The 102,475-nt window shown below is 38.1% G+C and overlaps 6 protein-coding genes, 2 long non-coding RNA genes and 2 pseudogenes across 11 annotated transcripts; 6 read left to right on the top strand and 4 right to left on the bottom strand.

Annotated features, from left to right (window-relative positions):
* Positions 1-6,701: 6,701 nt before the first annotated feature.
* Positions 6,702-10,065, bottom strand: LOC136245595 (uncharacterized; annotated as a pseudogene).
* An 8,788-nt stretch (positions 10,066-18,853) lies between these two features.
* LOC136245962 (uncharacterized) lies at positions 18,854-20,627 on the top strand (annotated as a pseudogene).
* Positions 20,628-30,088: 9,461 nt separating this feature from the next.
* Positions 30,089-32,392, top strand: LOC136245961 (uncharacterized). Its single transcript, XM_066037413.1, has one exon. It carries the CDS (start codon positions 30,089-30,091, stop codon positions 32,390-32,392), a length of 2,304 nt encoding a protein of 767 aa, XP_065893485.1.
* A 12,425-nt stretch (positions 32,393-44,817) lies between these two features.
* Positions 44,818-45,510, bottom strand: LOC136245960 (E3 SUMO-protein ligase ZBED1-like). The gene has a single exon (XM_066037412.1). It carries the CDS (start codon positions 45,508-45,510, stop codon positions 44,818-44,820), a length of 693 nt encoding a protein of 230 aa, XP_065893484.1.
* A 10,010-nt stretch (positions 45,511-55,520) lies between these two features.
* Positions 55,521-57,800, top strand: LOC136245957 (zinc finger protein 862-like). Its single transcript, XM_066037410.1, has one exon. The coding sequence runs from the start codon at positions 55,521-55,523 to the stop codon at positions 57,798-57,800; it is 2,280 nt and encodes a 759-aa protein (XP_065893482.1).
* A 3,835-nt stretch (positions 57,801-61,635) lies between these two features.
* Positions 61,636-62,485, top strand: LOC136245812 (uncharacterized). 2 transcript variants are annotated; one of them, XR_010696139.1, is made up of 5 exons: positions 61,636-61,857; positions 61,907-61,963; positions 62,019-62,203; positions 62,254-62,395; positions 62,446-62,485. It is a non-coding gene; the product is annotated as an uncharacterized lncRNA (long non-coding RNA). The 2 variants fall into 2 exon arrangements; XR_010696140.1 differs by having other exon boundaries at positions 61,907-61,967.
* LOC136245811 (uncharacterized) lies at positions 62,131-64,263 on the bottom strand. The gene is made up of 9 exons (XM_066037283.1): positions 64,168-64,263; positions 63,943-64,118; positions 63,859-63,897; positions 63,772-63,810; positions 63,686-63,724; positions 63,183-63,199; positions 63,088-63,135; positions 62,990-63,035; positions 62,131-62,939 (listed from the first exon to the last, which is right to left on the bottom strand). Exons 2-9 carry the CDS (start codon positions 63,959-63,961, stop codon positions 62,863-62,865), a joined length of 324 nt encoding a protein of 107 aa, XP_065893355.1. The 5' UTR covers positions 63,962-64,118; positions 64,168-64,263; the 3' UTR covers positions 62,131-62,862.
* Positions 64,264-64,318: 55 nt separating this feature from the next.
* LOC136245808 (uncharacterized) lies at positions 64,319-91,480 on the bottom strand. Of its 2 annotated transcripts, XM_066037282.1 has the most exons (7): positions 90,586-91,480; positions 89,907-90,496; positions 89,295-89,412; positions 89,128-89,212; positions 64,593-64,729; positions 64,413-64,527; positions 64,319-64,356 (listed from the first exon to the last, which is right to left on the bottom strand). In XM_066037282.1, exons 1-3 carry the CDS (start codon positions 90,731-90,733, stop codon positions 89,377-89,379), a joined length of 774 nt encoding a protein of 257 aa, XP_065893354.1. In that variant the 5' UTR covers positions 90,734-91,480; the 3' UTR covers positions 64,319-64,356; positions 64,413-64,527; positions 64,593-64,729; positions 89,128-89,212; positions 89,295-89,376. The 2 variants fall into 2 exon arrangements, with proteins under 2 accessions (XP_065893354.1, XP_065893353.1); XM_066037281.1 differs by having other exon boundaries at positions 89,128-89,412.
* Positions 89,033-92,432, top strand: LOC136245810 (uncharacterized). 2 transcript variants are annotated; one of them, XR_010696138.1, is made up of 5 exons: positions 89,033-89,071; positions 89,137-89,254; positions 90,610-90,912; positions 91,647-92,175; positions 92,239-92,432. It is a non-coding gene; the product is annotated as an uncharacterized lncRNA (long non-coding RNA). The 2 variants fall into 2 exon arrangements; XR_010696137.1 differs by having other exon boundaries at positions 89,041-89,254.
* Positions 92,433-100,431: 7,999 nt separating this feature from the next.
* Positions 100,432-102,116, top strand: LOC136245956 (uncharacterized). The gene is made up of 2 exons (XM_066037409.1): positions 100,432-100,756; positions 100,962-102,116. The coding sequence occupies exons 1-2, from the start codon at positions 100,577-100,579 to the stop codon at positions 102,114-102,116; spliced, it is 1,335 nt and encodes a 444-aa protein (XP_065893481.1). The 5' UTR covers positions 100,432-100,576.
* The last annotated feature ends 359 nt before the right edge of the window (positions 102,117-102,475 follow it).

Raw genomic sequence — 102,475 nt, 5'->3', positions numbered from 1 at the left:
TGCCAAATTGATACATGACAATATCAAATATGTATGTTGTATAAGTGATATTAAAAATGTAACCATCTGGGAAAAGGTTCAAATTGCACAATGTAAGTTTAAATGTGAGGAATTATATATTACCAATAGTATAAGGAGATATGTGTGGATATAGATTTTGTAAAGTCTGGTCACAAATATAATTGAAGGGGTCAGTGGAAAAAGGGGACATGTGCCATTTTTACTCAAAACCAGTAATGCTTTTTCTTCTTCCAAATGCATACTTATCTCATCACATGACATTTGTAGAGGCCACTCATTTGTAAAGAATGTAAAGATTTGGGGAAATAATGACTCATAAAAGTATAAGATTTTACAGTGAGTGAATCATCAAAATCTCCTTGTCAACCGTTCAAAATGTTTGTTGAATGTGGTGATCTGCTCCAGACACAATGGTTTAAACACAATAATCTTCTGCTTAATATCACTAAGGCATACACCAAGCTTAGTGGACTCCGTTTTGTAAACTACAACAAAGTGTTGAGACCACACTATTTATTATAAGAGTATCAAGTGCACGATAAAAGGAGGTGATAGGAGGCTCGATGGGAGGAAATATCAAGCACAATAAATGTATGTGCATTAAATGTTGTGTATTCTAACTAATTCACACTGTTGCTAGGTTGTCCACAAATGCACATTACAGACATGTTGAGACCTAGCTATATCAGAGTACAACAGGAGGTAAATGGAGGCGGTCGTATCAAGCACAAAATAATGTAAATTTAAAACACCCAAAACAAGCAAGTCCCTCTAGATGTAAGTGTTACATTGCCATTAATATGTTATTACTCCTAATAGGCAGCAGTCAGGGAAGGATACCATAAAATATGTGAAGATGACAGTCATTGGGATTTTTCTGTCTGATTTGTGATAAATCCATTTTACTTAGTGATATGTTGTGATTGTGATAAATCCATTTTACTGATTTGTGATAAATCCATTTTACTTAGTGATATGTTGTGATTGTCTATAGTTTTAACCATCCAAACAACAAGGAAGTAAACAGGACATTAATTAGAAATGATGAGGAGGATATATCAGATGCTGCTTTAGTCAAGAGTATGTTAGGATGCAGTCTTATGCAATTTTTTTTTTGATTTATATGCAGCTAGGACATATTTTAAAACCGGAAAGAATTGCCACCATAAAGTTTCCTCAGGAATTCAGACAGTTACTGCTGCAGAGTGCAGACAGAGACAGAGAGGTCATAATGTAAGTGTTCATTTACATACATATCTATCAGTTATGCTTACTCACAAGAAGGCTCTACATAATTCGACCACACTGGACAAAGCAACCAAGAAGAGGTTGGAACCTTTGCGTACCGCAGAATACATATCTTCAGATGTAACGCTATCCTGGAGAAGTAGGAAGAAATGGTTTATGAAAAGTGAGCACACGGTGTACACCTAGATGCAGAACAATGTGTTTAGAAGTGGAAGTAGTATTCAGCAGAGTTATTTGACAATGACAATTACTAACTTTTAATTTGGTCTGGCAGATGTATACAATATTATTGTTGATGTTGCTGTTTTGGTTGTTTATACACTTCATTGAATTCTTCCATGTAAATCTGAAAGAGATATCCATTTATTGCACATCCAAGCATCATACGCGCTACATATGTACTTCATCTATATTTAGGGCAAATATGACTATTATACCCTAATTGGTATGCTCAAATCTGACATAACTAAATTTATTCTATTTCCAAATGTGTACTATATATGTTATGCATAGTAATGTAAATATGAAACAAAGTAGTTTGCACGTGATGTGTGCTACACATTAATCAATATTTGCTGTAAGTGTCAATACACAATGTGATAAGGTGACCGCTGGCCCAGTTTTGAATACTTCAAGCCTGTACATAATTAGCGTCCCTTGAATTTCATCTGTTCAACCTATCAATACAATTACAACAATAAATCAAAACATTTTAATGTTAAACACAACATCTTCCATACCTGACAGTATACCTCTCTGTTTCCCATACCTGACGGTATACCTCTCTGTTTCCCATACCTGATGGTATACCTCTCTGTTTCTTAGCCTTCCATGTAAATTATTGAGTGTTGTTAATGGTGAATCCATATAGGCCGAAATCAGTACAAATATCTTGAAATTCTGGACATGGTAATGACAGTGTCAATAGGGATGTGGCAATTATGCGGGCATCATTTCGGGCATGATAGGTATGTGTGGGAATCAGAATTATGTTAGCATTTTGAGGTGATTATAAAGCTTTAACAGTAGATTGCACAATTCAGCTAAAAAGATCGAGATACTCTAATAGAGCAGTCAGAAATTCTAATAGAACATCATTGAATATTATTTACTCTAATAAAGCAGTCACATTGAAATGAAATACTCTAATACAGCCACCAGCGAAAGAATTCAAAACTATTTAAAGCTTAATAGGTGATGTTTTGAGCACTGCTCAAAAGCATAATGCTCAAGTTTTACAACATAATAGCCTCATGCCTAAGTATCATTGAGTAAAATGAAAACAACACAATTTCTTTCTGCACCACCATCAGTTTTAGGAAGCTTCACAAGCTCCTTGGTCAGTTTGAAATCGCTATCAAACTCATGGTTTCAGCATAATTTTTGTTATAGTGTGCCTCCATCAAGGCCTCCATGAAGAAAAGAGCTCACGTGCTGCATGTCACAGGAAAGCGCAGGCGAATGATGAGCAGGTGCTGTGTGAAAATCATGGAAGAAACCCAGAAGCCCTGTCACTGCCAGTATGCCTTCAGAGGAACTCCGCTGAGAAAAAGTGTCACCGGTTGGATCCCTTCGTCAGGGCGGCCGTAATGTTCTATAAGTCACAGACGCCCAGCGGATAGAGCAACACTGGCGCTGGGGCAAGCCATTACCTGATAGGTTCAGCCATACAGGGGAGTCGTAAGTTAACGATGTAACCAATTCAGTTACTGGGATATGTGGTAACATTTCAGTACTCATATTTTATATCAAGAAGGCCAACTTGTGTTGAATCTAGTCTTGTTCTAACTCTGGTAAAGATGTGACAAGAACTGCTCACATACCAAGATACTTTAAAGTGTAAGTTGCATTTTCTGCTTAAAAGTGATCATTCAGTGATCATAGGAAGTTGTCCGTGACATATCGTATTGGATGTTGATGATGATGATAAGATTGTAGAAGAACTACACAAGCATTTCAGTCTCAAGTATGACACGTTACTTGAGAAACTTAATTTACCCCCTTAACAGATTTGGTGAAAGGACTTCATTGGATGGTAATCAAGAAAACATACAAGCAGTTATTGATAAAATGACAAATTAAACTATAACTATTAAACATATGTTCCAAAATTGTGTGTTCTGTGTGTAGTTATCCATTTTCTAGTAGGAGCAGTGACTTCAGAAAGGCCATCCGTGCCAGGAGAGAAACATGACAACAGTCAGCTTGCGCTGCCATTCTAGGAGAAGACAGAGAAGGCACACTGTAAGAAATACAGTGGCTTGTATTACAATATGTTACAGATATTCTTTTTGTAGAAAGAAAGTGCGTAAAGCACTGCACTATTCTTCAGCTATTGGCACAGAATCAAAATGAAAGTATGAAGGAGGACCAAGAGCAACCGATGAATTAATCGGCCAAGATTCTGGTGGCAGATAGTGCACCGACAGATAAGACATCTAATCGTTCACCTGAAAATAGAAACTGATTAAATACACACCGCACTGTAGTGGCGTTGTAGAAAATTACAGGATGTGAAAAGTCTCTTGACAACATATAGATGTCGTAGCACAAGAAGCAAAGCTATGTTGGAGAATCAGAAGACCAAAGCCAACTTTTCAGTCAGTGTCAAACTCATTTGAATTTGAACTAAAAGTAAATAAACTGTTGATGGAGTTGTATAATTATTTTCATGTTTTATTTTCAAATCAAATTAATTATTGAATCAAACTACATAGCTTATAAGTTAAATTTGTCATGTGTATGCAACATGTGTCTTATACATGCACTTCAGATTCATGGCATCTATCCTACATCTGTCCATGCATGTGAAATTGCACAAATACAGTCCACATGTGTTTTTATGCATACTCCCATGGAGCCTTAAACGGATATTTCTGCATTACTCCGCATTTTATTGGCTTGTGTGAAGGCTGGTACAGTAAGTTTTCTTGTGACTGTTATGTATATTTACAATTCTACCAAACAGTGAAGATATGTACAAGAATTTTTAATGTGTCTATAGGTGGAATTTTATAATTTGATTTGGTGGAGTGTATTTTATCACCCAACAGGAATGTAAAGACTTCCTATAGTGAAGCAACCTCCAGTTTGGTGATATGGTACACACCCCTTAACCATTACAGAATTCCATTGGTCAGGGTGCTAATAAGCATGCGAAGAGATAGGGCTGGGTATGTGCATATACTTCAGTGGGTATGTATATATATACAGGAGTGGCATATTGCATAATGCAGGACAAAGATTGAGTCTATAAACTTTTACATTGAGCAGCTTTACTGCGATTGCAAGAGATCACATCTGCCACCAGGTAAAACATTCAGTACAGTTTTGTGTTATTATTCTGTCATGTGTATGAGAATAATGACCAAAAATCTGTGGGTTGTCTATGAATAATATATTTCCTTACTTAAATACCACAGGGAATTTTTTGTGCTATATATAAAATATTTGTGTTTACAAGGTTCATTTGGAAGAATTTTTTGAGCTATACAGTGCACTCATGAAAATACTTTTAACCTAAAATTGTTTGTTCTCATATATGTTGGGCAGAACCACAATTCTACATTGCATAGCAGTTACTTCAATAGGAATAAAAATTCCACCATACATGATATTTGCCTAATAAATGGCCTATGTCAGGCAGTAATAATTGACTCTGATGATAATTGAATTAATACACAAAACACCAAGGCATTGTTTTGCGTGCCAAATTTTCACACACTGGCAAAAGGCCCTCTAAACGATCTCTCCTTGAGCATATATTGAAATAATGATCTGATCGTATGGCTACACTTCCTCTGGTTCATGCTACTGTTAGCTGATCACCCCCAAACAATATCTGATGGAACATTTCCTCATCTATCTCAATAGCATGGCCATCCTCAAACAAATCGTACCACTGTTTCACATCTCTAGCTGGAACATAATCATGCAGTTTTCCCATGATGTCGCACATTTCATCGAGCTTATTCTCATTCCGTTGCAGTACTCCAAGGGGCACCTATTACGGAAATAAAAATCTGTGCTAGCTACAAAATTGCATACCACTTCTGACTCTTGAGACATTTCCCTTGAGTATTTGCTGTGTATGTGCCATTCCAGATCTTTAGCTTGACTTGAGTAAATCTTGAAATGTTTGACTAAGATTCTACACACAGGGGATGTATAAATATTAAATTTTCTATCCAGTGGAGCCTGTCTAAGCAGCCAACAGTATAGAAAGGCCACCTCTCTACCAAATTGAATTTATAATGTGGTGAGTACTGTATTTACTTGGTTAAACACCGCAGCATTTATTACCTTAGTTCCAAAAATTGATGCAGTGAGTATTAAATTTTGAATTTGACCACTGCTTGATGCTAAAAAAATTATGTTACTTTCAAAATCAATCTGTGCACTACTCAAGTGCGGCTACAGTACTATTAAAGGTGCTGTGTTTAACCAAGCAAATACGGTAATCGATCTGCCTAAGGCAACCATTTACTTATTATGGAATAAAATTAGCTCTAGTGACTAGTTTCCTTGTGTTCACGTAACCGACCTTGACAAAAGCACGATGACTTCTTTATTCAATTGATTTACATCAGCTTTATTGATCAACAGTTTGGATACATCAACAGTAGCAGGAGTAGGTTTAAAGTCTGATAATGATGACAGATCTACACGATCCTTTACCGCATAGAAATGAAATGCATGCATGGAAATGGTCATCTTATCATGGCGATGGAAAGATCTACGGAAATTCTTATCAATATTGTCTCCAACTAGTTTAAAACCACACCAATTAGTGGTTTCTGATGAAGATGTGGACTGAGCAAATTCAGGTTGAGCATCAACCATGGAAGATTGAATGGCTTGTGTTACAGGAACATCAGAAGTAGATAAGTTGCTAGTTGACATTTGTAGGACTGTAGAGGATAACTCTTGTATTGCAGTGGACAACTCACTCATAGTTGGCAATTCATTAGCACTTGGTTGCATAGGGGCATTAGCAGAAATGTTAACTAGTGTGTCAGATAATTCCTTGATTGTAGCAGAGAGTTCTTCCACAGTAGGTAGTTGAGACGGATCAGTATGTACAGTGTCAGATAGAGTAAGCTATCTATTCTCGGACAACCTCTATTCTCGGACGCTCGTTCTCTTAAACTACCCACCCAATTTCGATCCCTTTTGTGTTACACACTTATTGGGCCAAGTCCCTACAGACCTTGAAAATTTATCCTTATTTGTTTCATTATCACGGAATGAGAGCCATCCAAAGTGACCATCCGAAATTATCTATCATCGGACGATTTGACCTATTCTCGGACAATCATCCACAATCCTGCTAATGGAATAGCAGACTTCTGCTGTTAGTGCCATGTTATAGTCTTGCCCTCCAGCTAAACTTATATTAAAACCAAAATAATTTTGTAGTAATGTAACGGAAATGACAACGAAGTACACGGAGGGTATATTATCGGACACTTGAAAAGCAACTGCATAAAGCTTGAAAATAGGTTTGATAGGTAGTTATAAGTAATAAAGTGATAGTAAAAAGTGTTTTAAAGTAAAAAGTGTCTATAAAACCAAGATAGATAGTTACTGATATACATAAAGCTCAGTAGCTACACAGATAACTAGTTACAACCAGTACAGATGTATGAAAACTTGAGCTTTTTAGCTAGAGTATGCTTTACTCCAGCACAGATGCAGTGTTTCCACTCTTTGCACCTCTCACATTGTACCCAAGTGGTTGATCGTGGATGATCACACTTTGATAGCTTACAAGATTTTTCAACCTTCTTACTTCCACCTACATGATGTAAAATGTCACAACATTATTAAAATCATACCGGTGCACTAACCTGCTACAACTCCAACTGTGCTTGAACTAAGGAAATGCTTCAACCAAAGGTTGTAGCGTTCATCATGTTGTAGGTCAAAACCATTTTCGTATCTTCTTTTAAACTTCTTAAGTTCTTCACTGGAAAAGGATGGTGATTGACCAGCTTCTGAGAATTAATTAAAGTGCAAAATAACCATCATGTAGCTATGCAAGCAACAACATTGTACAGTATACAGAAAATATGCACAGTACAGTATATATAGCAACTATGTAACTACAGTGAAACCTCAGTTATCTGGACCCCACTTATCCAGATTCTCGGTTAACCGAAGTGTGGAAATGACTGCTCTATTAGAGTAGTGACTGTTCTATTAGGGTAGTTGATAATACTGACATTTTAAAAATGTCCTTTAAGGTTATTTATATAGTTTCAAAGATATGGACTTTTCAGACTTATGGACCACCCCTGGTCCCAAGGGGTTCGGATATCTGAGGTTCACTGTATGTATATATAATTATAAACTTATATCATTAATTGGGCCGCAAGCACATGCATCACAGCATAATTACACAGGCAAGCTAAATAGTCGTCATGTATGAACTACTGTATAATAACATTAATTATGCATATTTCATACCTAGCAAATTTGGTGTCTTGCTGCTAGCTGTACATGTGTCCATTGCGATGTCTTCATTAGGTGATTTCTTTCCTTTCTGCTTTTGATTCTTTTTCAACTCTTTCTCCTTTTGCTGTTCTTCAATAATCTTTAGATTTTGAGCACTGGTCAGGACTTGGCCATATGCAGCAGCTTTAATTTTAGGCCTTGTTTTTGGTAAAGATGTAGAAGCTGCTTCTGATAACTGCTTTTGTAAAACACTGGCTGAAGCTGGAATGGAGAATGAAACAAGTGAGGGTGCAGTATTGGACTCTATAGGTGGCTTTCTGCTGGTTTGTGGGTGATATAAATCCATCCATCGCTTGTACTCCTCATCTGGCTCACTCTCAGCTTCAAATCTCTTCTCGAATCTTTGCAATTGTTCTTGAGTGAATGCGGGTAGCTTAGTGGAAACCTCTAAACCCTTTGCCTGAGGTAATGGGCTACACAAAGGAATGAAGGGCAAACCAGTTTTTGAAATATCAGTAGCTGCAATAGGCTTTCTAACTTTAACAGCAACAGCATTTCTGTCAAGGGGATATATCCCTGTGGTTCTAAAGCCAGCCTTAATATTCAAGGATGTCATAGCACCTGTCCAGGCTTCATGAAGTAATTGACAAAAGACAAATTGATTTACAACTTTTCCTGGGTTTTTGGCCATATAACCATGACACACTTCTGACCATTTTGCTTTCAATGGTCCAAAACATCCTTTGTCTAGAGGTTGTGTGAGGTGAGTTGTGTTAGGAGGCAATACAAAAAGAACAACTTTGTTTTCAGCTGCTTTACGTATTGTTCCAGGGTGGTAATGGGAAGAATGGCCATCCATGAGTAAGAGAATAGGTCTTGCAGCGGGTGCATAATGCAAAAAATGGTTGTCAAACCATTTGTCAAATAAATCTTGGTCAATCCATCCACTCTGAGAAAATCCATAGATTGTACCAGGAATTTCTCCAGTGGCTAGCTCAATAGGAAATGTTTGTCGATCAAATATTACCATTGGTGGTAGGCTATTCCCTATAGCATTCACACAAGCTAATACAGTGATCTGTGCTTTGTCTCCAGTGCAATATGCAGTCGGATTTTTATCCCCTTATCAAACACACCCTTTGGTGGTTTTGGATTCAAAGGAAACCCACTTTCATCTAAATTAAAAATTTGTCCTGGTTTTCCCAGCAAATTGTACTGTTGGAATGTGGTTTCCAGTAGATCAAAGTAATGATCCATTACTTCTTCATCAGTAGCCCTTGCTCTTGCTTGGGACAAAGGCACTGGAGCTCTGAGTGTAATATCAGGATGCCTCTTAATAAAGGAATTCCACCATCCTTCAGTTACCAAGTGCTGAGTTCCTTTGTGTTCTGCAATTGCTTGAACAAGTGCCAAAAGCTCTTTCCGAGATTTGGAGAAACCAACAGAGGCACAGCGACGTAGAAAAATGACTAACTCCTCTTCTTCATCATTGAGTATACGACTTGGTCCACTAGTGGAACCTGGCAGCACTCTTCCACTAATCCTGTCTCCCAAAGTTGACTTTGGAACTCCATAATGCTCAGCTGCACGTCTTATGCTCATACCTTCATTGAGTACAGCATTGATGGCTTTGTCCATAGACTCAGTACACCACTGTTTAAATTTTAAAGGTCTTTGTAATGTTCCTTGGTGTAGCAACTTGTTTGAACTGTGACCAGAACGAAACACCCGTTGATTAAGAGGAGGGATTGTGCACTGCGACATTATAAATCAATTGGCAACCACCCTAAGTAAGAGACGCATGTTTAAAATATCCATATGATATTATAGATCACATTCAGGCCACCAAAACAGTCTGGTAAGTGTACACACTTGCACGTAACGTATACAAATATCTCGCATAAGGCTCACCTTACGCCTCCTAGTCTGTCAGTAATCACAAAAATAGATAACAAAGAAGATAAATTGTATCTATTGTAACAAATAACTTCCCGCGCTAAAGAATTTAAAAATAACGCATGCGCATCAAGGTGAACTCATGTCCGAGAATACACGGTCACGTATTACGTTGATAACTTTCCGTGCATTGAGCGAAAATAAATCGATTGTGGTATAGTAGTAACCCAAGGATAGATGAACCAAGTGGAAGTAGTAGTAAGTTTATAATGTTAATTGTAAAGGGGTAGTACTCCCCATCCGAGAATATATCGAATTTTCCGAGTATAGATATTTTCGGACAGCCAATCAGTTTTGTTGTAGTTCAGTGATGCTTATATCCAGTATCCTTATATTACAGTAACAGGCTGGGCATAGCCTAAAGTTTCCACAGTACGAAACATAAAAGCTTGTGTACAAGAATCGTTGAGTTATTGCGTCCGACTATAGAGGTTGTCCGAGAAAAGGTAGCTTACTCTACCATGATATCATTTTGCTCATCTGAACTCTCTTCTTCATTAAAACTTTCTTCATTCCTGTCTTCATCAAACAATAGACTAATTTGACTTGTACTTGGTGTGGATATACCAGTAGTACTGAATGGACTAAAAGAAGGTGAATCAGTACTGTCACTTTCTGAAGAATAACCAACTAAATGATTATACTGATTCGGATCCTACATGAGATAATATTTACAGTACTACAAATTTGATGGGTATTTGTGTTATACAGACCTGTGATTCTTCTATCTGTATACAATCTATTAAATTGTTCCACCACAACTTTGGTAGACTATCAAAATCCTTCACAAGACTATCAATCATATAAAGAGTACCTCTGTGTGACTGACACAGCATCAAAGGATGTAAGCAGTTATATATCTAGGCAGGAATTGAAGTGTATGATACTGTAACAATATTATTAAAACACACCAAGTTTTTAATTTTCACCGCTTCAGCCAGTTTTCATTATTATTCACTACAGAGAAACCAGGGCGGTGTCTATTCACTAGACTGACTAAATTTTACTTTTTCTAAGACTAATTTAGCATGTAAAATGTGTAGGAGTTTCTTTAATCAAGCATTTTCAAATTCCATTAAAATATATATAGCTAATAGTGATTAGGACTGAACCCACGAAAACTGGACATGTGAACACAAACTATACATAACAGGTTATACTTTATTACTTGAATACATTATCTGCATTATGTAACTTGCATTAAAATTCCACTTAGCTAGCCATTTAATAAGAACGGAAACTTGTATGATCATAACATAAGTTATGAATCATGTAGGTTTGTAAAGTAGGCAAAGTTGAGTGCCCACATGCATGCCCTGTTTTCACAGCCCCAATCACACCCCCCTATACTAGCATAACAAATGTGTGTCTCACAAGCATATTAAATACATGTATATACTTGCATTGAAAATCAGTTGATTAAAGCACTTAGCTATACTGTGGTGTGCTAAGAAATGCACGTACCAAATAGTAAACTCAGTTCATGTGATTCTATATTATTTTAAGTATGTCTAGTCTGACACTGATTGGTCAATAAAATGCATCAAGCAACCAGAAACTATGCCATTATAAGATACATTTATTACATACTGAAACGGCTGATGGTGAATGAAGTACTCTTTTTGGTTGAGGTTTACGTCTTTTAGCCAGCTGAGGAGTGTGTGGCTCTGATGGTTGTGGACGTTTACGAGAGATGTTGTCATTAGTAAATCTTTGTAAGTATCTCGACACTATCTGTTTAAAATGCATGACTTCTTTATCAGCCTGAACTAGTTTATTCAATGTCTGTATGCACTCATAACAAAGAATTGAATCATCATTAAACTCATTGAAACTCTGAATGTCACGGTTGCAGAATTGTAGAAGGCATTCCTGGAGCTTCTTTACTAGCTCATTTTCACAAGACCCCAGTCGTTTACGATGATTCTTCCCTTTGCACGTAGCTAGGTCACAGCAACAAAGACAACAGTGTCTTCCAGACGACGATGACGGGCCCTGGAAAACAATGAAATGAAATAAATACACATTTTACTTGTATCCAAACCTCTAGCGAACTCATCCTCCTGTATCCTCAGCGCAACCATAGCGTTCAGCCAACTCGCATTCAGCAAAAGAAGCTGCTGGAGAGAAACTAGGCGCGCGCAAATAGCTATTGCAACGTCACCATTGGAAATAGGCTACACGTCATTCGCACCTCTTTGCGCCAAAGTTATCCAATTAGCGTCCCCAGCGCCTGGGGATGGCTCAGAAGTAGGAAAAAAGTGGTCTGGCCACGTGAGACTAACTTATTGATTGGTGCATTGTTCTGCTAATTGCAATGGCATATTCATTGTTTAGGGTACCTGCCTTATGCCAGCAGTTTTGGCTGTGAGCTCAAAAACTAGATTACTTGGTATCTTTATATACATGTATAGTTTCAGGATTTCTCATTCCAGATCAGGATCTAAACCATCATAAGCTAATACAGGCTATAGGACCAGGTGTCCTACAGACTTTGAACACATGCAACTTTTTTTAAAAAGAGTGTACTTTATTACCAGAGCCCATCTATCATTTGAGTTTGTTGTACAATTTACAGTACACATACATGATATCCTGACGACGTTTTGTGACAGGGTGTATGTAGTTATTTTACCCATGGTATAGTATAATTATACCTACATGTTTCATATTATGCCAATGGATGCAACATAAAAGGGTATTTATAAAGGCTTAGTGCATGTAGTCAAAGTTCTATAGGGTCATATACACTGTACATGAGGGTGTATCATCAGGGCATTTAAGACATGTACAAAACCAGATTCACGCCTTATGCTACATGTAACTTCTAGAAGCATATCATCATGCATAGCTAAAACTATATATTGATTCAGTAACATCTCATGCTATATGTATACAGTTGGTATCAATTGTCAGTATAAATTACACACACTGGAAAGTCTATACTTGATTTTAATTCCTATACAAAGGTAAATTCAAAGGAAAATCTTCTTAAAGTACAATAGCCAAAGAAAGTAGAGACACTACTTCCAAAATAGTCAATGGCACTCCAATAAGTTAACCACTGGCAGTTGGCATCAAGTGGTACAATAATTAAAGGTAAGCACCTGAATGATGAATGTGCCATTGTTAGTGGTAGACAATGACACCCACCTATAATAATTGTGTTAGTTAATTGGCACCAGGTAGTAAAATTTAAGGTGTACACTGAAATGATGAAAGTACTATTTGGTGTCATAAATAAGTTATAGACAATGGCATGGCACCATTTGGCATCAGATAAGCACCTAAATGATAATTGTAGACAACAGCAATTATTATTGTGTTAGCCATTTGGCGCCAGGTAGTAATATTGAAGCACCTAAAGGAGAATTATTCTCACCTAAAGGAGAATTATTCTCATTAGTGGTAGACAACAAAAGCTGTGTTAGCCATTTGGCGCCAGGTAGTAAAATTGAAGGTAAGTACCTAAATGATGAATATTGTCATTAGTGGTACACAAAGACAATTGTGTTAGGCATTTAGCTCCAGGTAGGTAAATTTATTAATATATGCAGTGATGAATGTGCTATATATTGCTATATCATTAGCTTTTAGACACCCAAAATAATTGTTCTAGCCAGTTGATGCTTACATATTTGAAGTTTTGTAGTACTGACATGCAACTACAAAGCTGAATATAAAGGCTCCAGTAATAGATAGAGGTGTAGGCTAGCACATATAATTACATAAAGCATTAAAGTAGATACATGCAGTGGAATCCTTCTTATTCTAAATACCTTGGGGAAATGCTGTAGTTTCAACACTGATATCAGATGAGGTGAAATGCATGTATATATATATATATATATATATATAGTAAATTATAATGGAAGTGTATCAGTCCTAGGTGTCCTAGCTTATTAGCTAGTAAATGTGTGGTAATAATACAAGTGTAACCATGGATAAGTGTCCTGTTTATGAAGATAACAACATTCCTGACTGAGGAGTTTCAATACATTAATAGGGTACTTCTGTAGGTACAATTGTTAGTATTTGTGTTTGTAAGAAAATCTTGATTGTGACAATTATTTAGTGGTTGACCTGTACCAACATTAGTTGGCAGGTCTTTTGTTCCTCCAGATCCATACTTTCAATACCAGCATACTTTCTTTATTCATTATCTGCAATATTGCATGACTGCCAACATAATTATATTGTGTCATATTGCAGGACCAGGGGCATAGGGAGGGGGGGTTCAGGAACCCTCCCTGTAAAATTTAGACTTCTGCAAGCAGGATCCTAACACACCATTTAGTGTGGCAGGACAAAATGAGTGAGCAATATAGTGTAATCGCACAGCACAACAATTGATAAAACTTACATTCATCTCTCAGGGAAGGATTTACAGAGGTAACATGAGCCCTCTTCAAAACTTGTTAAAAAGATCGATATACTCTAATAGAGCAGTCAGGTATATACTCTAATAGAGCAGTCAGGTATACTCTAATAGAACATGATGTAAATATCCATGTCCATATGAAGGTTTTCAGACATTCCAACATTAAATGCAAAACTTAGCATGACCTTATACTGCTATAGCTTTGGTATGCAGTGTTTAAAGATATAGAGCTCCAGTAATTTATCACTTGTGTTATGCAAAATGAATTCATGCTATGCATATTTGTATAGTTATATTCTTTGATCGTCATTTGTATCAGTGGATTCATGGCTCCTATACCACAGTGAGATATAACCATCACTTACAGATTACTAGCTATATGTGTCTCTATGTGTTATGCTGTCTGCTTCCACTAGGTGACTTTATCTAGTACTACAGTACCTTCATCCCAGGGCCACTTAATGCATCATAATTAATGTACTTTTTGCATAAAATATAGTGATTTGCTGAGTTTTGATTTATTAAAATATTGAAAGTCTCTCAGCGGCTGGGGGCTGTGCCCCCAGACCCCTGCTTCTAGTAACTTAATGCTGGTGCTGGATCCCCCCTTCAAAAAATCCTGGCTACACCCCTGAGGACTATACATTTAATTTGTATTTACCACAAACTATACTCCCTAACCTTTTTACATGCTGAACATTATTATTATTATTCTAGCAAATTAACAAGTCTGTACAATTATCACAGTATTTCATTGCTAATCTATTTCCATAAAATTTGGGAACTGGCTTACAAAAATCAATCCTACTTGTGCTTCAAGATTCATAAATATGCATTTATTAACAATGTTTTTGGTTAGAATAATCTTCTGATATGATGACCTAAGGAATAGAAATGTACATCAGCTAACTGCAAATTAATCTGTGCAATTTTACTAACATTAATGGTTGACATACAACCAGATGCCTTTGAAGTTGAGCATTTGTGATGTTATCATGACAGATCTGCTCATGAACTGGAAATTGAACTAGTTCTGTGACTATAGCATAACTGCAACCGTCCGAATCCTCGGTGAAGCTAATAAGTTTCTCAACTATGCCATAACAAACTGAGTTGCTACTATCCAAATACAGCACACAAGAGCTATTTCACTTGGTTGATTTTGACTTAGATTTAGCTGAAACCACACAATGTGATAAGTTTAAAAATGGCCAAAAGAATGCTTCATCTGAGATATCGATGTCAATATTATGAGACAAGGACACATCAAATGTAGTTAGGTTTGCATGTTGTGGTTTACCATAAACAGTAGTAGCGTTTGCTCTGTTGGTAGCTATTTTCTGTCCCCTGTAAAGTTTAAAATAATTCAGTATTTGCAACCATGTATACTGACTTACCTAGTTAAATGGCTCATCTTCTTAAACAGACCTTCTTGTAGGCTACCTGGTGTTAGTGATGATTTAGCGAATGATGGCAATCTGTGTATTTCACTAATAGATGGCAATCTGTATTTCACTAATATGGCGTATCACCTGCAAACATACATAGCTATACATATTTCAAGGACACAGTGTACTCTATAAGAGTATATACTTACTTACAACTTAACTAAATCCATACCTGCTTTTCGACAGCTTGTGATCCATGAAATAGTTTAAGCATATGTCCATTGGCTGACTCAAATGGGAAACAAGAGTGAGACCACAACGGTCCTAAGTTTCTGACCACTTGTGGGAGATGTAACAAATTGTGAACATTCATGGTCATGTGCTGTTCACCTGCAGACCAGATCATATTCATAGAAAATTACCATAAGTTGGCCTTACATATCATAAAATGTGCCAAATAAGAAACAGTAGTGTTTAAGCAGTTCTAAACTATGATGAATTTCTCTGCTAGATATTCATTCTTGCAACAGCAGAAAAATAGCTTCCACTAACAACAGATGATGCTGGTAGTATGTGTCAGGAAGAATGCCATAAAGTACAGCAACAGAATAATGTAAAATCCAAGCTCTGAGTTCATGGGCTAAATTTAAGATACACAATACATATAACAGTACGCAGTTGTATAATCCAACACATACATTATATTAGCAACATGTCTATTGATAAAGGTTTACGGAAAATGTATTTTGACAAAGCAAATTAACTGTTGCACAGATATTACACGGTCTGTATGCATGCAGATACCTTTCCAAAATTTTACTATTAACCCAATGCTTCGACGTGTACGTTGTATTTCATCAGGTGGAGTAATGCTGCAGAGTCGTTCATCAATAGATTTTACTTGATTGCCTATATACCATAATTCAAGATGGTAAGATGACTGCATCCATAGCTTTAATAACAGTCTTCCAATCCCCAGCAGTACACAGTGCATGTAGTCAATTGACATTCCATCAATGAGATCATATTGAGGGATGATGCAGAGCCATGATGGCCCTTTGATACCAAATACCTTAATACACGGAACATCAATACATATTGCTGTAGCCTGTATATTATATAGTTAACTTACAGTGGAGCTAGTAGAAACAGCGTCTTTCATGTGCTGATAAGCAGCTTTGTGGTCTCGTTTTGGATCTGTTGGATTACCCTGGTCATAACTATATATGTGAGTATGACGACGTTCTCCTAATGAATAACTTGCACCTGGATATTATAGTCCAGGTACTGCTATAAATTATCATTAGTATTATACCTTTTTGCAAACAGTGGCAACAGCCAAAAAAACCATTAAATTGAGTCATATTCATTACCAATGCTCTTGCTGGAAGATCACAAGTTGAACAAAGCAACATAGCATGGCAGTAGATGGTAGAACTGTTTGGAAGTGCTATAGGAACCCCTACAAGAATTGAAATAATATTATATACAATGTATGTGCATGCATGTTGTATGTGTGCCTTGAAAATGTTTGTAATGCACTATAGCTTTATACCTTTCTCATAAATCTCTTTTATTGCTTTAGCCATAGGTTTCAGAAAAATGTTCATATTAGGCTAAATAGATCCATACCAAAGACCAGCAAGAATCCTGTTTTCCTTTGTAATTCTTCAAAAAAAATTTTTTTTATATAAATATCATGCAACAACATACATACTGCTATTTCAGCGAACAGAAACTGAAATAGCACGGAAGTGACCCATGTAAAGGATATTGTACTTATGACCTCTTTTGTAAAGGATACTTTTTGAAGTCCCTTTAGACCATTAATCAAAAAGGACAGCCTCCCTTATTACAACAGTAATACTTCAGCAAAATCAACATGTCCATTACACAGAGGTTCAAATCTTTTACATTGAATATCATTACAATATAGTAAGACCTTATTTTATATGGCAGCTCATTTATGAGCAAGTATAATGGCCAAAATGAAAATTTTGAGGACTTAAACACAGGCAAGCCATCAGTATTGAAAATAAAAGATTTGGGTTAGCAAGAAATCCAGACGTAACATGTCGCTGGTACAAAATGCCGCTGTACACATCAGTCAAAAGTTGCCCATCTGTGTGCACTCTGCTACACTGTTGAATGGTGCTGAATATTCCTTCTCCTAAGTGTAGACAGCATATAGTGTTATACAACAGCTCATCAATAGCTGCATGCATGACGCAACCTATAAGCATAGATACTTACGTTCTAAAATATTCTTTACTTGTAAATCAATTGGTAACTCAATGAAGGAAGAAATTGCTTCTGTTTCTGATAGTGTTTCATGGCAGAGATGGTTTTCACAGACTTTAGCTTCATCTGTTTCATGAAAACAGTTACTACAATAATAGTGGGTTATAGCTTTGTAATATAAATTTTTGAAGTTTGTTGAGCAAATACAAGGAAGATGGACAAGTATTTGGTAAGGGACAATGTAGTTTCGTTATTTCAAGCAAGTCAGCAAGTGCTTCTCTGGTAAGATTGTGCTTCATAGCATACTTCATGAGCAGCACACTGCTTGAAGCAGATGTGAGTGATGATCCTTCATATAAAGGCTCTGATGGTAAGGTGAAATGAGATATGTCATGGTGTTCTACACTATGAAAGGAATGGATCATATCTGCAGCTATATCAATGCCTTCAGTGTGTCGGTAAGCTCGTCATGATCATCACTAATCATTAATCTGTCACTGAACTCGAGGTCATTAACTGACAACACTAAGCTTTCTACACAGTTAGGGATATCATCATAGTTTATGTCAACAGTCTCTTCTTGTATGATGCCGTTTTGTTGTTGCGTGCTATCAAGAATGTTTTCTAGATCTTCGGCTGACCATTCATCATGATCAGGCGTTGAAACCAAATTGCTACTTGAGTGTGCATGCTGTGGATCTAAAATTTCTGTTTGTTCAAGATCGATGCTGGCAGTAATGTCATCCGTGCTAACCGTTCTAATGGAACTAATAGCGGACTCTTGCGTCCGTTTTCTCTTAACATCTCTATGGATAGACTCGGGTCACTGAAAGAAAATCGCTCATTATAAGTAGATTTCATCTTTGCTCATAGAATCTGAGCTTGCATCTTGATAGGATAACCATTCGTAAAACCACCTAATTAGGGCCTGCGCTAACACTTGTAATGTAGCGCGGGCCCTGCTCTCCCAGAGCAGGCTGAGGCGCCATCATAGCTGGATGCAAACACGCATGCATGATCAGTATGCGCATTATTCAATAGCTATATAGGTATCTACTACCTACGTATGTGTGGTGTACATGTGGCTTTGTCTGTTAGGGTATAAATAGCGCTAACTGCCTTGTTGCAGTCACTGTGCAAGCTCAAAGCAACCTGCTACTAGATGGCTCAAGCTACAGCTACCACTAAAAAGCGAAATTCTCAAGCTCTAGCAGGTGAAACACCTGCAGGAGCGCTGAAATTTGTGCTGGTGCAGTGGGAAGACGATTCAGTTGGTGTCATGCCCATGACAGTAGTGAAAGGCAAACCATTTGTAGGAGCAATGGTGGACATTCGTTGGAAAGGAAAAGACATACGAAGCAGAAATTTTAAAAATCTCTAGTAAGTGTCTATATAACTATGTAGCATGTGTGCATTTTACTACCTTTCAGGTAACAGACGACAGCTGAACAAACTATGTGATAAGTTAGTAAATTTTCAAATAACCCCAGAAGATATTGTTTGTGGAGAGGAGTCAGAGGACAACTCTGAACCGGAGGAGTCTGGTGATCCTATGAAAACTCCAGCAAAAAAGACTAAACAGGTGATTCGTGTAGCTATTATAATAACTGACTGAATAATATTGTTTCAAACTCCTTTATGCATACAGGCTGGAAAGGAAAATAAATCTGCTAGAGCTGGCTTCAGTACACAAAAAGAAAAGACAAAGTTACAGAAAGCAGCTAAAAATTCAGCTGCACTAGAGCAAGCAAAAGAAATGTTTTCTTTTAATATCAGCGGTGATAGTGAAGACGATCAGCCAGATGTTACCTCCACTGAGCTACAAGCAAAATTAGAAAAACAAAAAAAGCAAATTGAGCAACTACAGAAACAGCTTAACAAAACAAAAGGTTAAATAGTTGAAATAATTTCACGTTACTACTGTTGAAACATTTAGATTGCCAGGGTCAGATTTCTACCACTTCACATGATGTTCAGCCTAAGGTATCACAAATATTAGCTGCAGCTGCTTCAAAGGAGATGTATGCATGTATTCTCTATTATCATGTAGATCAATTCAGCAATAATAAAGAAAGAATGTTCTCCACCATGCCGGCCAGTTACAATTATGAAACAGCCATCTCTGCAAGTTGCAATGAAGCATCTATCTCCATCAGTTTCAGCTAGGGAAAGTTTGGTACAAATAGTTGCATGCATGTAGCAATCACTTTAATCAGATTTTATAGAACAACTCTTTGTCAGATGACTTCTTAACTAGCTATGATCGCAAGGAAACAGTTAAAGTTAGTCATGTATACATTGTTAATAATAACATTGAATTGTTATCTTTATCAGGTGCAGCCACTAATGGTTGAGTTAGTTCCGGGATATGGTGTCAGGTGTACAAAACGACAGCGAGACGAAGCAGTTGCTGCTAGTAACTCTCCTACTAGGTTAATAAGAAACCTAATGCCAATATTCTTCAGCCAGAGTACTTTAGCTACTCACAGTTGTGGTGGCCGAGGAGCCAACCCAGCTTTGGACCAAGACATAGTAGCTGCATGCATTGGTAAGCTACTAGTGCCAGTTATAGTACGTTCGTGTTGAGCTGAACCCTCAAAAACGATTAATAACTTACGATTGCTACATCGCACGGGCCTCCTGTATTGCTCGATACGTAGCACTTCTCAATCCGCTAAAAATATATTAAAAGCGCTTCATTTGAATGTAGTAGTAATGATTGTAATGATTATAGTAATGATTGTAATTATAGTAATGAATGTAATGATTATAGTAATGATATAGTAATGATTGTAATACCATTTATGATTTATAATATTATAGCATTTGTCCAGAGTATATACAAAGGCACAGCAAGGACAGTATTGGTGGATCATATTAATGATAAATGTTCGAGCAGCAGGAGGCAATTAAAAGACAAAGAGGGACAAGTTTAGTACAGAGACAATGTCATCAGTAGATTATTTCTAGTTTTTTCCCCTAACATTTTTTGCTATTTCAACTTCTACATGCAGTTTATATACATGTATGTACAGTATCAAAAGGTTGTAATACTTTATATTTTCTTGACTTGTACACTATATATATTAAAAGTTTATCAAAAGTTCATAAACAATATATATGGAAAGCTATATAAGGGTTAACTAAGGTGGAGAGTTAGCTTGCAAGTCACATGATCTTTGATAACTGTAAGTACATTGCATTTATTGCTCACAAAGGTTCAAGAAATACTTGAGTTTCTTTTACACATATATTTAAAGCAGGGGTCTATAGCAAGGACTGTCTGATAGTACAAAGAATGTTTCTTAAGTATCCATTTAATGCATGAACAGGCCAATTGGCTGATGCTGTCATCCCTGTACAAAGAAAGACCATACAAGCAGAAACTCAGAGTCTATTTGCTCTGCAAATTTGCAATTGAAGGTAAGCCTGAAAGCAACAAGTGCTACATGAAAAGTGACTTGATCTTTGCAAAAATGAGGATATTTCTTTGGCAACATGTGGTGATGCATAAAAAACAAGTGTCATCTGTGTCAAATAAATCATGTTATACATTTACTGAATAAAACTTGTTCTGTGAAAACTTATATTAACATTCAATATGTCGTGGCTTTTGTGATACAAGTCCCATAATATCATGATTATCGTGATACAAAATTTATATATATACAGTATATATATATGGTGGCATCACTAGTACACAGTTTGAACACCAAGATCCTCATGGCCATCCCAAGTATGATAGGATCCTCATGAGTAGAGAGCACCGATATAATATAGCACACACACAATAGTGCTAATCCCTTGTAAACATCCACCAGCTACGAGAGCGTATATATGTGCAGTGGAGTGAACTACTGATTCAGAAATTGTTAAATACTGGAGTGGTAGAATGGAATTATTAGAACTTCGATAATCCAAAAAACTATTCCCCTTAAGTAACCAAAATAATATGTATGATTCCAAGTCAGCTCTTTTAGGATACTTCACCTCACCTTTAGACAAACTTGATATTTTTACCATTGTGTTTAATTAACATGCACAATATTGGGTATACCAAGATTAACTTGTTCCCAGGTGTACCTCTGTACACCAATGACCATATACAATAAGACATCAAGATTGGGAGAATGGGTTGGAGGGCTGTAGCCTTAAGACCTGGCCCTTAATTTGTTATGTGAGATCACGCGACCCTCCAAGATTGGGTCATGGTAAATGTGTACCCCAACATCTATGATAAGGCTCTTGCTGGTATATTTGATGGTATTCCAACCTACCCACACCAGATGCCTTATATGGTCCCTCCTAGCTGATATATGCTAGAGTGCAACCCATGTCATACTAGCCAGCCACAGTTTGGTACTATATATGACTTAGTGGAAAGAGAGAAATGGGGAGGGACCTTTGGGTGGGATAAAACGTTTCCAGCACTGAAAGCAATTCGATCGTGATACTACTGCTCCTTAGCTACCACTGCATGCTACCCTACTATAGCATAGAATGATCTAGAACAGGCAGCCGGGATGCTACATATGCTACCACTTCAACTTAAACCTGTTGTTGATACCTTGTAATGCATACCACAATGCATACTTATTAGTGATCAAGCTAACCCTATTGTTATAGTCCCATGGACTAATGTTGCTATGGTCATCTTCAAGTTAATACTGTTTAACCTTCGATTAAACTTGTAAGAATTCTGACTTAATCATGGTCTAATCTATTCTACGGATTGTACTCACGGACTTGCAGGTTGCAAGAAAGAAACAGCCAGTTCAATCCAATTGTGTATTGCAGGTATTGGCATTTGAACCCTTCAACAACATTTACAACTGTAGCTTGCTATTTGCAATGGGGATGAGTCACTCATATACAAGTTATATTACTTTACAGAGAGCTATCCACTTTCCTATAGTTTTAGTTACCTTCTGGTGACTCAAGCGTAACTCTCTATGGTGAAAACAATTCATCTCGTGATGGGCATTAGTTTATTGCAGACAAGTTAAGGTTTCTATGATGAATTCTTGTACTTCATGACAAATTCATTTGTCAAAGTGACGGATTCAATTGCTAAAATGACGAGTTCAATTGCCAAAAATTGTATGCAACTACAATACACAAATGGTTCTTTTCCCCCTTCAGTCCACATGTCCGTCAGTCTGCAAAACCAGTGGGGAGAATAATCCCAAATGGGAAATCAGCGGTAAAAAGTTATCTACATACGTAGCTAATTACATGTACGATGTGTAAAAGTAACATGCACTAGCTGTATAATGAATTATCTTGTAAGAATTTACAATACAATAATTGAAATATAAACCAAAATTTTTTGCGGTTGTGCCACATTGCACAGAGTTTGTTATGACATGCATGTACAACTGTTAAACTATATCACTATAACATTATCTACGTCAGAGTGGCCATGCAGAGTGCTAGCTCTGTTTCAGTAATTGCTAATATGTTTACTTCAGTGTACATGTACTGAGGGGTCAGGGAATTATGCATACATAATTTTTGAGCATAATGATGAACTAAAAGAATTGGGAATATTTCTGGCATTCTGAACTGATTTAAGTGTATAATTGGTATAATAGCACAATTTCACATAAGTTGAGATCGAGATAGTTGCTCTAATAGAACGGTCAGTGGAATAAACTTTACCTTATTGTGACAGTAACTAAATGTTTTGCCAGCTAAAAGATAGCTTTCCTGTTTAATAGAGCGGGATGATTACTACTTTAAAATCTTTCTAACATCATAAATTGCAAAAGTCAAATATTTTTTATAAATATTCGGAACAGTGTTGAGAATAATGGGTTCATCTTGGGAATAACGATAACTTTTTTGGAGAAATTCAGAATAGAATAATGATGAAAATTTGGAGCATAATTCCCTGAGGCCTACTTCTCCTTGAAGCCTTGTGCTGGCACTGCTTTAAATATACATATACAAGTGCACAGTGCTAGGCACTGCTTTAAATATACATATACAAGTGCACAGAAAAATATACATTTTCAAAAAAATATACATTTTCAAAAAATATACATTTTCAACTAGAGTAGGGACCATAGCACATCGATAAAAAGTACTGAAACAAGCTGGGGTAGAGCATGATATTAAATCACAGTAAAACAATAAGAAGTGTTATATCCCTACTGTGCATTTTTATTATGGTATCTTGAGCACAGTAGGTACACTTCTTATTGTTTTACTGTGATTTAATATCGTGCACTACTCCAGCTTGTTTCAGTACTTTTATCGATGTGCTATGGTCCCTACTCTAATTGAAAATTCCTAATTTTTCTGTGTACTTGTTTGTAAGCTTTTTTTTGTAAATACTATTATTGTGACTGGTAAAACCACGCATACCACATCTGAAATGGCACCATGTACGTACTGCGCGTGGTATGTTAAAAGGCACCTCTCAGACTGAAGTGATGTCGAACAGTGAAAATTCAAGCCGTAGCCTTAGCGAGTTATGCTTGTTTGGAAGCATCAGTCAGTCAGTCAATCAGTCAGTCAGTAGAAAATTGCATTAAATGAATTAATTCCATGGCAACTTGATGAAAGCATTTCGGGTCAATCTGAAAGCTTGTTTGGGCTTAGTTTTACCTAACCAATACTGCCTCATAATCGTCAAGGAAAATTGAGGCTGATTTTTGGGTGGTGTTATTTTGTGGACCACGCCTACTCCTTTGTGGTCCCTACTGTACAGTAACTCTCATACTGTATGATATATATTTAACTGCAACAAGTACATATATTTGTATACCTGCTGTATGGTACATGCATGAAGTGCCAAATAGTGCTTTATTTGTCATAATTAGCCAAAAGGTACTTCGATCATGACTAATAAAGAACAGTTATGTGCAGCTACCTATGAAAAGTATGTGTAAGGAACAAATTTATGAAAAATATTTTGAATAAATACCTAACTAAAATCATGTGTATAACCAAAAATAGGCTTTATTTTTCTGCTCACTTGTGTTACTAGTTTCAAAATATTGTGTTGTGAAGTTTTACAAGTTGTGCTGTCATCTACAATTCCTTACCCAAAATGACAGCATTTACATGCCATTCAAAGAAATACCAATGGTTTTAATTCTCATATTCTGCCATATGGTATCACTCATATGCAACATCACCACACAAGAGTGCGAATGATATAAACTTATATTATTAAGGGCCGGGGGTGTGACAGCCATTTCCCTTGCAAGTCTTTGTGAGATAACTTGCAAGCATAATGGCTACACATCCCTTCAGTAATTTTATTCTTATACTGCAACTAGCGATGTTGCATTTGAGCAGTATGTACGTACCGTAGTTTGTTAGTGGTGGAGTAATGCAGTCATACAGTATGGACTGTATGTATGAGAAAAAAATCATGAGTTGCCGAAAAAATAGATCTCTTTAAATTAGAAAACTTAACATCCTTGCTGAATTTGAGAGCACACAGGTGTATTACATTAAGCACATCAGTGGGGGCTGAATAATTAGAGGTCCTGAAATTTTAATGAATCTAAATACAGGATATGCAAGAAGGTTATTCATGCATATCTAAATATTATGTTGCAACTCTTGTTTTGCTTAAAGGGAACAGGAATGAAAACAACATGAACAAGTGATTGTGATGGTGCATATTAGCTACACGGTATCAGTTTACTGAAATGAAATTTCTTTGTCTGTCAACACTAGGGATGAAAGACTCATGAGCAAAATGGATGCCACACCCCTTTATTAGCAGTTTTCTTTTTCTTGCAAGTTTTTTCTTGCACTTGTATCAGTTGTATGTAGGGATGCTACGATTAAGCAGTACATGTATGTACTGTAAGTCAATCATACATACGTTAAATCAGGCAGTTACAGTACTTAAGTATAGCTTCAAAGTCCACTTCTTACCTATATACCTAACAAAGAGAAAATAATTATAACCTGTCTGGCAGACTCGAGGTCCTGTAAGTTTTCAAGCGTAATTTGACACTGCCCAGGTCCAGTCCACAAAATTTTTTTCCTATTCTCCAAACATACTTTTCTCACTGAGCAAATGGACAAGATGTTTATAAGTGATGGTATCTGCCTTTTCCATACCTACAGATGTGGAAAATACAAGTGGACTATAGTATGTACAAGTTGAGCTGGATGCTGAAAAGCAGCTAAAAATAAAAAGGGGATTTTTTCTCAAGAAAAGTAACATTTCAGCCAACCAGATAAATAATGGTGACATTAAAGGTGTCAACAACAGATGCATCTGGTTTGGCTCCAATACAAGTTAGGGAAGGGTTGTATTGGATACCGTATTTTTATGGCTTTTCCATAGGAAGTGTATGGTGAAATTTTGATTGGCCGTAAATACTGTGTAGGGCATTTGAACTAAATGATTTTGAAATATTTTTAGTGGGTCAAGCAGTTCTACAAATGAGCCAAATTTCAAGATCGTGTGTAATTCCATCCATGATGAGTTATTAAGTGTTTTTGAGGATCCAGCTAAACGTGCATGTACATTACTATAATACAAGTTACATTATAACTATAGTATGTTCACGTTGAGCTGAACCCTCAAAAACATTTAATAACTCATGGATGCAATTACACACGATCTTGAAATTTGGCTCATTTATAGTACTGCTTGACCTGCTAAAAATATTTCAAAATCTAGTTCAAATGTTAGACATAATGTTTATGGTCAATCAAAATTTTCACAATACATTTCCTATGGGAAGCCATATAAGTACAGTGTCCAATACAGCCCTTTCCCGAACTTGTAATGGAGCCAAACCGTACATGTCTGTTGTTGATACCTTTGCTGTTACCAATAATCATCTGGTTGGCTGAAATGTTAACTCTGTTGAGAAAAAATCCACTTTTAATTTTTAGCTATATTTCAGGATTCAGCTCAACGTGAACATACTATAGCTGTGCCACAACATAAAACTAAATAACTATAATAGTATTTTTTTTTAATTATTAATAAAAAAAAAAGTAGGCATGTATGCAATAAAAAGTGAAGAGAAACGTATGTAGATTTTTATTGTTCAAAACAGGTCCAGAAATATGGTCTAGTACGAAATGTGAATGGCAAAATTACCTACCACAATACAAGATGACATAATTTTATATAATGACATAGCATTGATTCTAGTATATTATAGCAGTAATGTCCAAGCTGTACAAGAAGTGTGACAAGGAGAGTTTATATGTGATAATAAATGAACTGGTTAACTTCACAACCTGTTATAACAGTTGCTTCACGTCTTCTTACATCAGATGCAACTAAATGGCACGTACGTTCTGTAAGGGGTACCTAGCCTGCTGCAAGCATTTAAAATGCCTTGATTACAGCAGAGTACTACACCCTACAGCTCGTGTTTAAACCATGATCTGTACAACATAAGAAAGCATAGATTATGACATGCACTTGATGAATGCACACAATTAGACTACTATATTTCTACAATACAGTATAGTTCATATGAGAGTCACATGCTCTACTATGCACACACATGTCTGCATGAACATACACACATGCACGCATGCAGACACAGACACAGACACTCCCAAAACTCTCACAACTATGTGAAACACAACTATTGCCGCTCAGTGAACCAACTCTTGCAACTATGTGAAACACAACTATTGCGCTCAGTGAACCAGCACTGCATGGAACCACTCAAGTACTCAGGAAAATCATCCTAGAACAGGACTAGTAATCCACACTGTCCAAGTCTCACTGAGAGAGGACACAGAACCTGAAGTTCTGTAACAATCCATTATGCCACACTAAGTGAGACAAGGGACACACACACACACGCACACACACTCACAAAAGCAAAACACACACATACAGTACAATAGCACACATATTCATAAATACTCCATGCACACACCAAGAGTGAATAAAATGTGGCCTTTAACATAATAGTACATATGTGACTGGATCTGCGAAAACCCGACATAATGGCGCAAGCCTAAATTTTCAGTATAAGCCATTGATTTTCAATGGGTAAAATATTTGTGTAATCGAAAAAAATTCGTAATTTTTTAAACGCTTTGTTCTTTGTGAAGGAAGGGTCCTATGGTAAAAACTGGATATCATCGTATTCGCCTACTCAAGAGGAGTTCAAAAATCTTTATTTCGTTGCAGTAGACTAAAGGATACGTAAGTTATGGGCGTTTGTTTACGTCACGTCGAAACGATCGTATGCGATCGATTTTTCTTCACTGATTTCGTCTCTGTATGCTGTGAAGTATGGTAATAGAAGACAAATCCTACCCAGTAATGGACTCCCCTATTCATGGCGAACACAATGGTGAAAGTTGCAACTCTGTACTACATTGTATTTGTAAGTTACAGCCATTTTTGTAAGCGCATGTAGTTTATTTTCCCAATACTTGCTGTACAAATCGATCTTTCTGTTGTTGCTACTTTGTAGGGTTGTCAAAAGTTGTTGCCATATGAGGCTGAAACTTGGCCAGAGCATACACTTGGCTAAGTAGATTGTAAATATTCAATAATAAAGATTTGAAAAATGCGCCATTATGTCGGGTTTTCGCAGATCCGGTCACATATATGCACAATTGTACACATGTGCGTACATGCACAATCTAAACAAACCACTGTCAAGAAATTTTCACTGAGTTGAAATAATGATACCATATGACACAATTTAATAGTTGAATGTAGTGGTGTTATAAACTGTGATTGCAGAGCATGCATTCAGTGTTCTTCACTTGTTCTTCATTGAAGCCTACTGGATTGAAGAAATAAAATTTCTAGGAAACTAAGTTATATCATCTTCACGATGGTACAGTGGAATGCTTCTTATCTGGTCCTCTACTGCTGGAGGACTGCTGTTGTATGGTCTATTGACAATAACAAATTTAAAGGTACATACCTAGGTGGCTTGTTCATTCTAATAGTAACTATGTATAAACTACTGAAACAAGTGATTTGAATGATGGAAACTATTACAACATAGCTTTGTGGGGAAATCCTTACATTGGCATCTCACCACGTCACCATATATGTTCAATGCCAAAGTAGGATTTCCCCACAAAGCTATGTTGTAATAGTTGCCATCATTCAAATCACTTGTTTCAGTAGTTTTTATCGCTTGATCCCTACTTCCATTTCTAAATTAACAATTTTTAAATTCACTAGTTCGTTAACTTTTTTTGGTATAGGTATATAGCTATTATTGATCTTTGGCACTGACTGCTCTATTAGAGTATCTCGATCTTGCTGCTTGCTTTATGCAAGCTGCTCAATTACTAAATTGAAAGGCATGTAGGGTTTCTATCTCCTGTTTTCTACAATTAGTTACAGCTGGACCATTAATAATGGGCGTGGTCCACTGATTGTTAAGTACGAGCGCGCGCTCTGATTGATAAGGGCGTGGCCGTGTGTTCTTACTTCACTAGGCTGTTTGATCGCTTTGCAAGTGTTGCTATACAGGCATCTACTTGCCCTTACAGTACGGAATCCGTTATTAGTTTTGTGGCGTCCGAATACAGCTGCTCTAAGGAAAGTGTCAATACGAATTATTAACGCCTCCGTGACTGGAAAAGAAAAAGACGATCCCTAATTAAAGATAAAAGGAAAGGCAAAGCGCAGAAGGCAGACACTCGTCGGAACCCGAAAAGGCACATCCCAGCAGCGAGTTAAATATTGTGGCAAAGAATGGAGATCCTTCGCTGCTTCGTTTGGCCTGTAGCCTTGCGAATGTGGTCAGGCAGGCAGGCAGGCTGGCAGGCAGACGAAAATTTCTGTTTTAGCGATTTTTTAGAAATAAAATTCCAGCACTTTTCTAGTCGTTTCCTGATATATAACGCTAGAAATAAAGTTAGAAACTTGAAGACTCTTTAGTAAAAGGTTTATTTGCTGTGTGAGATATTTCTAGGATGATTTTTGAGGGATCGAAATTTGAGGCACGCGCCGGATCCCTACTTAAACAGTACTATCGTACTGTTTGATATATCAGATATCCATTCTATAACTGTGTATATAGCTATGTATTGTACTTTTCTACAGCGAGGTTTACAAAACATTAAAAAAAATTTAAAAGGCTACTTTGCTTAGTGAGAACGGTGGAACAAGGCTCTTACCTGCATTAAATGCCATATATTGTGACTTGTAAATTGCTTTCACTTATTGATACGTACAATTATCCTCATAATAATATGCTTTAATCGTGTGAAGTATTGGAGCTAAAACTGGAGGTTATCGAGAGATAATGTGTCTTCTGTGGTTCACTAAGTACCGCCAATTTCTTGCTTTGAGAGCAGCTCTATGCTCTTTCCTGTATACAAATGATACATATTCCTATATGTGTAGTTTACTTGCATGCAAAACTAATTACTAGTTTTCACTATGTCTTAAAATTGAAGCACAGTAGAATTGATGTCAGGAATGAGCGTTTTGCAAGGAAACCTAGAAACAAGGCTTAAGCGTGTTCACAAGAATGAAGATAATGTTTCTCGTAGGTTTTCTAATTTTATGATGAATGGAAGAGTTAAGGATGCTCTACGCTTACTATCTGAGGACAATTGTGGTGGAGCACTGTCACTATCTTCTACTGTTTTAAAGGCACTGTCTGATAAACATCCTAAGGGGTGCCCTCCATTACCCACCACTCTGATTAGTAACTCCTCCAACAGTGTTCCACCGCCTCATCCAATTGTTTTTGAGGGACTTGATGGCATTTGTATTCGTCGTGCTGCTCTTCGAACTGGAGGTACAGCCGGACCTTCTGGGCTTGATGCTGCCGCATGGCGCCGAATGTGTACGTCATTCCAGCGTGTTTCTGATGATCTCTGTGAAGCTCTAGCTGGAGTGGCTAGAAGATTATGTACTGTATTTGTTGATCCTTCTGGTTTGACTGCCTTTGTTGCTTGCCGTTTGATTGCATTGGACAAGTGCCCTGGAGTCAGACCGATTGGGATTGGGGAGACCGTGCGTCGTGTGATTGCAAAGGCTATTCTGTGTGTAATTCGAAGTGATATTCAAAGGGCAGCTGGTTCATTACAATTATGTGCTGGTCAATTGTCAGGTTGTGAAGCTGCTGTCCATTCTACACGAGAGATCTTTTCGTCTGCTGATGTTGATGCAGTATTACTTGTGGATGCCACCAATGCATTCAACTCACTGAACCGTCAGGCGGCTCTCCGTAACATTCAACACTTATGTCCACCTTTTTCAACCATTTTAATAAACACATATCGTGAAGATGTTAATCTGTACATTGGTGGGTCCGTTCTACACTCTGAAGAAGGAACTACTCAAGGGGACCCTCTGGCCATGCCAATGTATGCACTGGGTGTGATCCCACTCATTGAGAGTTTGTCTGGAAGTTGTGTGCAACAGATATGGTATGCTGATGATGCCACTGCTTGTGGTGGCTTGAAGGAACTTAGGTCTTGGTGGAATAAACTGACATCTGATGGTCCTGGTTTTGGCTATTTTCCCAATCCTTCTAAAACCTGCATTATTGAGAAGAGTGGAATGTATGATGCTGCAGTTTCTGCTTTTCAGGGGACTGGAATCTCTATAACTTCTGACGGGAAGCGTCACCTTGGTGCTGCTATTGGTTCCCCCTCTTTCATCACCTCTTTTGTTGAAACAAAAGTAACATCCTGGGTAAGGGAGTTGCAGCAATTGTCTGATATCTCAGTCACTCATCCCCAAGCTGCTTATGCTGCACTTATACATGGGTTTATTGGCAAATGGAACTATCTGATGAGGTGCATCCCCAATATTCAACCACTCTTGTCACCTTTGGAACATACTATTAGACTCAAGTTTCTACCTAGTTTAACTGGTCAGCCTTCTTTTAGTGACACTGACCGGAATTTGTTTGCTCTTCCTGCCCGTTGGGGAGGTCTTGGAGTTATTGACCCAGTTCGCTATTCATTGTCCCAATTTGCAGCTTCTGTCGAGGTCACTGCTCCCTTAGTTCACTTAATTTTACAGCAATCTCACACCTACCCTGTTGAAGTGTTGTCTGCTAAGATTGATGCAAGACGTGCAGTATTGAGTGCCCATCGTCAGTCTGTTATTGACTATCGTGATGCTTTGATGCCTACATTATCACCATCATTGTATAGATCGGTTGTGTTGTCTTCTGAAAAGGGTTCCTCAGGTTGGTTGACTGCTCTACCTATTTTAGACCATGGCTTTTGCTTGCACAAGGGTGCTTTTCGTGACTCCTTATGTTTAAGATATGGATGGCGACCACTGCTGCTGCCTTCCAGTTGTGTGTGCGGAAAACAGTTTTCGGTTGAACATGCTTTCAGCTGTCCGTGTGGCGGCCTCCCAACTATCCGTCATAATGAGCTTCGGGATATTACTGCTGGATTGCTAACCGAACTGTGTCATGGTGTTGAAGTTGAACCATCCCTGCAACCACTTTCGGGGGAATCATTTCGGTTGCGATCGGCCAATACTGAAAATGGGGCACGTCTTGATGTTGTTGCTAATGGCTTCTGGGAACGCGGGCAGAATGCTTATTTTGATGTTAAAGTCTTCAATCCTTTTGCTCCTACGCACTGTTCAATTTCTTTATCACAGTGCTACAGGCGTGCGGAGCTAGAGAAGAAGAGAAAATATGAGGAGAGAATCCGGGAAGTTGAGCATGGGTCATTTTTGCCATTGATTTTTTCATGTACTGGAGGTATGGGACCTTTGGCCACCGTTGTTTACAAATGAATTGCCATACTACTCGCTGAGAAGCATGGACAATCATATAGCAAAACATTGTACTGGTTACGATGTAGGCTGGGATTTTCATTGCTCCGTTCAGCTGTTCAATGTTTAAGAGGTTCAAGGTCCTCTTACCACTGCTGTGGATCGGGCGAGACAGCTGTCATTGACCTTGCTTATGCAGAAGGCAGGCTGGACTCAGCTTCACCTGACTAACTTTATATTTGTTTCATGTACTTGTAAATATGCGTCCTTTATTTTATGCACAAAATATATATATAAAAAATAAAAAAAGGAATGAGCGTTTTTGCTTTATTGCCACCTTAATCTACCGAGTACACTAGTCTACACAAATTCAAGAAATAGCTCATTGCATTTGAGCAAGGAGTATAACCTCAGTTGTTCAACTTCTGCGGGCCACCTCTAGTGTTTAGATCAATTGCATTAAGTGTAAAATTGTCTTCTATACCATGAAGTCCACATTGCAGTAGATAGACTAAAATATGCCTGTGAACAATTTTGCCCATGAATTGTGAGCCAAGTACATACAGATGTTTAAAATAATTGAGTAATGTTCATATATCAACTAAGCCCTATTACATGTGACTGGATCTGCAAGAACCCCACATGTTAGCGCATTTAAGGTAAACTACCACTTATATCTTTAGACTCCTTGGGAGAGTACTGACATGAAAGAAAGATTTAAAACCTGACTTGTTTGCATTTTCCTAGATTTTTATTACTGGTAAGCATAGGCGTAGGAAGCATCTTCAAGTTGGGGGGGGCTATGAGCTATATAAAGTACTGGGGGTCACAGTAATTGTATATTGTTATACTTATTGAGATGGACTGCATGCTGTTGATTGAGGATCAGTCAGCTGCAGTCTAGGGGGGTCTGGGGGCATGCCCCCCCAGGAAACTTTTGAAATTTATATGCACATGGATAGGATCTGGAGCAATTTTCTGTCAAACAAATTAGACTTATTTGTATATGTATTCAACTCAGTTATAGGGGGTCTAAGGCCATGTGCCCCCGGGATGTACATGTCTTTTGGAAATTTACTTGCATTTGACTGAATTTTTCATAGTCTTTGTAGTAACATGGTTAATCGTTTTACTGTACCTCATGCAGACAGTTAAAAATTAATTTTTTTCAGTGATAGTTTCATTTACTATTGTTAAACATTTCCAAAATATTTTCTTCTTTTATCATTAGCTGATATAAATGTCTTAGCAATGTCTTTCTCATCAACACTATCTGTACGCTCTTTATGTATAAATGTAATGAATGTGTGGTTTAATCTAGATTGAGACATCGTGCTACGCAAGAAGGTCTTCAATCGTCTCAGTGCAGAAAAACTTCTCTCTGCAGTTGAAGTTGTCACAGGTAGAGTGTAGAAGATTTTTAAAAGCTTTATTACTTCTGAGAACATTACTTTCCCAGGTTCATTGATGATATCACAGATAGTTCTTACATTGGTCACTTTTTTTATTGGCACCTTACTGTTAGTATTATGTGTTGTAATCAAATCAGGCAACATTGTCAGTTGAATTTTCAATCGAGATAAATCAAGGTCACTGTTGTATATATCAAATTCTTCTGGTAATTCTAAAGCACAAAATTTGCCATTTGCAGAGTCTAGTAAGGTTTTCTCTAAGACTGACATTACAGGTAATCCTCGTTTTTGTTGAAATCTTCGCTTAAGTTCATTAACAAGCAGATCTAATATTTCAAAATACTGTTGCTTGAAATAGCTTTTAGGGTCAGAAAACAGTACAGGAGCTTCTCCATCATCAATCCGATGAGGGGGTCTTCTATATCTGGGTAAAACAGGGTCAGAAGTTAATTCTTTAGCCTCTTCTACTGTTTTAGAGTAAAAGTCAACAAAAGTACTATCAGACCTTAGCCTTGTCAAATATTTTACAGCTAACTCAGTAGCATTGACAGCTTCTTGGATAGTGGTGTCCTTACCTTGTAATGTTAAAGAGAGCTGTTCTGTTCCTGAAAAAATTAAATGAGCTAGTTTCAGTCCAAAAAAGGTACTAAATTTATCCATCTGAGCAAGGTAACCTCCAGCTTTTCGACCATAGTCATCATGAGTTTCAGCATTGATCTGTTCTAAAGCAGCTAATAAGTTGGAATAATTACTTAAAACAGCAGATATAGCTGCAGTACGAACAGTCCATCGTGTAGGACATAATGGTTTCAATGAAACAGAACAAGCTCCAAGCTCTTTTTGTACATCCGAAAAAAGTGTTGATCTTTTTGGAGAGAATCTGATTAGCTGGGATATCTCCATAACTAAATCTAGAGCATCCCTAACTACAACACATTTCCTACCTACTGTTTGCAAACACAAATTTGTGCAGTGTGCAAAGCAATGTAGGTATAAAGCTGCTGGAACATCCTTTTCAATTCTAGCAGCAACACCATTTAAGTGACCACTCATGTTGCTGGCACCATCATATGCTTGGCCACGACACTGAGCAATTGGTAAAACATGCTTACCCAAACAACTTTTCAGCTCCCTAGTGATTGTTTCAGCATCAGTTTTTGGGAGTTGAATCAATTCGATTGGGTCTTCATATATACAAAAATCATCATCTACCCATCTGATGCATACAGTTAACTGCTCTTTGTTACTGACATCCGTAGCTTCATCGGCAATGATTGAAAACCAGTGCACTTTTCTAATGTCTGCTATAATGTTTGTTAGCACACTATCAGCTATCAATTTGATTTGATCATTCACTATATCAGCTGACATATACTTGCGTTCTCTGATCCAATTGTTTAATTCACTGCAATCATTGCTTCTGAGGTTCAATAATTGAACAAGATTGCTCTGAATTTCATCATGCCCCCTAATTGCAAGGCCTTGCCTCAATAAGAACTTCAGTGATGATAGCTGCTTAATTAGCATTTGTCGATGGTTCCTCTGTGAAACCATAATTTGCTCATTATTGAGGGTGTCAACACCCTTTTGGTTTATCAGCTGAATTTTTAAAATAGATTCTTTGTGCAAATCAGACTGAGAATGTTGTGAAAATCTTTCAAGAGCCTTCTTCCAGTTATTAAAACCGTTACTAACAAAAGCATCATCTCCTTTTTTAGCAAAGCACAATAGATTGCTTTCTGCACAGTATCGACACAAAACACAAAATGCTTTGCATTTGGTGGTGCATAATGTCAACCATGAGTAGGTAGAATACCAGTTGGGTGAAAAGTTACGACAGCGCTTCCCTTGTTGCTGCTGAAACTTGTTAAGCACAGATGGATTAGTGGGTTGAAATGGAGTTAATGACAGCTCACAACATTTAGCTGAGCATTTTTCCACAGAAGTAGGCATGCTGTTCATTTGAACATCTCTGCTGGTGGTGGTGCAGCTGCTGGTGGTAGTGGTGATGGTGCTGCTGCTGGTGGTAGTGGTGGTGGTGCTGCTGGTGGTGGTGGTGCTGCTGCTGGTGGTAGTGGTGGTGCTGCTGGTGGTGGTAGTAGTGGTGGTGCTGCTACTTTGCTGAGCAGTAAATTGATCAGCAATGTTTCTATCACTAGGAATGGAACTCTTCCCCCTGACACTTGATGAAGGCTCATTATTTGTGCTGCCACTGGAACGTTTGCTAGCAAAACAAAGTGTTCCCTGCTTAAATTTTTTGGCAGCTGGTGGCTTGATAGAGCACACCTGTTTATATAATTTAATAATAATAAGCCATCAGATATACACCAAACAGTTACCTCTTGCTCTTCTAGGTGCTCTTCTGTTGATTCCATCACAAATTCCATAAATTTACTCACTATTTATAGCAATTCCAAATAATGCATAAAATAATTTTAGGGGTGCTTGTTGCCACGTAACGAAAATGAGACGAGGCCATTGCAGAATAAGGCAACCAAGGAAACTCGTGAGTGCTAGTTATGTACGCATATTTCGATTATATTGTATTGCTAACCAGCTAGTCCCTTCATATTGATAGTGAAAATTTGTTTCTTTTTCAACCATGGTCTTGTATTTCAACTTCCCAATTGTTGGGGGGGCCATGGCCCCCCTGGCCCCCCGCTTCCTATGCCTATGGTAAGTGGGTGATAGACAACAAGAAGAGCAAAACAATTGATTTTTACAGTGATTTTACAAAAAAAATTTACAGGCACTTGTTTAATCGATCATATTATCTCTCCAGTGCAATGGGCTACAGAGTTAGGACTTGTGTCATTCTATTCACCATGAACTGGAGCATACATCAAGGTACAGGTTTTGACCTAAATACACCAATGCTATCAAGCCATAAGGCTGTTCAAGCTTAAAACAGTGACAATGAAATTACGCTTTGCCACAACATAAACAAACACACGTAACTCATGTTTGCTCCATGGCACAGAAGCGAAACAAAGATATTCCCTACTCTCCACGAAGAGGTGAATCCACTGCTATATTAGATTATTTGATTCAAGTCTTCCTTCAGTGTTTACTGAAGTGATTAAAACATGTAAAATTTATGTAGCACACATTTTTACCAATGGCATTTATATCTAATTATACAAACAAGTCAGGCTTTTGCTCAGCGGGTCACATATGGTAAAAATTTGATCTAGATCAGATCTTCTGTGCTGGTCACTAACATCACCTGTAGGTCTCCAATGTTTATAGAAACTATTGGTATAGGTAAATTGTGGTTTCACTTAAGGTTGCGAGGTATTTAGGTATTAGTAGTTAAAAAGGTATTTTATAGATACCGTTGTGGCTTTCTAAACATACTGAATACCGAATTTAATGTATTAATTAAATTTTTGGTGGTTTAGTGGTGGCTACACATGAAGTCAAGCCCCATACAACCGTGTGTTTATGCTGTGGACACGACAAACACAATAATTTACCTTTTGAGATATTCAAACCTTACTTTGTGGTACAATTGTCATTTCATTTGTTCCTTTAATAGATAATTTTCACTACTAGCACAAGTGTAAATCATAGCTTACCCAGGTTTTTAAAAGTGTACAATATACAAGGTATTTAGTGATACCGAGGTATTTTTCCTAATACCGTACCGTTCTTCACAGTACAGTAGGACCTCAATCGATTATCCGAAGCCACAAACAGTTGAATTGACTGCTCTATTAGAGGATTTCTTATATGTTCTATCAGAGTAGTGCATGTTCTATTAGAGTAGTTGATCATAACGTTGTATATAGATGAATGGGCTTCATTTATCAGAACAAATTCACATATCTGAACAATTTATGATTGAACTGGCACACAGGTGTTCGGATATTGGACGTTTTCTACTGTACTGTGTCTTGCATTATGCTATGAGTATTGAGTGCATGCAGCGTTAATTTACTTTAAACCTAATTATTGATTGTTTAGTACGTTCACACTGGCTCGCTGTTGCTTTTGTACAGGTTATTGCTTTTGTGGCTAAAATGTAAATGTATTGTGATACCACAAGTTCCGTCACCATGCTTATGGTTGCATTGAATATGCATGCGTTTTGTGTGTTATCCAAAAATACGTAAACATGTATGTAATAAAGCCTCACTCATTTGCTTGTACCTTATATCAGTAATTGGAATGTACTGGTGTATGTTCTATTAGAGTATATCTCTGCATGAGCTATTTAAGCAATTCACTTAACAGAATTTTTTTTATTATTGCATATAGCTAGCTGCGAGGTTAGAGAATCTACTAGTAGCACATAGGCATTTTTGTTTATTGCATTTTTCCAGAACACTGGCCGGGTCCACCTGGGTTAATTCTACCTTATTGGTAATAAAATAACCGTATTGAAACTTCAGACTCGTCAAAAGGATGTCAGCTAGGTAGCTGCTAGAAGGGAAAATCATTTTTTTCTGTTGGCTCATGTGTGTGTTTGAATGAATTATAGTTGGTGTCTGCATGTATATGTGTACATGTGTGTATCTTTACATACAGGCTTATACCCCCATTAAGCTTGGAATGTTAATTGCTACTTGATTTTAGTATAAAATTAGTTACGTAACTTTGCCACGCTTAATGCCCAGCTGCATATGTGATTTTTTTTGTATATTTGTAGGATTGTGCAGTCGCCAGGACACATATAGTTGACTATCTGCATGCATGTATACATGCACACTAAAGCTATATATCTTGGAGATGAAACTTGAATTATTGTGACAAAGAACATGTAATAATATACATGTACAAACATGTGTGCATGCATGATCAATAACGTGTGTGACCATACTAAATTATGCATGCTTTTAGTACATGCATAATAATGTATGTATAAATTAGATTTCAATTTATTATTTTTGAATTCGTACATACACATCCAGTACATGTGTGGAAATTCGTACTTTATTGCAATTGCCTATTGGGAAACAAAAGTAAATTTAATAAAGTTATATATCAACAACATGCATGCATGATGTTTCATATGGACCTAGGATTTTTCAAGATTCCTAGAATTAAAATAAATATCCTTTGGTACTGAATACAGCTAGGACATGCACTTCATCTTTCCTATTGTTGAGACAAACTCAGGATTCATCATAATTCCTGTTTTTAAAGCGTGTCATGGAATATCATGTTTCATCTGTTTTGTCACTACCACAGGAAATTTCATTCCAGGAGTCTATGCATGGGAGCCATGAAATGGGGTCTGTATGCATGGTCCAGCATGAAACACCATGTGGTGGTATATGCATATATGCATGCACATGATATACCCATTGCAAATCCTTTACCTTTCCTGGATTAGGAAATACATGCAGCTATAGTGCAGTGAAACATACCATCGGAAATACTATAAAGGTATGAAATTCATGCATACTTTTGCTCATGCATATATATGTTATATACTGCTTCAGTTTTTGCAGTGTAAGGTTGTATCACACATCTCAAACTGAGAAAATACAACCCAGTATAGCAATTTCAAATAAGTAACATACATGGTTATGATATTTGCATGGTTAAAACTACAATGGTGGCCGGTTGATTTTACTACAGCACACAGTTACATGTGCAAAAATGGTAATTTCAAACCAAGCAAGTTATTTTACCTCATGAAGCAGGTTAAAACAATCCAAAATGGTAATTTTAACACATAACATTTACAGGATGTTTTATTATGTTAAAACTACCAAAGTAATAGTGAGTTGATCTTACAGCATACAGTTAAAATAAACCAAATAAGTAATTTCTAGCTAAAGCTGTTGTTATACCTCTGCAATGTTATTTTAAACTGGTTCAAATGGCGTAAAAATAACCTAGCATGGTTGTTTTAACAATTTTTTTTACAGTGTAACTGCAATAGATTCAGGAGTTGGATGAAGCAAATTGAAATAACATACTAAATATATGGTTTATAGCTATAGTAAGCTCGCACACACTAGTACATAATAGCTAGCAAAGTATATACATGCATAACACACCTACTTACTGGCGAGCTCGCAATACCACATCACAAGAAAGAATAGCTCCATAAAATCACAGATTATTGTAAGGGGTGTATTTATAATCTTTGATAAATAATTTTCACCTGAATGCATGCGCGCCTCAACTATCATTTATTGAAAACATGGTGGCTATTATGCCTCATTTTCACCTATGTTCCATGTATTACATAGAATTACAAACAAGGAACAGTACAAGAATTGCTTTTAACATCAATCCACTCAGTACAAAAAGTATCACTTTTAGATATGTGGTACCATAAGGAAGCCGTTATACACTACTACAAATCAATGCCTTACACTGTACGTATAGAAATGGGACACAAAGAAGGACAAAGGTAAGCATGTATATTGATTGTACTGTGGTATGCCAAAAGGGACCTGTCAGGCTGAAGCAACATTTATAGCAGTGAAAAGTAATTACACCTGTAGCCTTAGCCATTGTTGAGTTGCAGTTGTCTGAAGGCATCAGGCAGATCCACAATTTCAGACACATTACAACAATTGAAATGTAATGAAGACATTCATGAGAATGCGTGGTTTCTATGACAACAATGACACTAGCGCTGCAGATTTCAACAGATTCAGCTACTAATGCATTACTGCAAAAGAAAGAGGTAAGTAGTGTAAATAGCTTCTACAATATGGAGTCAGTGGAATTTATAAACCCTGATGCTCTCTTGCTAATGTAAAACTTCGTAATAAATACCTGCTGAACGATCATGAAGCTTGATCTTGTCCTTTTCTGTGTTGCAGTGTAAATTGTCTGCATCTTCTGGATGAGCTGAAAATGAGCTATGTAAAATATGATACCATTATACAATGCTCCAGATAAATAATTAGTTACCCATCATCCTTGTCAACTATAACTCTATCAGTTTTTGACTTCTTAGCCTGTGGTTCGGTAGCAGAATTGGCAACATTTAGAATTGTGGCTGTTTGGCCCACATTCCTTAAGGATACCTCCTCCACTTCTATAGTTGCAGATTCTTCATATTCTTTGATGATATGTAGTGGTATATCTTTTTCCAGTTCCCAGGTAGCATAGCAATCATCTAATCCAAGCCATAAAACCTATTAAATAATCATTTAATTCTGAAAAGTACATACGCATTGCATATGTATTTACTTTATAGTGAGTAAGAGAACATGTACTTGTTTTCTCCAGTACTGACTCAATCACAGCATTGCGGCTGTTAACAGTTGAACTGAGTGCCCGTGGCTTATGGAGGAAACAAAAACGACTCTTCTGTTCAGGTGTGTTTATGCATCCGGTTTTTACTCGACCAGGCAGTCCATCATATTGAATATACCCTGCATCACTTGCTGCACAAACTGCTCGATGGTTCTTCATGTTACCATCTATTACAAGAACTGTGCCACAACCAGGAACTAAACACCGATGACCTATTAATGAATATGTATTACATATTTGCAAGGATATATACCAAAAAAGAAAGGATAGCCAAAATGTAAACTACAACAAAGAAAGCCAAGAAGATGTACTTTGATATGCACATTATACAACAACTATTATATCTATTGTTTATGTCTAAAACCAGTCTCAATTTTCCCTGCTAACGATGAAGCAGTATTGTTTAGGTAAAACTAAGCTTTCATACTGACCCAAAACACTATCATCAAGTTGCTATGGAATTTTTTTAATTGTTAAACAGAATTTTCTAGTGACTGACTGACTGACTAATGCACAGCCCCACTGTCAATTATTATGAAATGAAGTGGCCACTCCGCTTTGTTTCCAGCTATGATGTTCCACCCCATTACAGAAGCAAAGAACAGTACAATAAATACTTGCGCAATTAATCCAACTGCTATGGACACTATAATGCTTGTGGTATACAGCACTGAAAATGACATGTTATAGCCAATCAACACCTACGTATGCAGTAGATGAGATAAAAATGGGGACATGACAGAAGACAAAGTAATGTGCATGATGCATGCATTGTGGTTGCTGCAGTTGGCAAGAAAAGCATGGAACAGCAAACAACAAAGCCCGTAGTGTTAAGTGAATTTTGGCTGGCTGAAAGCATCAGTCAGTTAGTTAGAAAGTTCAGTTAAACAGAAATTCTGTAGAAGAAACTGTGTTGTTCTAGAGGATGATTCTGCAACCTAACCAATACTGTTAAGCTATAGTAATCTACACAATGTTTTGGACAAAAGACCAGACCTCATTACCCTACAATATAATAGCTAAGTTTATAATTATTAGCTACACATGTCTGCCATATTTTATATCCTGTGTCTAAGAAAAAAAAACAGCAACGGTATGAAGTCATAAGGGTATGACAAGCCATACACTCCTGTATTATAATACGATTTAAGCAAAGAAATTGTTTCCTTTGGCTTTAGACTTATGTTCTAGTTGACAGCCCTATGCACAAAGAAAAATGTGTGAAGTTATAGCTTATATGTAACAAACAATCTCATTGTACCAACTATTGATGTGATGGTACAATGCATGTTTTGATAAGTGACACTCTAATACAAAGCCATAAAGCCATTATTCTATTGCATTTCAGAGAAAAAATGGAACCAAAGGAGGAATAAGTCCATATTATATGTGCTGCACAAGTGCACATACCATGCGTCAAAGACAATTGTCAAACTTCTTACAGTAATAAAAATCAATACTGTACCTTTAGCCATTATTTTGATTTACACTTATTTGATAGCTGGTATGGAATATTCTTGTTGTGGAGATTTAAATTTGTGATTTGTAAAGTCTGTTGAGTGTTGACTAAACATTTTGACAAGATGAAATGCTTGAATATTGCATTGGGGAACACACTATAAGTAAAAATTTCAGTGAATTGTAACGCAAATTGTCAATTTGTCAAAAATTATTGTTATTTACCTACCTGAGTATGTTCCATGAAATAGTTTTTGGAATATAGGTGTAAACTCAAGCAAAGTTAAGGAAGGATTGCTGTGAAACACTAATTGTGCTACACTAAGATCATCAGGGTACCACTGAGTTACTCTAAGCATGGCATAGCGAATATGTGCAGATTCAAGTCTTCTTCTGTCCATTTTGAGCCTCTTTCCAACTCCATTCAAAGCAAACGTAATCCTATGGTGACAAAGTAGAGCAGCATATTAAGACTGTGATTGGGAGTTATATATTAAACTTTTAGTTAAACCTTTTACTAAGACTCATGAATAGTTGTTGCTGTAAGCCAGCTGAGATCAAAAGTGTGTTGTTTTATTCAATAATCACATACAGTACCATATGATCCAGGTTGTTTATTTAGTAAGTTTAAGTATGAGCTTTATCTGAAATTAGACATAAAAATGGTTGCTGTAGTGTGGGGACATTCGTAAAATTTGTATGGACGACTATTGTAAGAAAATGTTTGAACAGCAATATCTCAGCCAAGAAGGAAGATATCGAACTCTAACTAGCAGGTATAGCTATAAGACAATATGTGCATAAATGTGACCAGATTTGCAAAAAGGGGTCTTCCACACACATCCAATTCTGTGAACCTGGGAGACCATAACTATGTGTTCAAGTAACACATTAACCTGAATTTTTCACTATTCAGCTATGTTGGTTCTCACTTCTGACAAAATTGCAAGTCAATGACTCTTTCCAATCTAAAGTTATGAATTGTCAAAGTTAGGGGTGGGCGGTATTGATCAATATCATACCACGGTATTTTGATTATAAATATTGCGGTATTACTAAATACCTACTAAATATGTACAAGCAAGATACTGACTATTATCCACAATTAATGCTTATCTGTGTTTCTTTTTCTTTTTAGGATTTGGAATGCAGTTGAACAAGTTTTACAATTATAATGTCATACTGTAAACTGTATACAATCACAATTAACAATATTATTTGTCTTGATGAGTTCTATAAGGTTGATAAGCTAGTCTTTCATCATCAAAAAGTTGTACAATAAAAAGCTAATACTTTTATAGATGCCGAAAAACTTACAAGTTTTTTGATAAAAAGACTAGCATATCAACCTTGTCAGGTTTCATAGTAGCTCTGAACGGTGAGACAACATTTCCTGCTGTGCTAAACAGCCTCTCTGATGCCGAACTGGTGGCACAAACACACAAATACTTTTGTGCAAGCTTTGCAAGTACTGGAAAGTTAAACTGCTGCCTTTTCCACCACATCAGTGGATCCTCTTCAAAATCTAGCCTGTGTCCTGACAGATATCCATCTATTTCCTTCATCACAATCTGTCTATGCTGCTCCTCTTGATTGACAGGGGAAGCGTGCTCTTGTTCTTGTTCTCTAATCCTAAACTCAAAGTCCTTGAACAAAGTTCCAAGGTTACGTTTCTTCTTTGGGGCTGATGGCTGGAGAGAAGAGTGTGCAACTTCTTGTGTTCTAGATGATTCTGCTCTAGAACTATTCTGCTGTACTTCTTGTAGTTCGTGGCAAACTTCTAAAGCATCATCAGTCACTTTCTGCTTAATGGACATCAACTCAACTTCTTGCACATGTTCAAAGTATTTTACCTTGAAGCGAGGATCTAAGAATGTAGCTACTTGAAGAATTTCATTCACGGTGTCATTTAATCTGCTATAGCGGCCTTTGATGTTATCAACAATACGATGCTTGATATCCCCCTAGTTAATGCTGTATCTTCAGCACCTTCCTTCAGCAAGTCACTTTCCAACAAATACAGCATTGGGATGACAGCTGACACTGTAGCATACTGCTCCCCTGATAAGATGTCTGTCAAGCCAGACAGTGGTGAGACTGCACTATCAATTGATTCCAGAACATCAAGGTCCTGCCAAGTAGGTACCAGATGGCTAGTAGTGCGGTCACTGCTCAGCACTAATCTGATAGGCTCCTTCTGTTCCAAAATTCTTGATACCATTTTTGACATTGAACCCCACCTGGTAGGGCAGTCCTACAGGTAAGAGAAATATTTCATTTTTTAATTTGTACAAACATGTTTGTACAAACATTGAAACATACTTCACATGTTTGCCTTACTTACTGCAACTAAGGAATGCTGCTTGAGTTAATCTGAGCTTTTGTCAGTTCCCTTTTCCTCTTCCAGCTCATTGAAAAAGAACTGACAATTTTCCTACACACACCAAGTGCCCGACTGCATCGACTGTCATCTTGCACAGATTTAGTGACAGCAAGGTGTAAGTTGTGGCCAAAACAGGGAAGCCTTAGCCAGTCTAAGATCCTCGCAGCAGAAATGATGTTGCTACCATTGTCTGTTGTAATGCAAATTTGGTTAACAACATCCAAGCTCCAAGTCTCCAATGCTGCTTTCATTGCTTCTGCCAAATTAGCTCCTGTGTGATCCTCAGGTAAGTATTGGGTCTGTAAGCACTTATTACACAGCTGCCATTCATCATTGATGTAGTGTATGGTGTAACTGATATAAGGTACCATCCCCACACTTGACCACATATCTGTTGTTGATGAAAAATGGCTTATTGAGCTAATTTCTTGCTTAACTTGCTGCTTCACGGTGGCATGGAGGCTTGGTAAAGCTATTCTTGAAATATTATTGCGACTTGGAATGTCGTAGTGTGAATCAAAAGTTTTAACCATTTTTCTAAAGCCAGCACCTTCGACGGTATTAATAGGTAAGCAGTCTTTGGCTATGAAATAAGTAATAGAATCGCTTAGTTCCTTCCATTTCTTTCCCTTCCGATTGTATGGCTGTGAGCGGACCATCGCTTCTTGATAAGTAGGTTGATTAACCGGTGGAACTCATCTTGCTCGTTGTTCAGTGGAGTCCTCCTTAGCTTTCACTGCGTCCATAGCCTCTTTGTATACTGTTGAGTGATTATTCTTTAAATGTGAAAATAAATTCGAGGTGTTTCCATGTTTAGCCAACACGTGTTTACGACAAAGACGACAAACGGCACTTCCATCGTCAACCACTCTCCCATCAGCACCTTTCTCTAAACCGAAACAATCCCATGCTACACTCTTCGTTCTGGTTTTATTAACAAGTTCTGCCATACCGTACAAGCAACTAGCACCAGTTGGAATAATACGTATACCATTCGAGAACCGGTTATTTCCGGTATTTTAGGTATATCGGTATGCGGTATTTTTAAATGTTAAATATTTAGTTAATCGGTTTTAAAAATATATTGCACAACAACTAAATACCGGTATACCGCCCACCCCTAGTCAAAGTTGGTAAATTGGATGTGTGTGGAAGACCCCTTTTCGCAATCCAGTCACAAATACAATTTTCAGTTGATTTTGAAAACAACTCTAGATTCCTATTCTTTCAGCTAATTTATAACCATACCTGCCAGTTAGAGCTCAATATCTTCTGTCTTAGCTGAGATATCGTCATTCAAAAATTTCTTCCTATAGTCGCCCATACAGATTTTACGAACATCCCAACACTACAGTGGCCATTTTATGTCTGCAACGTAATTTCGGATAAGGTTCATTAAACTGAATTGTTCTTGGTCATGTTAGTGCCTCAGCACCTAATGTAGTAACAAGTCAGCCTTTTCCACCCTTGCACAATGCATGAGTCCATTACATAATGTACAAGTATTAGTTTCTCAGAGGTTACAAGCGATCAGCAAACTATTTAAATATGCATGTTATCCTCGAATGTTATCCATACTTAAAACTGAATACCATATACATACAGATTTTCAAGGTACATAATTTTCGCAGATCAACAAATTTCAGGATTTTCACAAATTTATTTTCAAAGATTATTTGTTTTCACTTATAGATTACTAGGGCTTTATGACAAATTCAGCACTTTTCTGTCTCAAATTAATGTGTACCGTGGCAAGGCAGAGTACAATATAACGGTCGGCCCTCGGTCATTTTCCGACCAAGTGATGCTGTTGACCGATCAATGTAGCCGTTGGTCGGTCATTTGTTCCGATCAAATTTTTTGCAACTGTAATTCTTTATTATTAGTCTTTATAACCTTTACTTTTGTGTTTTTTAGTTCAGAAACTAATGGATATAAAGAAAGTTGATTCTGGTCATTCATTTACACTCCCAGAAAAGTGTGAAAAGTTTGCTGCAATTTATGATGACCTGCAGGATAAAATTGCACAAGTGTCAATTACAGATGAACTTTTGGCAGGTATGCTAATGATGTATGATTTTACAATGGCTACAAGTCTTTTGCATATGTAAATGTCTTAAGTGGCTGGTCTTTTCCTACTAGTGCTTGTTGATAAAGAGTTTACATATATGTTTCAATAGGATACCCAGTGTTTGTGATCAAATGCTGATTAGATTTCAAGTTTCTGAGTTATGATGTTAATAGCAAAATAATTAGAATGAGACACTTGATGTGAATCCTACTAGATTAGTTCTAACGTTTGTGTTACATCATTGCTATAGGTCTTGGTAAACTGGTCAAGAAAGAGATACAGCGTGGAGCATCAGCTGAAAGTTGCAGTGTCATGCACATAATACAAATTATTTTTTAATGTGCTTTAAATCGCTCCTCATACACCATGCAACTTTGGATACTGAATGTACGTATGCAACAATAAAAAATTGAGCAAGTAAGGACAACACCAATCACTTAATGATTGCCTATACTTTACTCAATAAATTGAAATTAAAATTCAATTTGATCACAATCTTACATTTTAAAAAATACTGCACTTGTAAATATCCATAACTAGCATTGGTACCTGCCCTACGTGCAGGACCATCTTCACATTAAATATTTCAATGCTGGGAACCTTATGCCATCCTGCTAAAATTAATGATGCAAAGCATCAGAGTTGTTTGTTTGTGGTGTTGACAGTAGGGCTGAGCGATACTGCCATTTTAGTATCAAGCCACTGTTCCCGATACTGAATAGTTTACGGTACTTACAAATAAGTCAATTATAACTGGTGATACATAGTTTATTGCTCAGTATTCCTGCAGGATGTCTTTAAAGGTAGCATCAAACTAGGGGTAGTGTAAACAGTGGACCCGAACTCACGGGGACCCAACTTTTTGTGGCATCAAGACACACGGTAGTGTGTCGTGCGGCCCAAGAAGCCGGTGCGTAATACCCGTGAGTATATTGACAGGAAGAAAGAAAACGTAATTTTCGCACCTCCGTAGCTCTGTGCTTCCTTGATGAAACAAGACGATTTTTGCTGTGGACACTCCCTCCACCTTCAGCACACCACATCCCAAATTTGAGCGAAATCGCTTCAAACGTTCCCGAGATATGCGACTTCAAAAATTGGCTTAGTTTCTTCGTTTTTTTTTCTTCTTATTTTTCTTCCTTTTCGCACACTTACAAAAACTGCTATAAAACGCGAACGCCATATCCGATCGCCTTGAAATTTGGTACACAGAAGGGGGGTATAAAGGCGCATCTCTGTACCAACTTTGGCTGGAATACGATAAACAGGCAGAGTTATGAGCGATTATTCACTAAAAATAACACCAATATGTTGTCACGCCTACAGGGTAAACCGCGTATGGGAAGAAGCTGAAAATCGGTGGGTGAATAGGTTAACTATTGAACCTCAAACCTTTTGTGGTTTGAAAGAAATCGAGCTAAAAACCAGGAAGATACAACGAAAAAACCAACAGTGTGTAACAATTACGCAATCGAGATTAGCTAATAAAAAACGACTGCTTGCCATGCCTACCAGGTAAACCGCTTGGGGTAATGCTTTGAAAATCGCTGTACAGATGGAGTTATCATCTTAGAAAGGCTCTTCAATGGTGTAGAAGAATCAGACTTAAAGCCACGGAGTTATAACACGAAATCTAACTTGGTATAGCAAGTGCGAGATCGAGATACTCTAATAGAGCAGTCATCCTAATAGAGCAGTCACCCTGAAGAGAATTCAAGAAATCAGCTAGAAACAAGTAACCTGTATAGAGATCAGCTACAAACAAGTCACCCTGTAGAGAGATCAGCCACAAACAATTCACCCAGTAGAGAGATCAGCTAGAAGAAGTTACCTTGTAGGGAATTCATGCAACAATAGAAAGAGATAATTCAGCTGGAAGAAATCACCTTGTAGAGTTCAGCTACAAAGAAACCACAATGTAGAGAGTTCAGCTACAAACAAATCACCCTGTAGAGAGATCAGATAGAAGAAGTTAACTTGTAGAGAGTTCAGCTACAAAGAAACCATCATGTAGAGAGTTCAGCTGCAAACGAATCACCTGTAGAGAGTTCAGCAACAAAGAAATCTCCCTGTAGAGAGATCAGCTAGGAGAAGTTTCCTTGTAGAGAGTTCAGTTACAAAGAAACCACCATGTAGAGAATTCGTTTACAAACTAGTGACCCTGTAGAGACATCAGCTAGAAGAAATTACCTTGTAAAGAGTTCAGCTACATAGAAACCATTCTGTAAAGAGCTCAGCTGCAAACAAATCACCTGTACAGAATTCAGCTACAAACAAATCACCCTGTAGAGAGATCAGCTAGAAGAAGTTACCTTGTAGAGAGTTCAGCTACAAAGAAACCATCATGTGGAGAGTTCAGCTGCAAACAAATCACCTGTAGAGAGTTCAGCTACAAACCAATCTCCCTGTAGAGAGATCAGCTAGAAGAAGTTTCCTTGTAGAGAGTTCAGCCACAAACAAATCACCCTGTAGAAAGATCAGCTAGAAGAAGTTACCTTGTAGAGAGTTCAGTTACAAAGACACCACCATGTAGAAAGTTCAGCTACAAACTAGTGACCTTGTGGAGACATCAGCTAGAAGAAACTACCTTGTAGAGAGCTCAGCTACAAAGAAACCATTCTGTAAAGAGCTCAGCTGCAAACAAATTACCTGTACAGAATTCAGCTACAAACAAATCACCCTGTAGAAAGATCAGCTAGAAGAAGTCACCTTGTAGAGAGTTCAGCTACAAAGAAACCACCATGTAGGGAGTTCAGCTAGAAGAAGTTACCTTGTAGAGAGTTCAGCTACAAAGAAACCATCATGAAGAGAGTTCAGCTGTAAACAAATCTCCCTGTAGAGAGTTTAGTTAGAAGAAGTTACCTTGTAGAGAGTTCAGCTACAAAGAAAACATTCTGTAAAGAGCTCAGCTGCCAACAAATCACCTGTACAGAATTCAGCTACAAACAAATCACCCTGTAGAGAGATCAGCTAGAAGAAATTATCTTGTAGATAGTTCAGCTACAAACAAATCACCCTGTAGAGAGATCAGCTAGAAGAAGTTACCTTGTAGAGAGTTCAGCCACAGATTTAAAGAAACCATCATGTGGAGAGTTTAGCTGCAAACAAATCACCTGTAGAGAGTTCAGCTACAAAGAAACCACCATGTAGGGAGTTCAGCTAGAAGAAGTTACCTTGTAGAGAGTTCAGCTACAAAGAAATCTCCCTGTAGAGAAATCAGCTAGAAGAAGTTACCTTGTAGATAGTTCAGCTACAAACAAATCTCCCTGTAGAGAGATCAGCTAGAAGAAATTACCTTGTAGAGAGTTTAGCTACAAAGAAACCATCATGTAGAGAGTTCAGCTGCAAAGAAATCACCACTTCCCAAATTTCAAGGCAATAGCTCTTTCCAATCTGAAGTTATCAATTGTCAAAGTTGGCAAATTGGATGTGTGGAAGGCCATTTTTCGCAAATCCGGTCACATATGTATTATATGTGACCGGATTTACGAAAAAGGGTCTTCCACACACATTCAATTCTATGAACTTGAATGACCATACCTTTGTGCTCAAAGAAGATACTAACCTGAAATTTTGTTCATGTATTAACCTATGTTGTTACTCATCACTGTCCAAATTTCAAGGCAATACTATTTTCCTATCTGACATTATGAACTGCCAAAGGTCGTAAATTGGATGTATGTGGAAGACCCCTTTTCGTAAATCCGGTCACATATATATAATTTGTACATTTACTGATAAAATATTTAAAGTACATGTACTTCATCTTTTCTTCTTCCTGTAGTAAAGAAAAAAAACATAGGTTAAAGAAGTCCCAAAGCTGGCCATAGGCCGGCTTTGGGGTATACAAATACAAAAAGAAATGAAATCTAATCCAAAACAGCCAAGCTGTAAAAAAAGTGTGCGGCCCCAGAAAGGCTATGGTGAAAAAAGATGTGAAATCCAAGGTGGCGGCCAAGAAATGGCTGTGATGGTAGGTTAATGGTAAAAATTCTAGTAACGACAATTCAGGTGATTTTTGTGCCAATTGACCAAGCGGCAGAATAATTCACCAGAATTGTTGTTATTAAAATTTTTACCATTAACCTATCATCACAGCCATTTCTTGGCCGCCACCTTGGATTTCATATCTTTTTTCACCATAGCCTTTCTGGGGCCGCACACTTTTTTTACAGCTTGGCTGTTTTGGATTAGATTTTATATACTTCACAGTTTTATACATTCCATACCTGTGCTAGATAGTCAAAGTGTGTCATGTTTCATGGCCAATCCACCCTTTCTCCATCACTGTGTCTCACACGATGTTTATATTAATTAGAAATTATAAGCTCCTCTGAAAACGTATCTGCAGCTAGCTGCACAATGAGCATACTGGTCTATTATAATGCCTAGCTACTACAGTTTAGAAACATTGTGCAAACAAGTATTCCAGGTAGAATGAAGCAATCACTGCAAGTTACACCATCAGCTTAATAACGAATACCTCGACCAAGACTTTACACTTAGTACATCATGTAGTACACCATGGGTGCATGAAGATGAAGGCTTGCTAAATGCCAGCTGCTTGAGCTGAGGGCCAATGCTAAGCAGTCCAGACCCTTCAGCTAGCCCCTCAGGGTAGTAGGCACTTATAATTTCTAGGCATTGTACAAGGCACCACGATCACTGTGACAGAGAAAGAGTGGTCTGGCCATGCAAGACTAGCCACTGTGACTCACAAAGGTATCTAGTACAAGTATAGACTGTATAAAACTGTGAAGTATATAAAATTCCACGAAATTTGGATCCCAGGGTCCCTGGTTCCACTGTTTATACCTACCCTCAAACTAGCCACTATCATCCTTGTTTATAGTAACAGTTATTGTAACACATGCTTTGAGGTTATGTTATGGTGTTCACACCTTTCTGCAGGGGTAACCAGGTTGTGACTTACAAGAATTCTTAGCCAAGTACTGCATAACAAATGGTTTTAAGTGACAGTAATGTACAGGCATGGTATCACAATTATTAATAACAAAATGTTATACTTTCAAAATATCTTGATATATTGCTAAAACGAAAATATCGCTCAGCCCTATAGTTGACAGGAATGTAGTCTCTACCAGTGACTTCAACAACAACAAAATAAACAAACGAGTGTAAGGAAAATTTTAAAATTTCATATTTGAGTAGAGATCTGTCATCATAGAAACAAAAAGCAATGAAATCAATGGAGGTCATCAGCACTCACAGCTATACTAGTGATAGTGGACATTTAATTTCTATAATGATGTAAATAATGACTGAAGTAGGAATTAAATGTGCACTAGACAGCTGCAGGTGTTGATAACTTCCCTTGTTTCTTTGCTTTTTTGTGTGATCTCTACTTAAATGTAAAATTCCTTACAGTTGTATGATGGACGGATGTCACAACTGACAAAATGGCGGTGTTAGTGTGGGGACTGTGACACATATTCATCCATAGCTTCACCAGACAAAACCACACCAATGTTGTGATGTGGATGCAAAACTGCATTCATTTGTCTTGTAAGTAGCTCACCTTGCCCCTTACTGCAGTACAGGTACATAAACATTATCATAGCGAAACACCATATCTCCCAATACCCCTGTGTAAAATGTCCCCACACTATCACCACCATTTTTATGTTGCAATGTCAGTGCAAATAAGGTTAACGTATACTGAGGGGAGTGTCCTAGTCTTCTGTTAATAAAAAATTAAGCAACAACATTATAGCGCACAAAACAAAATTAATATTAAACACTGTCTATATTGTGATATGATAGTGCATAATCAGTTTTAATTGTTTACTGCTTTAGATTGTATACAACTAAATTATGTGTGTACACACAACTTGTAAGCAGAATAGAAATTGATGTTGAATATTACTTTACTATTAAAGGTTTACCAGTTTGAAAAGTGTGCAGTACCAAATAATCACTCCAAAAGGGAAGAATTTGCTGAAAAGTTGGCAATATATGGAGTCTCACTAAGTGAATACATGTTTTCACTTGAAGAAGGAGTCTCCACTACAAAGTATGTATTTATTGGACATTGTACATACTGTGTGTAAGTATATTCAATCTCTTTGTAGACGACGCTTGGAGTCAGATTTCAGTGTTACCACTCCAAGAAAGTCACCAAGACTACACGTAGATTAACCTGATTGTTGTAGGCTTAGCTAAGAAACAATAATATAGTCCACTGCTGCTTGCTAAACTTGCACAAAGGTGCAGCCATGTCAGTATAATTATGCACACAAGTGAATAACACAAATACTTGTTCTTTAATTCTGTTTACTGTACTCATTATAATCTGTACTCCCAATACATCTCAACTGGTATGATTACTAAAGTGATCTGTTTACCTTTACATGTTACATATATCAGTATCACAGGTACTACATGTATCTTAAGTTGTTCAGTTAGACAGTTACTATAGAACTTTTCTTTTAATCCAGGTACTATGGTTAACTCAAGTTGTCCATAGTAACTTAAGATTGGTTGTAGTCCGGGTACTATGGATAACTCAAGTTGTCTATAGTAACTTAAGATTGGTGCATGGTAGTCCAGGTACTATGGATAACTCAAGTTGTCCATAGTAACTTTAGTTACTAACTAACTTAAGATTGGTGGTAGTCCAGGTACTATGGATAACTCAAGTTGTCCATAGTAACTTTAGTTACTAAGTAACTTAAGATTGGTGGTAGTCCAGGTACTATGGATAACTCAAGTTGTCCATAGTAACTTTAGTTACTAAGTAACTTAAGATTGGTGGTAGTCCAGGTACTATGGATAACTCAAGTTGTCCATAGTAACTTTAGTTACTAAGTAACTTAAGATTGGTGGTAATCCAGGTACTATGGATAACTCTATGGATAACTCAAGTTATCCATAGTAACTTTAGTTACTAAGTAACTTAAGATTGGTGGTAGTCCAGGTACTGTGGATAACTCAAGTTGTCCATAGTAATTTTAGTTACTAAGTAACTTAAGATTGGTGGTATAGGCCTGAACCTATTATGCTCAAAATTTTACCTATTATTCTTTCCAGAATTTCCCAAAAAATTCTCCTATTCTTTTTGTTATTCTTGTATCCAGCCTATTAATTATTCTCATTCAGTATATATCTATGGCTAGTCACTTAGTTTTCAAGATGCTGCTATAAGTAGTTTTGTCCGAATTATTAATAGCCATATATAATAGTTACAGCAGGGTTAGAATAGCTATTTACAGTAATAATTCAAGTGTATTTAATTATTAGTGTATTATAATAATATTCTGTAACTACTCTATAGCTACTAAGTTAGGTAGATAATAATGCTCAAAGACTTGAAGAAGATACACTGGTATAAGATGTACAATTTCAGAATTGCAGATAATCATGCAGTTAAATCCCTGATGCTGGCTGTAGATTGTTAACATGAAACTATCTGACTGCTCTATTAGAGTATTTGAGTGTTCTATTAGAGTATATCGATGTGGTAGCCCAGGTACTGTGGATAACACAAGTTGTCCATAGTAACTTTAGTTACTAAGTAACTCAAGATTGGTGGTAGCCCAGGTACTATGGATAACTAAAGTTGTCCATAGTAACTTTAGTTACTAAGTAACTCAAGATTGGTGGTAGCCCAGGTACTATGGATAACTAAAGTTGTCCATAGTAACTTTAGTTACTAAGTAACATAAGATTGGTGGAATCTCCTGGTACTATGGATAACTTAAGTTGTCTGTAGTAACTTTAGTTACTAAGTAAGTTAATATTGGCGATACCCAGAGTAGCCCAGGTACTATGGACAACTCAAATTGTCTGTAGTAACTTTAGTTACTAAGTAACATACTTAAGATCGGTGGTACCAATCTGTTATACGTTGAAGCTGAGACTAGACTATAGTAACTTAAGATGCCAATAGTATCTTAAGTTACATCTGATTTCTGGATGAATAATCAGAACCTTTGAACTTGAGATATACAAAAGTATAAAAGAAAACCTTGTGGCAGTATTGGACTAGTATGTGATCTGTCATCAAATTCTGTAGTATAAGTTTAAAACTATTGACAAAATGTTTATAATTCTGTTTGGCTGAAGTTGCACATATGTATATCTATGCTCTATTAGGAAATTTCATCTTAGAACTCCAACATTCAAGTTGGCCTGCTAAATATTTCAGAGCAGGAAACATGAAGCATAAGAAGTATGTAGTATTATACTTTCTATAATTTACTTGACAACTTAATATAGTATATAAATAATAGTTGATAACATAACTGAAAATATTAGTGCATTTACCAATGGTAGATTTAGGGAGGGTGCTGAAGCATCCCCTCCAAAATTTTACTATATAGGGGATTTCCCTCTCCGGTAGATTGTTTGTTGGAAAGGGGATGTTGTAAAAAATCTATCCTCATCCGTGGTATTCACAGAAGCGGCGTAGCAACGTATGGAGCTAATTTATACATTTTCTTAGAGATATTGAATTATTGTGACTTTTTTTGGTCTTCACTAAGGTTATAAAGCAGTGCTCGAAATAACGTTCGACAATCAGACATTATCCGGACAAATTACGTAATGTCTGAACAAGTTTCTATTTATTCGACAGAAATGTCCGGACAAAAGAGAACACGCGGTGAAGACGATGATGGTGGTGCAAAGAAGCGAAAGGTTACGAAACGAACAGTGGACAAGTGGATATCCGAAAATGATAAGGCTCTGCAGACGATGAGATGGCTGCATTACGAAACGGCGAGCGGCGACCGAGAGCACGTGACCATGCTGAAATGTAAAGTTTGCGGCAAGTACAAGGAGAAGCTCATTTCGATGCGAAACTATAGGTCAGCCTTCGTTGAAGGGACGCCCAACGTTCGTGCTTCGACATTCAAAGATCACGCGGCGACGGATATGCATCGACGAGCGATGGGGTTACAGGCCAAGGAGAGTGCCAGTAGCATTATGGAATACGCACCGATCGCCAGGACGATGGCTCAAGCCAGCCTGAGCGAAACAGCCAAGGTAAGCATTAAGAAAAAGTTTGACATTGCATATGTGATGGCAAAAGAAAACTTTGCTTTCACTAAGATGACAAGTCTGTGCGAGCTAGAAGAAAGGAATGGCACAAATTTGGGATCAGGCTACAAAAATGACCATTCCTGTGCTACCTTTATTGAATTTATCGCCCGTGAACTAGCAGAAAGTCTTATTTCTTCTATTGGGAAGTGCCACTTTTTTAGTTTACAAGCAGATGGTACCACAGACTCCGGGAACATTGAAAACAAACTTTTCATGATTCTTTATCTCGACCCATATCGTACGGATGGTCAAGTCCATATCCAGAATAGGTTTTTTACCACCAGGTATCTTAAATGTGGCACAGCTGAAGGCTTGTACAATGCTTTCGGGAATGCTTTAGAGTACATGGGCCTAGAGGAATCTAAGTCTAAATTAATAGGGTTTGGCTGTGATGGCACCAATGTTAACATAGCAGACGGGGGGTTAAAGGGGCTTCTAACTAAGGAATTCCCATGGTTGGTTGTTAATTGGTGCCTATCTCATCGACTCGAATTAGCCATAAAGGATGCCCTGAAGTCTACTTTCTTTGAAAGCGTGGACGAATTGCTTTTAAGGCTGTATTACCTTTATGAAAAATCACCTAAGAAGCTTCGTCAGTTGGAAGAGGTGGTACTAAGTCTTAAAGAATGCTTAGATCCTTCAGAGCTCCCCCATAAAGGAGGGAAGCGGCCTTTAAGAGCCTGTGGTACTCGGTTTGTTGCACATAAAGTGAGTGCTTTAGAAAGAGTAGTAGACCGATATGGAGCATATATCAGTCATCTAATAGCTCTAACTGAGGACTCGAGTGTGCGGGCAGTGGAAAAGCAGAAGCTAAAGGGCTATATTAAGCAGTGGACCGATGCTAAAGCTTTGTTTGGGTGTGCATTTTTTATTGATTTGCTTAGACCGGTGGCTATTCTTTGTAAAGTATTGCAGAATGCTGACGTTTGTGTTTACCAAGCCATTGATAGTTTAATGAAAACTAAGAAAGCATTGGATAAGCTTAAAACCACCCCATTGAAGGAATTACCTTCAGTGAAAAAGGTATTATCTCGAGGTACAGAAGGTCCTGATGGGTCATTCACCTACCAGGGAGTCGTAGTCAAGAGATACGAATTAGGGTTCACTTACCTTGACAATAACTACCCCTCACTGGTCGAAGCTGTGGAAGCCTGTTTAAGAAAACGCCTCAAAGCGCAAAACACAGATTTGCTCTCTGATGCATTAACCATTTTGGCAACTCACGGCTGGGAGAGATGCGAATCAGCCTCATTTGCCAATTCCGCAATTGAAACCGTTTCAAAAAGGTTTGAAGTCCCTTTAGAGAAGGCTTCTGTAGACATCTCCCTTTTGACAGATGAGTGGGAAGACATGGTAGGCTATGCAAAGCAGTATGTGAATTTGATGTCAAACTACAAAGAGGTGTGGTGGAAACTTTTTAATTCACCAGTGGCAAAGCAGTGGAGCAACATTCTAGCTCTAGTCGAGCTTTTGTTTTGTCTTCCTGTGGGTAATGGTGCACTCGAACGCATCTTCTCTCAGCTGAAGTTGATAAAAACTAGTCACCGCACTAGCCTGAAAGAAGACACGCTTGATCAGTTGCTAAGAATTCATGTCGAAGGCCCTCCATTAGCACAATGGCAGGCTGATGGTGCATTAGAATTATGGCTGAGGGAAAAGGCAAGAAGGATTACCCACAAGGAAACACACAAGAAACGCACAAAAGCCGTTGTCAATATTGATACCTCTGAGGATGAAGAGGAACTGTTTTGCTTAGATGACTGGGACAAGTGGATGTGTAGCAGTGATGATGATGACCTTGAAATTGTTGAATAGATAATTCATTTTTATTAATAAAATAACATTTACATTATTGTAAATTTAATTATCACTCATGTAATAACTATATACCATGTAACAGTTAATCATTGTAAATAATTTAATAATCACTCATGTAATGGTTGATCATTGTAAATTAATACTCATGTAACCACAACAATGTAACAGTAATATTGATTCAGATTATTATAAAAAAATAATGGTAACTTAACATTATTAATACAAAGCTGAAATAGCGGTCAGAGAGATGTTCTTGCGCCCATCATTTCCAGTATAAAGCAATATTATTTGGTAAGGTGAACAATGTCATAGCAAATCATCAAACTCACTTGTTACATAACCTAAAATGCTCCAGATGTGATCTCAGAAGAACCTTTTTTCAAAATTTTCCTGGGGGGGGGGGGGATGCCCCCAGACCCCCTAGCTTGCAGCATGCTTCGCATGCTGGTGAGTGTGGCAGAACACCTTCGCATGCTGGTGAGTGTGGCAGAACACATAACAGTATTGACAGGTCAATATTGATTTTGTTCAGACATTTGCGCAGGACAAAAATTTGATACTATTTCAAGCACTGTAAAGGAAACGAGTGGTCTACTTCTTGTGAGCATCAGTGGTAAGCTTGGTGGTAAGCTCGGTGATAAGTTGACGCTGCGTTACAACCTCACACGAAGGATTTTGTTAGCACCTCCCTACTGAAATCCTACATCCACTCCTGATTTACAGAATTAGCGCTGTATACTAAATTTGATTGCGGTCCAAGTGATCACCATCAGGGTCATTCAAACACAGAATGAGTTTTGAGGGTGACAACTAGCCCGCCACAGTCAATAGACTATAACAGAACACTGTCACCAGCATAGTTCTAGACGTCAACTCTTTTAAGAGTCACTGAATGATGTGACTTTGAGAATTGATGTCTAGTTAGCTATGCTATGTTAGCTATTTATGCAGTTGCAACATTTATCATCAGTTTTTATTACTGCTTAACAATTAATATTTCAAATATAAGGTAGCACAGCCAAGTGGCTAAACCAAATAATTTAAAGCTACAAATATCCTAACATATGTATGGCTGAAACATGACATGGAAGTGGCTGGGTTTCATCAACCATCACACCCTACCTACACACCAATCATACTGCTGCCTGGCCTTATCTGAACTAGTAAATGTGACAGTATAGCATAGAAGGTGGATCTGAAGAAATGATTTACATTTGATAAATCCTCAAAACAGTCCTGCCATGCTAACATTGACACCAGGCCACCATTTAACAACTGGGTAGACTGGTACATAAAGTTATTTTGCTAAAGGAAGCAACAACATCTAAATGGCCTAACGGGGAATAGAACTCAGGATCTCTCGATTACTACATTAGAATTTAGACCATTAATTTTGTTTAAATAACTCACAAGAGGACTGTGAGTTACTTGCCCCGCCCCAGCTCAAATTCCTGAGTGGTGCAGGGTGTATGTAAAAGTGTAACAGGTTGTCTGATATGTCATAAAGCGTCACCATTGATCTGCCATCCATTGAATATACCAGAGGAGTAAAACCAGTTCAATGGTATGGATTTGGTACCTCATTGCTATTTTCCTACCCTCCTTCATTCCATTCTATAAGCACTCATACCTGAAATGTAGAACTGTCTGATGTCATGGTTTGGATTAGGCACCCATAGCTGATATTGGCAATTCTTTACAGTCTTTACTGTTACGTGACATATGTAAAGGTTTTCCTTGATCAAGAAACTAGTATGTAGTAGAAAACCTCATCAACTGGAACCATCATTGAGATGTATCCTTGATTTGTAAACCCAAATGTTTGTTGTTCAGAAAATAATTGCACTGAAAAAGCAGAGAGAATTTTTATTGCTTCTGTAAGAGCTTGTAATTGCTCCAACTTGTCTGATACAAGTCGAAATTTTCAGGATTAAAAGTCCATTAGCTACAGTTTACTAGATACCACTAATAATAATAATATAATAATGTCTAATAAGAAGCTAAATTAACTGCTCCGAGTAACTCATTCAGTGACTGTATTAAATGCAATGTAAGATCGAGATACTCTAATAGAGCAGTCAACCACTCTAATAGAACAATCACTTTAATAGAACAGTCACAATTACATTCTTTTTTAAAAGCTACTTAATTTACATGTAGATTGTCTATAAGATTTTGGTGGACAAGCCCCTCCATGCAGAGCTTTTCAAACACACTTTATATAACAACTTGACATTCCAATATATTACATTCAGACACATGTGTAGATGGTATAATTACAGTAGCAGTATAGAGATATTTTCCAGATATCATCCATGGACTGGTCTTCAACTTATCTAAAAATTGTTATTTTTATTGACTGGAATGCCACTAAATTTAACCTTTTAGTATCTACTTTCAAAAAAAATTTCCTGGGGGGAAATGCCCCCAAATCCCTCTAGTTCACACGCTGGGTGCGCATACCATTATAATCTGAAACATGTCATATAAAAAGGTCCACTTTTCTTCTAAAAGAACCTACCCAGATAAAAGTCTGGCTATGGCCCTGACTGACACCAAACTACCCTAATTCTTCTCCTCTTTGTACTTCCACCTTGCTTAATTATCTCAGATTTGACTAATTGACTGATAGCGTCATGCAGTTTGCTTAATCAGGATAGTCTTACATCAAATTCTATCTTATTGCTACTCATTTTTATCTAGAGGTGTCCTGTGTTGGATTAACCTTCTACAGGCATAAAGTCGGACATAGAAGGTGTGATCTACGCAGTTATTGACTTGTATATGGCTCATTGTAACTTACGTAGTGGTTGGGGAATTCTCTTAGTTGATGCTACCAATGCATTTACTAGTTTGAATTGCACTGTGAAAAAAGAGGAATATAAGATGGTATATCTAATGGCTTAAACTGTACAAATAATCTCAGTATAGTCTTGCATTATACTAACTATCTTATACTTTAGTAAAAACCCCATCTTATATATTATGGGAAACAGATTATACTTTAGTTTAATACACATTCTATGGCTTTGTTTACTTAACTAAATGTGATAACTTTTTAGCTTCACCATCAGATCAGCCATTATTGTCTCATTTTTAGCTTCACCATCTCATGTGACTTAAGTTTTTTTTTGTACCAAACAAAGTCATGATGATTTTACAATAAGTAGCTACACTTCTGTTAATCACTATAGCTAGCTAACTAGCTTCAGTTTGTTGTGATAATTTCATACACACACATTTTCGTACAGTCAGTAAAGCATACAATACCAGAAAAAATATTTATTCAATCTAAGAGTCATACAAATCTAGATTTTCTTGCTCAGTTAGCACACCTGCAAAAGTTCGTAGTAATGCTTGTTTAAAATTGAGGGGTCAGTGGTGTGCGCATGCGTATTAGATGCAATTAAGTCGCCATCTTTGTCGCTATTGTTGTATCAGAGATTGTAAATGTGAGTGATATGACGGTGTATCTCGCGGAAAGAGTGTGCGCGATCGGCGCCATTGTCCAATGAGCCACGATGATAGTTATGGACCACAACTGTACATCCCCTCGTACATCCCAGGCCTGTTGGCTGTAGTGGTGAAGTGGCGCGGCCAAGTGGACAATTCCTTCGATGGCAACAATCAAAAACAGCTCTAGATGAGTAAGTATTAGACTAAAATGATAGCTTGTACGATAGGTTTAGCCGTATTAAATTGTTTATTGTGTATTGTATGACAATGACCTGCAAATGATTTAACTTTGGTGTTCAGTGCTGTGTACATATTACATGTTTTATATGTTATCTCAGCTTATGGCAGATGACGAGTGGACACAGCAACAGTAAGAGTATGCATGATCTGCTGTTATGATTTTGTATATTATCTCTTCAGAGGTACAATTTCTTGTCGAACCTCTTAGTTCTACAGGCTGTCAGTGTACAACATCTGCAGTGTTAGTTTCCTTCAATGGCAGCTGCTTCCTTTAAAGAATCTGGTAGCGACCATATGTGGACACTTTTGTTCTTTTTTCATGGAGTTGTCCAACGTCATCTTCTAATTACTTACAGCTGTAAGTGCATTAAGCCTGATTGGGTTTTTATTCATTTTCTTTTCAATAGGGTAGGAATTACAGACTTGGTCTCAGTCCTAGGAGATTCTTCTTATTGCTAACATCTGTAAGTAAGTACACTGAGAGTGTCCAGTATACAATTTATATTTGCCTTTGTTTAGGTTTGTGGAAACTGGTCTCATTTCTTCTGGGAACCGGTCTCATTTCTTCATGTTTTTCACTACTTTTTATCAACAGCTGATGGCTGCTACCTTGTCTGGCACTATAAATGAGTTCAGTGCTTTCAAGAACCTGTTCCGTCTTGTTTGTCCTTATTTCACTGACCATGCTCGTATTGCTAACAAAAGTAAGTTCACTGAGAGTATGCAAATTATATTATATTTAGTCTTGTTTCAGTTGTACTTTAGTGATTACAAGATTCTTGGACTTGGTTATCAATGTATCAGATGCTTCTTGTGAGCTTATGTAACACGTTAGCCCAACAAAGTCACATACTAAGTGGCTGTTTTATGTCTGGTTAGACTCACTGATAACACCTGTAAGTACACCAAATAATCCAGAATATGAATTATGTTTGCCTCCACTTAGGGTTGTGAGACCTGGTCTTATCAGACTTGTCTTAGTTGTAGAAGAAGTCACCTTGTATAGAGTTCCACATAAAATCTAGAGCGAAGCTACGCTATCAGTTTCAGTCCATTCATAACACTTACTCGTAGCAAGACGCCTAGACGTTCCAACACTTCCCCTTTGTCCGTTCCTTCGACAAAAATGGGACACTTTGAAGAACGGAAAACCGCTCCAGCGGCAGCATAAGTAAGTGTCAATTGTAGAGCAATTCCGTGACAATTGTAGAGAAACTGCAGCAGCATTCCAGTACATCTCCGTTCTGATGATCAACGTTCCCATGCGTATCCGAGGATTACTTTTCCATTTAACGTAATTATTCAGGATTAATGTAATTCAGTAATTAACAATTTCAAATGAAATACTTAAATAAAAAATGAGTCAGTAATCATTCCACGGGGTTTCATTGTCAGAATATTGACCATCCTCCAAAAGATCAGTGACAACTTGCATTAAACCTACAGTAAAGATACTGAGATAAGTTGCAGAGTTACAAGTACATAAATACCTGTTTGATGGTAAAACACTGGCACTACTTGAATGGTAGCCATGCTCTGTTAACAAAATGAACCATACGACATGTTCAATCTGACTGGTTTATAATACCTTAAATGCTGCCCAAAACTTTGCTGTTGAGATGAAAACAGCAATGCCCTACAAGATGAGCGTATTGAACTAATCTGTGACAATATATGACTTACGGAGACATTGAATGATGCTGCCCAGAATGTTTGGATTAATATAGAATAGAATAACACAAACTCAGTAAACGTATGTTAAGTAGATTGTACATATTTAGTGGAACCTCTCTTATGGACAGTTTGGTTCACTGATAATTGGCTGAGTGATACCAATCTGCATGGGGAGTTCAAAGGCACTGCAAGTGTTATAGCACTGTTGAACGACTGCAGAGACTACATTATAACTATTGGTAAACATAAAACGGTGGGACCAAGAATATTCAGCCATTCTGTTTGCCCTGAGTTTTTACTTTGACTGGGTCTAACTTTTTTTGTCATTATTATTGAGAGGTTCCACTGCACTATAGTATGCCATAATGCACTGGTTGGGTCAAAGGAAATTCTAACAATACAAATGCATTCAAAAGAATATCCCACCGACTATTTCCCCACTCAGCTCGACAAAATAGAAGCATTGTGAAGTACACAGTATATAAATAAAAAAAAGATTGCTACCTGCTTACCGGATGGGTACTCCTGTATTACTCCGAATAACGGCACTCCTATATATGGAAAAAATATCACGAAATACTTTAGTCGTCTTGCTTACTGGATGGGTGCTCCTGTATTACTCCGACTAACGGCACTCCTATATTTGGAAAAAAATATTATGAAATACTTTAGTCATCTTGCTTACCGGATGGGTGCTCCTGTATTACTCCGAGTAATGGCACTCCTATTTGTGAGAAATAATGAAATATTATATAGTAATCTTGCTTACCGGGTGGGTGTTTCCACATTACTCCAACTAACGGTACTCCTATATTTGTGGGAAATAGTACTCACCTAGTTCTAGAATCCCTTGTGCATTGTTGGCTTAATAAAAGTAAATGTAATTATATAAAACAACATGTTTTACTGATACACCTAAGCTGCTCTCCTACAGTATCCTGGCTCCTAATATCAATATATCACTGTCAGTTACTTAATATGCATGGTTACGAACCGTTGTACGGTCCTTTGTTCATTCCTGGGTAATTACAATTATACGTAATTTGTTACAATTAATACTTTTACTTCAATTCTGTACTATCACTAAGTGGTGTTCTGCAAAAAAATTTGATGCCTACTGTTAGTAAAACACAAGAAATTATCTTGCCTGTTAGTAAAATTATTGTGAACCATTATCGGATGTCTGTACAAAAAGATCAATCTATACTATTACAGGCATACAATTTTATTTTATCTTACCCGTTAGATGGTACCACACCAGATGGACTCCTAGAGGTTTATTCAACATATCAAGATATCAGCACATCAAATATACCCAAAGGATCTGGCACTGGTACTTCTGCTCAGGCATGTCCTTAAGAATAATAAGAATAAAACAAAACAAAGCTATTGGCAGTATATTTTAGGTACTGCACGTACTCATGACTGCCCACTCCACTGGATTGCGTGGTACTGGTGAAGATGAAGGAGTACCAGGAGCCCTCTCTTTACTAGAAAACTGGCCAGGTCTGCTATCATGACTTCTGTACCGCTGGTCTAGTATCTCCTTTGCTTCCCTTAAAGTTTAAAGTAGAACATAGAAATGAATTTTTAAACACATGCACATGTCCATAGAGTTACACAGTAACTTTCTATAGTCATGCAATTCTTTTATGCGTGCATGATAAATTTATGTGGTGTCAGTAACATTGAATTTTACTGTTGCCAACGCACAATCCGTTTATGTGCAAACTATTGCTACTGTATAAATATCGGTAGCGATATCGGTCCTCCTGCTGTTCTATACCGATACCGATATTGGTAAAAATTGCCATATTGGTGGCCGATATTATAGCCGATCCGATTATCGGTACACCTCTAGGTGCTATGAAATTTCTTATTTAACAAATGTTCTACTGACTAGCTATTGCCTCCATACAAGCATAAGTCTATAATTGCTAAGGTTATAGGCTTGAATTCTTCACTGTTCAGCATTGCTTCATCCCAAGACATGCCTTTTCATCAACTGCAGCAACTACAATGCTCGCATACCTCTGTATCCTTAGTGGGTATAAGCCAGAATGGAACAGAACCTATTAGGGTACACACCTAAAAAAATCAATTAAGATTGCACCCAACCATTGTATGCATTAAAAGCTACTTTCCTTGGATTTGCCTACAACTTTATTTGTAATCATTGTCACCAAAAACTTAAATCACTCTATTTAATGCAACACCAGGTTTCAAGTGTGCTCTGTTGAACCCTTTCATCTAAGACTAATCACACTGTGTAATACCTTTGTTAAAAACAGGTTAAATACTGTAGTATTTTGTAGCAGTACTGTATTCTCTAAGGACTTTATAACTCCCGAGATGGTTTTGCACTGGCAGTCACTTTAGTAACAGCTGTGGTTTGCGTAAATGGGCATTTTACATTAGCTAAAACATTGGCCCTCAATAAAAGATTTCAACAAAGCACATGCACAGCTTTGGTGTGTATTAAATAGAACTTTGAATGATAAAGAGGAATTTTTTTGACTGTGATTACCAATGTGTTATATATAATCTAATCAAAAACAGCTATTACATGCCAATTATTCCCCACTGGATATTTTTTGCAGCTGATCTCTCTACTGGGTGACTTGAAATATAGCTGAACTATCTACAGGATGGTTTCTTTGTAACTGAACTCTCTACAAGGTGACCCCTTCTAGCTGATCTCTCTACAGGGTGATTTGTTTCTATGTAAAGGGTGGCGGTGTGTCTTCGCCGCGACACCTCTATATGAACCCACTGTAAACTAGACTCAATAGACTCTTAATATGATGACACACATCAAAACAACAATTCTGGGCCTAATATTACAATAAAAACCGAGTCGTGAATAATGTCCTGCCTAGTACAATCATAACACTACTAACACCTGGGACAGCATGGTCAGTCACGTGCCCCCATCTCTGGATCGCGTGACTTCCCTACAACTTCCCCCCTTTTGAGAAGCTGACCCTCAGGGAAGCTATTCAATGTTCGACAGTATCTTGCAGGCTTCTTCACCTGACGACCACTCCTCGTAGTAGTCCCTGAAGGTAGATTAAGAATTACACTACTAAACTCAGAGTCCTGTGGTCCATCCTGAGATCTCTTGTTCCTTCTAAGTTGTCTTCGCTTGTGCGTTCTGCCATGTCCCATCCATGGGCTAACTGTACCCAAATGTTCTCCCTTACATCTTGATAACCTCTGTAACGACACATTGATCACTTCACCATCCAAAGTGTTGATAGGAACAATAGTTGCACAAGTCGATGTCACTCCTGTTACACGGTATGACCCTCTGAATGTGCGATCAAGCTTAAATCTAGGTTCTACCTTTAACATTGCTAGATCTCCCTCAGTGATCTTAATCTCACTAGCACTCTTATCTTACTGGACCTTCTGCCCAAACTGAGCTCTACCAATGTTCTGTTTAGCCATTTCACGCACTTGCTTCAATTCCTTACATAACTCCTTACCATACTCTGATTCTAAAGTTGGGTGTTCATCACTGGAGCATAGAAATCCATTCCTGTCAGAATGCGACAGTCACGACCATGCATTAGAAAAAACGGTGTTTCTCCTGTCGATGAGTGTGGGCTTGTCCTGTATGCCAACAACACAGCACCTAGCAGGTTGTCCCAGTTCTTAACCAACTTTTCCACTAACTTCACCAGCATCATCTTCAACATACGATTAAAACGTTCAACCAATCCATCTGTTTGTGGGTGGTTTCCTGATGTGGGTAACTGCTTCAATCCTAGTATAGCTGCTGTATCTTGAAGTACATCCGAAAGAAACTCAGCTGCCCTATCATGTATGATTTTGGCAGGAACTCCATGCCTCCACACTAACTCTGCAAGACACTTAGACAGTGTAGTGGCAGTCCTGTCCTTAACAGCAAATACTTCTGGCCACTTAGTGAGGTAGTCCTGAAAGACTAACTCGTACTTATTACCATCCTCACTCACATCCATCTCCTTGAAATCCTTCCCCAAGCACTCAAACGGTTCGCCAACTGGAATACACTTCAAGGGAGGCTTCTTCCGCCGTTCCTGACCCTGAGTGGAAGCACACACTACACATGATTCACACACCTTATACACAGCAGATCTCATGCCTGGCCAATAGTAGTACTGACTGAGCCGGCGATACATCTTGGGAGCAAAATGACCAGCGAACATGGCTTCATGATGCTCTGACAACATTTTCTTGTGTAGGCTTGCTGGGACTACCAGACGCCTCCTTCCAGCAGCATCACCATTCTCAAAATACAGAACTCCCGTCTACAAGAAAATAACTTTTGAACCTGTGTCACTAGCTTCCTTGCTCGTGTAGGGTCCTCTGGGAGACTCTTCTCCTCTACTGAATCAACTGATTCAACTCACTGTACTCCTCTGTGCCTTCCTCATCTTATCCATGATTGGTTCCTCCTCAACAACTTCCATCTGTAACACTTCAGGAACCGGTGCTCGAGAGAGAGCTTCAGCTGCCCTGTTCACACTTCCAGGTTTGTGCTCTAATGTCACCTAGGGCAAGTACTGCGACAGTCGCAAATACCATCTTGCTAGGATATCCTTTGTCTGGCTCTTCAGATAAGATATAAAAGATGATACCAGTGCCTGATGGTCTGTATAAACAGTGACTTTACTGCCTAACAAGTACACTTGAAAATGCTCTAGGGCATATACTAAAGCAGCTACTTCCAACTCACTGACACCATACTTTTGTTCAGCTTGATTAGTACATCGGCTTGCATATGCCACTGGGTGGCGTTCACCATCATCGGCCACTTGCTCAAGTACTGCCCCAAATCCCAGCTCACTAGCATCAGTCCACAAGGTAAAAGGCTTATCCAAATCCAGGGGACGCAATACTGGTGCAGAAACTAATCTGTCCTTAATCTGGTTGAATGCTAGCTCGCACTCTTGGGACCAATCAAACTTCACAAACCTTCCAGTTGACTTATCCTTTCTGGTGAGGGCTGTAAGTGGTCTTGATAGCGTTGCCATCTCCAGGATAAATCGGCGATAAAAATTAGCCAAACCCAAGAAGCTCTTCACTTCCTTAAAGGTCTTCAGAACAGGAAAATTGGTAACAGCAGTTACTTTCTTGTTGTTGGGTCGTACTCCCTCAGGGGTCAACGTGTGCCCCAAATACTCTATCTCTGCAATGGCAAACATACACTTAGATGGCTTTAAGCGAAGCACAGCTTCCTTAAGTCTAACACTTCACGAACATGACTCACGTGTTCCTCCATTGTCTTAGACATAATCAGTAAATCATCTAAGTAGACTGACACAAATGACCACTTCTCACCAGAGAACAAATGACTCATCAGCCGCTGAAACGTAGCAGGCGTGTTTGTCAATCTAAACGGCATCTGTCTATACTGAAATAAGCCCATATGGCATGTAAAAGCTGTCTTTGGCTTAGAGTCCTCAGCCATCCTTACTTGATGGTATCCTTTCATTAGGTCCAATGAGGTAAAAATCCTCGGCTTGTTCTTACCAATCATATCGATCAACTCGTCGATCCTGGGTAGGAGGTACTGATCAGGAACATTGTTCTTATTCACCCCTCTATAATCTACACATACATGAAGAGCACCATTCTTCTTCCTAACAAGTACTAGTGCTGACGTGTAAGGGCTACTACTGGGTTCTATACAACCAGTATGGAGTAAATTTCTCAACTCCTGCTCCAACTCATGTCTGAGCATATACGGAAGCCGTCTTGGGGACGTCTGTACAGGCTTAGCACTTCCTGTGTCAATGGTGTGGGTCACCATATCCGTCTCTCCAAGCTCACCATCTTGCAGAGCGAACACATCACTCATGCCTAACAACAGTTCCTCTAGTTGCTTCCTCTCACCATCCGTATTCTGACTTGCCAATCTGCAGTTGCTCCTGTAACTGTAACCTCCTCACACTCTCATCACTATTACTCTCCTGGATGTGCCGTACACATAGGGCTTCATCAACACTTGTGTCATTCCAGACAGGATTGTCCTCATCAACCACAGTTCCTGGTTGTACTTCGCCAACAATTTGACCTTCTTCAATGGTCTGTGACTCTAGACGCCAATTACTAATAACCACCTGTGTACTGGACTCACCTGTCCACACTGTCTCCTCAATGTCACATTGTTGCTTGGCCAGTACGTCCTCACTAGGAGTCACTACTCCAATCACTGTTGACTGTGAATCACTATATGACTGTTGTTGAACAGTTGCTTTGACCACCTTGGTCTGTTGAGGTGCTAGATGTACTACTTGTGAGAGAGTAACACACAGTACTTTCTTACTACAAACGGTAACTCTGTCAACAGGCTCCACTACAGTACCATTAGCGTGTACCACTTGTACACCATAATCCACTGTACAATTTGTCCCAAGTATAACTCCACAGTTTTTCATGCTCCCTTGCCAAATTGGCTTCGACGACTCAAGAACAAAACATGGTACAGTGAGAGTCTTGCCTGTCTCCTCCAACAGGATACCTAGTACAACAATACTGGTAGCACCCAACTCCTCACCTCCAGCTCCTTTGGGCTGGGATTGCACTGAGCACTTACGGGACTTCGACTACTCTGAACCCCAATTATTCCTCTCTTCAATCTTAGGTAGCATTTTGTTGAATCTTTACTAATCAGCTACAAGGCGTAGCAGTTAGCTATTTTGTTTGTGAGTATTCATACTTCGAGTTTAAAGATAAATACTTGTAAGGGAAAAGGCTGGTGTGCCTCTTAATTTTGCACAGTATGACACACTCTGAATCAGCAGTAGGCACTTATAGAGGCTTTAATTATACGTGGACCAAAAATAGGGTGTGCCACATGCATGCTAAAGTTAATATCTTTCAAAGTCGTAAAACTGGATGTGTGAGGAAACCCCTTTTCACAAATCCGGTTAGCATTTGCATTGGTTTGAGCACACCTTCAATAGTACGTAAATGTAGCCACAAATGGTTACAAAATTATGCTGCTTGTAGTGGCCAGCAGATCACACTCAAACCACCAATAGGCATAATTGCATGGACGCCAAATGCGACAAAAATCAGGTAAAATTTTTATTTAACATCGATATTTTGAATTCGATAAAAACCGTCACATCGATGTTTTTTAATCGATGTTTTGTAATCGAAGTTACAGCATCGATGTTTTTTACTCAATGTGATCGATGTTTTGTAATCGAAGTTACAGCATCGATGTTTTTTACTCAATGTGATCGATGTTTTGTAATCGAAGTAACAGCATCGATGTTTTTAAATCAATCTGATCAATGTTTTGTAGTCGATGTTACAACATTGATCTAAAAACATCAATGATTTTGCATCGATCTCTGAACATTGATGCAGAATTGAGGTGTCAAATTCTTGCAGATATTTAAATCACGAATTTTAAAGTATCACTTTAAGCGCCCGTAAAAATAATCCAGGAGTACAAACATGTGTGAGGTGTAGGCAACCATAACCTCAACCAAAGTGTACGAATATTGCACAAACAGGTACGAGAACATATAACGTAGTTTAATGTCGTTATCAGGGTTGTTATGTATTGGTTGGTGGAATATTTCTAAATAAAGAGCACCAAGTCCTCACCATGCTAGTTAGTCTCATGTGGCCAGACCGCTACTCTTCTTTTTGTGTGGGCATTTGGACCTCTACTTTTCCAAATGCCCACACAAAAAGAAAAGCAGTCTGGCTACGCGAGACTACATGCTAGTTGGTCCAGGTTGCTTGATATCTTTTGGGTAGTCCTGATATAATTACCGCTCATGAAGTGAGGTGAAGAAGCTGAAAGCTATGGTGTACACATGGTAGTGAGTCTCGTGTGACCAGACATTGTTGGGCAAGGGGAGAAAAAGGATGATCATATTAATTTTAGTGGTTACGTTACAAGTATGCAGTAATACAAGACTCCTGTTTAATAAAACTAATGACCAAATACTCCACTTACCTGTGAATCACAACTGATTTAATCATTGGTAGACTTCAAAGCAGCTCAGATTAGTTTGTTTGTGATTCATAAAATACAAATGACAACTGTAAATGTATCATGTTTCTTTGGTTAATGCATCTATCAGTCTCAAGGGTCTCCCATACACCAATTGAGACATCCATGCTTTACCCTATTTGTATGGCCGTAGTTCGTAAATCAATTGTTTCTGTGTTATGGTTGTTGGTTTTTATATTGTATATAAATTAATATTTTGTTTATTAACTTTTGTTAGAGGATAGTTATGAATTGCACATGTGGCTGTGACTACTTTTATTAGATAGAGTACCTCAATCTTCCCACTCGGCTATACAGAAGATCAATCTAGTGGGTATGGCACAACACTTTGTTTTTCTACAGATAAGTTTTACACATTTTTAAGGGTTGGGTTACTATGCATTTGAGTGACTTATCACAACATTTCATCCTTGAGTGGTGAATATGATACTAAAAAGTACAGTGCAGCTGTGATAAGTCAAATGGGTTTAGTTAAATCTATTCTAATCACTGCTTGTCCAACACTGCTTGACAGTATTTAGCTGCTAATAGGAGTAGAAAATTGCATGGTCATAGCACAATGGCATACAGTATGGCACACAGTTACATATTATGGACTCCAGTGACTAATCACCAATTCACAATATACATAGGTTATAGGAAGTAGTATCACAATAATCACGTGTGCCTGTAAGAGTGAGAGAAACATATTTGGGTATACCACTATACTTACATGTCAGTATCTGCTATACAGTAGAGTAGATACCGTCAAGCAGTGAATAGAGTACATTTAATTGAACCCATTTGACTTATCACAGACTTTTTAGTATCATATTCACAGACTTTTTAGTATCATATTCACCACTCAGTGCTGAAATGTGTAAAACTAAAAAAAATGTCAGTCCATTCCAGAATTCCAGTCCAGTGATTAGACACTACCATTCAATATCCAGGTGCCTGTAAATATTTTTTTTTTAAATGATGTAATTACAGAGTAAGACTGTTCTGTAAAGGTGATTTTGCCATGTATGATATTTCCATAATGGTTTTTAGGTGCAGCTTTTTTATCGGTGCACATCACTTTAGGGGGGACCCTACTAAACAGTACACTTGTAAGAGCCTAAACCCCACCTCAGCCTACAGCCCCTCAGCATGCAGGCAATATACCAGCCTCCCCAGAGTGACTTTGCGATGAGTCAGTCATCACCAGTGTTGGGTTACATGAATTAGACTTTACTTTTCATGGGCTACTAATGTGTAACAGGTTGTTACTTCAAAATCGTTACATTTGTGCTTACTAAATACTGACTGCAAAGGACAAAAATGCCTTACAACTTAACCCTTTGTTACCTAAAAGCCATTAAAGTGGCACGCATACCCCGTTACCTGAATTATTTTTACCAAAATTACACAGGCGTGAACTCACCACTGTAACTCTTTAACTAAGGATCCTCCGTGACTGAAAAGCAGCCTGAATACTGTCCATTAGCTGCTCTACAAGGTGAGGTGTTGTTTAAATAATTGTAACATCATCGCTATTTTTTTTTAGAATACACGTGCATCTTTTGTTCGCAATGGCCACAACTTCGTCATGGAAACAGTCAGCACTGCCAAATTTGGAAGAAATACTCTGGAATGATACATTGACGTACAATGACGTTTACAGACACATAAAAAATCATTTGATCAAGATAACTTTCGTAATGCAACTCTTCCGTGGCTGAAAATCAGCATGAACAGTCTCCGATAGCTGCTCCAGAATATGAAATGATAGTGCAAGGGGTATTGTAACACTATCGCTGTCTTTGTTAGAAGATGCGTGCCTTGTTCAGTCGTGGCGGCCATAAATCCACCTTCAATGAAGCCACCAGTGCCATATTCAGAAGTAACACTTCAAATTACTAGACTGACGCATCGTGACGTTTACAGACTCAGCAAAATTCATTTGATCAAGTAATAATTAAAAAAAAATGCAGTTGAATTTCAATATGCATGCATAATAATAATAATACTAAAACCAGACCTGGGGCAGACAGAGAGAAAATGTTTAGCCTAGGTTTAGGAGATGGTGCCCCTCCATCTCCAGAGGAAAACCTCTGTACAAAGAGGAAAAAACCCTTTGCTCTTGGAGCTCTGTTTCTGTTATCCACACACACACACACACACACACTCATGCTATAACTTGCCAAAATCAGCAACATGCGGGAGATTTCTGGTGGGATCATGACACTTGCCCACAAAGAGCAAATTATGATTAAATCCACGCCCCTTTAACAATTACTGCCGCAGTGTATAGTTGTAGAGTAGACTTCTAGTTAAATGTTCTGCCAACTCTACAAATGAAGCATAACTGCCATACAAAGGTTTATTTCAAATTCACAACGGTTGCTGGAGTGCATTAATTAGATTTTTAGTGATTTAAAATACATTAACTACTGCTTCCTACGTATACCATTTAAGAATGGTTTAAAACCAACTTTGTAAGAAATTTAGTTTCACCTATTGTGTGTATACATTAGTGTCAATAAAATTTTAATTTTTATTTCAATTGTCTAAGGGAGGAGTTCCTCTTATACAGTAACAAAATTACCTAAAATAGACATTTTCCATAAATACTAAATTATAGACTAATTCCACAAATTGCTCTGATGTAGATGTTTAGTTATCGACAAGTTACCCATGGATACCAAGATTTTTAAAACTTTGAATTGACAAAAAATGCTAGATATAAAAAGCCAAAGTGCAATACACCTGCGTTTCCTTTGCAACCAACCCTTCAGAGGCTATAGTGACTTGAAGTACATTGTGGTAATATTTAATAGATGACATGCTTAATTTATATTAGGAAGTTACAATATGAAACGTTCAAAATAACTTTAAAATGTTGCTCAAGTACATGCCTTGGAGCGCTATAGCACTTTCACTTTGATGTGGTGCAAATATTATGGGTGATTCCATTATTGTATATGATTGACCACTGACGTGATGCATGAATGCTGCTATAGTTAAAGAATTTAATGTTATATTTTATGTACATTATTTTTATGACATTTGTAGCTCAGCTTTCAGCGGAGGAAAGCATTGTTCAAAAGCAGGCCCTGCAGAGTGCAGAGGTATCTTTAACTTTGCCAGGCAAGATCTTAAATATGAGTGTGCTGATCAGCCAAAAAAAATTTTGCAATACTGGAAATAAAAAAGGGGGACTTGATGGCTGGAGGCTATTAGATGGTGATGGCTTAGGAGTGCTAAGCGAGCAGAAAGCCGGCCGAGGAACTGACAAGGTATTTCATTAGTGCAACAAATTTTACTGCATCATGCAATGGTCAAAACATGCTGCATGAAGTGAAACGATATATACATATAATTGCAAACCTTAGCCATGTAGGCAGTAACATCTATTGTAAAAAAGATTCTATTAGTAACCACAGATTTATTTTATTATGAAACTTTCAGCTCACATTTAAAGTTTAACATAATAATTATGCTGTATATGTATACATTTTTCTGCTGGCTTGATTCAAACACAGACTTTTATTCACACCTATTACACTTGTATTATAATAGTTTGGGCTGCCTGATACAGCATTAATTAATTGACCATACCATTGTGTAATCTGTTGAGTATACTATGAATAATGTTTACTACACAACTGTACAAGGATTACTATAGTTATAAACACTTGTAATTTTTACAGCTTTATGAATTTCTTAAAAAAGAAGTCTGTGAAGATGATAGGGAAGACATGGCACTGAAGCTGCTGAAGTATTCAGTGACCTTGGAGCAGTATGAGGCTGCATATGAGTTGCCTGATGTCACAATGTACGTATGTTCAAAGTCTATGCAAGCTTGCATATGTTAGCTTTAATTTTTATAGGGAATCATACAAAGAATCTGTGGCTACGAAAAGGAAAACAAGTGCTAGTTGTAGCACCCCTGCTTCAAAGAAGGCACTGTGTGATGACTAAACATTGCACTTGCAGGATTACACAATTTGCACAGCACTTTAAGCACAGCACTACACCCAGGGCCGCCCACAGGGGGGGGCAACTGGGGCATTTTGCCCCGGGCCCCAGCCTGAAAGGGGCCCCAGGAGGCCTCATGAAGGGCCCCCTGAATACCTGTTTAAAAGATCGATATACTCTAATAGAGCAGTCAGATCTAAATACTCTAATAGAGCAATCACAGTATTCTTCAGAGGAGCAGTGTACCAAGTTTATAGATAAGGAGATATGGTTGGTGATGGGTAGTTATTGTCATTGCCAGCAGGTTGTGACCTTTTTTTTTTTTTTTTGGTCTTCACCTTACAACTTGGGTCAAGGGCCCCACTTTAACTCTTTGCCCTGGGCCCCTTAATTTCTCTGGGCGGCCCTGACTACACCTACACAACTTGGTATACAACATAAGCAAATTCAGCAGTTGTGATATAGTGAGATTGTAGATAAAAGGTTCATAACCAACAAGCCACATGTTACATTTAGTAATGCATTGCTACAATGCACTCTGACACCTTCAAAAACATCCAGTATGCTGAATTTTGTTGTTGCACCGCTCTGGTAATTGAAATGTTTGTAACACTCAAACATTAACTGATGTTGAAATCTTAGAAAATTATTAACACGAGTAGTTTGATTTTCTGAAGTATAACCATGAATGACGTGCGCATTTCAAATACTCCACTAAGAGGGTCCCCCGTCAGAGTATCCCAGGATTCCGTGGATACTTTTCCAAGGGGGTCCCCTGTCACTGAGCATCCTGGGATAATCCTGTCTATGTCAGAGTATCCCAGGATTCCGCGGATACTTTTCCAAGGGGGTCCCCTGTCCCAGAGTATCCTGGGATAATCCTGTCTATGTCAGAGTATCCCAGGATTCCTCGGATACTTTTCCAAGGGGGTACCATGTCACTGAGTATCCTGGGATAATCCTGTCTATGTCAGAGTATCCCAGGATTCCTCGGATACTTTTCCAAGGGGGTACCCTAATCATAGTCAGCCATAGATGATGAAGGCGGACTTGAAGTAGATTCATTAGAAATCTTCTTTTGCCGGCGGGACACTAAGACTGACCTTACATTTTTCAACTTCATAACTCATTTACTTCCATGAATCCTTGTGCATGTGCAAATATATTATTACCAAATGCATAAACCTTAATTTTAACTTACATAGCTGCCACGACCATGATCTGTAATAACTGGATGTTTATTCATTAACTTTTGGTAAACTGCATTTAAATCTTTGCTTGTAGGATTCTTCTGACCACCATGATGAGTGTTGATAAGGAATTTACATGTGCTTTCTTTATTGGAACGCTGAAACGCAGTGTTTCCAGTGAAAATCGTGTTGGAATTTGAATTCTATCAATGCACACCTATTACGTATATACTCATCACAATGTGTAATACATGCTACAAGGTGTAAAGTGGGAATTTTGAAGTGCGAGCACATGGCAATGATGGCTGAAGGAGAAGCTCAAGCAGAATTGCTGGCTGTGGCTCAGTGTGATTACCAGCAGCTTGTAGACTATATACGTAGCAAAGGAACGTGGACAGAGATGCTAAATTGTTTGAAGAGAAGAATGTATACATCAGGAGAGTTAGCTTTCTTGTTGTGCAAGCAACTGTTGCCTTAGTTCAGTGACTTCTAAAAAAGGTTCCTTACTTCTGATCTTCTTCGTTTCCGAAAAATTGCTTGGCATTGTCTGTATCCAACTTCTCTTACCTTGTCTAGAACTGTACTTAGATGATCAAATGTGACTAAATTTGACAAAACCCAGGTTCGACGCACAAAGCTTCATTAGGAGTTTTAAGTAATCATCGTGTAGTAACTTCCCAGTGCCCACAGCTGTGCAAACAAACTTTGTACCAATTATTCATCTATTTATTAGCTATCACTGGAATATGACAGTGTATTATACCAGTAATCCATATCTGGTAAAAACGTAAGTTTGATTTTGTGTGTGTGGAAACCAGGTTATATGAATATAGGAGTAAAAATATAGGGGAATCCAGAGGCCAAGTTTGGGCCCTCCATGGCCCTCAAATCACTCCAAATTGATCGAGAACACTATTGGCAAGTTCTCTGTGAAGTCCCAGCTCACTACACACCATTACAACAAAGCCATGGCCATTTAATGGCACCAATCTTCCACTCGCGGCTTTGACAGGGTCGGAAGAAAGCTGCTGCAGAAACTAGACTTGCCAGTCCTGAAGTGGAATATGATAGTGTATCTGGTTAAAACATAAGTTTAATTTTGTGTCTGTTTAATTTTGTGTCTGTGGAAGCCGGGTTATATGAAATGGCCATTTAAAGCTGCCAATCTTCCACTTGTGGCTTTGACAGGGTCGGGAGAAAGTTGCTGCAATATCAAATCCAAATACACGTTACTGGTGTGATTTTGTTATATGGTGCCCAAAGCAAAGTTTTGTCCAGCGAATTTGGTATGATTCTGCTTTTGTATAGAGTGCCTTACAAACAGGTAGGAACTTTTATTTCAAGAAGTTTCTGTCATCGGTTGTACCTTGTGTGATCATCAAGTCAGAAATTACAAAATATGTGCAATCTACCTACCCATTCAGTCGAAGCATCAATAATAAAACAAGTGGTGCATCATCAAATCGATCCTTGATACTGCATTGTTTACTTGTTGATAGTGATAGTAAGCCATCACAGACTGTAGTTACACCTATAAGAACTTTGACTGTATTGTCATTTTTGTAAGTTGAAAATGTACAGGCCTGTGACACCAATGAAGATGGTCGTTCAATGTAAAACTCGGTAGCATCTATAATCACTAACGCATTTGGATATCCCTCTGGCATATACTTTTTACAATGTGCCAAGAAGGATGCGTGGGTGCTGTTACTTGCTGGTTTTGAAGTAAAATAACTCGTGCCATCATTGCTATCAATGAAAATCATCATTATGCAGTGGTTTCCAATGTTATCACAAACTATTTCACCTCGAGAACAGCCGATTTCTATATAGCACGCACGCACGCATGTGCTATAGCAGTACACCTTTCGTACAAAAATTGCAGAAAACCCTGTAGCTATTATTGTTTAAATGGGGAAGACAGGAAGGTAAGGTTTTGGCCCAGTTTGTGTAGTGCACTAGCTAGCTTGCTTATAAGTGACTCACCTCTGACTTTCCACATCTCTTCGTGCGTGCGCAAAAATCCAGCTCTTATAGCTTTGGAAACTTTGAAAGGGTCATCACTTTCAAATCCATCACGGCTCTTAATTGATGACCATAAATTCTCTTCGGCGAATTCGCCACATCCTTTCCTCCGTGGCCATCATACACTGCTAAAAAACCTAGGCCTTCCAACTTAGTTACTTCTGTGAAATCTTCCATATGCTTCCTTCTCTCGGGGTTACTTGATATCCCCAAAAACATAGTCAGTGACACGCTAGTCGGGTTAAGCAATTAATATATGGCACACATGTTGAAACAGTATGTGCATTTCCTGGATATCACAGAGTCAAGCCACAGAATTAGCTACAGCCAGTTCAATTTACAAAATTATAAAGACTTGACCATGACCTTATCAACGCTAATAAGTACCAATCAACAGTCTTTCACCAGAAATATATATTAATTTGGTCAAAGCTAAGCTTGCCTAAGGTTGGCTCAGTGACTTTAGGGTATATTGGAAGCTGGATACTCTCTCCCTTACATGCATTCCAAAGTAATAAAGATAATTTACAAGAAGTGCAGTCTATAGTCTGAGAAGATAGTCAATTATTGGAAGAGTCCACGTCATGGAATGCACGAAGCCTAAACAAACAGTTAAATACTTTCCAATCATACATATACTCTGAAAATTATGATGTAATAGCAATCACTGAGACTTGGCTACATAATCACACTTATTCAAAGGAAATAACATACTGCTATAGCTGATATTAACTGCTAACTCCTGCTGATGTTAATATGTAGTTTTAAGCTTTAGCCTTCTGCTGCTTCAGCTATGCAACAGCCAACATATTACAGCAATAGTCCAGTGTAGCTGCAGCAAAAAGCTAAAGAGTTTTAGTTACAGTATAACCAAAACGTAGCAGCAGAAAACAAAGACCTAAAATTATTGCTGCCAATTTTACACCTGCTGCTATTCTCATTTAACTGTGCTAATACTTTGCTGTTGCAACTACACAACAGCAGTAGCGGCGATAGCTACAGAAACAGATGTTGCAGCAAAATGTTAAAACTATAAATACATGCAGCAGAAGCTACTAGATAAGTTTTTGGTAACAAATTATAACATGATATTAGACATAAGAATGGTCCAAAGGGAAAATTGAGAAATTTTGGCCTAACAGCCAAACTTCCTCTAACAGGCACAGTGGCACAATGAGGTACAAAGGCACTTGGTTGCTCTCTCCTAGGAACTATCAACTTCTCATCATGAATAAACAATGGTCCAGCAAAATCCAAGCCAGTATGGGTGAATGGAGGATCTTCTGATACTCTAAACTTGGGTAAATCAGGAGAAGAAGTTACTGAGTAGGGAACCCCTTCCACTTTCTTACAAATCACACAGGAATGTACTACACGGCGCACTTCTTGCCTGCCTTTCAGTATCTAGTACAAAGTGGTCAAAGTGCCTCTAACTCCACTATGAAGGATTTTCTTGTGTGCATGTTCTATCAATAGTCTGATGAAATGATCTTTGTTAGAGGATTCTTGTTAATTGTTAATCAAAGAAGAGTTGTTAATTTGTCCTTTGCATCAAATATGGTGTTTTCATCTAAAACTAACCCAAATTGGTTAATCGAGACTGGCTGTGGATACGTCCTGTGTTTCAGGAATCTTATTTCATTGTAAAATGTCTGATTTTGAATAGATTGAATCGGTACTTGTTCAGCTTGAGTTAATTCTTCAGCTTGCAAGTTGATTGAGGTTGTAAGAACAGGATTGCCAGCAACTAGCACCTTGAGATGGTGGATGAATCTCAAAACATAAGTAGACACTCTCAGTAAACGGGCTGTAGTTGTTCGCTTGCATCACTTTGGCAATGCCAGTGTACATGTGTTCGTTGATTGAGTCCACATTACTTACCACAGAATGTATAACAACAGGTAGATTGCGTACCATCTCAGCCTTCACTGATTCAGTTACCTCACCCAATCAGTTTACAGGCCATTTACTGTCAGGTTCTTGAAGAAAGGACAGTCCGCTCCACCACAGATGTGAATTAATAATTTATATACCCTTTGGCCCCTATGTTAATAAAAAAGTGTTCCGTTAAACACAAAAGCCAATATATTGGCATTTGTTACACGCATGCGTCAAACACACATATCTCGTAAACGAAATATCCTATGAATATACGGTTTGGACCACGCTAACACAGTAACATCGAAGTACGCATGGGAAGCCTGCGTACTTCGATGTTACTGTGCGTTGTCCATTACAAGAATCTCTGTTGGGTCGGTCTGCAGTTTCAGCAGGTGTGGCTGCTGCTAAGGGAGAAGAAGATAAGGATGATCACCATGATGAGCTTGTACAGGCTGCTGGAGGTGTTTTTGTCCCCCTGGTGGTTGAGTCCTTGGGTTTGTGGTCTGCTGCTAGTCGTCCTGTCTTGCAGGACATTGCTTTGAGGACAACCACCAGGAGTGGCATTTCTCGTGGCCTAGCATACCGCCATCTGCTAGAGCAACTCTCTGTTTGTCTGTGGCGCCACAATGCCCGGACATTTTTACATCTGTTTAGCCTGTTGCCTGGCAGTCCTTTGTGGGAGTTGAACTCTGTTTCATGCTCCCACTCCCTGCAGTAGTCTGCAAGGCTTTCTTGTTAAGGCCCCTGTCCGGGGGTTTTGCTGTGTGTATGCTGGCGGTCCATGCGGTGTTTTTGTAGGCCTGTGTAGGCTCTGTAGGTTTAGCTGCTTTTTCTTTCTTCTGCTTTTTGCCATTTATAAATTAAATTAAGTTTAACTTCTAGCTAGAGATCGGGGAGGTTTGGACCACACTACTCTGTGGTTAATGGGTAATACCCTAAGCTTTATCCGAACATTATTGTACTTTGGTGAAAATATCCAAGTGAAAAGTGTACTTTTATTTCCATATTGTACACCTGGCTGTACATTTCAAAGCTGGCAGGGTGTTCAACTGTGCTGTATTTGTCCAAGTGTGCTGTATTTTCCTTTTGATCCCAATACAGCACTGTTGAAACAGTAAACAAGTTGACCAAAGCATGACCATTGCTAGACACATTGTCACATTCCTTTCACCAAACCACTGCAATGTTATGAGGCCATTCAACAATTATGATCATAAACACATAGAACAATGCCATGACTTAAACACAAGTGGGCAAATTACCCTGAAAGCCATTCTTAGCGAAAGCGAAGGAACAGAGCACATGGCATTATCAACACTACAAAATGACTTCTGTCCACGTTGTAAAGCCAGGTGGAACACGATAAGTTAATTTGCTTCCAGTTGTCTTCGTGGTATCGTTCCCAGGGCCACACCATGGCTTTTATAAATGCACTCTCACCCGCTAAACACGATAGCATATGAGGCCATTCAACAATTATGATGTATCATAAACACATAGAACAATGCCATGACCTAAACGCAAGTGGGCAAATTACCCTGAAAGCCATTCTTAGCAAAAGCGAACGAACAGAGCACATGGCATTATCAACACTACAAAATCACTCATGCACGTTGTAAAGCCAGGTGGAACACGACAACGTAATTCGCTTCCAGTTGCCTTTGTGGTATCGTTCCCAGAGCCACACCATGGCTTCTATAAATGCACTCTCACCCACTAAACACAATAGCAAGCCTCTCTATAACAAAGTCACTGACTTACTCATGGGCATTAAGCCAGGCCTCAACCGAGAATGAAGCAGTTGCCCACTTACTGTCACTCTCGGCAGCTCAAATCAATTAAAGCTACGTAGCTACTTCATCACGCAGATGCAGTATGAACAATGCCTCGAGTAGTTAATCACTGCAATACACACGGTCTCAAGCTTACACAGATAGGCAAATATCAGTTGTTTTTTATCCAGTGCAGTACAGTCATGGAGTCTGTCCAACAGTAAATGTTCTTGATCTGAGGAATCAAGGGTGACACAGTGTTAACTAAGCGTGAAAGAATTAGAGCTCCCAGCAACTCCAATCTTGGTATGGTTTGTTTCTTAGTGGGTGCAACTCGTGCCTTGAAACTATCAAACGAGTACTTACATGACCGGGAAGGTATAAAAGCCGGAACGGAATGGAACCGGAACGGAACGCACCCCCTCCTTTAATTATTTTTTATTGTCATAATTACATTTTGTGTTCATTTTCTACATATAGCTACATGATTTCACCTCAGCTGAATCCTATCGTTGACTTCTACACCAACTGCTTCAGCGATAATTTATCATCTCCAAAATTAATAGTGATGACAGCTACCTTATCGACGAGTATGATGATTCATCGTATCCTCCTTTTCCCGATTGTGGCCATAGACAACATAATTATACCATACGTACCTTTAATATGGCTAGTCTATGGCGGCAGCAATACGATATCATTTCATAGCTATAATGTACGAGACTCGAGATCGATATCATTGTACTTAGCTATTGCACTGTTCAAGCTAGATTAAATTAGATAAACTGAACAGCACTGTATACAAGTGTGTGATACATACAATTAAGAGGTACAGTACTGAACTCGGGTTCGCTAGCACGAGGCTGGCAGCTACTTCTACAATCTCCACTTAAGTTGTAGCTATTCAGTAGATTTTGTTGCTTTAAGTTTGTATCTTCACTTAAGTACGTCAAAGTCTATCACCGCTGTTCTCTATCCGTCGTCACCAAAATGCAACTGAGCAGGGCAGAACATAGTCTCGTTCCCAGCCGGGCTCGCGCTAATGCGCATTAGCGCGAGCCCGGCTGGGCACGAGACTAAGCAGAACGTGCTACGGTCACGTGCTATTAGCAGTGCACTATTTGGAGATGATAAATTATCGCTGATGCAGTTGGTGTAGAAGTTTGTGTAGAAGTCGACGATAGGGCTATAGGATTCAGCTGAGGTGAAATCATGTAGCTATATGTAGAAAATGAACACAAAATGTAATTATGACAATAAAAACTAATTAAAGGAGGGGGTGCGTTCCGGTTCCATTCCGTTCCGGTTCCGGCTTTTATACCTTCCCCTTACATGACCATCAGAGTAGACTGACTGCAGGTACAAAACAGCTGCATAGGCTTGTTCAGAGGTATCACAGAAACCATGAAGTTCCACCTCATTCACTTCTGAACCGTTATTGTAGTAGCACCGTTTTACTAACTACAATTGCTGAAACTCTACCATCATAGAAGCCCAAGAGACTAAATCATCTCCGGTTAATGGTTCATCCCAGTCAATCTTGTTGGTACAGAGTACTTGAAATAATATCTTGAGTCTCATGATAAAAGGGCTCAAGAAACCCAAAGGATCAAAAACACTTGCAGTGATTCTTAAAAGTGACCATTTACTGACATCTGATTCATCAATACCCAACTTCAAACTGTTTAGCTTGAACATAAACTCATCAGTTTGACTGTTCCATGTGATGCCCAGCAGTTTGGATAGAGTAGCTTGATCATCTGACTCTGATGGTATGTTGTCATTTGGAATGTCTTGTCTTGTCAACCTCACTTGCTTTAATTATCATCATCAGTTGTGTTGAATTGGTGTTCCATGTTCTTAACCCTTAAACGCTCATTAAACTTTTAAGGAATTAAGCCGTGAATGCGCACGTAACTTTTAAGGAATACGTGTTTAGACAAAACAAACTTACATGGTGAGGCAAGATAGCCTTTCTAAACTCTGTTAGCCTAAAACGAGATATCAATAGAAAGCTTATTCGTTGGCCTACTTGGGGAAGGCTAAATAACCACTGTAACAACAAAGGGTTACTTGTTATAAAGCGAAGAAGAATGTGAGTCTTGTGGTGTAAAAAAATGGCAAAAGGCTTAAAAAGTGGTCACCAAAACCTATGTAAAGAAAAAAACAAAGAATAGTGAAAAGGTGATGATAAAAAGGTGTGCAAAAAAGGAAAAAAAAGTAACCACTTCAGGATTTGAACCCTGTCCATTATGAAATTCTATACAACTCCATCTCACACTTTGACCATTGTGCCACCAAGTCAACTATAGCATACATTGGACAATTATAGTACTTATGTGTAATATCTGCTCATATCTGCTAAAAAGTCAACTTTTCACCGATATATACCAATATTGATATCGGTGCACCTCTAACTCTAGTTAAAATATTATCACAGGATTGAACTTATGGCTGGTAACTGAAAAGTTTGAGGAGAGTGATTCTCACCTACCAAACGTCCTTAATTTGCTAAACAAGAACCTCTCATAAGTTTACACTGTCCAAGGTATTTTTAAAAGCAGAAAATGGACATTTCCAACAGCAGTTTATTATTATTATCCACCAGATCTACCTATTTATTGACACCCCTCAATTGTAAAGAAGGGAAAATTAAACTTCTTTTCATTTAACACTTTAATATATTGGGCTAGTAAGCACATTCAGTCCCATACTCTATAATCTTGACATGTCAGCTACTTATTAGTGTTACTACATCACACCTGAACGTGTCTTATGTCCAGGCACTACAGGTGACTATGTACTTGTCAGTGTGTATGTCATTAGTATAATGAAATTATCATGGTGCTAGTGGTCACATGTGTCTGAGGACTTGTGCCGCACATTACGATTTGTTGCACCTTTGATTTGCTCGGTGATTGTTTAACTATTGTGCAAGCAGTCTCATCAATCCCTTCTGTGTATGTATTATACAATCACATTATAGCTAGATGACAACTAACAAGCTATTGTGTACCATAGCCAGGCTTCCTGGAATAACTTGAATAAAGATACTGGTCAGTAGCTAACAATAATTTACATCAAAACAGTAATCACACAATAGTGTAGAACATTGTAGCCAATCAGAACTATACAGCTGCTCAGCCCAGATTTGAATTATGCCAGGTGCTAATTCAAATTGCACTGTTTGTTGCCTTGGCACAAATGGCTGAGTTTATTGTAAGAAGAACGCGAGGTGTATCTATTGATTTCAAGACATTATCAGATGTACGGATTCCCCAGTAAGAATCAACACATGTTGACATGTTGCCAATCAGCTACTGAATTGTTTATATTGTACTGTATACACATTGTTCTGTTCATACTACACCTGGTTTCCCATCTATACAGAAGCCATACTTATACTACTTAACTGTGGGTATAAATTAATATTAAATTGGCTATTACATCACTACTGCATGGAGCTGGAGTATGTGCTATGGGGTATAGCGGACACGCCCATTTGCAATTGCTCGATCGCGTCATTCAAAACTGCTGCTATGCATTATCCAAATGCTTACAAACTTACAAAATAGGATTAGAAAGATAAAACTTAAACAAATACAAGAAAACCTACCAACACCGAAGCTTCGAATATTTGAATATTTTATTAGTGAATGTTCGAATATAAATTTCAAGCTTCGTCCCAGCCCTACCCTCAACTAATAGTTGACTCTCAAGCTATTTATAGTCAACCGTAAGAGATGATTATTACCTTAGTCATTACAGTATACGACCTGAAATTTAATTTTAAAGTAGACGGCGATGCTTTCATCCGTGCTAAAATATAGAATATCTTGAGCAAGGCATCGATCGTGTTATCATGAATGTGGGTACGGTGTGACTCAGAGTACTGATGCCAGTCCTTCATAAAAATGTACTTTTCAATGGCATTGTTATTGACGGGTCTGATTTGTCAGCGTTGACTCTGCGAGTGATTGAGTGCAAGAAAAATATGTCCTAATATCGATGACACAAGAAAAAAAACGGGATCCTTCAGGTATGGCGTTACCGTTTATTAGGGACCTGCCGATTATGCTGGCATAATTTTGAGCATAACAGGTACCTAAAAGCATTGAGCATAATGTCAGCATAATATAGGTTAAATATCTGTACGATAGTGTAAATTCTTGCTGGATAAATGACAATTGCAAAATAAGATCGATATACTCTAATAGAGCAGTCAGTAACTCTAATAGAACAATCATAAAACTGACTGTTCTATTAGAGTATATCGATCTTGTGTTCCAGCCACTCATTTTTTTCCTTCTATACGGTGTTAAACTAGTAGCAAAGCATATGAACTAAGGCATGAACATTGAGAATAATCGAGCATAATAGGTAAATATTGAGCATTAATTTAAGCATAATAGGTGAATTTTTGAGCAGTGCAGCATAGCATAATAGGTAAAATTATGAGCATAATCGGCGGGTCCCTACCATTTATACGTACGCATGGGCCCAGGGGATTATTGGGGATTGTATGTAGTAGTCTGATCTATCGCTGCAGCACTTTTCTTCACAATGCTGAGTAAGAGTTAGCTAACTTTCAGTGAAATTCCCAGTGAATCGTTGCATTTTCAGGCCTGCTTCTCATCCCTAGTAATTGATTCAAACGTGACTGTTTGAATCAATCATGTTGAACGTGACTGTTCAACACCATTGTCTGCTTATGTTATATCGCCATTATCATGGTAACATGGAAAATACTATACTATTGAACCCACCAATTCAATTAGGCAGACAATCGCACTGTGACACCAGAACTGCCTCTCATATAGCTGTCACATGTTGATTTAGACCCTTACACAGAATTTTTTGTTCAAAAGGGACCAACTGGTTACCGTCTTTTATATTTATACGTAACTCTTACACGGTTTTTTCTGTTACTAAAATCTAGTGATCCAGCTATTCTAGGTACAAAATCTAGTGATCCAGCTATTCTAGGTACACTGAATTATAGATTTATTGCTCTGAAATCATGCACAATAATAAATTATTTGAATTCTCATACAGCATTTTTTCAAGTTGCATACCCCTTGGGCAACAGTACGGTTTGGTTGAACATATTGTGTACTTTAACACATTTCCTTCTTGACTGTAATTTTATTCTGTTTCTGTCAGGTGGTGAAACAAGTTCCTAGCTACCAGTTGGTGAAACAAGGAACCCACAGGAGTTGAATGTCTTACTCCATGCACCAAACTATGGTGTTGACTCCAAGAATTAAATTTACTGAGTCATTCAAGTTTCAATGGAATAGATTTGTCAACTCCTCTATAATGCTTGTTCGTAAGTGTATGCTTGTGATTGATAGACACAAAGAAATACCCAATTAGATGTGTAGTATGAAGACAAATGGACTTTTCCCTACTTAATCACATAGGATACTGGCCATGCGACCAGGTGTGGGAGTTTACAATACTTGGATAACGAATTCCTCTGCAATTAATTGATATCTCCCTAGGGCAACTGTGAATACAGGGATCCATGAGTTCACATTAAACTCGACTGAATGACAAATATAATCGTTGTGGCTGGAAAGCCTACTAAAGCCTACTTGTCACAGGTTGCAATATTTGCACAGCTGATTGTATGAGGACTAGTTTTTATCCCTCATTACTATATGATCATTGTGTTTGTGTTGATTTTGTCTTTGAATCGTAATACACCTGCAACATAACCAAAATGAGAGCACTATGTCCAACTGGACAAAAGCAAACTTAATAATTGTCTTGATGTGGTTTTCAGGGAAATGTTAGTAAATGTGTTAGTCATAATTTATAATGTTACTTTTTTGTAGAGGTACGAGAGTTGTGTTCTGGCTGCTTACATTCACTGCAGTAATAGAGTCATCTTCAAGATACTCTAAGCGGTTAAGCTTCTTCATTATTTGTGTAAGAGAACCTATGCTGTGATGATTAGTGCTTTTAAAATAGTACTGGGTTATGTGGTCATTCAGTTTTTCAAGCCCTTGCTGAGAGAATGGGGCTAAACTTCCATATAGCATGAGAAATTCGACAAAATGAAATGAATGTACGGAGTAACTCGTTTTGTTTGATAATCTGATAAAAATAAATTTAGCCAATCCTTCACATCTTTGCTAAAGTTGGCTATCTTTACCTCATCAGTCATTTATCTTCATGAAGTTAGTCCAGAGTTGTTGAATTTTGTCACTATTTGGCAAAGATGTAAACAGTTCCATGATGTTGATTTTGTTAAAATGGCGATACTTCTCAGGACCAGTAAGACCTCTCCATTTCAATTTTTTTGATTCGCGATCTGTGTATAGATGAAAGCTGATGTTGCACTTTTCTAGAGGTGTACTGATAATCGGATTGGCTATAATATCGGCCACCAATATGGCAATTTTTACCAATATCGGTATCGGTATAGAACAGCAGGAGGACCGATATCGCTACCGATATTTATACAGTAGCAATAGTTTGTACATAAACGGATTGTGCGTTGGTTTTCTACATTATTCATGTGGCTCTTTAGTGCCAGTGGCTTATTGTTCACTCTGAAACAAGCGCTACGCTTCGAGAAGCCATATAAATACACGCGATTCTACTGTCTGTTGCTGGAAAGCTTATCACAGACACAGTCTTTATAAATGAAGCAGTTATAGAGTAGCTACCTTGTAATATAAAGAAGGGTCACAGGATAACCAAGGAAACTTGCTGTTACAGTACCAGCCTTCTCACAAACCATTAGAATGCAGAAATATCCGTATAAGGCTTCATAGGAGTATACATAAAAATGTTTGTGGCTGCCTAATTGTCTGGATTGCACAATAGAAACCCAAGCTGTGTACCACCACAGGCAAAGTATAGCAATGAATACATGCACATGTTGTTGTAGGGTAGGTAAATGTACACTTTTAAGGTGGCGGGATACCGGATATAATGGTTAGACCATGGAATGGCTTCGTCAACCATGAAATGTATTCATACCGTTTAATTGAATCAGACATGATGTAATATGTGTAATGGATTAGCCAACTCTTGCGCGTGAACTTCAATGTATGCTATGGATAAAAGAATAGTAGATTTTGTTGTATAATGCCATTGTTGCTTACTTGTTAAAGTATCCTAGGATTGATTGCAAAGCAGTGGCCAGGTAGCTACAACATTTCTAGTTGATATTTGATCTTCTGATGTGCACTAATAAGAATGAATTGCTTACAATGATAAAATACAACTGAGGTTTGTTAGTAGTTAACTGATAATACGTTACTGTACTTACAAATAAAATCATTGTACACCATTGACTAAAGTCACGTATATTTTCCTCCATTCATCTGTTACCCATTGAGTCGGTTCTCTTATCACAGCTTGTGGACATGCCAGTTCAGGAAGAATAGCTGTAAAATAGAAGTCTCTTATTTTAGGCAGTATTGTTGCTTTGAAGTTAGGGTCTGCCTTTATTCTTTCAATATGTAATGATTTCGTTAAAACTACTAGATCACACCGTTGTCGATCAGTGCAATACAATGCACACTGAATTTGGTAATAGTAATCGTGGCCCCTTTTTAGTTGGAGATTACCATCAGAGTTCTTTCCTAAACAGAATGTTTTACAGTTGGTGGCAGCTTCGTCAAGTGTCATATCTCTTATTGTATATGGATTTTTAAGCTCCGCTAATCCTTGTGGTGAGTCTTCAAGTGGGTCAAATACTAACCCATCAGGGCTAGCTGCCAACCATGACACTTACCACCAGTCCACCGGTTTCAAAAGCAAAACCAGGAGAACTGATCTGTTTAACCTTTAAGTATTCCACCCGGCTAACGTCTTCTTGGAGCAAACCCCAATCTGTTGCCCTGTTACCGTGAAAATTTGTATAAAGTAGTTGTTTTACCTTTGCAGTTACTTTTGTAGTCGATCTTCGCTTGGCGATTTGTCCCACATTTGATGAAGTAATCCTTTTCCTTCGTTCCTCTAGCCACTCATGTTCACATTCACCATTACTTTGTCCCATTGTTTTGGTATAAATTTGTTTTGCTGCTGTCTCGGTAACTTTCACATGTGCTTCATAGTATTCGACCATTAAATCATGTAATTTATCAGTAAACAAATCCATTGGCACTTCAACAGCATTAGGACCTTTATTGTCGTAACCAGAATAGTCTAGTCTCCCCTGTTGAGAGTCAGGAGTTGATCTCCTCCGTTTACGCTGTAGCTTTACTTCCTCAGTAGCTTTGCGTTTGTTGTCTTGAGCAAGGATTTTGTTTTTGCTAGCTGAGACTGTTCTGAAAGTGTCATTGCTTGTACATTTTGTTATTTTCTCCCAGATTGTTGGCCCCCATTCAGGTCCTTCGTTAACTCTTAAAGCAGCTCCAGCACAACGGCTTTCCCATGAACCACTTTGTGATCTATTAATTTGTTTAGCTCCATCAAATTTGGACCTGATGTGCATATATCCCTCAGCTAGGTTTGTTGTGAAGTTTCCTGTAGTAAGAAGTAATATGTATAACTAATATAGTTCAAATAATTGATGATTGTATGAAATTATATATAAATGCATTTGATTTATTTACCGATCAATTGGTTGGCCTTTGCAGCTAATCTTCCAGCAATCTTCTGTATGTCGCATATCATCTGCTGATCAAGTGGAACAGTTGGCTCTAGACTGTAATCAAGTTGAACCTCCTCTGGTGCATCAGACGTTACCTCTTCCCATGCCATTTGCTGCTCTAACAATAGAGTGTCGAGGGGGTCATCATTTGAGACTTTATCACAACAGTCAACAAGACTTTAGGATGCCTGTGACGTGCTATTTGAGGGGCCTGCAGAACAGATGGATGAGTTAAAGGATGTATCAGTGCTACTATCAGTGCCCGAAGAAAATAGGATGTCACTCTGCTGTGAGTCATTTGTGTTTGTGGGTGATTGCAGTGCTCTCACAGTTTTGCAGTACTCTGGCTTGCATTTACTGTGACTGCCAAAACAATGCAATGTGGCATTTAAAATATCTTCCTGCAGTGCTTTAGCTGCTGCAACTTTGTTTACCTTCTTGTCCTTCACTTCATTACTTCTCATAATGATTGCACACCTAACAGTGGAAGCTAACCATTTTCGTTGTGCTTCAATTAGTTTGTTCCTTCCTTTATACTGGGGCTTATCCTTGACCAAATTCTCTAAATGGGACCTAAAACATTTAACTGCGTCATTGGCGCATTCTAGCTTTGTTATTGCATGTCCCCATACTTTAACATTTTCTCTGAGTGTACTATGCACTGAACTGTCACCATCACAAATAAAGCTGGTGTATCGCAAGCCATGTTGCTCCTCAGCTTTTGAAAATCCTTCCAATATTATATCAGATTCCATCGATGATGATGACCCTGTCCAATTTTTAAAACATTCATGCTCTTTGGTAGTATCCTTTGCACATACAGCACAATATTTGTTTCGTACTCCTATAAATAGAAGTTTTTAGTTTCTTTGCCAAAAATGACACCCACACATGATAAGGCATTGTAACTGTGCTTATGTGTGCATTTGCTCCACCCAGCATCTACGATGACAGTTATAGCTGGCACTGAATGGTGGTGTTGTTGTTTATTGATTGCTATTTGTCTTTCTTGTCTCCCTGCAGCTTTCATGGATTCTTCTAGAACAGACCACCACCACTTCCCAATGATTTGCTCAGTATGCATACAAGATTGCTTTGTCATTACAGGAACATTCAGAACACTCAGTGACTCTTCCAGTGTGTTGAAGCCGCCTCCTGTTGTCATTTGACCCCACACTGCAGCTAGATTGTTGGTCCAAAACATTTTCCCTGTTAACCCTTTGGTTTTTGTGGATGTATTGAAAATAAGTTCATGTCCACATCCTTTGAACTTACAGCCGATAATTGAAGCCAGGCCTTCCTGTTTCTCACCGATCATTGTAAGAGAATCAGATGACTGTGCAATTTTTTGGCAAGCCAAACAAGATGCAACATGTTTTGTGACATCCTCAATGTGCCCCTGTAACAGTTGCAGATTGATGATACGACATTCAGCAGACTCTGCATTTTCTATTATTGTCACTGTTGTAATTGGGTGCTGTTGTTCCTGTTGCTGCTGTTGCTGCTGCTGTTGTTCACTGCCACTGCTCTGCTGCTTTGACTTAATAGCTCTGTAAGTAAACACATTTTACTAACTAACATGCAGTCGTATGCATACCTCTTCTTTTTTCTGTAGAACACATGCCGGTGTTGATTTCGATGATGCCTCTTGTTACAGTTGTTTCCCATGTTGTTAATAGATAAAGTATGGTGTACTGCTAGCCTTTTTATTATAAATGTGCTGTAAAATTTTGGATGATGTAGTACACATAGGATCAATGCCTTTGTTTGCTATGAATTTTGTTATTTTGTTTGAAGAAAGACTCTATGGAGAGGCAGAGATAACTCGATTTTGCTGCATATATGTAGCTAGAAGGATGATGCAATGATTTCTCATGCTTATTCTTGTTGGAAAGTTGTAGTAGTGCATGTTAATAATGCCAGTGAGGCGTAAAGGTAAGCTGCTACAACTGCAAGTGAAGTAGGTAACATCTACAGGCGAAGGTGCTTTTACGCGCGATGAATATGTCATCACGCATAATTGATGGTTGGTGACGTAAATGCGGTTGAAGGCTGTTTGGACACAAGGTACTACAGATTTTTGCGTCAGTTTTTATTGCTGTAGTTCCGTATATCAACAAACTGGTTGCACAGGCTCGTACTATGTGTGGGTGAAGTGACCAGTGGTTTTAAAAAATGGCTGTCGAGGTCGAGGGGAGTAGTACAAGTTGTGTTTTTGCGATGTAACAGCGTCTTAAAAATTGAAAGGCTAGTAGTGCGCTTGTATTTATGTCTTACTACTACTGGTCACTGTATGTTAGCTAAATCTGTCGTGTGTCACTGCATTTGGAGCTGAATATGCCTTAGTCCGATCGCTAACTGACGCGAGGTGGTTTTTTTGTAACCAAAAGTTGCCACGCTGCTGTGCGGTGAATAAACAACGTGTTCTTTTGATTTTATATGATAAGCTAGAGGATTCCCTGAACTTTCGTTTCCACTATGCTATTTGTGTATATGATATAGGAGAACAGTGCTGGCGTGTAATTTTATAGAGCATGCATTCTACCAGAAATCCTATGGCTTCGGGTATCCCGCCACCTTAACTATAATGCAAATATCGGATCGACTATTGGTTATCGGCCTCTTTTGGTGGCACCAATATCGGATATCGGTACATGCCAAAAACCCATATCGGTACACCTCTACACTTTTCATTTAAATATTGGACATATTTGTCGAATGAAGAACTGCTATCAAGTGCTTGTCCCTTATTAACTTTTGCAATAGCATCCAATCGTCACAGTTCTAAAATCAATAAATTTGTTAATAAATCAGTTACTCGTAAGAACAGATGTAGTACATCTGGGACGACATGGTGAATAGGTATTGAAGGTAAAATAGGTTGTCTACAGCAATTGTATTTCTCTTCTGATGTTTTACCTGCACATTCTTTAATTTCTTCAATTGACCGTGCTCCTTCGTTGGGATTAGTTATTGACCATGTTTTAGTTAAGTCATGCCTGGTGGTAGAGGGACATTTACACCAAATGCAGGAATATGTAGCGTTAGCTGCATCGATCCCCACACAGAGAGCCAAAAATTTCCAATTAGCGCAGAAAAAGTGCTCTATATCAATCTTAGAACCTTCAATATCTACAAAAGATGTACTTTCTATTGATCTGCAAATGTCTTCCATTGCCTCTACTAGCCCATCATAGTTTTCATCTGTGTTTACCAGTGCCAATACATGGTTGCCTCTTGGTGAATTTGAACGCTCTATGGTTCCAATTATTGAAAATCGTATGACTACCACATGCATGCTGCGAGAAACACGTGTCCCATCACCAGTTATCTTTACTTTTAATGAGCATGTCTGTAGTATTGCTGGGTCAACCTTCACAAGATGTTTTACTCTTTGTTCAAGTTTTTCTTTAAAAGATAGTTGTACGCCGATTGCTTTTCCTGGTGTTCGATAAATGGTGATGTCAATTGTTAACTGCTTTCCTTTTTTAGTCACAGAGTATAGAGTTGGTAGTGTTGGATTTACTACTGACAGTTCGTGATAAGCCTGGTTGGAAATGTTTTATTTATCTTTGACATAATGTGTTCTTTGAATGGTGTCTTTTTATCAGGTAATGTCTCTAAGATGGGAGTGATGTGTGCATCATGATCAACTGACATGAGTTCACCACTCTCCTTGTTGGTAAGTAAAACACTTTTGACTTTAAAGCAGTCATCTTCAACAAACGTAAGGGCTGTATTGACATCATGTGAAATAATTCGTTTTCGCTTTCGTTGATATTGCACAGAGTAGTCTGACCAGGGCTTCTAACTTTTGTGTCTTGCTGATGAATGGTCAGATTTAGCAAGAGATTGTGACAGTTTTTTTGGTTGATTGCTGTATCAATTCGAGTTTCTTTGTGGCATCTTGCAACATTGTTTGAGACTTTCTGAGTTTCTCTTCCAAATTGCTAATCTTTGACAACATAGACTGAGATTGCTGGTGACTATTCCTACTGACAATTTCGTCATCTGCCAACTCCACTACCCAATCTGTTCGCTTCCAGTTCTCTTGCAGATTGGTTTTACCCCTGCTTTCCTTGACTTCTAAAAGAACTTCCCATTCTACGAAGCTTGGCTGCAAATAGTTGACGTAATCTGTCAATGATGCAGACATTGCAGTGAAGCTTATGAAATACTTTAACAATTACTCTTTCAACTGCAAGTTGTTAACCAGTCAGTATTGTATTCACATTTGTGACTTCTGTGTCTCCTGACAGGTCAAAATGGGTTTCACCAGATTTACTTGGATGACTGATACTGTACAAGTAGTAGCTGAGACAAGACATTATAATGCATGGTCAATACTGACAAGATAATTTGTAGTTGTTGTGTTTATGTAGAAAACAATTACTGACACGAGCCGCAAACTCTTCAATGGTTTCACCTACTCGTTAGCATTGTAAGGGCGTAGCTACCATTGCTTTATGCGCACCATACAGTAGAGGCGGTTCAAGTCAAGCGGAAAAGAAATGGCGCTTGTCTTGCCGTGCCATTTCATTCCCCCAGCAATCTTCAAAGCAAAGGTTTGTGCAATACTGGCTCAGGTAATTGTTTTAAATTCCAAAAAATTGCACAACAAGGTATTCTCACTTGTTTACGTTCACAGAATACACACGTTTATGCTTAGCTCCAGACACTCCTTCACTTTCATCCATTTGGCCCACACCAAAATAAAGCAGCGGTTAAAAATTTCCCGCTCCTTGAAAGCTCCAATGAGTAGTAATGACGAAGCAAAGCGTTTTTTTTTGCTTTCTGCATCTTATACAGCAATAATAATGATAAAATCTAATGTTATCTATCTGACACAATACATTTGTACATATAAAATAGGGTAAATAAGAAATCTTTGAGACGACGGGCCCAGCTGGCTTCCTGGCCGATCTCTATGAATACCTGTAAGGAGATGAGGAAGAAATTCATAAAACTGAATATAACCGTTTTTTTTTTTGTTGTAGTACAATACCCCATTGTTAGACGAAATTAAAGTCAAAATTTACCTTATTCTATCTATGCTTTCAATACATTTTCCGAATTTTGTAAATTTTTGGGGGTGTGGTCTTTTTTTCGTAATTGTACTAAAAATGTAATGGGTAATTTCAATATGCTATAATATAATTATATGCATGTCACTATTTTGTTCGTTGTGCCTTAAGGGTGCTCTGTACAGTTCGTACAAAGCTTCCCAAGACATAGTCTGTTTTGCACTAAAAGAAATATTATGGTCACTTAATTAGTCTGTGACATGTTGACACATTTTAGTACCCATAAATTAGGTATCCCATAGCAACAAGCGCACGCATCTTGCTATTCTACACCCTCTCACTCAAATTAGAACTACTCCATCATTTTTAATCCAATGGACATGAAATTTTCACACAAGCTACTTTAGCAATTTTGCCAAAGAAGAGTGTTTGCCATTTTTAAATAGCAAGTTCAGATGATGAATAACATGGAAGTAAAGAAAATGATTTCTGGGAGTGTCAACCCAAAAGATAAATATGTGATGAATGAGAAGCTAAAAGACAAAATAAAAATGCACAATGGTTTGTGCTGTTTAGCATAGTGTATCATAAAAGTATCAAGGCTCTAGTGTGTAAACTGTAGGACTAGTTCTAGTATAAAGGGAAAAACTGTAACTCATGTTCTAAAGCAAATTTAGCAGTTGGGTTTGGACTAAACTGTGTATTTTTTTTCTCCCGGGCTGGATGTACTGCCCTTGCCTACCACCCCCAGTACCAAGGAGCAAGTGTGCTGGACAACTGAATGGGGGACAACTAAAAGTCCCTAGGGCCAGCAATATGGCCCATTTCCGGGGAAGCATTGTTGAAACGATGAAGGATGGATCTTGTTCCCCGGATGCACATTGTAGCAGAACGAAGCAATGAAAAAGACAGTGTGCAGCGAATCCACGCCAGAGTGCCACTATAAGATGTTGAGCTGTGGCGAGAAAGCATGTCGGCCAGACGACGATAGAATGTTAGTGCTTCTCCTCCCATTCCACCGGTTGTGGAAAAAACTAAAGGGGTAAAGGAAGCCTGTTCCACCTCTCGGACACGTTCGCCATACTCTCGCTTCTTCTGTAATTCATGACAGCGATATACAGAACATTTGCTAAAACCATTATAGAACAAATTAAATTTCATGGGAAGCCATATAAGCGGACTGTACAGAGCACCCTTAATGTGGTGCACTGTAGTGTTGTACCAGTTCTCAGAAAGTAATTCCACAATTTAATTTAGTTCCAGTTCTAGAACTAGTTAAATTTAATTCCAGTTATAGAACTGAAATTCCTATTTAATCCTGCTGGGGAATCCTAACATGATCATGTACTTCAAGTGAATCACTCAAGACTTTATGGTAATTGGCATCGTTGTAAAACATTTTACCATGCATCTTAGCAGGTTTACATTTACCGTTAACTAAATTTAACCACAATCACTTAGTCCCCTTTCATTGAATAGCCTGTACGTATTTATTGCAAATATTAACTAGCTAATAAACATTTTTCATTTACATAGAGATGTCAACTTTAGAATACCCTAAAGGTGAATTTACATGTTATATCATTTATGTACAGGAGAAACATCAAAGGGCCAAGGACTGTCCCTTGAGGGACCCTAGATACTGAGTCAGAACAAGTACATGTAAAGCTACCCGTTGTGATCATCTAGTGAGCCAATTAAGTATTGACCCACTGACAGATGTGATTGCCGATACCACGTAGTGTTGTAATTTAACTAATAACCTTTTATGTGGAACATGATCAAATGCATCTACTGTACCTTGCTGAGTGCAGATGAGTGCTGAATAGAATTACAAAGTTGACAATTGGAGCTGGCCAAAGTTGTAAATTCATTGTAAATTCATTGGAGTCGGAAGAGTGTCAGAGGAGGCGTAGGCTAAGGATGGGTTGATGATAGTTGATGATAGTTGATGGTAGTTGGCCAGGATGAAGCCCAAGTAACAGCTGGTCTCAGTGTTTGATATTTTAAGGTGAAGCAGCAACTTAATGTACATAGTACACTAAGCTAACACCACTTGACATTTATTCTGCATATAGTGAATTTTCTGTGAGGCTTACTATTGTACTAAATGAATGTGCTCACTTTGAATCTGTTATTAAAGACAACATCCAGGAACACTTGCAGGCTAAAAATGTAATACCACTTCACTTCTGGAAAATCCTGCTCAACTCAACTACTACTGGCTATGAATGATTGGACGAAAGCACTAGACATTGGACACTCAGTTGATATCCTGTATTTTGACTTCGCTAAAGTTTTCGATTCTGCTAACATAAGCATTTAATCTCAAAGTTGCAATACTGTGGTATATCCGGTAAACTTCTCAGAACTTTCTCATGGGAAGGAAGCAGAAAGTTGTTCTGAACAACCACAAATCAGAATGGTCAGATGTACTTAGTGGAGTGCCTCAAGGCTCAGTCTCAGGCCCTACACTGTTCAATATCCATGTTAGTGACATGCCTTTAATTGTTAACAGCTCTGTTGTTCAATTTGCTGATGATGATAAAATGTTTAGAACTATTAAGTTAATTGATTTCCATCAACTTCAGCAAGACATAAATGTCCTTTCTGAGTGGGCTAAGAAATGGCAGTTGTATTTTAACATTAGTAAAGTAAATGTAACTGGTTACAACTGGGACAACCACATAAATTTGGTGAATATACAATTGACGGCATTACTATCACATCTTGCAATGTTGTTAAAGATTTGGGAGTATAAATATAGTCAACTGAAGTTTCATGATCACACCACAGCAATTACTAAGAAGACCAATCGTCTTTTAGCAACTATTCAAAAACCTTCCAACATTTCAACAAAAACACAGTTGTTAACCTCTATAAATCTTATATTCGGCCTGTGTTGGAATATGGTAATATTGTCTGGGGACCTCAGTATATCCTTGATTAGCAAAATATATAGAAAGTGCAGAGAAGAGCAACCAAGTTGATCCAAAAACTTCAGGATTATGCTTATGATGACTTGTCTTGTTGAATTAAACTTGCCATCACTAAAATACTGGAGGCTTCGTGGGGATATGATAATAATTTATCAACTCCTGCATAATAATCTTAACACAGATCCATCAGAATTACTAACCAGCAAGAGTTCATCAATAACTAGTGGTCATAATTACAAACTATTTAAGCCACAATCATCTACAAGAGTGAGATCTTCATTTTTTTTACTGTGAGAGCCATTAATGGTTGGAATAACCTACTTACTCATCACGTACTTAACGCACCCTCGTTGAACGACTAAATTACTTGAATGTAGCTGGTTTACTTTCTTGTATGGTAACTTAAATTTAATTTTTGTTTTATAACCTGTATAGTTTTTATGATTTAATTATTACTTGAATAGGCAACAATTTTTGTAAAGATCAGGCTTTACAGCCTCCTTACCTGTACACCTAATACTAATACTAAGCAACTCAGGCCTAAAGCATGCAGATAAACTCTGAGTAGCAGCACAACATTAATGGATCTGTTGTTCTTTGTTGTAGACTATCGCCTAGCTGGTAGACAATGGGCTGGGACTGGGGGGGCCAGTTTATTTCTGTGTGAGTCCTGTGTCTACACACCTATTGTAAGTACACAAACACAAGAAAAAGTAATTACCTTTTTCATAGCAAATGGATATGTAGGCGTTTCAGCTGTGAAGCTCCCACACGCAGGTCAACGCTCGCCACCAATAATATATTGCACTATATTTATAAATACTTTTCTAACTACAATTACGATGCTTCCTTCCTGTTACTAACCTCGCTGTGCTACACGTAGTTGGGTTTCGAATCATAACTCAGTGATTTGTAATCAGATTCATCTGTACTACTGCAAGAACTTTCTATGATGATTATTCCAGCTACACACTGATTTTCAGCTCATTGCTCTTAGCGGTTTGCCTGGTAGGAGTGAAAACTAACAGTTTTTTATTTCTAAAAATCGATTGCGTAATTGTGACACTGGTTGGGTTTTGTGTCATATCTCCATGGTCTTTATCTTGATTCTTTTCAAACCACAAAAAGGCACTCCTACGATGGTTACTCCATCTACATAGAAATTTTCAGCTCATTCCTTCAAAGGGTTTACCCTGTGGGCGTGACAGACCTTAGACATTATTTTACACAAATAATCAATCATAACTCCGTGAAGGTTCATCGGATTCCTACCACAGTTGGTACTGAGATCTGCCTTAATGAGCCCTTCAAGTGTGCCAAATTTCAGCCCGATTGGAGCACGCATTCATGTTTTATAGCAGATTTTGCGAAGCGTGCGAAATGAAGAAGTAGAAGAAAAAACGAAGAAATTAAAACGAAATTTTGTTCGCTTGTATCTCGAAAATGGCTGGAGCGATTTTCTTCAAATTTGGTATGTATACTCCCGTAACTGGCCGGCACTTCTCTAGCAAATTTGGTTCCAATCAGAGTAGGGATCACAGAGGTACATAGGTGTGAAAATTGCGTTTTCTTTCTCCCTGTTAACATACTCACGGTGTGGCGCGCTGCCTTCTTGGGCCGCACGACACACTATCGTGTGTCTTGATATGTTCAGTAGCTTCCTTGTACGTTTTAGTTACAATACACATGGTAACCCTAGCCTCTTATGGGACAAATAGTATGCTCATAGGAACAAATAGTTTGCTTTAAATAGAGAGACTTTCTTAACCCTTAAATTCCCACCGCATACGCACGCAATGTATTTGTTGACATAAATGTCGTAGTTTTTTTTTTTATAGCACTGAACGCGAGCTTAGCGATAGTATACACATCAGTAGCACGGGAAAACCCTATAGAACAGCCTAAAATAGCAATTTCCTTATAAAGCCTAGTGTAAGCTGTGAGCTTTTTATTGAAACAAAGGCACGCATTCATCCATCTTTATTTTGTAATGGCCAGTGACAGTATTCTTTCACTCCTTTTCCGCCACGGTCATAGTGAATCACAGGACGAAGAAAATGTTTATCCTGGCGTGTTACCTGCGACTAGGGCCAGTGAGCAACCCGTGGCGGTACAATTTCAGGAGGATTTGCTTTATCCAGACGAAGATCAAGCTGCTAATGACAAATTAGTAAGTTTTTGATACATACACTTGTCTTGGTTGGTCAGGCAACTAATATACAAGTTTATTCTTTTCAAATCAACATTTTATAGCGCCTCCATCTATTTCGAGGAAGAGGAGAGAATTACAATAGCTATATAATGAATAAATGGTGTTGCCTAACCTTCATTGCCCTAAGTTTGGCATAAAGTGTTGTGTTTATTGTTATCTACAGGTGGAGTCAGTTGTAGACACACAATACACAGCTCAAGATGTCAGCAGGCTGCTTGACACATCATGGAGTGATAGTTCAGCTTCTACGGACGATGAAAATTCTAGTGACAATGATCAATCGGATTTTGATTTAAGTGATCCAGAAGCAATGTTCCAAGACATGGACAGTTCAGCCATAGTTCCAGAACCAAATGAGACAAATAGCACTCTAAGTGTGTTCACCAGTATACAAATTTCAGATAATCAACCAAGAGCTGATGGATATCAAGATGATAACCATATGATACTGGGTCACTTTCAAAGCAGTAAAGATGTTAGTCCAAATACCGAAGCAAGTAGAGGAATTAATTTTTCACATGGAAGAGATCGAGCTAGGAGTAGGACTCGACAACGCGGGAGACAGTGCCAAAGAGGAGATAAACGAGGGAGACGAGGGCAAGGAAGGGGAAGTCGAAGTCAAGGAAGTGACCATGGACAGTTAGTAAGTTTGAATCAGGAGGATACTTTGCCAGTGACAAGCATCCGTGTTAAAACAGATAGACCAAAAGAAGTTTTTCCATTCACTCCTGCAATTTCTCCAGACTTTTGTTTACCTGATGGAACTGATACCTCTGATCCCAAGACACTCTTCAAGTTGTTTTTCGGTGCTGATATTGTGCAGTACATTTGTAAAGCTAGTGATGAGTATGCTGAGTCACTGAAAGACAACAGAACAGTTACATATAAATATTACAAGTCCATGACTCCTGATGACTTCTTAAAAGTAGTTGGTATATTGATCCATTTTGGGTACAAAGAAATTCCTAACTATCGCTTGGCATGGTGTCAAACAAGTCTATACTATGATCCTTTTGTTGTAAAAACCATGAGCAGAAATAGATTTGAAGGTTTGATGTATTTCCTTTATGTGGTATCACAGGTGGATGAACAGCAATTCAAAGATGATAAAGATAAATTGGCCAAGGTTCATCCATTGTCTGATCATATAAATGCAAACTGCCAATTATATTGCCAGCCAGAAAAGGAGTTGTCGATTGATGAACGTATGGTTCGCTCTAAAGCACGGTTCTCATTCAAGCAGTATATTAGAAATAAGCCAACAAAATGGGGCATAACTATACTAGTCCCACATTGGCTATTGATTTGTTCAGTCTAAAAACTCGTCTGACTGGAACCCTAGATAAAGGAAGAGTTGGGAATCCAGGGGAAATTTTTACTATGCTGGAAATGCTGTCTGAAAAAAATACTCTAACAGAGGTGATGGATTCTATGTGCGGGATGACTGTGTAGTTTATTCTGCATGGAAGGACACTAAAACTATAGTTTTGCTTTCCACTGACATGTGCATGCATCCATTTTAGACACTGTAACTACTGTTTACCTTGAGCTAGAGCTTTCATTTTTGCAATGTAAGGTCACAACTGGTAGCTAGACATAATACTCTAACCATATGTGATCTTAGTAGTAGCGTAATTGTAAATACACATGTATTTATAAATACCTAAAAAATGCATT

This window comes from Dysidea avara, chromosome 15, assembly GCF_963678975.1.
Source record: "Dysidea avara chromosome 15, odDysAvar1.4, whole genome shotgun sequence".
NCBI classification, from domain to species: Eukaryota; Metazoa; Porifera; class Demospongiae; order Dictyoceratida; family Dysideidae; genus Dysidea; species Dysidea avara.
Note: the sequence above shows the minus strand (reverse complement) of the source record. Positions and strands in the feature narration are given on the sequence as shown.

Excerpts from the sequence above, each read along its gene's own strand:
- LOC136245960 (XM_066037412.1), bottom strand. The coding sequence starts at position 45,510 with ATGGTCCGCTCACAGCCATACAATCGGAAGGGAAAGAAATGGAAGGAA.
- LOC136245956 (XM_066037409.1), top strand. The coding sequence starts at position 100,577 with ATGGCCAGTGACAGTATTCTTTCACTCCTTTTCCGCCACGGTCATAGT. Across the intron at positions 100,757-100,961 it reads AAGCTGCTAATGACAAATTA|GTGGAGTCAGTTGTAGACAC; the intron begins GTAAGTTTTTGA and ends TGTTATCTACAG.
- LOC136245957 (XM_066037410.1), top strand. The coding sequence starts at position 55,521 with ATGTCCGGACAAAAGAGAACACGCGGTGAAGACGATGATGGTGGTGCA.
- LOC136245961 (XM_066037413.1), top strand. The coding sequence starts at position 30,089 with ATGTCAGGAATGAGCGTTTTGCAAGGAAACCTAGAAACAAGGCTTAAG.
- LOC136245808 (XM_066037281.1), bottom strand. The coding sequence starts at position 90,733 with ATGGCATGGGAAGAGGTAACGTCTGATGCACCAGAGGAGGTTCAACTT. Across the intron at positions 90,497-90,585 it reads AAAGGCCAACCAATTGATCG|GAAACTTCACAACAAACCTA; the intron begins GTAAATAAATCA and ends TTCTTACTACAG. Across the intron at positions 89,413-89,906 it reads CTACAAAAGTAACTGCAAAG|CTATTCTTCCTGAACTGGCA; the intron begins GTAAAACAACTA and ends TCTATTTTACAG.
- LOC136245811 (XM_066037283.1), bottom strand. Across the intron at positions 63,725-63,771 it reads AATACAGGAGCACCCATCCA|GAGTGCCGTTATTCGGAGTA; the intron begins GTAAGCAAGACG and ends TTCCATATATAG. Across the intron at positions 63,036-63,087 it reads AGTTTTGGGCAGCATTTAAG|AGCATGGCTACCATTCAAGT; the intron begins GTATTATAAACC and ends TTTTGTTAACAG.